The 124,958-nt window shown below is 45.0% G+C and overlaps 3 protein-coding genes across 3 annotated transcripts; 1 reads left to right on the forward strand and 2 right to left on the reverse strand.

The window, feature by feature from the left end:
* Window positions 1-8,644: 8,644 nt before the first annotated feature.
* LOC137325604 (di-N-acetylchitobiase-like) lies at window positions 8,645-29,966 on the forward strand. Its single transcript, XM_067990870.1, has 10 exons — window positions 8,645-8,776; window positions 13,270-13,408; window positions 17,020-17,090; window positions 18,635-18,806; window positions 18,896-18,993; window positions 20,154-20,315; window positions 22,636-22,779; window positions 22,955-23,136; window positions 24,662-24,711; window positions 29,839-29,966. The coding sequence occupies exons 1-10, from the start codon at window positions 8,645-8,647 to the stop codon at window positions 29,964-29,966; spliced, it is 1,278 nt and encodes a 425-aa protein (XP_067846971.1).
* Window positions 29,967-43,117: 13,151 nt separating this feature from the next.
* On the reverse strand, window positions 43,118-62,168 carry LOC137325605 (di-N-acetylchitobiase-like). The gene is made up of 8 exons (XM_067990871.1): window positions 62,037-62,168; window positions 57,928-58,110; window positions 57,045-57,183; window positions 49,969-50,177; window positions 48,250-48,421; window positions 48,064-48,161; window positions 46,381-46,542; window positions 43,118-43,303 (listed from the first exon to the last, which is right to left on the reverse strand). Exons 1-8 carry the CDS (start codon window positions 62,166-62,168, stop codon window positions 43,118-43,120), a joined length of 1,281 nt encoding a protein of 426 aa, XP_067846972.1.
* A 7,280-nt stretch (window positions 62,169-69,448) lies between these two features.
* Window positions 69,449-102,732, reverse strand: LOC137325606 (di-N-acetylchitobiase-like). The gene is made up of 13 exons (XM_067990872.1): window positions 102,538-102,732; window positions 98,569-98,751; window positions 97,785-97,923; window positions 93,789-93,882; window positions 90,776-90,923; window positions 85,960-86,098; window positions 82,278-82,486; window positions 80,575-80,742; window positions 80,384-80,485; window positions 79,062-79,223; window positions 76,240-76,421; window positions 74,663-74,712; window positions 69,449-69,552 (listed from the first exon to the last, which is right to left on the reverse strand). The coding sequence occupies exons 1-13, from the start codon at window positions 102,730-102,732 to the stop codon at window positions 69,449-69,451; spliced, it is 1,875 nt and encodes a 624-aa protein (XP_067846973.1).
* Between the last annotated feature and the right edge of the window lie 22,226 nt (window positions 102,733-124,958).

The raw sequence follows: 124,958 nt of genomic DNA on the forward strand, positions 1-124,958 counted from the left end.
TACACAGAGAATATTGAATCATGAAACACTGCAATGTTTGCATTCTACAAAGAATGGACAATGCACAGCTCTCCATTGTGTTTTGATTGATAGTCTTACCATGTAGATATAATACGGGGCTTTCTGATCATCATCCCAAGATCTGCCAGTAATTGATTTGTGCACTTGCTGTATGATCTCTTTGTCTGGGACCTGATGTCCAGCTGCATCACTGCAAGGGGCACCTCTGAAAGGAATCTTTGGCAATGCACATCGACCAGCCTGAAAAATACAAAAGGATGAAAATATCGTACTTGTGAATATAGTTACATTGGCAACTTCAAAATTGCAGTCACAGCATGACTGATCTCGAAGAGTCAAGGCTGAAGAAACATAAGCTTTACAATTTAGAGAGGAGGGTCTCTCACTGAAATATATAAATTAAATAGTACATTTACAGATAAGGACAAGGTTGTAACTTCAAACAGACAGCAACAAGACTGAATATAAAAGATTAAGGGGTGATCTAATTGATGTGTTTAAAATGTTTAATGGAATTGATAGGGTGGATGGAGAGAAAGTAATTCCTCTGGTGGGAGAGTCCAGAACAAGGGGGCATAACCTTAAAATTAGAGCTGGGCCATTCAGGGGTGATGTCAGGAAGCTACAAGTGTGGTGCCGGAGGATTGGCGGACTTTTAATGTTGTACGGTTGTTTAACAAGGGAGAAAAGGATAGACCGAGTCATTACAAGCCAGTCAGTCTGACCTCGGTGGTGGGCAAATTACTGGAAACAATTCTGAAGGACAGCTTTAATCGTCATTTAGAAAGGCACGGATTAATCAAGGACAGTCAGCATGGATTTGTGAAGGGAAAGTCGTGTCTGACTAACTTGATTGAAATTTTTGAGAAGGCAACAAGGAGTTTGATGAGGGTAACGCATTTGATGTCGTCTACATGGATTTTAGCAAGGCTTTTGACAAGTTCGCACATGGCAGACTGCTCAGAAAAGTAAAAGCCCATGGGATCCAAGGGAAAGTGGCAAGTTGGATCCAAAATTGGCTCAGTGGCAGGAAGCAAAGGGTAATGGTCAACGGGTGTTTTTGTGACTGGAAGGCTGTTTCCAGTGGAGTCAGTACTAGGTCAGTAGGTCTCAGTACGAGGTCTCTTGCTTTTTCTGGTACATATCAATGATTTAGACTTAAATGTAGGGGACGTGATTAAGAAGTTTGCAGATGATACAAAAATTGGCCGTGTGGTTGATGGTAAGGAGGAAAGTGATAGACTGCAGGAAGATATCAATGGACTGGTCAGGTGGGCAGAAAAGTGTCAAATGGAATTCAATCCAGAGAAGTGTGAGGTAATGCATTTGGGGAGGACAAGCAAGGCAAGGGAGTACACAATAAATGGTAGGATACTAAGAAGTGTAGAGAAACAGAGGGACCTTGGAGTGCATGTCCACAGATCCCTGATGATAGCAGGACAGGTAGATAAGGTGGTTAAAAAGGCATAAGAGATACTTTCCTTTATTAGCCAAGGCACAGAATATAGGAGCAGGGAGGTTCTGCTCGAACTCCATAAAACATTGGTTAGTCCACAACTTGAGTACTGCATGCAGTTCTGGTCACCACATTACAGGAAAGATGTGATTGCATTGGAGAGGGTACAGAGGAGATTTATGAGGATATTGCCAGGACTGGAGAATTTTAGCCATGAGGAAAGATTGGATAGGCTGGGGTTGTTTTCTTTGGAACAGAGAAGGCTGAGGGGTGATTTAATTGAGGTGTATAAAATTTTGAGTGGCCGAGATAGAGTGACAATTGTAAACAATTTTACAACACCAAGTTATAGTCCAACGATTTTTATTTGAAATCTACAAGCTTTCGGAGGTTTCCTCCTTCCTCAGGTAAATGTTCAGGAGCTCCTTGAAGCCTACGCATTTATACATCACAGAACAATACATGGTGTTTACAGACTGCCCCTGCAACTGCCCGTTGCCAAGGCAATCACCGTGTTCAGACAGAGAGGTGTCACCGACAGAACCCCCGAATACACATTCAACAAAAAAACAAACAGGAAAAAAAAACAGAGAGAGAGAGGCAGAAACATCCGGAAGGCAGAGAAAGCCAGCAAATGACCCATTATATTAAAAACAGATAGCTTTTGTTCGCTAGTGGGGTAATGTGTAGCGTGACATGAACCCAAGATCCCGGTTGAGGCCGTCCTCATGGGTGCGGAACTTGGCTATCAATTTCTGCTCGACGATTTTGCGTTGTCGTGTGTCTCGAAGGCCGCCTTGGAGAACGCTTACCCAAAGATCGGTGGCTGAATGTCCCTGACTGCTGAAGTGTTCTCCGACTGGGAGGGAACCCTCCTGTCTGGCGATTGTTGCGCGGTGTCTGTTCATCCGTTGTCGCAGTGTCTGCATGGTCTCGCCAATGTACCATGCTCCGGGGCATCCTTTCCTGCAGCGTATGAGGTAGACAACGTTGGCTGAGTCACAGGAGTATGAACCATGCACCTGGTGGGTGGTGTCCTCTCGTGTGATGGTGGTATCTGTGTCGATGATCTGGCATGTCTTGCAGAGGTTACCGTGGCAGGGTTGTGTGGTGTCGTGGACGCTGTTCTCCTGAAAGCTGGGTAATTTGCTGCGAACGATAGTCTGTTTGAGGTTGGGTGGCTGTTTAAAGGCGTGTCGTGGAGGTGTGGGGATGGCCAGAGCGAGGTGTTCGTCATCATTGATGACATGTTGAAGGCTGCGGAGAACATGGCGTCGTTTCTCCGCTCCGGGGAAGTACTGGACGACGAAGGGTACTCTGTTGGTTGCATCCCGTGTTAGTCTTCTGAGGAGGTCTATGCGATTTTTCGCTGTGGCCCGTCGGAACTGTCGATCGATGAGTCGAGCGTCATATCCCGTTCTTACCAGGGCGTCTTTCAGAGTCTGTAGGTGTCCATCCCGTTCCTCCTCGTCTGAGCAGACCCTGTGTATTCTCAGGGCCTGTCCATAGGGGATGGCCTCTTTGACGTGGTTAGGGTGGAAGCTGGAAAAGTGGAGCATCGTGAGCTTGTCCGTGGGCTTGCGGTAGATTGAGGTGCTGAGGTGCCCGTCTTTGATGGAGATTCGTGTGTCCAAGAAAGAAACTGATTCTGAGGAGTAGTCCATGGTGAGCTTGATGGTGGGATGGAACTTGTTGATGTTATCGTGTAGTCTCTTTAGTGATTCTTCGCCGTGCGTCCATAGAAAGAAAATGACGTCGATGTATCTGGTGTATAGCGTTGGTTGGAGGTCCTGTGCAGTGAAGAAGTCCTGCTCGAACTTGTGCATGAAAATGTTGGTGTATTGGGGTGCAAATTTGGTCCCCATGGCTGTTCCGTGTGTTTGGGTAAAGAACTGGTTGTCGAAGGTGAAGACATTGTGATCCAGGATGAAGAGGATGAGTTGTCGGATGGCGTTTGGAGATTGGCTGTTGTTGGTGTTGAGTATTGATGCTGTCGCAGCGATGCCGTCATCGTGGGGGATACTGGTGTAGAGTGCCGAGACGTCCATCGTGGTGAGAAGTGTTCCTGGTTCAACTGGTCCGTGGGTACTGAGTTTTTGTAGGAAGTCTGTAGTGTCGCGACAGAAGCTGGGGGTTCCCTGTGTACAGGGAAATGTATAGAGTGTACAGGAAGGATCTGTTTCCCTTAGCAGAGAGGTCAATAACCAGGAGACATAGATTTAAAGTAATTGGTAGAAGAATTAGAGGGGAGATGAGGAGAAATCTTTTCACCCAGAGGGTGGTGGGGGTCTGGAACTCACTTCCTGAAAGGATGGTAGAGGCAGAAACCCTCATCGCATTTAAAAAGTACTTGGATATGCACTTGAAGTACCGTAACCTACAAGGCCACAGACCAAGAGCTGGAAAGTGGGATTAGGCTGGATAGCTCTTTTTCAGACTGCACAGACACGATGGTTCGAATGGCCTCATTCTATGCCTTAATTTTCTATGATTCTATGCATTGTGATTTTCACATTGAACTGTGTGTATCTTTAAACTTGATGAAATAAAGTACATTTTGTAATTTAAAAAAATGATTGGAAACTTTCTTCGAGTCAGTGTGAGTGGAGCACTGTTCTTTATTGGTTTGATGGTTGATGAGGTCACTAAGGGAGTGAAAGGGGAGGGGGGACGAGAGGGACTTACTCACGTGGCTCAAGGTCTTGAGCGGCCAATAATTCGAGCTCTTATCTGCTGCCGTCATTGGAGTTTTTCACAAACATTTCATTCATTATGCTCGATACAAAATATACCCGTAAACTGTGGATTCAGTATCTGTTGCCATTTTGTAACAACGTGAACCACTTTCAGTTGCATATTAACAAGGTTTTACATAGAATGACAAACAGAGAATGTACAGCACAGAAACAGGCCATTCGGCCCAAATGATCTCTGCCTCCTCGCACCCCTCTTCATCTAACCCTATCAGTATATCTTTCTCGTGCTTTCTCCCCCATGCGTTGATCCAGCTTCCCCTTAAATGCATCTATGCTATTTGAACATAAGAACATAAGAAATAGGAGCAGGACTAGGCCAGACGGCCCCTCGATCCTGCTCCGCCATTCAATAAGATCATGGCTGATCTTCGACCTCAACTCCACTTTCCCGCCTGATCCCCATATCCCTTGATTCCCCTAGATTCCAAAAATCTATCCATATCAGCCTTGAATGTACTCAACGACTGAGCATCCACAGTCCTCTGGGGTAGAGAAATCCAAAGATTCACAACCCTCAGAGTGAAGAAATTGCTCCTCATCTCAGTCCGAAATGGCTGACCCTTTATCCCGATATCAGAGCCAGACCTTTCAGGAGTGAGATTGGAAAACATTTCGACACACAAAGGGTCGTAGAAGTTTGGAACTCTCTTCCACAAACGGCAATTGATACTAGCTCAATTGCTAAATGTAAATGTGAGATGGATAGCTTTTTGTCAACCAAAGGTATTAAGGGATATGGTCCAAAGGCAGGTCTCTGAAGCTGGATCACAGATCAGCCATGATCTTATCAAATTGTGGAGCAAGCATGAGGGGCTGAATGGCCTACTCCTGTTCCGATGTTCCTATATTGTGCCCTCTAGCTCTGGACTCTTCAGCCAGGGGAAGCAGCCTTTTGGCATTTACCTTGTCAAGCCCTTTCAGAATCTTATATGTTTCAATGAGATCATCTCTCATTCCTCGAAACTCCAGAGAGTATCGGCCCATTGTACTCAATCTCTCATCATTGGACAACCCTCTCATCCCAGGAATCAATCTAGTGAACCTTCGCTGCACCATCCCCAGGGCAAGTATATCCTTCCTGAGGGAAGGAGGCCAAAACTGCACACAGTATTCCAGGTGAGGTCTCCATAAGCCCTTCTACAATTGTAGCAAGACTTCCTCACTCTTGGACTCCAACCCCCTTTGCAATAAAGGCCAACATACCATTTGTCTTCCTAATTGCTTGTTGTACCGGCATGTTAACTTCCTGTGTTTTGTATACCAGGACACCCAATTCTCTCTGAACATCAACATTTAATAGTTTCTCTCCATTTAAAAATTTTCTGTTTTTCTATTCTTCCGACCAAAGTGAATAACCTCACATTTCTCCACATTATAATCCATCTGCCACCTTCTTGCCCACTCACTTAACCTCTCTATATCCCTTTTTGTGCCCTCCTCACAGCTGACTTTGCCCCAACTACTCCTTGTGGGAGCAAATTCCACAGAAGTAACAGATGTCAGGGCAGCAATCTGACTCCCAACGGTACTAAAATCAAGTAAAGCAATGACCCTCCGTTCCCCTCTCCCTCTATCCAGGAGTCTGTCCTGCACCAGCTTAAGTTCGTACCGGCAAAGTGAGACCCTGCCCGTTCCTCTCTCCCTCAGTCCAGGAATCTGTTCCGCACCAGCTTGAGTTTGTACCGGCTGCTATCATTTCCACCTGATGCAAAACAGCATTTTAAAACATCCGAGATCTTTTTAAACATTCTGTGGAATCTTTTTAATTTTAGGAGGAAGCAAACACTCCCATTCACTCCCTCCCTATCATTAAAAATTAACTGGGAGAAAGTGGAGCTCTGCACCAGCATCCATCCAGACATGCACAGTACTCCTTTACAGCTGATATCAGTGTAACTTTGGTCTGGCGACTCTGTACCGCACTCGGCAGAGACTGGTAGCTGCAGCATATCTGCAGCCTTAGTGATGAAAGGTAAAGTAAAAGGCAAATTTACCACTGATATCAGGGAGTTCAAAGAGTGATCAACAGATGGAATGAATTCCCAGATCCGGTAGATGGGACGAAAATCCCAGGAATCATTTAAATAGCAACTGGATGCAACAATGGGGTGGGGATTTGGGAGTTTTCTGGATGGGCCGAGTGGCCTGCCTCGTAATTATCTTGTGTGTACATTAAATTTGATAACATTGTACGACTGCGTCACATTTGTCTTGAATTCCTCTGAGCATCAGTCAACTGTGATATTAACCCACTTATTTTGTGCCTGAGTTAAAATAGAGCGAAATACCTTCAAGAAAGAACTTGCATTTATATAGCACCTTTCATGCCCTCAGGACATCTCAAGGCAATTTGCAGCCAATGAATAACTTTTTGAAGTGGAGTCACTGTCTTTTTGTCGGCAAAATTTCGGCCACCTATTTTGTTCACCGCCGAGGTCCAAAAAACAGCAAATGAGATAAATAACCAGTTATAAATGTGTCCTGGTCAAATTCTATCCCTCAACCAACACCGAAACAAAAACCAGATTATCTGGTCATTTATTTTATTGCTGTTTGCGCGAGCTCACCGTGTGCAAATTGGCTGTCGCTTTTCCTACCTTTGCAACAGTGATTAAGCTTCATGAGCACTTCATTGGCTGTGAACAACAATAACAACTTGCATTGAAATAGCGCCTTTAATGTTGTAAAACATCCCAGGACGTTTCACAAGAGCGATTATCAAACAAAATTTGAGATATAGCCACATAAGGAGATATTAGGACAGGTAACTAAAAGCTCGGTCAATGAGGTAGTTTTTTTGATTCGTTCATTCGGTGTGGGCGTCGCTGGCCAGGCCAGCATTTATTGCCCATCCCTAATTGCCCTTGAGAAGGTGGTGGTGAGCCGCCTTCTTGAACCGCTGCAGTCCGTGTGGTGAAGGTTCTCCCACAGTGCTGTCAGGTGGGAAGTTCCAGGATTTTGACCCAGCGACGATGAAGTCACGGTGATATATTTCCAAGTCGGGATGGTGTGTGACTTGAAGGGGAACGTGCAGGTGGTGTTGTTCCCATGTGCCTGATGCCCTTGTCCTTCTCGGTGGTAGAGTTCGGGGGTTTGGGAGGTGATGTCGATGAAGCCTTGGTGAGTTGCTGCTGTGCATCCTGTAGACGGTACATACTGCAGCCACAGTGATGAAGGGAGTGAATGTTTAGGGTGGTGGATGGGGTGGCAGTCAAACAGGTTGCTGTGTCCTGGATGGTGTCGAGCTTCTTGAGTGTTGTTGGAGCTACACTCATCCAGGCAAGTGGAGATTATTCCATCACACTCCTGACTCGTGTCTTGTAGATGGTGGAAAGGCTTTGGGGAGTCAGAAGGTGAGTCACTCGCTGGAGTGTCTTCAAGGAGGAGAGAGAGGGAGAGAGGCAAAAAGGCTGAGGGAGGGAATTCCAGAGCTTAAGGCCGAGGCAGCTGAAGGCATGGCCGCCAGTGGTGGAGCGATTAAAATCGGGGATGCGCAAGAGTCCAGAATTGGAGGAACGCAGAGTTGTCGGAGGGTTGGACAGCTGGAGGCAGTTACAGAGATAGGGAGGGGAGAGGCCATGGTGGGATTTGAAACAAGGATGATTGGAAAGGTTAGAAACGCGGCAGCCAATTTGCGCACAGTAAGCTCCCGCAAACAGCAATAAAATTAATGACCAAATAATCTGGTTTACATTTCGTTGTTGGTTGAGAGATAGATTTTAAATTCGAGGTGTTGGTGGACTGGGAACCAATGTAGGTCAGCGAGCACAGGTGTGATTGGTGAATGGGAATTGGTGTGAGTTAGGATACGGGCAGCAGAGTTCTGGATGAGCTCAAGGTTTTGGAGGGTGGAAGATGAGAGGCCGGTGGGGGAGCATTGGAATAGTCAATTCTTGAGGTATCAAAGGCATGGATGAGGATTTCAGCAGCAAATGAGCTGAAGCAGGGTTGGAGAAGACAATGTTATGGAGGTGGATGTAGGCAGTCTTGGTGATGGAGAGGATTTGTGGTCAGAAGCTCATATCAGGGTCAAATAGGACTCCAAGTTTGCAAACGGTCTGGTTCAGCCTCAAACAGTGGTCATGGAGAGGGATGAAGCACTTTGAGACATTCTGAGGTCATGAAAGGCGCTAAAAAATGCAAGTTCATTCTTTTTCCTTTATTATTTTCTCTGTTTGCTGTTGGCCAAGATTTGGAGGAAGGGGGAGAAGAGAACGTCCCTATAAATGTTGCATTTCAGAGTATGAAGATTGTTTCAACATTTCACGATTGCCACATCCACCAACACAGAGAGAGAGAGAGAGAGAGAGACTCAGGAGGTGTCATCATCAGTCACATCCGGGTGGATAGAAATAAATGATCTTGCTGCATCTGGTGGATCTTCATATCGGGCAGAGCTCAGGCGGAGAGGATGCGCTGGAGTTTGGAATTGGCGCAGGCCCTGGTCGTGCTCGTGCTGTGGGTCTGCTGCGGCTCTGGGTCCGGCTGTCCATGTTCGGATCGGATTCTGTGCGAACCCGTGACCGTGGAGCATGAGTTCGAGGTGGGTGTTCGGGGGCTGGGGTGGGTGTTTGGGGGCCGAGGGTGGGTGTTCGTGGGCTGGGTGATGGTGTTTGGGGGCCGAGGGTGGGTGTTTGTGGGTCGTGGGTGGGTGTTCGGAACAGTCTGAGGGGTGTGGGTCGGGGTGAGGGACAGGTGGAGCTATTGGGATGGGGGTAGTGGGGCGGAGGGAATGTCCGATTATTGTTGAAATGCAAAGTGTCTCATATTATAATCCGTATGTTAAAGTGTTAATGTTGGTATAGTTACAGTTTGTATAAAATAGGACGAACAGTAGTATTGAGCAGTGCAAAGATATTTTAACAAGTGCAGCTTCCATAAAATGTGTTTTTTAAATATATTTCTGCAATGTGCAGAGTCTTAAATGATGTGTGATCTAACTCCTGCAGTGTGTCTGTCTAATACCATGGTTCAGGTCACCAGTTTGTGGTTTCCACAGAATATTGAAAATCCTGGAATCTCATGTCATAAAAATGACATTTGACTTTTTCACTCATTGTAAAACTGGGACCTTGGCCACGATTAAACTGAATACAACATAACAGATCTTTAAAAAATACATTGGTTGCAAAATGACTCTGTAACTGCTGACTGTATTGATGAGGTCAGTATTTACTTCAGAGCAATGTTACTAAGTGGGCAGTGTGGCAGCAACAAGAGCACCACCAATATAACCTGCAGGCTCGATGTGTTCATTCTGCTTTTATCCCACTTCCCCCACCTTCCCACTAACAAAACATTCTTCTGACAGATGGGTGGGATAAAAGTTTCCTCTGTCTGTTGGTTCCAAGAATGAATAAACTTGAATTTATGTCGCACCTCATGTCCTCAGGATGTCCCAAAGAACTTCACATGAAATGAATCACTTTTTGAAGTGTTGTCGGCAAACTCAGCGGCAATTTTTTTTTATTTGTTCATGGGATGTGGGCGTCGCTGGCAATGCCAGCATTTATTGCCCATCCCGAATTGCCCTTGAGAAGGTGGTGATGAGCTGCCTTCTTGAACCGCTGCAGTCCGTGTGGTGAAGGTTCTCCCACAGTGCTGTTAGGTAGGGAGTTCATGATTTTGATCCAGCGACGATGAAGGAATGGCGATATAATTCCAAGTTGGGATGGTGTGTGACTTGGAGGGGAACGTGCATGTGGTGTTGTTCCCATGTGACTGCTGCCCTTGTCCTTCTAGGTGGTAGAGGTGGCGGGTTTGGGAGGTGCTGTCGAAGAAGCCTTGGACAGTTGCGACAATGCATCCCGTGGATGGTACACACTGCAGCCACTGTGCGCCGGTGGTGAAGGGAGTGAATGTTTAGGGTGGTGGATGGGGTACCAATCAAGCGGGCTGCATTGTCCTGGATGGTGTGGAGTTCTTGAGTGTTGTTGGAGCTGCACTCATCCAGGCAAGTGGAGAGTATTCCATCACACTCCTGACTCGTGCCTTGTAGATGGTGGAAAGGTTTTGGGAGTCAGGAGGTGAGTCAATCACCACAGAATACCCAACCTCTGACTTGCTCTTGTAGCCACCGAATTTATATGGCTGGTCCAGTTCAGTTTCTGGTCAATGGTGACCCCCAGGATGTTGATGATAATGCCGTTGAATGTCAAGGGGAGGTGGTTAGACTCTCTCTTGTTGGAGGTGGTCATTGCCTGGCACTTGTCTGGCGTGAATGTTACTTGCCACTATTCAGCCCAAACCTGGATGTTGTCCAGGTCTTGCTGCATTGGGGCTCGGACTGCTTCATTATCTGAGGGGTTGAGAATGGAACTGAACACTGTGTAATATTCAGTGACCTTATGATGGAGGGAAGATCATTGATGAAGCAGCTGAAGATGGTTGGGCCTTGGTCACTGCCCTGAGGAACTCCTGCAGCAATGTCTTGGGGCTGAGATGATTGTCCTCCAACAAGCACTACCATCTTCCTTTGTGCTAGGTATGACTCTAGCCACTGGAGAGATTTCCCCCTGATTCCCATTGACTTCAATTTTACTCGGGCTCCTTGGTGCCACACTCGGTCAAATACTGCCTTGATTTCAAGGGCTGTCACTCTCACCTCACCTCTGGAATTCAGCTCTTTTGTCCATGTTTGGACCTAGGCTGTAATGAGGTCTGGAGGCGGGAACCAAACTGAGCATCGGTGAGCAGGTTAATGGTGAGTAAGTGTCGTTTGATAGCATTGTCGATGACACCTTCCATCACTTTGCTAATGATTGAGAGTAGACTGATGGGGCAGTAATTGGCCGGATTGGATTTGTCCTGCTTTTTGTGGACAGGACGTACCTGGACAATTTTCCACATTGTTGGATAGATGCCAGTGTTGTAGTTTCACTGGAACAGTTTGGCTGGAGGCGTCGCGAGTCCTGGAGCACGAGTCTTCAGCACTACAGTCGGGATGTTGCCGGGGCCCATAACCTTTGATGTATGCAATGCACTCAGCTGTTTCTTGATATCACGTGGAGTGAATCGAATTGGCTGAAGACTGTCTTCTGTGATGGTGGGGATGTCAGGAGGAGGTTGAGATGGATCATCTACTTGGCACTTTTTGCTGAAGATGGTTGCAAATTCTTCAGCCTTGTCTTTTGCACTCACGTGTTGGACTCCGCCATCATTGAAGATGGGCATGTTTACAGAGCCTCCTCCTCCCGTTAGTTGTTCAATTGTCCACCACATTTCATGACTGGGTGTGGCAAGACTGCAGAGCTTTGATCTGAACCGTTGGTTGTTGTGGAATCTCTTATCTATGTGTATAGCATGTTGCTTCCGCTGTTTAGCATGCATGTAGTCCTGTGTTGCAGCTGCACCCAGTTGGCACCTCATTTTTAGGTACGCCTGGTGCTGCTCCTGACATGCTCTTCTGCACTTCTCAATGAATCAGGGTTGATCCCCTGGCTTTTTGATAATGGTAGAGAGTGGAATATGCCGGGCTATGAGGTTACAGATTGTGCTGGAATACAATTCTGCTGATATGTGCAGAGCAAGGTCCCACAAACAGCAAGTTGCATGAATGAACAGTTAATGTGTTTCTGCTGATGTTGGTTGAGAGATAATTGTTGGCCAGGACACCAAGAGAACTCCCTGCTCTTCAATATTGCCAGCGTTCTATTAGATCCACTTTAACATCTCATCCAAAAGACAACCCCTCCAACAATGCAGCACTCTCTCATTACTGCACAAAAGTGTCAGCTCAGATGATGCATGTTTGATAGTCTCAGTCCAACTCAAAGGGCCCAAATCACAAAACTGTGATGAACTAAACTGCAGCACTAAACAGGCAGTCTCATTTGAGAACACAGGATGGTTGGTGTGGGAAATGGAAAAATGTCACACTGGTGCAGTATGCGCTGTTTCTCTTTCTCGGGAACTATATTCTGATCTAGTCTTGCTGGTCTCATGGTAGAAATGCTTGATTTGACACCAGGTACCTTGAATGCAAAATTTTTTAAACTGGAACACTAAAATCCCTTGTATAAAGAGTTTATTTAGTTTAAGTTGTCCTTTTGAAGTGTATTGAGCACCAACACTTGGAATGGAGTATTGGGATGTGAGCTCCGTTTCCTCATGTTGTTCAGTTCCTCTCACCTGCACTATTGTGGAGATGGAAGTTCTGAGAGGTTGTTGCTCTTTAGCATATTCTTTTTTTCTGGTGGCTGCATTTAGATCGACATTGGTGGCAACCTGAGAATCAGTTCACCAGCCGTTCCTTACCCCGTAACCTGGGGAAATGATAATGGGTCAAATTTTGCTCTAACAGGGCATCTAACGGTGCTTGCCGTTACTTGGACCTGCCCTTGCACGTTTTTGAGTGGCAAGTTGCTGAAAGTGCGAACTGATAACGGGGCAGTGAGTGAAACAGGGCATTTGGGAGCTGAGTGAACAGGCCAAGAAACAGGGTATCTCCTTAACCAATGAGATTGAAGGTAGTGAAATTCACAGTGCAAGGATTGAGAAGTGAGTGAAAGGGGAAGTGAAAAAAAGTTTTAATTTTAAAATTGACATTTTAAAAATCTCCAACAGCAATTAAATCCTGAAGGAATGAGACTCCACTCTTGTAATAGTTAATTATCAGTGCCAGAGATCTTGATTGCCGATAATGAACACATTCACCGTCGTTAAAAAGTTACTTAGACTGGAATGGAAAAGACGGAACTTTCCATGGCGAGTTCAGTTTGAATCTCCTGCACAAATACATGAACTTCACGTCGTTCAATGCATTTTAAGGTTGAGCAAGATAGCTGGATGCTGTTTTCGTGAAGCTAACAGCGGAGCAGCCCAACTCGGTCAGCAACTTGTGGTTGTTTGAGTTTAACTGCGTATCTGCCCCTCGCCTGAAGTTGCTGTACCATTTACACATAAATAAAACGAGCCCCATTCGCCTCACCGTTATTTTGTCAACAAAATCTGGGCCATTGATTGTGAAAATATCTATTTTTAAATGGCAGTTTTCTGCCCTTCATTACTGCAATTGACTGCTTTATTTTGTACTAGGTCTTTGTCTTTGATGTTGGAGGAAAGGATTGGAAGTATTATGACTGGTTTAAGGTCACGACTATTGCAGCCTTTGGACCATACGATCCTGAGCTATTGTGTTATGCTCATGCGAATCAAGTTCGAGTTGTCCTGAGAGGTAAGTAATTTTATCACAGAAAAAACAAATGTCCTTCTGTCTTCCAATGCAAGCTGTATTATTGAAAACCACATAAAAGGACATTCAGTGCACAGCCTTGAATTGCTATTTTTGACATTGCAGTGCTGAAATTCCCCTCCAGCTCCGGTACAGCTCTCGCAAATTATTCTACATTCCATCTATTGCATGTGAAAAATCTTATATCCACACACACCTCCTGTCAACAAAACCTTACTTTCTGTTCTCAAGTTTTTCACACTTTTGTTGCAACTTTTTCCATTTATAAATTCCTCTGTCCACATTTATAATGGGAACTGTCTCCGTAAACTTGATGCACTGTAATTACATCCTCCCCACCAGTGGTGGCACTGTAGCACCTCTGTTTTGCATCTTTCAGCTCAAATTGCCATTTAAATAAAAATTACAATTGATCAAAGTATTATATTAAATATCAGGACAAAATTCATGATTTCACAATGGGGACTGAGTTACATCTGAACACCCTGGTTGAATTATCCCCCACACTCTAATCCTGCTTCGTCTGAATACTACACAAGTCTGGACTCTCTTTGTCCATTGCCATGGGAGATTGACTGGTGATGTATTTTTATTCTACTTTTCACCTCCCAAACTTGCTGGATTCGTGAGCACTGAGTGGGAGTCTTCTGATCTAGGAGTAGGGGAGGGGGAGAATTCTGAGGAGGGAGATTGTGGGATCCAGCAAGGACTCAGGAGATGGTCAGGGATTGCTGGGATCTGGCAGTATTGGGGAGATCGGGGAATGGAGGGTCTAACATGTCTTGTTGGGGAGGAGGGTGGTCTAATGGAATGCGACCAAACTGCTATTGACATCTTTGGAAGCATCAGTCCCTCACCCCTCACATGTTCCTGCAAGTTAGGTGCCCGAACCACCGCTTCCCTCATCGTCGCCCTATTCTGATCTTCTGTACTTGCCTGGAGCATTTCAGCAGAAATGCTTGGTTAAGAAAGCCGTAAAAAGCACAAACAAATCATTGGGATTCATTTCTGGAGGAAAATAATTCACAGCAGAGAAGTTATGTTAATCATGTATAGGTCCTTGGTTAGAAAACACTGAGAGTACTGTGCACAGTTCTGGTCTCCATACTACAAAAAGATACAGAAGTACTGGAGAAAGTGCAAAAAGGATTTACAAGGATGATATCAGAACTGAGAGAGTATAACTATCAGGAAAGACTGAACAGGCTGGGGCTCTTTTCTCTGGAAAAGGGAAGACTGAGTGGTGATCTGATAGAGGTCTTTAAAATTATGAATTGGCAAGATGTAACAAGTGCCACAGGAATCAGTGTCCTAGTACATGAATCACAAAAAGTTAGTATGCAGGTACAGCAAGTGATTAGGAAGGCAAATGGAATATTGTCATTTATTGCAAGGGGAATGGAATATAAAAGTAGAGATGTTTTGCTACAGTTGTACAGGGCATTGGTGAGACCACATCTCAAATACTGTGTGCAGTTTTGGTCTTCTTATTTAAGAAAGGAAATAATTGCTTGGAGGTAGTTCAGAGAAGGTTCACTCGACTGATTCCTCAGATGAGGGGGTTATCTTTTGAGGAAAGGTTGGATAAGTTGGGCCTGCATACACTGGAATTTAGAAGAACGAGAGGTTATCTTATTGAAACATATGAGATCCTGAGGGGACTAGAAGGGTAGATGATGAGAGGAGGTTTCCCTTTGTGGGAGATACTAGAACTCGGGGCCACCAGTTTAAAAATAACGGGTCTCCCATTTAAGACGGAGGTGTGGAGGAATTTTTTCTCTCAGAGGGTCGTGAGTCTGTCGAACTCCCTTGCCAGGGAGCGGTGGAGGCAGGGTCATTGAATATTTCTAAGGCTGAGTTAGATAGACTCCTGATTAACAAGGGAGTCAAAGGTTATAGTCGGTAGACAGGTAAGTGGGGTTGAGGTCACAATCAGATCAATCATGATCTTACCAAATAGCAGAGCAGGCTCGAGGAGCCGAATGGCCTACCCCAGCTCTCGTATGTTCATATGTTCATAATTTTCCATTTGTGGGCAAGTCGAAAACTAGAGGTCATCCAAAACTATAAGATAGTCACAAATAAATCCAATAGGGAATTCAGGAAAAACTTCTTTCGTCAGTGAGTGGTAAGAATGTGGAACTTGCAACCACATGGAGTGGCTGATACAAATGACATAGATGCATTTAAGGGGAAGCTGCAGAAGTATATGAGGGAGAAGGATATGTCCAGGCTTTGGAGACAGGCTGAGGCCTTCAAATAAAAACTGTTCACACCATCACTTGATGGCCGTCGTGTGGAACTATATAACCACAGGCCACATTATAGGCAAAATCCAATTACAAAGGTGACAGGACAGGCGTCACCAGATGTGAACACAATTAAAATAGAAAAACAAAAGATACTGTTGACAAAGAATTTTTGAACAGAAAGATGACAGGACATACTGTTTTTAATAACCTATAAATAGATAGGTGGAACTTTTATTCCCTGGCACAGCAGCAGTCTGCCACTGATGCCAGGATTTAGAATGAAGAATGCAGTTTCATGAAAGCCCGACCCAATTGTGTCCAGAGCCCAGCACACACGCTCCATTCTTCCGACTCTGGGCCGCTGAGATTTCTCCTCTTCCTCCATCAATGGCAGAACCTTCAGCTGTTACCCTCTTGAACTCCAGATTCTTCTTCTTCAACCTCTTTGTCTTGCTATTTCTCTTCCTATCTTCGAAAGCCTCATCAAAACCGACCTGTTTGACTGCGCCTTTGGTCTCTTCCCTCACGTGTCAGCATGGCTCAGCTTTAGCACTGTGTCTCTCCTCCTGGGTCAGAAGGTTTTGGGTTTACTCCAGGACTTGACACATAAGTGCAGTACTGAGGGAATGCTGCATTGCCAGAGGTGCTGTTGTAAACAATTTTACAACACCAAGTGAAAATTGGAACCAAGTCCAACGATTTTATTTGAAAATCACAAGCTTTCGGAGGCTTCCTCCTTCCTCAGGTGAATGTTTCAGAGGTGCTGTGATTCAGATGAGACCTTAAACAAGGGCTCCACCTGCCTATTCTGTTGGATGTAAAAGATCCCATTGGCACAATTCAAAGAACAGGGAGTTCTCCTGGTGTCCTGGACAACATTCATCCCTCAACCTACATCACCAAATCAGATGAACTGGCCATTTATCTAATTTCCTATTTGTGGGGCCTCTCTGGGTACAAATTAGCGACCACATCTGCTTACAAAGCAACAGTGATTATGCTTCAAAAATAATTAATTGGCGATGAAGCATTTAAGGACATCCTGAGGATGTGTCAGGCACTATGTAAATACAAATTCGAGCTAAATCTTCCTCTACTACTTCCTACCTGATGTTGGCAATTCTGTCCTGCAAAGTGTCTTGGGACACAATGTTGTGCGAATGATGCTCTATAATTGGAAGTTGTTTCTTCACCCTTCACCAGGAGTTTTTTCACTATGGAACACTGTATACAAACAACGCCGAGAAAAGTGGGTCGATAAGCAATTGCAGTTGGCAAAAAGGCAATTTATGGATGGAATCAATTTGGATGTGAACATTGCTGATAAAAAACCATCTATAGGTTATTTCAAGATCCCTCAACTGGTTTCCGAAACCATGGATGTGTTCCACCGTGAAATACCTGGGTCTCAGGTAAAGAAGCCATTTTTTTAATTAAATGGGGATAAGCAATTTACTTTCTACTTAATCATAAAGGAAGATTGATATTTTTCTGGATAAGTGAATTGAAATCATGATTTTTCGCTGCTGTTTATCAGTGCATCATCTTGTTACAAAGCTGCTTTGACAATTGCTGAGGTTAGAAATTTTAGATTGAATCAGTTTAAGCTGGATATGCAGCAAACTTGATGCTGCATCACTTGTAGCCCAGAATGATACAAGTGACTTGAGTTCCAGCTTCCATGGATGGCATAGTTCGAACTGTAATTTTCACATAGGTTCTCAGAAGGTTCCAGCACAGTAGGAGGCCGTTCGGCCCAGCTTGCCTGTGTTGGCTCTTTGAAAGAGCTATCCAATTAATCCCACTCCCCTGTTCATAAGAACATAAGAACACAGCCCTGGAATTTTTTCCCCTTCAAGTATTTATCCAATTCCCTTTTGAAAGTTACTGTTGAATCTGCTTCCACCACCCTTTCTGGTTTTATATTCCAGATCATAACAACTCTCTGTGTAAAAAAAATTCTCCTCATCTCCCCTCTCATTCTTTTGCCAATCTCCTGAAAGCTGTGTCCTCTGGCTATCAACCCTCCTGCCACTGGGAACATTTTCTCCTTATTTACTCCGTCAAAACACTTCTTCAAAGGAAGAAATGTTTGTCTTAATGTCAAGCCCTATAACATCCTTCAGAAATGTCCCACAGTTTATATCTAATGAGTTACTTTGAAATAAAGGGACCATTAAGTAGGCAAAAAAGGAAATCACTCGCTGCATTTTTATTGGGTAAAGTTTGAAGCAGACTTTTACTGCTGAGAAGTTTGCACATAACGGACTTTGCTAACTCAGATTACAGTGATTTAATTCTTGACCTTAGGCTCCCGAATGCCTTCTTGTTCAGGCAGTGACTACATGAGCCATGCAAATCCTGGTTCGTGCTGAGTTATCTGATTTCAGCTGGGATGTTGGAGGGCACAATTTACCCCGAGTGCCACTGGGTCGGGGAAGGTCAAATGAACCATCTGATCATTATCTGGAAACCTCCCACTGGAAGTGTGACCGTGCAGATGGCCACCAATTGGGTTAGTCCCCCCACCCATGTTAAAATAGCCTGCCAGCACTCAATGTCTGGCCTCGCGTAAAAGAACTTTGGCCACTTTGACTCGGTATTGGAGTGTGGCTGGCCCTTTTGGGACTACAATTTGGTTACAACTTAATGCCTTTTGGAGAGGAGGAGAGAAAACTGACAGAAAATTGGAGGAAGAAGGTGAGTGAGCAGTGGGGAATTGAACCTGATTAATATTTGATAACCGAGGATCCTATTAATTCTAACTCACAATTTGCCCCAACTTTATCCTGTTCCTTTTTATACAGTCATGAACACTGTCGAACTCCTAACCTGTTAAATTCACAGTTCCCATGGACCATGTGCGAGTGCATATAAAAACCATATAACTACTAGTGATATCCAACATAAGGTATGAGATGAAACTAACTTCTTCTTGTTACTCTTTGGCCCTTAGGTCACATTTAACGTGCCTTGGTCTCCAGACTGCATTGATGGCCGATGCTATGACTTTTTGAGAATTGCAAATTCCTCTGACTTTTTATTTGTGATGTCCTATGATATGCAGAGTCAAATGTGGGACAATTGCTTTGCAAAGGCAAATGCTCCCTATTACCAGACTTTATCAGGTATGTACAATAAGACCATCTGGTTCAGGGTCTACCTGCCCGATATCAATGTGAATCTAAGACCCTCATTATTTTTTTTCCCCATTTAGGTTACTCCGCTTATATCAATCTGGGAATTGATTCCAGAAAGCTCGTGTTGGGAGTTCCATGGTATGGTTATGACTATCCTTGCACACAGTTTTTTGAGGTAAGGTTTTGTCATTATCTGGCTTTCAGTAATCCGAATTATTTAGAATAGACTATTGTAAAGCATTACAAAAGAGCCAGAGGTGATCTGGGGAAACATTTTTTTTACGCAGCGAGTTGTTATGATCTGGAATGCACTGCCTGAAAGGGTGGTGGAAGCAGATTTAATATTCACTTTCAAAAGGGAATTGGATAAATACTTGAGGGGAAAAATTTACAGGGCGATGGGGAAAGAGCAGAGGAATGGGACTAATTGGATAGTTCTTGTGACGAGCCAGCACAGGCATGATGGGCCGAATGACCTCCTCCCTTGCTGTACTTACTATGATACTATGATGTTATGATTGTCTTGTTGCTGTGCAAAATATCCCATTGATTCACTGTTCTGGAGAAATTATTTGTTTGCAGTGCTTGCTCTCTGGGCTTACCTTATCTGTGCTATTTAACATTTTATTCCACTGAGGCCTCCCCTTAACTGCATTCTTCTCGGCTGTAAATCTTAAGCTTCTCTAATCTTTTCTCAAAGCTCATCCTTTTAACACAAGGGATCATAAGAACATAGGAACAGGAGGAGGCCATTCAGCCTCTCAAGCTGTTCCGCCATTCAATTAGATCATGTCTGATCTGTATCTTCATTCCATCTACACACCTTGGTTCCATAACCCTTAATACCCTTCCCTAACAAAAATCTATCAATTTCAGTTTTGAAGTTTTCAATTGACCGAGCCTCAACAGCTTTTTGGGGGAGAGAATTCCAGATTTCCACGGCCCTTTTCGTGAAGAAGTGCTTCCTGACATCACCCCTGAACAGCCTTGCTCTAATTTTCAGGTTATGTCCCCTTGTTCTGGACTCTCACACCAGAGGAAATACTTTCTCTCTATCTACCCTATCAACTGCTTTGATCATCTCAAACACGTCAATTACATCACTCCGTAATCTTCTATATTCAGTCTTGTTGCTGTCTATTTGAAATTACAACCTTGTCCTTGTCTATAAATGTACTATTTAATTTTATATATTTCAGTGAGAGACCCTCCTGTCCAAATTTTAAAACTTATTTTTCTCCAATTGTTCCTCTTTACACTTGGAGATCAGTCATGTTGTTACTGCATTTTTGAAGTTCCCAAAGTAACTATATTTTCATCCTTTTGTATTTTCAGACTGGTAGGTGTGTATTGGAAAAGATTCCTTTCCGAGGTGCCCCTTGCAGTAATGCAGCTGGACGTCAGGTCCCATACAAAGAGATCGTACAGCATGTGCACAAATCAATTACTGGCAGATATTGGGATGATGAGCAGAAAGTCCCGTCTTATATCTACATGGTAAGACTATCAATCAAAACACAATGGAGAGTTGTGCATTGTCCATTCTTTGCAGAATGCAAACCTTGCAGTATTTCATGATTCAATATTCCCTGTGTACAGGATTCAGCACAGTTCAGAATGTACAGTTTATACAGTAGAAAATGTGTGTAGTTGGAGAATAGCCAAGAAAATGGGAGTTGACAGACAAAGCACCAAACCCAGTTCCGTTTGTTAAGACATTGTGTATGACCAGTTGCAAAAAATGAGATGAGCTGTGGTCTTTTCAAATCGATCACTTTGCACAACCCATATTGACCCTCCTGTGAAAATTAGCGATTGTTTGGTTTGTGAAATGTGTGCCCCTGTCTCCCATTTGATGATCAATTTAGCACAAAAGATTGACGGTAGCGTGCCCTGTACATAAGAAAACTGCACAGTAGCAAATACCACACACTCTCGACCTACTGCGTTCTAATGTCCTTCAGGGAAGGAAACCTGCCGTCCTTACCCGGTCTGGCCTATATGTGACTCCAGACCCACAGCAATGTGGTTGATTCTTAATTGCCCTCTGAAATGGCCTCGCAAACCACTCAGTTGTAAAATCCAGATACGAAAAGTCATAATGAGAATAAAACCGGATGGACCACCCGGCATCGGACCACTAGGCACCGGACACGACAACGGCAAACCAAGCCCAGTCGACCCTGCAAAGTCCTCCTCACTCACATCTGGGGACTTGTGCCAAAATTGGGAGCGCTGTCCCACAGACTAGTCAAGCAACAGCCTGACACAGCCATACGCACATATCTTTCAACCAACTTCCCAGACTCTTCCATCACCATCCCTGGGTATGTCCTGTCTTCATCAATGACCTTCCCTCCATCATAAGGTCAGAAATGGGGATGTTCGCTGATGATTGCACAGTGTTCAGTTCCATTCGCAACCCCTCAAATAATGAAGCAGTCTGATCCCGCACGCAGCAAGACCTGGACAACATCCAGGCTTGGGCTCATAAGTGGCAAGTAACATTCGCGCCAGATAAGTGACAGGCAATGCCCATCTCCAACAAGAGAGGGTCCAACCACCTCCCCTTGACATTCAACGGCATTACCATCACCAAATTCCCCACCATCAACATCCTGGGGGTCACCATTGACCAGAAATTAACTGGACCAGCCTTATAAATACTGTGGCTACGAGAGCAGGTCAGAGGCTGGGTATTCTGTGGCGAGTGACTCACCTCCTGACTCTCCAAAGCCTTTCCACCATCTACAAGGCACAAGTCAGGAGTGTGATGGAATACTCTCCACTTGCTTGGATGAGTGCAGCTCCAACAACACTCAGGAAGCTCGACACCATCCAAGATAAAGCAGCCGCTTGATTGGTTCCACCACCCTAAACATTCACTCCCTTCACCACCGGCGCACAGTGGCTGCAGTGCGTACTATCCACAGGATGCACTGCAGCCACTCGCCAAGGCTTCTTCGACAGCACCTCCCATACCCGCGACCTCTACCATCTAGAAGGACAAGAGCAGCAGGCACATGGAAACAACACCACCTGTATGTTCCCTTCCAAGTCACATACCATCCCGACTTGGAAATATATCGCCGTTCCTTCATCGTCGCTGGGTCAAAATCCTGGAACTCCCTTCCTAACAACACTGTGGGAGAACTGTCACCACACGGACTGCAGCAGTTCAAGAAGGTGGCTCACCACCACCTTCTCAAGGGCAATGAGGGATGGGCAATAAATGCCGGCCTCGCCAGCGACGCCCACATCCCATGAACGAATATAAAAAAATACCTAGTCACATGTCTAATTGACGTTGGCCAAGTTTGCTGAGATACTTGATGCACTGTCGTCAAAGGCTGTGATGCTTGAGCTTTCAGCAGTAACATTGAAATCATGTTTTCCACCTTTCGATTGCAATATTTTGTTACTTTGAGCAATTTGAAAAGATTATTTTGAAATGATAGAATGTTCCACATTGAGTTAAATCAGACCTTGGATAATTCGATTTATTTTTTTAAATCATTTTCTCTGGAGGCCCATGCTAACTCTGACTTGCAAGTCATCTATCTCTTTCTATTTCCCCCAAATCATTTTTTTCCCAATCAAACACCATAATCTTTTGACTTGTTGCATCCGAATTGACATCTGGGCTGTTCATGTGGATTTTTCTAAGTTGCTGTACTGAGGGAGTGCTGCACTGTCGGAGGTGCCGTCCTTCAGATGACACGTTAAACTGAGGTCCCGTCTGTGCTTTCAATGTGTGCCTTATGTTCATATGTTGCACAGCATCCAGATGAGTTAATTGGTTTGGGTGTTAAAAAAGATAGACTTGGAGCTGCTCCTGCTCCGTTCCCGTTACTTGTGTGGACGTGCAGCGGAAAACCGCGTTTGTGCACGGAAATGGAGTTTCTGCCGACGGTCAGGGGACGGAGTGGGAGAAGCCCTGAGGAAATTGCCGGCCGTAGCCGTAAGTCTCTAATTTTTGAGTTTGTTTTGCTCATTTGTCATTGTGCATTTTCTCATCGTACATTTCAGTCCATTCTGTCTTCTGCTGATGAAGATTTTCAGCATAGTGTCTCGAACTGAGCATTGACCCAAACCCCTCGCTCCTATCTGTGTAACTCTTTATTTTTTTATGGCAGGTTAATAATACATTTCATGAGGTCTGGTATGACGATCCACAGAGCATTTCAATTAAGTCAGCGATCATGAAGAAATTGAGACTCCGTGGCATAGGCATGTGGAATGGAAATATGCTGAACTACAGTGATGATCATTTCATAGTAAAGCAAACTGAAGACATGTGGAATGCTCTTTGCCCTTTGTGAGGAAAACGGCGACGTTGAACCATCTAATCTTAACAGAATGTAATCATTTAATTTTGCAAGTAAACTCAGCAAAAAGTGAGCAAGCTTCCAACATTAGAAATAAAAGATAACGCAGATCTAGGGAACAGATTTAACATTTTGTCGAGCTAACGAATTTCTATTCAATGAAAAGAAAATGTACAAATACAATTTGTACTCCAAGATCTGGTCACTTCAGGCATCTCAAGTTGTTTACAAAATGCATCAAATCTGTATTGACTTTCATAATGCTTAATGATAGTGCAGGTTAAAACATCTTGCCGCTAATTATTTACAATTCAGAAAACAAGTCAGCTTTCCCGTTGGGTAATAATCCAGTTCTGATATGCACACGCGTGTTGTCTGTTTTATGCACATCTTAATTCTTGACAATGATTTGATGATTTTATTTTGATTGGTTATCATTTTGAACCTCGATAACTTTAATTTTCAACTTTCCTCCATTAAGGGGGGGTGAACGGACCAGATAATAGTATCCTGTGTACTGCTAGTATTTTTATTTAATTGTAATATTACAAGACAATGTAACCATTTGAATTTTATTCCACCTGAGTGCTTTACAATTGTCTATTCTTGAAAGGCAATTTAAATTTTTACGGGAACACGTATTTCACAAAATAAAATGTGATGTTTCCAAAGTAAGTGTTTTAGTTGTGTTGCTCCAGGAAAGTGGGGTTTGTGTAAATATAAAACAGTTGTGGTACCGGTTAAAAAAATTCCCCGCAAGTCGAATCTTGGCACATATATTTAGTAGTCCTTAGTTAATCACTTGCCCTCCTCGTTGCCAACATGTGAAACTCAGTGTTGGGGGGAGGGAGGTCTGTGTCCCATTTTATCTTTATTTACTTTGTAATATTACCAGCAAGAATTGTCCTGGTCTTTATTCCTGACACAGTTTTCTTCTTTCACAATATTGTTTGACGAACTCTGTGCGTGAGATTATGGTCTAACCATCTCATAGATGAAAATGATAAGACAAAGAAGGCAATAAAATTGGTGCTGTCATTAAATAATACGTAAGTAAGACCATACTTGATCTTTAATATCTTTAACTGATTTCTCGAGGTAAAGTGATCGTTTCGTCGAACAGGAAGCAAAGTTGTCAGAATGGGGGACGGCGAATCAGTCCACTGATCTAATCTTTCCATGTTAGCAGACTGGAGCCCGCTGGCAATTGTACTAATGGGCACAAGAACCAGTTTAGAGCAGGCACTGAATTGGCAATGCAGAGAGCTGTCAGGGAGATCACACTGCTTATTCGGACCCGTGAGCATCATTAAAGCTGAAAGAGCTGGAAACATGACTTCATCTTATCAAGTTAATCATGGGCTGGGTGAGAAAAGGACACTTTCTTTTTTTCTTTTCCCTTTTTTTCTTGAGAATGATAAGGCAAGTTCTTTCCTTTCTTTCCTTTCCTCTTTTTTCTTTTTCGATCTTTTCTCTTTTTCTTTTCTGTTCTCTTTTTTCTTTTCTTTCTTCTAGTTTCCGTTATCCTGTGCTCTCGAGCATTTCCAGCTGTTTCAATAGGATTTGTACGTTTGCTATAAAACAAAAGCATTGAAGCAATTCCTACCCAAAATGGAATAAGACTCTTAGTTAATGGTGTAGAAAGACCTCTGAACCAGCAAGTTCCAAGTCCAAGTGATGAGTGGCCTTTCCACTCCTAAAGGGATATTGGTGACAGATTTACATTTCAGTAACCTCTTCACATTCCTGCAAACCCGTTAACTTGCCTATTCTGCATTACTTATCAGGTAACAAGCAATAAAGACTTCAGATCCTGAATTTCTTCTTTTACTTACTTTAGGATAAATGTTCGTATCATTTTAGAGTGGTGAATTGCACAAATAGAGTCATTTCTTTTCTACAAATGTATTTATTTGAGAAAATAGCGCAATATATATATGTGAGAATACTGAGAAAATCCGACTTCTGAGAAAGAGGAAAGGATATCACACCACGTTTTCCCGAATTTCCCTCTGTCGACGAGGGTTGGGCAGGTTGCTGAGGCCTAAGCAAGGTACATTCTTGGGGTCTGGGCAGAGGGAGAGTTGCCCTCTACCGGGGCCCTGACCCTCCAAAAGAGGCTTCATCAGGTCTTCAGCTGCTGCCCAGGGATAACCACCACCCCTCTCCTGGTGACCTCTGTGGTCAGCAGTGCGAGGTGGGTTGCATTTACCAGTGGCAGTGCTGCCAAGGATCTGCTGGAGGCCTTCCCTGATGTGATGGGAGGTGGGGAGGGTGGGAATATCCAGGTCGCTGGGAATGCTGCAGTCGGCATCATCGCAAGATATTCCTTGATTCATTATAGTGCAACTCACTGCAGGCATACTTTGAAAGTTGTTGGAACAAAATATAGTTCAGAATTTGTTAATATGTGACAGTGGAATACCCTAATATAGAATCATAGAAATTTACGGTACAGAAGGAGGCCATTCGGCCCATCATGTCTGTGCCGACCAATAAAGAGCCATCTCGCCTCATCCCACTTTCCAGTTCCTGTTCCATAGCCCTGTAGGTTGTGGCATTTCAAGTGCATATCCAAGTACCCTTTAAATGCAATGAGGGTTTCTGCCTCTACCACCCTTTCAGGCAGTGAGTTCCAGACCCTCACCACCCTCTGGATGAAAACATTTTTCTTCAACTCCCCTCTACCAATTACTTTCAATCTATGCCACCTGGTCATTGATCCCTCTGCTGAGGGAACGAGGTCCTTCCTATCCACTCTCGCTCGGCCCCTCATGATTTTATACACCTCATTTAAATCTCCCCTCAGCCTCCTCTGTTCCAAAGAAAACAACCCCAGCCTAACTAATTTTTCCTCTTAGCTAAAATTCTCCTGTCCTGGCAACATCCTCATAAATCTCCTCTGTACCCTCTCTAGTGCAATTACATCTTTCCTGCAATGTGATGACCAGAAATGTATGCAATACTCCAGCTGTGGCCTAACTAGTGTTTTATACAGTTCAAGCATAACCACCTTGCTCTTAAATTCTATGCCTCGGCCAATAAAGGAAAGTATCCCATTTGCCTTCTTAGCGAGAAACAGGCTGAATATCGAAAGTTCAGAGGGAAAGTGAAAAAGGAAATAAGAGGGGCAAAGAGAGAATATGAGAATAGATGGGCGGCCAACATAAATGGGAATGCAAAAGTCTTCTATAGGCATGTGAACAGTAAAGGGGTAGTAAGAGGAGGGGTGGGGCCATTAAGGACCATAAAGGAGAACAACTCATGGAGGTAGAGGGCATGGCTGAGGTATTAAATGAATACTTTGCATCTGCCTTTACCGAGGAAGAAGATGCTGCCAGGGTCTCAGTCATGGAACACATGGTTGAGATATCAGATGGATTAAAAATTGATGAAGAAGAGGTACCAGAGAGGCGAGTTATACTTAAAGTAAATAAGTCACGCGGTCTGGATGGGATGCACCCTACGTTGCTGAGGGAAGTAAGGGTGGAAATTGTGGAGGTACTGGCCATAATCTTCCAAACATCGTTAGATACGGTGGTGTTGCCAGAGGACTGGAGAATTGTAAATGTTCACCCTTGTTCAAAAAAGGGTGGAAGGATAAACCCAGCAATTATAGGCCAGTCAGTTTAACCTCGGTGGGGGGAAACTTTTAAAACGATAATCTGGGACAGAATTAGCAGTCACTTGGACAAGTGTGGATTGATGAGGGGAAGCCAGCACAGATTTGTTAAAGGCAAATCGTGTTTAACTAACTTGATGGAGTTTTTTGATGAGTTAATAGAGAGGGTCGATGAGGGCAATGCAGTTGATGTGGTGTATATGGACTTTCAAAAGGCGTTTGATAAAGTGCCACATAATAGGCTCGTCATCAAAATTGAAGCCCATGGAATAAAAGGGGCAGTAGCAGCATGGATACAGAATTGGCGAAGTGACAGGAAACAGAGGATAGTGGTGAACGTTTATTTTTTCGGATGGGAGGGAGGTATACAGTGGTGTTCCCCAGGGGTTGGTACGAGGACCACTGCTTTTCTTGATTATATTAATGACTTGGACTTGGGTATGGAGGGCACAGTTAAAAAATTTGCAGATGATACAAAACTTGGAAATGTAGTGAACAGTGAGGAGGATAGTTATAGACATCAAGAGGATATAGACAGGCTGGTGGAATGGGCGGACACGTGGCAGATGAAATTTAATGCAGAAAAATGCAAGGTGATACATTTTGGTAAGAAGAACGAGGAGCGGCAATATAAACCAAAGGACACAATTGTAAAAGGGGTGCATGAACAGAGAGATCTGGGGGTGTATACACACAAATCTTTGAAGGTGGCAGGGCAGGTTGAGAAAGTGGTTAAAAACCATATGGAGTCCTGGGCTTTATAAATAGAGGCATGGAGTACAAAAGCAAGGAAGTCATGATGAACCTTTATAAAACCCTGGTTCGGCCACAGCTGGAGTATTGTGTCCAGTTCTGGGCACCGCACTTTTGGAAAGATGTGAAAGCCTTCGAGAGGGAGCAGAAGAGATTTACTGGAATGATTCCAGGGATGAGGGACTTTAGTTACGTGGATAGACTGGAGAAGCTGGGGTTGTTCTCTTTGGAACAAAGAAGGTTGAGAGGAGATTTGACGGAGGTATTCAAAATCATGAAGGGTCTCGACAGAGTAGATAGGGTTGGCAGAAGGGTGAAGAACCAGAGGACATATATTTAAGGTGATTGGAAAAGAACCAAAGGTGACATGAGGAAAAGCTTTTTCACACAGCGAATGGATAGGATCGGGAATGCACTGCCCGAGGGGGTGGTGGAGGCAGATTCAATTATGGTCTTCGAAAGGGAATTGGAAAAGTACTTGAAAGGAAAATGTTTGCAGGGCTACGGGGATAAGGCGTGGGAGAGGGACGAACTGGATTGTTCTGATGCAGAGCCGGCACGGACTCAATGGGCTGAATGGCATCTTCCATGCTATAATCTTTCTATGATGCTGTGATTCTCTGATTCTAACCACCTTATCTACCTGACCTACCTTCAGGGATCTGTAGACATACACTCCAAGGCCCCTCTGTTCCTCTACACTTCTCAGTATCCTCCCATTTATTGTGTATTCCCTTGCCTTGTTTGCCCTCCACAAATGCATTACCTCACACTTCTCCGGATTGAATGCCATTTGACACTTTTTTGTCCACCTGACTGGTCCATTGATATCTTCCTGCAGTCTACAGCTTTCTTCCTCACCATCAACCACACGGCCAACGTTTGTGTCATCTGCAAACTTCTCAATCATACCCCCTACATTTCAGTCAAAATCATTGATATATACCAGAAAAAGCAATGGTCCTAGTGCTGAGTCCTACGGAACCCCACTGGAAACAGCCTTCCAGTCATAAAAACACCCGTCGACCATTACCCTTTGCTTCGATGCACTGCAGCAACTCACCAAGGCTTCTTCGACAGCACCTCCCAAACCCGCGATCTCAACTGCCGAGAAGGACAAGGGCAGCAGGCACATGGGAACAACACCACCTGCACGTTCCCTTCCAAGTCACACACCATCCCGACATGGAAATATATCGCCGTTCCATCATCGTCGCTGGGTCAAAATCCTGGAACTCCCGACCTAACACCACTGTGGGAGAAACTTCACCCCTCGGACTGCAGCGGTTAAAGAAGGTGGCTCACCACCACCTTCTCAAGGGCAATTAGGGATGGGCAATAAATGCTGGCTTTGCCAGCGATGCCCACATCCCATGAACGAATAATAAAAAAGCCAATTCTGGATCCAACTTGCCACTGTCCCTTGGATCCCATGGGCTTTTACTTTTCTGACCAGTTTGCCATGTGAGATCTTGTCAAAAGCCTTGATAAAATCCATGTAGACGATATCAAACATGCTACCCTCATAGACCCTCCTTGTTACCTCCTCAAAAAATTCGATCAAGTTGGTCTGACACGACCTTCCCTGAACAAATCCATGCTGACTGTCCTCGATTAATCCGTGCCTTTCTAAATGAGGTTAGGCTGACTGGCCTGTAATTACTCGGTCTATCCCTTTCTCCCGTTTTAAACAATGTTACAACGTTAGCAGTCCTCTAATCCTCCAGCACCAGGCCTGGAACCAGACAGGATTGGAAAATGATGGTCAGAGTCTCCGCTATTTCCTCCCTTGCTTCACGTAACAGCCTGGGATACATTTCATGCTGGCCTTGTGATTTATCTACTTTCAAGGATGCTAAACCCCTTAATATTTCCTCTCTCACTATGCTTATCCCGTCCAATATTTCACACTCCTCCTCAACTACAATGTCTGCATCGTCCCCCTCTTTTGTGAAGACAGACGCAAAGCATTCAGGAAGAGCCATGGCAGATGTCTTTGAGCCTCTCTCCTTGCATTTCTTTCAAGTCAATGCCAAAGTAAACAACTGTCCACTTTGACTGTGGAAAGTTTTCTGAACAAACATTTTTTTAAAAGCACAGCATAATAGACAGTCATCACCTGCTGACACATCACTGCAATCTGTGAGTCTGAGTTTTTTCCTCCATACATCACTCAATGTACAGATCTGTCCAGATACTTTTGAGGTTACAATCATAACAATGGTATTGAAATGCAGAGGGGAAAATCATCACTTTTAAAAATATCTCCATTTTCTATCGTGGTTCTGTCATTAATCCCATATTTTTCTATTTACAGATTTCACCGTGCCTGACGTTACGATCTTCAATAAGAATTCTGTGGACCTCAGTCGCTCAGTAGATTCCCAGAGTGATTGTTTGTGCAGGTGTACTGAAGCAGAAAGACACACGGCTACCTTGTCTTGAAGGAGGATGCAGAGTGTACACATTAACTTGATATTCATTTGTGAATTTAGAATAATGTGAAAATTCTGAACTACAGTGTTCATAACAAGATGGACTAACTGTCCAGGAAATTCAACATTCTGAAATGTTCTTTCAAATCGGCCAACAAGTTTTTATTTCTTAGCAACAAATTGTTTGTGAATCATTTATGTCGATAGGAATAAACAATTACTGAAAGTATTCTGTCAGCAACTGAATATGACCCCGGATCTTTTTCTAGTTTCTCCCTTGTCTTCCCTCAAGCCCTTTCTGAGCCCATCTTGTCAACGAGACCTACCTCCTGCTCCATTTACCCCTAAACTGCTGACCACCCAATTTTCCTTCATGGCCCCCATGCTAGCTGACATTGGAAATGGTTCCCTCTCCTCAGGTTACTGCCCCCACCCCGCTCCCTATCAAAACCAACATCATCACTCCTCCTTCTCAAAAACTCACCCTCGACCCCTCCGTCCTTGCAAACTACCACCCCATCTCCAACCCCTGTTTGATCTCCAAACTCCTTGAGCGTGTTGTTGCCTCTCAAATCTCAATTCACCTTTCACGCAACTCCATGGTTTAATCCCTTCAATCAGGTTTCCACTCCTGCCACAGCACAGAATCTGCTCTAATCAAAGTCACAAATAACACATAAATGCCGTGGCTACAAGAGCAGGTCAGATGGTGGGTAATTCAATTGAGGGATCTGTGTATTCTACTTTTTAAACTCTAGAAATGACCAGATGGTCCAAAATAGGCTTTTTCTCTCCTTTACATTCCTGTGTTCCTACAAGTAGAATCCCACAAAGGTTGAATCCCTGTGTCCTGCCTCTGTACCATAATTGGTGAGCTTCTTACAGTCTGTTGTGTCAGTGTGAGTAGAGCACTGTTCTTTATTGGTGGTTGTCATGGAACTTTCTGGGAGTCCTGCAGGGAAAGGAGAGGGTGGATCTGATCGGGGAGTCCCTGACCAGATGGTCGATACCATTTGGTAGAACCCCTTGTCACCAGAACTGACCAACATGCACCAAGATGTAGCCTGGATGGTGGTGAGAAGGGGCCTCCGAGTGCGGTCCTTCCAACACGCACGAAATCTCCGTGCCACCGCGAGCTGCCCTCGAGGATGCAGCGGGGACAAGACCGTCGTCAACCTCCTGATGGACTGCCCCTTCGCGCAGAAGGTATGGAGAGAGATGCGTTGGTATCTGTCCCGGTTCATCCCCAACAGCTGGGTAATACAGGACGCTGTGCTCTATGGCCTGTTCCCAGGGACACACACCGAGACAGATATCAACTGCTGCTGGAAAACTATCAACTCGGTGAAGGAGGCCCTTTGGTTGGCCCGAAATCTGTTGGTCTTCCAGCTGAAGGAGCTGTCCACGACCGTGTGTTTCTGACAGGCACATTCCAAGGTCCAGGAGTAGATGCTGCGGGATGCACTGAAGCAAGTGCAGCCCAAGCAAAGGCTCTATGGGGAAAGGCCACCGAGTAAGGCCATCCCACTTTGTATTGTACAAAATATATTCGATGCTATGTACTGTGTTTTGAATTGTAATAATGAGATCATAGTGTGTACGATCTGCATTGTATTGGTTCGAACTATATTGATTGAAATTGTGTCTTTTTACGTTGAACTGTGTGTATCTTTAAATATGATGAAATAAAGTGTATTTTGAAATAGAAAAAAAATTATCAAGTTTCTTAAAGTCTGTTGTGTCAGTGTGAGTGGAGCACTGTTCTTTATTGGTTTGATGGTTGATGAGGTCACTAAGGGAGTGAAGCTCTTCTCTGCTGCCGTCATTGGAGTTTTTCACAAACATTTCATTCATTTTGCTCGATACAAAATTTCCCCATAAACGATGGATTCAGTATCTGTTGCCATTTTGTAACAATGTGAACCACTTTCAGTTGCATATCAACAAGGTTTTACATAGAATTACACACACAGAATGGACAGCACCAAAACAGGCCATTCGGCCCAAATGATCGATGCCTCCTCCCACCCCTCTTCATCTAACCCTATCAGTATATCCTTCTAGCGCTTTCCCCCATGCGTTTATCCAGCTTCCCATTAAATGCATCTATGCTATTTGAACATAAGAACATAAGAAATAGGAGCAGGACTAGGCCATGCAGCCCCTCGATCCTGCTCCGCCATTGAATAAGATCATGGCTGATCTTCGACCTCAACTCCACTTTCCGGCCCGATCCCCATATCCCTTGATTCCCCTCGATTCAAAAATCTATCCATCTCAGCCTTGAATGTACTCAACGACTGAGCATCCACAGTCCTCTGGGGTAGAGAATTCCAAAGATTCACAACCCTCGGAGCGAAGAAATTGCTCCTCATCTCAGTCCTGAATGGCTGACCCCTTATCCCGATATTGTGCCCTCGAGCTCTTGACTCTTCAGCCAGGGGAAGCAGCCTCTTAGCATCTACCTTGTCAAGCCCTCTCTGCATCTTATATGTTTCAATGAGATCATCTCTCATTCCTCTAAACTCCAGAGAGTATAGGCCCATTGTACTCAATCTCTCATCATAGGACAACCCTCTCATCCCAGGAATCAATGGAGTGAACCTTCGCTGCACCGTCCCCAGGGGTCAAGTATATCCTTCCTTAGGTAAGGAGTCCAAAACTGCACACAGTATTCCAGGTGTGGTCTCCATAAGCCCCTGTACAATTTGTAGGGGGTGGTGGTGTGTGTCAGCTTCGCCTCTGACTTCTGAGCAGTTCGAATCGCTCCCACTCCCTGCGTTCTCAACCTTGGACTTAGTTGTGACAAAGTGCAGCAGACAACTGGTTTTGGTGCAAGAAACTTTGACCTTTATTCAAGAGAGAAAATACAACACAACAATCTTAACACTCTAATAAAATGGGGAACACTTCGGTACACACGAGGGAAATTACAGTAGAATGATACCTCACCCCTCCAAATCCCACTATACTAGCTAAGTTGGACTCTAAAGGGCCAGAGTTAATGGTTAGTGGCAATATTCGGTTGGTTGTTTCGTAAGGCCCTTGTTGCCGCGAGGTGTCTGATGGTCACTGGGGCTGTTGCTCTGGTTTCTTCTTGTGTGTCAGCCTGCTTCTGGAGCTACTGACCTTCCCTGTCGAACTGCTTTCCTGTTGCCCCCTCGCCTTGTTGTTCGCTGAAGCTGCTCTTCCTTCCAGAGACAGCCAGAACAAGACAAGCAGCACACAAGCGCCAGCAAGAACCAGAGAGAGAGAGAGAGGTTTCGATTTTCCACTTCTATATCCCTCTCTTACAACGGCCTTCGTCACTTTGAAAAAAACACTTCATGCCTGTTTAAACAGTTCTGACAAAGTCCTTAAGAATCTTTGATGGCTTTTTGATGCTCCCTCATCATGTTGCAATTGCTTCTCCCAATTGGTCATTGTTAATTCCTATTTTTCGAGCTTGTCACTCAAGGCTTCCTTTTGTATCCAACGTCCTAGGTGTTGATCGGTTTTGCTTTAAAACAAAGATGTGGCCCCACCATGTCTGGAGCAGTAGCCTCTTTCAATGGCAGTGAGTGTTGACCACCTGCTGTAGGTTTTGCATTAAAACAGAGACATGTCTGAAGCAGTCATTCTCCCACATTCCACAGTGTGTGTTGTGGATTCGTCTGGTGACCTCTCACCTATCCTTCCATCTTAGGATTTTAGTCAATGGTCAAAGTTTTCCATACTCAGGGAAAAGGTAAATTCCAAAGTCCTTTTCTTTAGGGTTTTTCTCTGAGTTTTGGGAGATCTGTGAATTTTGAGAATCTTACAATTGTAGCAAGACTTCCTTACTCTTGGACTCCAACCCCCTTGCAAGAAAGGCCAACATACCAATTGCTTTCTGTACCTGCATGTTAACTTCCTGTGTTTTGTGTACCAGGACACCTAATTCCCTCTGAACACCAACATTTTGTCCTGGATGGTGTGGAGTTCTTGAGTGTTGTTGGCGCTGCACTCATCCAGGCAAGTGGAGAGTATTCCATCAGACTCCTGACTCGTGCCTGGTCGATGGTGGAAAGGCTTTGGGGAGTCAGGAGGTGAGTCACTTGCCACAGAATACCCAGCCTCTGACTTGCTCTTGAAGCCACAGAAATTATGTTGCTGGTCCAGTTAATTTTCTGGTCAATGCTGACCCCCAGGATGCTGATGGTGGTGGATTTCGCGATGGTAATGCAGTTGAATGCCAAGGGGAGGTGGTTAGACTCTCTCTTGTTGGAGATGGTCATTGCCTGGCACTTATCTGGCACAAATATTACTTGCCACTTATGATCCCAAACCTGGATGTTGTCCAGGACTGCTTCATTATCTGAAGGGTTGCGAATGGAACTGAACACTGTGCAATCAACAGTGAACATCCCCATTTCTGACCTTATGATGGAGGGTAGGTCATTGATGAAGCAGCTGAAGATGGCTGGGCCATGGACACTGCCCTGAGGAACTCCTGCAGCAATGTCTTGGGGCTGAGATGATTGGCCTCCAACAACCACTGCAACCTTCCTTTGTGCTAGGTATGACTCCAGCCACTGGATAGTTTTCCCCCTGATTCCCATTGACTTCAAATTTACTCGGGATCCTTGGTGCCACACTCGGTCAAATGCTGCCTTGATGTCAAGGGCTGTCACTCTCACCTCACCTCTGGAATTCAGCTCTTTTGTCCATGTTTGGACCAAGGCTGTGATGAGGTCTGGAGCTGAGTAGTCCTGGCGGGAACCAAACTGAGCATCGGTGAGCAAGTTTTGGTGAGTAATGTCGTTTGAGAGCATTGTCGACGACACCTTCAATCACTTTGCTAATGATTGAGAGCAGACTGATGGGGCAGTAATTGGCCGGATTGGATTTGTCCTGCTTTTTATGGACAGGACATACCTGAGCAATTTTCCACATTGTTGGTTAGTTGCCAGTGTTGTAGCTGTACTGGAACAGTTTGGCTGGAGGCGTCGTTAGTCCTGGAGCACGAGTCTTCAGCACTACAGTCAGAATGTTGTCGGGGTCCATAAACTTTGATGTATCCAATGCACTCAGCTGTTTCTTGATATCACGTTGAGTGAATCGAAATAGCTGAAGACTGTCTTCTGTGATGGTGGGGATATCAGGAGGAGGCCGATATGGATCATCTACTCGGCACTTCTGGCTGAAGATGGTTGCAAACGCTTCATGCCTTGTCTTTTGCACTCACGTGCTGGTCTCTGCCATTATTGAGGATGGGGATGTTTACAGAGCCTCCTCCTCCCGTTAGTTGTTTAATTGTCCACCACCATTCACGTCTGGATGTGGCAAGACTGCAGAGCTTTGATCTGATCCGTTGGTTGTTGTGGAATCACTTAGCTCTGTGTATAGCATGTTGCTTCTGCTGTTTAGCATACATGTAGTCCTGTGTTGTAGCTTCACCCGGTTGGCACCTCATTATAAGGTACGCCTGGTGCTGCTCCTGACAAGCTCTTCTGCACTCCTCAATGAACCAGGGTTGATCCCCTGGCTTGTTGGTAATGGTAGAGAGTGGAATATGCCGGGCTCTGAGGTTACAGATTGTGCTGGAATACAATTCTGCTGATATGTGCAGAGCAAGGTCCCACAAACAGCAAGTTGCATGAATGAACAGTTAATGTGTTTCTGCTGATGTTGGTTGAGAGAAAAGTGTTGGCCAGGACACCAAGAGAACTCCCTGATCTTCAATATTGCCAGCGTTCTATTAGATCCACTGTAACATCTCATCCAAAAGACAACCCCTCCAACAATGCAGCACTCTCTCATTACTGCACAAAAGTGTCAGCTTGGATGATGCATGTTTGATAGTCTCAGTCCAACTCAAAGGGCCCAAATCACAAAACTGTGATGAACTAAACTGCAGCACTAAATAGGCAGTCTCATTTGAGAACACAGGATGGTTGGTGTGGGAAACGGAAAAATGTCACACTGGTGCAGTATGGGCTGTTTCTCTTTCTCAGGAACTATATTCTGATCTAGTCTTGCTGGTCTCATGGTAGAAATGCTTGATTTGACACCAGGTACCTTGAATGGAAATTTTTTTAAACTGTAACTCTAAAGTTGCATGTAATAAGAGTTTATTTAGTTTAAGTTGTCCTTTGAAGTGTATTGAGCACCAACACTTGGAATGGAGTATTGGGATGTGAGCTCCTTTTCCTCATGTTGTTCAGTTCCTCTCACCTGCACTATTGTGGAGATGGAAGTTCTGAGAGGTTGTTCCTCTTTAGCATATGCTGCAAGGAAATAATTGCTTGGAGGTAGTTCAGAGAAGGTTCACTCGACTGATTCCTCAGAGGAGGGGGTTATCTTTTCAGGAAAGGTTGGATAAGTTGGGCCTGTATACACTGGAGTTTAGAAGAACGAGAGGTTATCTTATTGAAACATACAAGGTCCTGAGGGGACTAGAAGGGGTAGATGATGAGAGGAGGTTTCCCTTTGTGGGAGATACTGGAACTAGGGGCCACCAGTTTAAAAATAATGGGTCTCCCATTTAAGACGGAGGTGAGGAGGAATTTTTTCTCTCAGAGGGTCGTGAGTCTGTGGAACTCCCTTGCCAGAGAGCGGTGGAGGCAGGGTCATTGAATATTTCTCAGGCTGAGGAAGATAGATTCCTGATTAACAAGGGAGTCAAAGGTTATAGTCGGTAGACAGGTAAGTGGGGTTGAGGTCACAATCAGATCAATCATGACCTTACCAAATAGCAGAGCAGGCTCGAGGGGCTGAATGGCCTACTCCAGCTCTCGTATCTTCATATGTTCGTAATTTTCCGCTTGTGGCCGAGTGCCAAACTGGAGGTAATCCAAAACTATGAGATAGTCACAAATAAATCCAATCGGGAATTCAGGAAAAACTTCTTTAGTCAGTGAGTGGTAAGAATGTGGAACATTTTACCGCAATGTGTACGGTAGCATAGTGGTTATGTTACTGGACTAGTAATTCGGAGGCCTGGACTAAAATCCAGAATCATTAGTTCAAATCCCGCCACGGCAGCTGGTGAATTTAAATTCAATTCATTAAATTTAATTAATTAAATAAAAATCTGGAATTAAAATACGAGTATCAGTAATAATGGCTATGAAACTACCGGATTGTCGTAAAAACCCATCTGGTTCACTAATGTCCTTTCGGGAAGCAAACCTGCCGTCCTTACCCGGTCTGGCCGACATGTGACTCCAGACCCACAGCAATGTGGTTGATTCTTAATTGCCCTCTGAAATGGCCCAGCAAGCCACTCAGTTGTAAAATCTCGCTACGAAAAGTCATGACAAGAATAAAACCGGACGGACCACTCGGCACCGGACACGACAACGGCAAAAAAACACCAAGCCCAGTCGACCCTGCAAGGTCCTCCTGACTAACATCTGGGGACTTGTGCCAAAATTGGGAGAGCTGTCCCACAGACCAGTCAAGCAACAGCCTGACACAGCCAAACTTACAGAATCATACCTTTCAGCCAACGTCCCAGACTCTTCCATCACCATCCCTGGGGATGTCCTGTCCCACCAGCAGGACAGACCCACCAGAGGTGGCGGTACAGTGACACACAGTCAGGAGGGAGTGAGCCCTGGGAGTCCTCAACATTGACTCTGGACCTCATGAAATCTGCTGGCAGCAGAATTGTATTCCAGCACAATCTGTAACCTCATGGCCCGGCATATTCCTCACTCTACCATTACCAACAAGCCAGGGGATCAACCCTGGTTCAATGAGGAGTGCAGAAGAGCATGCCAGGAGCAGCACCAGGCGTACCAAAAAATGAGGTGCCAACCTGGTGAAGCAACCACTCAAGACTACATGCATGCTGAACAGCGGAAGCGACATGCTGCAGACAGAGCGAAGCGATTCCACAACCAACGGATCAGATCAAAGCTCTGCAGTCCTGCCACATCCAGTCGTAAATGGTGGTGGACAATTAAACAACTAACGGGAGGAGGAGGCTCTGCAAACATCCCCTTCCTCAATGATGGTCGAGTCCAGCACATGAGTGCAAAAGACAAGGCTGAAGCGTTTGCAACCATCTTCAGCCAGAAGTGCCGAGTGGATGATCCATCTCGGCCTCCTCCCGATATCCCCACCATCACAGAAGCCAGTCTTCGGCCAATTCGATTCACTCCACGTGATATCAAGAAACGGCTGAGTGCACTGGATCCAGCAAAGGCTGTGGGCCCCGACAACATCCCAGCTGTCGTGCTGAAGACTTGTGCTCCAGAACTAGCTGCGCCTCTAGCCAAGCTGTTCCAGTACAGCTACAAAACTGGCATCTACCCGACAATGTGGAAAATTGCCCAGGTATGTCCTGTCCACAAAAAGCAGGACAAATCCAATCCGGCCAATTCCCGCCCCATCAGTCTACTCTCAATCATCAGCAAAGTGATGGAAGGTTTCGTCGACAGTGCCATCAAGCGGCACTTACTCACCAATAACCTGCTCACCGATGCTCAGTTTGGGTTCCGCCAGGACCACTCGGCTCCAGACCTCATTACAGCCTTGGTCCAAACATGGACAAAAGAGCTGAATTCCAGAGGTGAGGTGAGAGTGACTGCCCTTGACATCAAGGCAGCATTTGACCGAGTGTGGCACCAAGGAGCCCGAGGAAAATTGAAGTCAATGGGAATCAGGGGGAAAAATCTCCATTTGCTGGAGTCATACCTAGCACAAAGGAAGATGGTAGTGGTTGTTGGAGGCCAATCATCTCAGCCCCAGGCCATTGCTGCAGGAGTTCCTCAAGGCAGTTTCCTAGGCCCAACCATCTTCAGCTGCTTCATCAATGACCTTCCCTCCATCATAAGGTCAGCAATGGGGATGTTCGCTGATGATTGCACAGTCTTCACTTCCATTCGCAACCCCTCAAATAATGAAGCAGTCCGACCCTGCATGCAGCAAGACCTGGACAACATCCAGGCTTGGGCTCATAAGTGGCAAGTAACATTCGTGCCAGATAAGTGCCAGGCAATGACCATCTCCAACAAGAGAGAGTCTAACCACCTCCCCTTGACATTCAACGGCATTACCATCACCGAATCCCCCACCATCAACATCCTGGGGGTCACCATTGACCAGAAACTTAACTGGGCCAGCCATATAAATACTGTGGCTACGAGAGCAGGTCAGAGGCTGGGTATTCTGCGGTGAGTGAGTCACCTCCTGACTCCCCAAAGCCTTTCCACCATCTACAAGGCATAAGTCAGGAGTGTGATGGAATACTCTCCACTTGCTTGGATGAGTGCAGCTCCAACAACACTCAAGAAGCTCGACACCATCCAAGATAAAACAGCCCGCTTGATTGGCACACTATCCACCACCCTAAACATTCACTCCCTTCACCACCGGCGCACAGTGGCTGCAGTGTGTACCATCCACAGGATGCACTGCAGCAACTCGGCAAGGCTTCTTCGACAGCACCCCCCAAACCCGCGACCTCTACCACCTAGAAGGACAAGAGCAGCAGGCACATGGGAACAACACCACCTGCACGTTCCCCTCCAAGTCACACACCATCCCGACTTGGAAATATATCGCCGTTCCTTCATCGTCGCTGGGTCAAAATCCTGGAACTCCCTTCTTAACAGCACTGTGGGAGAACCGTCACCACACGGACTGCAGCGGTTCAAGAAGGCGGCTCACCACCACCTTCTCAAGGGCAATTAGGAATGGGCAATAAATGCCGGCATCGCCAGCGATGCCTGCATCCCATGAACGAATAAAAAAAAAACTGTGTTTTCTAATAATGGGATCATAGTGTGTACGATCTGCACTGTATTGGTTCGAACTGCAATGCTTGAAATTGTGTCTTTTTACATTGAACTGTGTGTATCTTTAAATTTGATAAAATAAAGTCTATTTTCAAATATCAAAAAAAATTGTCAAGTTCCTGACAGTCTGTTGTGTCAGTGTGAGTTGAGCACTGTTCTTTATTGGTTTGATGGTTGATGAGGTCACTAAGGGAGTGAAGGGGAGGGGGGACGAGAGGAACTTACTCACGTGGCTCAAGGTCTTGAGCGGCCAATAATTCAAGCTCTTATCTGCTGCCGTCACTGAAGTTTTTCACAAACATTTCATTCATTATTCTCGATACAAAATATACCCGTAAACTATGGATTCAGTATCTGATGCCATTTTGCTAAAATGTGAACCACTTTCAGATGAATATCAACAAGGTATTACATAGAATTACATACATAGAATGTACAGCACCGAAACAGGCCATTCGGCCCATCTGGTCCATGCCCCTGTTTATGCTCCACAGGTGCCTTCTCCCACCCCTCCTCATCTAACCCTAACAGCATTTCCTTCTATTCCTTTCTCCCTCATGTGTTTATCCAGCTTCCCCTTAAATGCATCTATGGTATTCACCTCAACTACTCCTTGTGATAGCAAGATCCACAGTAGTAGTCGCATAACTCAGATGTCAGGCCAGCAATCTGACTCCCAACGGTACTTAAAGCAAGTAAAGTGAGACCCCCACCGGTCCCCTCTCCCTCAGTCCAGGGGTCCATCCTGCACCAGCTTAAGTTCGTACCGGCTGCTCTACAATTTCAGCCTAACGCAAAACAGCTTTTTAAAACTCCGGAGAACTTTTCAAACTTTCTGTGGAATTTTTTTAATGTTAGGAAGAAGCAGGAGCTCCCATTCACTCCCTCCCTATCATTACACATTAGCTGGCAGAAAGTGGAGCTCTGCACCAGCATCCATCCAGACATGCACAGGACTCCTTTACGGCTGAACTCAATATAACTTTGGGGTGCCGACTCTGTACCGCACTGGGCAGAGACTGGTAGCTGCAGCATATCTGCAGCCTTCGTAATGAGATGCAAAGTAAAAGGGATTAGCACTGGTATCAGGGAGTTCAAAGAGTGATCAACAGAGGCAATGGATTCCCAGATCCAGTAGCTGGGACAAAATCCTTGGATTCATTTGAGTAGCAACTGGATGCAATAATGGGGTCGGGATTTGAGGGTTTTCTGGATGGCCCGAGTGGCCTCTCTCATCTGCAATTCTCTTTTGTGTACATTAAATTTGATAACATTGTACGAATGCTTCATATTTGTAGCGAATTCTTCTGACCATCAGTCAACTGTGATATTCACCCACTTATTTTAAAAGGGGTTAGTGCCTGTGTTAAAATAGAGCTAAATGCCTTCAAGAAAGAACTTGCATTTCTATAGCACCTTTCATGCCCTTGGCACTTTGCAGCCAATGAATAACTTTTTGAAGTGGAGTCACTGTTGTTATGCAGGCAAAATGCAGCCACCAATTTTGCGCACAGCCGAGGTCCAACAAACAGCAAGTGAGATAAATAACCAGTTCTCAATGTGTCCTGGTCAACGTCGATCCCTCAACCAACAACTAAACATGATCCAGATTATCTGGTCATTTATTTCATTGCTGTTTGCGGGAGCTTGCTGTGCACAAATTGGCTTCTGCGTTTCCCATCTTTACAACAGCGACTGCACTACAAAAGTGATTCATTGTCTATGAATAACAACAACAACTTGCATTTATATAGTGCCTTTAATGTAGTAAAAAGTCCCAAAGTACTCACAGGAGCGATTATCAAACAAAATTTGACACTGAGCCACATAAGGAGATATTAGGACAGGTGACGAATAGCTTGGTCAAAGAGGTAGGTTTTAAGGAGCACCTTAAAGGAGGTGAGAGAGTTGGAGAGGCAGACAGGTCTAGGGAGGGAATTCCAGAGCTTAGAGCCTCGTAACTTAACCCTTGAAGTCCGCGTGTCATTCTAGTAAACCTACGCTGCACTCGCTCCAAGGCCAATATGTCCTTCCAAAGGTGCGGAGCCCAGAACTGCTCACAGTACTCCAGGTGCGGTCTAACCAGAGTTTTGTATAGCTGCAGCATAATTTCTGCCCCCTTGTACTCCAGTCCTCTCGATAAAAAGGCCAGCATTCCATTTGCCTTATTGATTATTTTCTGCACCTGTTCATGACACTTTAATGATCGATGTACCTGAACCCCGAAGTCCCTTTGGACATCCACTGTTTTCAACTTTTTACCATTTAGAAAGTACCCTGTTCTATACTTTTTTGATCCAAAGTGGATGACCTCACATTTGTCTACATTGAATTCCATTTGCCACAGTCTTGCCCATTCACCGAATCTATCAATATCACTTTGTAATTTTATGTTTTCATCTACACTGCTAACAATGCCACCAATCTTTGTGTCATCGGCAAACTTAGATATGAGACTTTCTATGCCTTCATCTAAGTCGTTGATAAATATTGTGAATAATTGAGGCCCCAAGACAGATCACTGCGGGACTCCACTGGTCACATCCTGCCAATGTGAGTACCTTACCATTATCCCTACTCTCTGTCGCCTTTCGCTCAGCCAACTTCTGAACCAAGTCCGTACTTTTCCCTCGATTCCATTGTCTTCTATCTTCGCTAACAGTCTCTGATGTGGGACCTTATCAAATGCTTTCTGTAAGCGCATATAAATAACATCCATTGACATTCCCCTGTCCACTACTTTAGTCACCTCTTCAATAAATTCAATCAGGTTTGTCAGGCACGACCTACCTTTCACAAATCCATGCTGGCTCTCTCTGATTAACTGAAAATTCTCGAGGTGTTCAGTCACCCTATCCTTAATTATAGACTCCAGCATTTTCCCCACAACAGATGTTAGGCTAACTGGTCTATAATTCCCTGGTTTCCCTCTCTCTCCTTTCTTAAAAATGAGAACCCAAGACAAAAAAATCATAAAAATGAACATTCAGGAATTAAAATGTGCATAAAACAGACAGCACACATGTGCATGTCAGAACTGCATAATTACCCAACGGGAAAGCTGAATTGTTCCCTGAATATTAAGTATTTAGTGGCAAGAAGTTTTAGCCTGCACTATCATTAAGCATTATGATAGTCAATACAGGTTTGGCGCACTTTGTTAGCAACTTAAGATGCCTGAAGCGACCAGATCTTGTGGTACAAATCACATTAGTACATTTGTTTCTCATTGAATTGGAAATCGTTAGCTAGATAAAATTTTAAATCTGTTCCCTCGATCTGCGTTATCTTTAATTTCTAATGTTGGAAGCTAGCTCACTTTTCGCTGAGTTTATTTGCAAAATGAAATGATTACATTATGTTAAGGTTAGATGGTTCAAGGTTGCCATTTTCCTCACAAAGGGCAAAGAGCATTCCACATGTCTTCAGTTTGCTTTACTATGAAATGATCATCATTGTAGTTCAGCATATTTCCATTCCACATGCCTATGCCACGAAGTCTCAATTTCTTCATGATCGCAGACTTAATTGAAATGCTCTGCGGATCGTCATACCAGACCAGATGATAAGTATTGTTAACCTGCCATAAGAAAACAAAAGAGAGTTACACAGATAGGAGCGAGCGGTTTAGGTCAATGCACAGTTCGAGACACAGTGCTGAAAATCTTCAGCAGCTCGATTTAAAATGCTTGCATGAAAAGACAAGCTCAGGTGGGCTGAGGAAAAGAAAGGTAAAGAGGTGGATTGTTCCAAACCTTAGTTGAAACGGATTGTGAAAAGCACTGTAACATTACATGAACTGTAAGTAATCTGTAAAGTGTCTGAGTACATTTACACATCACACCTGATTAGGAATCAAAATAGAAACTAATTTTAGAAAGAATCTGACCACTGAGCCTTCACTATGATAACAGAACATCGAATCTGAATAAATGTCAACTTTTTGAATTCTTTAAATTACTAAAATTGGAAAAATCAATGAAAATGTTGTTCTAAAAATGACAGCGTGGGATAGAGTACAAATGATTTAATAGGTTAATGTCATCATTAAAATATCGCGAGACTGTTCACTGATTGAATTAAGTGTTCATCCGTTAACATCCCACAGCTTAATTTCAAGTCAGTGATATAACGATGTTACTGCACTTCAAAGTAACTTATTGTGAGAAGCACTTTGGGACGATTCAGAGAGACAATCGATAAAGCACAATATAAATGCCATTCTTTAACTTTTACTGATACCGGCTTTTTATTTCCTACCTGTAGTGTAGAGATTTTGTTTTTAAAATTCCAACGTTATGTCATTGTGGACTAACTCTCTGTTCAAACAACGAAGCTTTGAAAATGAGCCGAAGTTCCTCCATGGGCTTGACATTTAAATACAGGTGTCCTGACAGGAAAGCATCAAAAAGAGGATCTCCGTCTTAGATTCAAGCCAAATTGCCCAAACTGTCAGCTTAATTTTTAATATGAAATCCAACAGTCTATGTCGGAAACAATGCTTCACACGCAAGCACACATTTCTGATTACAGTGGATTAGCTTTGCTGAAGATGCAGAATCATAGTATCATAGAATGGTTACAACACGGAAGGAGGCCATACGGCCCGTCACATCCATGCCAGCTCCCTGCAAGAGCAATCCAGCTAGTCCCATTCCCCCGCCCTCGCCCCTTAGCTCTGGAAAGCTTTTCCTTTCAAGTACTTATCGAATTCCCTTTTGAAAGTTTTTTTTTATTCGTTCATGGGATGTAGGCATCGCTGGCAAGGCCAGCTTTATTGTCCATCCCTAATTACCCTTGAGAAGGTGGTGGTGAGCCGCCTTCTTGAAACGCTGCAGTCCGTGTGGTGAAGGTTCTCCCACAGTGCTGTAGGTAGGGAGTTCCAGGATTTTGACCCAGCGACGATGAAGGAACGGCGATATTATATCGAATTCACTTTTGAAAGCCACTATTGAATCTGCTCCACCACATCTTCAGGCAGTGCATTCCAGACCACGACCACTCGCTTTGTAAAAAAGTTTTTTCTCATATCACCTTTGGTTCTTTTGCCAATCACCTGAAATCTATGTCCTCATTCTTGACTCCTCCACCAATGGGAACAGTTTCTCTCTATCTACTCTCTCCAGACCCTTCATGATTTTGAACACCTCTATCAAATCTCCTCTCAACCTTCTCTGCTCGAAGGAGAACAACCCCAGCTTCTCCAGTCTATGCACGTAACTGAAGTCCCTCATCCCTCGAATCATTCACATAAATCTCTTCTGCACCCTCTCTGAGGCCTTCACATCCTTCCAAAAGTGCGGTGCCCAGAACTGGCACAATGCTCCAGTTGTGGCCGAACCAGCATTTTATAAGTATTCATCATAACCTCCATGCTTTTGTAATCTATGCCTCTATTTATAAAGCCCAGCATCCTGTATGCTTTCTCAACCTGCCCTGCCACCTTTAACGATTTGTGCTCATCAACCCCCAGATCTCTCCTTTCCTGCATCCCATAGTTTACATTGCCTCACCTTTCTTCCGACTGAAATGTGTGACTTCACACTTTTCTGCGTTGAATTTCAGCTGCCACGTGTCCGCCCATTCCACCAGCCTGTCTATGTCCTCTTGAAGTCTATAACTAACCTCCTCACTGTTCATTACACTTCCAAGTTTTGGGCCATCTGCAAATTTTGAAATTGTGCCCCTGCAGCTCCAAGGAAATCCCAATCTATCATTTTTAACACTCAAATCAATTAACTCATCTGGATGCTGTGCAACATATGAACATAAGACACACATTTAAAGCGCAGATGGGACCTCAGTTTAGCGTGTCATCTGAAAGATGGCACCTCCGACAGTGCAGCGCTCCCTCAGTACAGCAACTTAGAAAAATCCAATGCACAGCCCAGATGTCAATTCAGATGCAACAAGGCAAAAGATTATGGTGTTCGATTGGGGAAAAAAATGATTTGGGGGAAAATAGAAAGAGATAGATGACTTGCAAGTCAGAGTTAGCATTGGCCTCCAGAGAAAACAATTTAAAACAATAGGATAAACCAAGGTCTGATTTAACTCAATGTGGAACATTCTATCATCTCAAAATAATCTTTTCAAATTGCTCAAAGTAACAAAATATTGCAATCGAAAGGTGGAAAACATGATTTAAATGTTACTGCTGAAAGCTCAAGCATCACAGCCTTTGACTGCAGTGCGTCAAGTATCTCAGCAAGATTTGGCCAATGTCAATTAGACATGTGACTAGGTAGAATGCAGTAGGTCGAGAGTGTGTGGTATTTGCTACTGTGCAGTTTTCTTATGTACAGGGCACGCTACCGTCAATCTTTTGTGTTAAATTGATCATCAAATGGGAGACAGGGGCACACATTTCACAAACGAAACAATCGCTAATTTTCACAGGAGGGTCAATATGGGTTGTGTAAAGTGATCGATTTGAAAAGTCCACAGCTCGGAATTGGTTTGGTGCTTTGTATGTCAACTCCCATTTTCTTGGCTATTCTCCAACTACACACATTTTGTACTGTAGAAACTGTACATTCTGAACTTTGCTGAATCCTGCACACAGAGAATATTGAATCATGAAACACTGCAATGTTTGCATTCTACAAAGAATGGACAATGCACAACTCTCCATTGTGTTTTGATTGATAGTCTTACCATGTAGATATAATATGGGGCTTTCTGCTCATCATCCCAATATCTGCCAGTAATTGATTTGTGCACGTGCTGTACGATCTCTTTGTATGGGACCTGACGTCCAGCTGCACCACTGCAAGGGGCACCTCGGGAAGCAATCTTTTCCAATACACACCTACCACCCTGAAAAGTACGAAAGGATGAAAAAATAACACTTGTGAATAGAGTTACTTTGGTCATTTCAAAAATGCAGTAACAGCATGACTGGTCTCTAAGTGTAAAGGCTATGAGGGACAATTAGAGAAACATAAGCTTTACAATATAGAGAGGAGGGTCTCTCACAGAAATATATAAATTAAATAGTACATTTATAGATAAGGACAAGGTTGTAACTTGAAATAGACAGCAACAAGACTGAATGTCGAAGATTAAGGGGTGATCTAATTGATGTGTTTGAATTGATCAAAGCAGTTGATAGGGTAGATAGAGAGAAACTATTTCCTCTGGTGGGAGAGTCCAGAACCTTAAAATTAGAGCTTGGCCATTCAGGGGTGTTGTCAGGAAGCACTTCTTCACACAAAGGGTGGTGGAAATCTGGAACTCTGGACCTCAAAAAGCTGTTGAGGCTCGGTCAATTGAAAATTTCAAAGCTGAGACTGATAGATTTTTGTTCAGTCAGGGTATTAAGGGTTACAGAACCAAGGTGGGTAAATGGAGTTAAGATCCAGATTAGCCATGATCGATTGGTGGAACAGGCTCGAGGGGCAGAATGGACTACTCCTGTTCCTATATTCCAATGTCTCCCACTGGGTATGGTAGCATTGTGGTTATGTTACTGGACGAATGAACCAGATACCTGGACGAATAATCTGGAATCATGAGTTCAAATTCTGCTACAGCAGCTGGGAAATTTAATTTCAACTAAATAAAATCTGAAATTTAAAAAAACTATTTTCAGTAATGGTGGCCATGAGACTATGGGATTGTTGTATTTCATCTGTTCACGAATTCATCCACTCTGGCCGATATGTGACTCCAGACCCACAGCAATATAGTTGATTTTTAATCACCCTCTGAATTGGCCAAGCAAGCCACTCAGTTGTACAATCTTTGCTACGGACTGCAGCGGTTCAAGAAGGTGGCTTACCACCACCTTCTCAAGGGCAGTGAAGGATGGGCAAAAAATGCTGGCCTTACCAGTGATGCCCACATCCCATGAACAAATAAAAAAAATTGTAAAGGAATGAGTTTTGAGAAAAGATTAGCAGAAGCTTAAGATTTGTAGTTCAGAAGAATGCAATTAAGGGGAGGCCTCAGTGGAATAAAATGTTGAATAGCACGGGTAAGGTAAGCCCAGCCAATGGATGCATGTGGAAATTAGTGAAAAGTAAACATAGAACAGATATCAAAAATCCTCTTTATGTAAAGAGAAGTTTTTGAAATAGTCTACAAGCAAGTGAACAGAGGCAAAAATACTGGACTGTTCCAAAATATAATTCGATGCCCTGTTCGGACAGATAATGTACCAGAGGGATGAGTTTCAGGTGAACTGACTTCACTCTCATTTCTTGTGCAATGCAAACAATTAATTTCCTCAGAAAAGGGAATCAATGGGATAGTTTGCACAGCAACAAGACAACGGTTTACTAAAGTTAATTCTCAATAATTAGGATATCTGAAAGCCAGATAATGACAACACCTTACCTCAAACAACTGCCTGCAAGTATAGTCATAACCATACCATGGAACTCCCAGCACGAGCTTTCTGGAATCAATACCCAGATTGATATAAGCGGAGTAACCTAAATGGGGAAAATAATAATGAGGGTCTTAGATTCACATTGATATCGGGCAGGTAGACCCTGAACCAGATGGTCTTATTGTACATACCTGATAAAGTCTGGTAATAGGGAGCATTTGGCTTTGAAAAGCAAATGTCCCACATTTGACTCTGCATATCATAGGACATCACAAATAAAAAGTCACAGGAATTTGCAATTCTCAAAAAGTCATAGCATCGGCCATCAATGCAGTCTGGAGACCAAGGCACGTTAAATGTGACCTAAGGGCCAAAGAGTAACAAGAAGAAGTTAGTTTCATCTCATACCTTATGTTGGATATCACTAGTAGTTATATGGTTTTTATATGCACTCGCACATGGTCCATAGGAACTGTGAATTTAACAGGTTAGGAGTTCGACAGTGTTCATGACTGTATAAAAAGGAACAGGATAAAGTTGGGGCAAATAGTGAGTTAGAATTAATAGGATCCTCGGTTATCAAATATTAATCAGGTTCAATTCCCCACTGCTCACTCACCTTCTTCCTCCAATTTTCCATCAATTTTCTCTCCTCCTCTTCAAAAGGCATTAAGTTGTGACCAAACTGCAGTCCCAAAAGGGCCAGCCACACTCCAATACCTAGTCAAATTGGCCAAAGTTTGTTTACACGAGGCCAGACATTGAGTGCTGGCAGGCTATTTGAGTGTAGGGCTTAAGGTCAAGAATTAAATCACTGCAATCTGAGTTAACAAGGTCTAAGAACAGAAGAACATAAGAAACAGAAGCAGGAGTAGGCCACATTGCACCTTGAGCCTGCTCCGCCATTCAAACAGATTGTGGCTGATCTTTGACCTCAAATCCACTTTCCAGCCCAATCCCCATATCCCTTGATTCTGCCAAGAGTCCAAAAATCTATTTATCTCAGCCTTAAATATAATCAACAACTCAGCATCCACAGCCTTCTGGGGAAGAGAATTCCAAAGATTCACAACCCTCTGAATGAAAAAATTCCAACTCATCTCAGTCTGAAATGGCCGACCCCTTATCCTGCGACTATGCCCCTTGTTCGAGACTCTCCAGCCATGGGAAACAACCTCATAAGCCCCCTCATAATCTTATATGTTTCAATGAGATCATCTCTCACTCTTCTAAACTCCAGAGAGTATAATAGTGATCCAAGGTGGCGTACAGTGTGGGGAAATGTAAGGTTATTCACTTTGGTAGGAAGAATAGAAAAACAGAATATTTTTAAATGGTGAGAAACTATTAAATGTTGGTGTTCAGAGAGACTTGGGTGTCCTCGTACACAGTGAATTGTTATGATCTGGAATGCACTGCCTGAAAGGGCGGTGGAAGCAGATTCAATAGTAACTTTCAAAAGGGAATTGGATAAATAATTGAAGGGAAAAAATTGCAGGTCAATGGAGAAAGAGCAGGGGAGTGGGACGAATTAGATCGCTCTTTCAAAGAGCTGGCACAGGCATGATGTGCCGAATGGCCTCCTTCTGTGCTGTAACATTCTAAGAACCGATGTGAAAATTACAGTTCGAACAATGCTGGTCCGGGAAGCCGGGCCTCAAGTCACTTGTATCATTCTGGGCTACAAGTGGTGCAGCATCAAGTTTGCTGTATATCCATTTAAACTGATTCAATCTAAAATTTCTAACCTCAGCAATGGTTAAAGCAGCTTTGGAACAAGATGATGCACTGATAAACAGCAGCTAAAAATCAGGATTTCAATTCACATATCCAGAAAAATATCAATGGTCTTTACAATTAAGTAGAAACTAAATTGCTTATCCCCATTTAATAAATAACGGCTCCTTTACCTGAGACCCAGGTATTAAAATGTGGAATTTCTTCGTGGTTTCGGCAACCAGGTCAGTTATCAACAATTTGATGGCAGAATTATTTTCAGCAGAAAACTTCAGGTCCAAATTGATTCCATCCATAAATTGTCTTTTTACAGAGTTGACTCTGTGATTGATCCATTTTCTTTGGTGATTTCTGTCCATAATGTCTTTGTATGTTGGAACTCCTGGTGAACAAACAATGTCCATTTATACAGAAATAAAAACAGAAAATGCTGAAAATACTCAGCAATCCGGGCAACATCTGTGGAGAGAGAAACAGAGTTAATGTTTCAGGTCGATGACCTTTCCTCAGAACTGGAAGAAGTTCGAGATTGAACAGTTTTTAAGCAAGTGCAGAGGCAGAGAAAGGGGGGGTGGGGAAGGAAGGGGAGGGGACAAAAGAACAAAAGGGAAGGTCTGTGATGGGTGGAGGGCAAGAGAGATTAAATGACAAAAGGGATGATGGTGCAAGTCAAGGAGGGTGGGAATGGGAAAGGTAAAGACACGATGGGCTGAAGGGCCTCCTCCTGTCCCTTATCATTCTATCAACTTCATTGGAACAGTGTAAGAGGCCGAGGACAGAGAGGTCAGAGTGGGAGTGGGACAGAGAATTAAAGAGGAAAGCGACCGGAAGGTCAGGGTCACGTTTGCGGACTGAGCGGAAGTGTTCAGCAAAGTGGTCACCCAACATGCGTTTGGTCTCCCCAGTGTAGAGGAGACTGCATTGTGAGCAGCAAATACAGTACACTATACAATCATGGAATCATAGAATGGTTACAGCACAGAAGGAGGCCATTCAGCCCATCGAGCCTCTGCCGGCTCATTGAAAGAGCAATCCAGTTCGTCCCATTTCCCTGCTTTTTTCTCGTAGCCCTGCAAAAGTTTCCGTTCAAGTATTTATCCAATTCCTTTTTGAAAGCCATGATTGAATCTGCTTCCACCATCCTTTCAGGCAGAGCGTTCCAGATCATAACTACTCGCTGTGTAAAAAAGCTTTTCCTCATGTCGCCTTCGGTTCTTTTGCCAATCATCTTAAATCTGTGTCCTCTGGTTCTTGACCCTTTTGCCAATGGCAACATTTTCTGCTTATTTACTTCATCTAAACTCTTCAGGATTTTGAACGAAGGGGAGTGGGTTTTGGGGATGATGGAAGAGGGGACCAGGGTGTCGCAGAGGGAATGGTCCCTTCAGAATGCTGAAACAGGGGGGAGTTGAAGATGCGTTTGTTGGTGGGATCGCGCTGGAGGTGGTGGAAATGGCAGAGGATGATACATTGAATGTGGAGGCTAGTAGGGGTGCAAGGTAAGGACAAGGGGGACCCTATCATGGTTCTGGGAGGGAGGGGAAAGGGTGAGGGCAGAAGTACGGGAAATGGGATGGACATGGTCGAGGGCCATTAACTACAGTGGAGGGGAATCCTCGGTTGAGGAAAAAGGAAGACTTATCGGAAGCACTGATGTGGAAGGTGGCATCGTCAGAACAGATGCAACAGAGACGGAGAAACCAGGAGAATGAATCGAGTTCTTACAGGAAGTGTGGTGAGAGGTAATCAAGGTAGCTGTGGGAGTCAGTGGGCTTATAATAGATGTTGGTTGACAGCCTATCCCCAGAAATGGAGATAGAGAAGTCGAGGAAGGGAAAGAGATGGACCATGTGAAGGCAGGAGGAGGTTGGAAATTGGAAGCAAAGTTGATCAAATATTCCAGTTCAGGGCGGGAGCAGGAAACAACACCGATACAGTCATCAATGTACCGGAAAAAGAGGTGAGGGAGGGGTCCTGAGTGGGACTGGAACAAAAGTATTCCACATATCCGACAAAAAGGCAGGCATAGCCAGCCCCCGTATGGGTTCCCATAGCAACACCTTTTATTTAGAGGAAGTGAGTGGAGTCAAAGGAGAAGTTGTTCAACGTAAGAACAAGTTCAGCCAGGCTGAGGAGGGTGGTGGTGGATGGGGACTGATTGGGTCTCCGTTCAAGGAAGCAGCGGAGGGCCCGCAGGCCGTCCTGGTGAGGGATGGAGGTGTAGAGGGACTGGACGTCCAGGGTGAAAAGGAGATGGATAGGGCCGGGAAACTGGAAACTGTTAAAGTTACGGAGGACATTGGAAGAGGAAGAAATAAATTCCGTGGGGCAAGAACAGGCTGAAACAATTGGTCTACCGGGGCAGTCCAGTTTGTGGATCTTGGGGAGTAGGTAGAAGCGGGTTGTGTAGAGTTGGGGGACTATGAGGTTGGAGGCCATGGGGGGAAGATCTCCAGAGGAGATGAGGTTAGTCATAGTCTGGGAAAGTATGACTTGATGTTCAGCGGTGGGGTCATGGTCCAGGGGGAGATAGGAGGAGGTGTTGGAGAGTTGCCATTCAGCCTCTGCGAGGTAGAGGTCTGTTCACCAAACTACAATAGAGCCGCCCTTGTCAGCAGGTTTAATGACAATGTCAAAGTTGGAACTGAGAGAACGGAGTGCTGCAAGTTCAGATGGAGGTCGATTTACAGAGCATTTACAGAGCATCATTCACAGAACATTGTGTCCAAAGACACTTTACAGGACAGAACTGCCAACATCAAGTAGGAAGTAGTAGAGGAAGATTTAGCTAGAATTTGCATTCACATAGTGCCTTTCACATCCTCAGGATGTCCTTAAATGCTTCATAGCCAATAAATTATTTTGGAAGCGTAATCACTGTTGTCTTGTAAGCAGATGTGGTCGCTAATTTGTGCCCAGCAAGGTCCCACAAATAGGAAATTAGATAAATGGCCAGTTAATCTGTTTTGGTAATGTAGGTTGAGGGATGAATGTTGTCCAGGACACCAGGAGAACTCCCTGTTCTTTGAATTGTGCCAATGGGGTCTTTTACATCCACCTGAACAGGCAGGTGGAGCCTTTGTTTAAGGTCTCATCTGAAACACAGCACCTCTGGCAATGCAGCATTCCCTCAGTACTGCACTTATGTGTCACGTCCTGGAGTAAACCCAAAATCTTCTGACCCAGGAGGAGAGACACAGTGCTGCCACTGAGCCAAGCTGACACTTGAGGGAAGTGACCAAAGGCACAGTCAAACAGGTAGGTTTTGATGAGGCATTCGAAGATAGGAAGAGAAATAGCAAGACAAAGAAGTTGAAGAAGAAGAATCTGGAGTTCAAGGCAGTAACAGCTGAAGGTTCTGCCATTGATGGAGGAAGAGGAGAAATCTCAGTCGCCCAGAGTCGGAAGAATGGAGCGTGTGTGCTGGGCTCTGGACACAATTGGGTGGAGCTTTCATTAAACTGCATTCTTCATTCTAAATCCTGGCATCAGTGGCAGACTGCTGCTGTGCCAGGGAATAAAAGTTCCACCTATCTATTTATAGGTTATTAAAAACAGTGTGTCCTGTCATCTTTTTATTCAAAAGTTCTGTGTCAACAGTGTCTTTTGTTTTTCTATTTTAATTGTGTTCACATCTGGTGACGCCCGTCCTGTCACCTTTGTAATTGGATTTTGCCCATAATGTGGCCTGTGGTGATGCAGTTCCACACTACGGCCACCAAGTGATGGTGTGGAACAGGTTTCTCAACCTGCAGCTGAAACTGTTTTTCATGGACCATGTTTTTCCTCAGTAACTGCAATATTTAATTTATAAAATAAGAGTTTCTAAAATAAAATACAAATTCAAAAAATGACATTTCACAATAACATGTTTATATTTATTCACCTAATTTTCATTTGTGTCTTTTAGTGTCTTTGCTTGAAGTGAAGACATTAAAGACAAGTGAAGTTTTTATTTGAAGGCCTCAGCCTGTCTCCAAAGCCTGGACATATCCTTCTCCCTCATATACTTCTGCAGCTTCCCCTTAAATGCATCTATGTCATTTGCATCAGCCACTCCATGTGGTAGCAAGTTCCACATTCTTTCCACTCACTGACGAAAGAAGTTTTTCCTGAATTCCCTATTGGATTTATTTGTGACTATCTTATAGTTTTGGATTACCTCTAGTTTTCGACTCGCCCACAAGCGGAAAATTACAAACATATGAACATACGAGAGTAGGAGTAGGCCATTCAGCCCCTCGAGCCTGCTCTGCTATTTGGTAAGGTCATGATTGATCTGATTGTGACCTCAACCCTACTTACCTGTCTCCCGACTACAACCTTTGACTCCCTTGTTAATCAGGAGTCTGTCTAACTCAGCCTTAGAAATATTCAATGACCCTGCCTCCACCGTTCTCTGGGAAGGGAGTTCCACAGACTCATGACCCTATGAGAGAAAAAATTCCTCCTCATCTCCGTCTTAAATGGGAGACCCGTTATTTTTAAACTGGTGGCCCCGAGTTCTAGTATCTCCCACAAAGGGAAACCTCCTCTCATCATCTACCCTTCTCGTCCCCTCAGGATCTTGTATGTTTCAATAAGATAACCTCTCGTTCTTCTAAACTCCAGTGTATGCAGGCCCAACTTATCCAACCTTTCCTCAAAAGATAACCCCCTCATCTGAGGAATCAGTCGAGTGAACCTTCTCTGAACTGCCTCCAAAGCAATTATGTCCTTTCTTAAATAAGAAGACCACAACTGCATACAGTATTCTAGATGTGGTCTCACCAATGCCCTGTACAACTGTAGCAAAACATCTCTACTTTTATATTCCATTCCCCTTGCAATAAATGACAATATTCCATTTGCCTTCCTTATCACTTGCTGAACCTGCATACTAACTCTTTGTGATTCATGTACTAGGACACTGATTCCTGTGGCACTGGTTACATCTTGCCAATTTTTTTTTTTTTTATTCGTTCACGGGATGTGGGCGTCGCTGGCAAGGCCGGCATTTATTGCCCATCCCTAATTGCCCTCGAGAAGGTGGTGGTGAGCCGCGTTCTTGAACCGCTGCAGTCCGTGTGGTGACGGTTCTCCCACAGTGCTGTGAGGAAGGGAGTTCCAGGATTTTGACCCAGCGACAATGAAGGAACGGCGATATATTTGAAAGTCGGGATGGTGTGTGACTTGGAGGGGAACGTGCAGGTGGTGTTGTTCCCATGCGCCTGCTGCCCTTGTCCTTCTAGGTGGTAGAGGTCGCGGGTTTGGGAGGTGCTGTCGAAGAAGCCTTGGCGAGTTGCTGCAGTGCATCCTGTGGATGGTGCACACTGCAGCCACAGTGCGCCAGTGGTGAAGGGAGTGAATGTTTAGGGTGGTGGATGGGGTGCCAATCAAGCGGGCTGCTTTATCTTGGATGGTGTCGAGCTTCTTGAGTGTTGTTGGAGCTGCACTCATCCAGGCAAGTGGAGAGTATTCCATCACACTCCTGACTTGTGCCTTGTAGATGGTGGAAAGGCTTTGGGGAATCAGGAGGTGAGTCACTCGCCGCAGAATACCCAGCCTCTGACCTGCTCTCGTAGCCACAGTATTTAGATGGCTGGTCCAGTTAAGTTTCTGGTCAATGGTGACCCCCTGGATGTTGATGGTGGGGGATTCGGCGATGGTAATGCCGTTGAATGTCAAGGGGAGGTGGTTAGACTCTCTCTTGTTGGAGATGGTCATTGCCTGGCACTTATCTGGCGCGAATGTTACTTGCCACTTATGAGCCCAAGCCTGGATGTTGTCCAGGTCTTGCTGCATGCGGGCTCGGACTGCTTCATTATCTGAGGGGTTGCGAATGGAAGTGAACACTGTGCAGTCATCAGTGAACATCCCCATTTCTGACCTTATGATGGAGGGAAGGTCATTGATGAAGCAGCTGAAGATGGTTGGGCCGAGGACACTGCCCTGAGGAACTCCACGTGCCCGATCGAAACCATTCATAATTTTAAATACCTTTATCAGATCACCTCTCAGCCTTCTCTTTTCTAGAGAAAAGAGCCCCAGCCTGTTCAGTCTTTCCTGATAATCATGCTCTCTCAGTTCTGATATCATCCTTGTAAATCCTTTTTGCACTTTCTCCAATACTTCTGTATCTTTTTGTAGTATGGAGTCCAGAACTGTGCACAGTCCTCTCAGTGTTTTCTAACCAAGGACCTATACAAGATTAACATAACTTCTCTGCTGTGAATTATTTTCCTCTAGAAATGAACCCCAGTGATTTGTTTGCGCTTTTTAAGGCTTTCTTAACCAAGCATTTCTGCTCAAATGCTCAAGGCAAGTACAGAAGATCGGAATAGGGCGACGATGAGGGAAGCGGTGGTTCGGGCACCTAACTTGCAGGAACATGTGAGGGGTGAGGGACTGATGCTTCCAAAGATGTCAATAACAGTTTGGGTCACATTCCATTAGACCACCCTCCTCCCCAACAAGACATGTTAGACCCTCCATTCCCCGATCTCCCCAATACTGCCAGATCCCAGCAATCCCTGACCATCTCCTGAGTCCTTGCTGGATCCCACAATCTCCCTCCTCAGAATTCTTCCCCTCCCCTACTCCTAGATCAGAAGACTCCCGCTCAGTGCTCACGAACCCAGCAAGTTTGGGAGGTGAAAAGTAGAATAAAAATACATCACCAGTCAATCTCCCATGGCAATGGACAAAGAGAGTCCTGACTTGTGTATTATTCAGACGAAGCAGGATTGGAGTGTGGGGGATAATTCCACCAGGGTGTTCAGATGTAACTCAGTCCCCATTGTGAAATCATAAATTTTGTCCTAATTTTTAATATAATACTTTGATCAATTGTAATTTTTATTTTAATAGCAATTTGAGCTGAAAGATGCAAAACAGAGGTGCTACAGTGCCACCACTGGTGGGGAGGATGTAATTACAGTGCATCAAGTTTACGGAGACAGTTCCCATTATAAATGTGGACAGAGGAATTTATAAATGGAAAAAGTTGCAACAAAAGTGTGAAAAACTTGACTACAGAAAGTAAGGTTTTGTAGACAGGAGGTGTGCGTGTGGATGTAAGATTTTAATATATTATAGATGGAATGTGGAATTATTAGCTCGAGTTGTGCAGGAGCTGTAGAGGAATTTCAGCACTGTAAGGTCGCAATTCAAGGCTGTGCACTGAATGTCCTTTTATGTGGTTCTCAATAATACAGCTTGCATTAGAAGACAGAAGGACATTTGTTTTTTCTGTGATAAAATTACTTACCTCTCAGGACAACTCGAACTTGATTCGCATGAGCATAACACAAAAGCTCAGGATCGTAAGGTCCAAAGGCTGCAATAGTCGTAACCTTAAACCAGTCATAATACTTCCAATCCTTTCCTCCAACATCAAAGACAAAGACCTAGTACAAAATAAAGCAGTCAATTGCAGTAATGAAGGGCAGAAAACTGCCATTTAAAAATATATATTTTCACAATCAATGGCCCAGATTTTGTTGACAAAATAACGGTGAGGCGAATGGGGCTCGTTTTATTTATGTGTAAATGGTACAGCAACTTCAGGCGAGGGGCAGATACGCAGTTAAACTCAAACATCCACAAGTTGCTGACCGAGTTGGGCTGCTCCGCTGTTAGCTTCACGAAAACAGCATCCAGCTATCTTGCTCAACCTTAAAATGCATTGAACGACGTAAAGTTCATGTATTTGCACAGGAGATTCAAACTGAACTCGCCATGGAAAGTTACGTCTTTTCCACTCCAGTCTAAGTACCTTTTTAACGACGGTGAATGTGTTCATTATCGGCAATCAAGATCTCTGGCACTGAAAATTAACTATTACAAGAGTGGAGTCTCATTCCTTCAGGATTTAATTGTTGTTGGAGCTTTTAAAAATGGCAATTTTAAAATTAAAACTTTTTTTTCTTCCCCTTTCACTCGCTTTTTTTCCCCTCTTTTAATCCAATCTTTCTTTTCCTCTCTTTATTTCTCTTTCTGTATCTGATTTGACATTGAATTCGCCCACTCTAATTTACACTTCCTTCTCAATCCTTGCGCTGTTAATTTCACTACCTTCAATCTCATTGGTTAAGGAGATACCCTGTTTCTTGTCCTGTTCACTCAGCTCCCAAATGCCCTGTTTCACTCACTGCCCCGTTATCAGTTCGCACTTTCAGCAACTTGCCACTCAAAAACGTGCAAGGGCAGGTCCAAGTAACGGCAAGCACCGTTAGATGCCCTGTTAGAGCAAAATTTGGCCCATTATCATTTCCCCAGGTTGTAGGGTATGGAACGGCTGGTGAACTGATTCTCAGGTGGCCACCATTGTCGATCTAAACGCAGCCACCAGAAAAAAAGAATATGCTAAAGAGGAACAACCTCTCAGAACTTCCATCTCGACAATAGTGCAGGTGAGAGGAACTGAACCACATGAGGAAAAGGAGCTCACATCCCAATACTCCATTCCAAGTGTTGGTGCTCAATACACTTCAAAAGGACAACTTAAACTAAATAAACTCATATTACAAGGGACTTTGGAGTTACAGTTTAAAAAATTTTCCATTCAAGGTACCTGGTGTCAAATCAAGCATTTCTACCATGAGACCAGCAAGACTAGATCAGAATATAGTTCCCTATAAAGAGAAACAGCCCACACTGCACCAGTGTGACATTTTTCCATTTCCCACACCAACCATCCTGTGTTCTCAAATGAGACTGCCTATTTAGTGCTGCAGTTTAGTTCATCACAGTTTTGTGATTTGGGCCCTTTGCTTTGGACTGAGACGATCAAACATGCATCATCTCAGCTGGCACTTTTGTGCAGTAATGAGAGAGTGCTGCATTGTTGGAGGGGTTGTCTTTTGGATGAGATGTTAAAGTGGATCTAATAGACTGCTGGCAATATTGAAGAGCAGGGAGTTCTCTTGGTGTCCTGGCCAACACTTTTCTCTCAACCAACATCAGCAGAAACACATTAACTGTTCATTCATGCAACTTGCTGTTTGTGGGACATGGCTCTGCACATATCAACAGAATTGTATTCCAGCACAATCTGTAACCTCATAGCCCGGCATATTCCACTCTCTACCATTACCAACAAGCCAGGGGATCAACCCTGGTTCATTGAGGAGTGCAGAAGAGCTTGTCAGGAGCAGCACCAGGCGTACCTAATAATGAGGTGCCAACCGGGTGAAGCTACAACACAGGACTACATGTATGCTAAACAGCAGAAGCAACATGCTATACACAGAGCTCAGTGATTCCACAACAACCAACGGATCAGATCAAAGCTCTGCAGTCTTGCCACATCCAGTCGTGAATGGTGGTGGACAATTAAACAACTAACGGGAGGAGGAGGCTCTGTAAACATCCCCATCCTCAATAATGGCAGAGACCAGCACGTGAGTGCAAAAGACAAGACATGAAGCGTTTGCAACCATCTTCAGCCAGAAGTGCCGAGTAGATGATCCATCTCGGCCTCCTCCTGACATCCCCACCATCACAGAAGTCAGTCTTCAGCTAATTCGATTCACTCCAAGTGATATCAAGAAACAGCTGAGTGCATTGGATGCATCAAAGGTTATGGACCCCGACAACATCCAGCCAAACTGTTCCAGTACAGCTGCAACCCTGGCAACTATCCAACAATGTGGAAAATTGCTCAGGTATGTCCTGTCCATAAAAAGCAGGACAAATCCAATCCGGCCAATTACTGCCCCATCAGTCTGCTCTCAATCATGAGCAAAGTGATGGAAGGTGTCGTCGACAATGCTCTCAAACGACATTACTCATCAAAACTTGCTCACCGATGCTCAGTTTGGTTCCCGCCAGGACTACTCAGCTCCAGACCTCATTACAGCCTTGGTCCAAACATGGACAAAGGAGCTGAATTCCAGAGGTGAGGTGAGAGTGACTGCCCTTGACATCAAGGCAGCATTTGACCGAGTGTGGCACCAAGGATCCTGAGTAAATTTGAAGTCAATGGGAATCAGGGGGAAAACTATCCAGTGGCTGGAGTCACACCTAGCACAAAGGAAGGTTGCAGTGGTTGTTGGAGGCCAATCATCTCAGCCCCAAGACATTGCTGCAGGAGTTCCTCAGGGCAGTGTCCAAGGCCCAGCCATCTTCAGCTGCTTCATCAATGACCTTCCCTGCATCATAATGTCAGAAATGGGGATGTTCACTGATGATTGCACAGTGTTCAGTTCCATTCGCAACCCTTCAGATAATGAAGCAGTCCGTGCCCGCATGCAGCAAGACCTGGACAACATCCGGGTTTGGAATCATAAGTGGCAAGTAATATTTGTGCCAGGTAAGTGCCAGGCAATGACCATCTCCAACAAGAGAGTGTCTAACCACCTCCTCTTGATATTCAACTGCATTACCATCGCCGAATCCACCACCATCAACATCCTGGGGGTCACCATTGACCAGAAACTTAACTGGACCAGCGACATAATTTCTGTGGCTGCAAGAGCAAGTCAGAGGCTGGGTATTCTGTGGCAAGTGACTCACCTCCTGACTCCCCAAAGCCTTTCCACCATCTACCAGGCACGAGTCAGGAGTTTGATGGAATACTCTCCACTTGCCTGGATGAGTGCAGCTCCAACAACACTCAAGAACTCCACACCATCCAGGACAAAGCAGCCCGCTTCATTGGTACCCCATCCATCACCCTAAACATTCACTCCCTTCCCCACCGGCACACAGTGTGTCCCATCCACGGGATGCATTGTCGCAACTCTCCAAGGCTTCTTCGACAGCACTTCCCAAACCCACGACCTCTACCACCTGGAAGGACAAGGGCAGCAGTCACATGGGAACAACACCACATGCATGTTCCCTTCCATGTCACACACCATCCCAACTTGGAAATATATCGCCATTCCTTCATCGTCGCTGGGTCAAAATCATGGAACTCCTTACCTTACAGCACTGTGGGAGAACCTTCACCACACTGACGGCAGCGGTTCAAGAAGGCAGCTCACCACCACCTTCTCAAGGGCAATTAGGGATGGGCAATAAATGCTGGCCTTGCCAGCGATGCCCACATCCCATGAACAAATTTTTAAAAATTGCCGCTGAGTTTGCCGACAACACTTCAAAAAGTAATTCATTTCATGTGAAGTTCTTTGGGACATCCTGAGGACATGAGGTGCGACATAAATTCATGTTTATTCATTCTTGGAACCAACAGACAGAGGAGACTTTTATCCCACCCATCTGTCAGAAGAATGTTTTGTGAGTGGGAAGGTGGGGGAAGTGGGTTAAAAGCAGAATGAACACATCGAGCCTGCAGGTTATATTGGTGGTGCTCTTGTTGCTGCCACACTGCCCACTTAGTAACATTGCTCTGAAGTAAATACTGACCTCATCAATACAGTCAGCAGTTACAGAGTCATTTTGCAACCAATGTATTTTTTAAAGATCTGTTACGTTGTATTCAATTTAATCGTGGCCAAGGTCCCAGTTTAACAATAAGTGAAAAAGTCAAATGTCATTTTTATGACATGGGATTCCAGGATTTTTAACTGGTGTTTTGGGGATCAATATTCTGTGAAAACCACAAACTGGTGACCTCAACCATGGTATTAGACAGACACACTGCAGGAGTTAGATCACATATCATTTCAGACTCTGCACATTGGAGAAATATTTTAAGAAACACATTTTATGGATGCTGCACTTGTTAAAATATCTTTGCACTGCTCAATACTACGGTTGGTCCTATTTTATACAAACTGTAACTATACCAATATTAACACTTTAACATACGGATTATAATATGACACACTTTGCATTTCAACAATAATCGGACATTCCCCCCCCCACTACCCCCTTCCCAATAGCTCCACCTGTCCCTCACCCTTACCCACACCCCTCAGACTGTTCCTGACATTTGGACCATATCAACGACCCCTCTGCAGCCCATCTCTCACGCATGCTCCAGGCTGGAGCTCTCTGTTCCACCACCGGCCCCCAGCCCAGCCCGTGCCCCAATTCCAACAAAGGCTGTGCCCCTCAACCCAACTCAGCCCAGCCCGTGTCCCCCAACCCAACTCAGCCCAATCCGTGACCTTTAAATTCACCTCACTCCCCAGGCGCCTTTGGCTCCAATATTTCAACAAACACCCACCCACCGTGGTAAACAAGCCCATGAGCAGGGGGACCCCACCCCCGGCCCCCAAACACCCACCCCCGGCCCCCGAACACCCACCCCCGGCCCCCGAACACCCACCCCCGGCCCCCGAACACCCACCTGGAACTCATGCTCCACGGTCACGGGTTCGCACAGAGCCCGATCCGAACATGGACAGCCAGTCCCGGAGCCGCAGCAGACCCACAGCACGAGCACGACCAGGGCCTGCGCCAATTCCAAACTCCAGCGCATCCTCTCCGCCTGAGCTCCGACCGATATGAAGATCCACCAGACCCAGCAAGATCATTCATTTATATCCACCCGGATGTGACTGATGATGACACCTCCTGAGTCTCTCTCTCTCTCTCTCTGTGTTGGTGGATGTGGCAACAGTGACATTTTGAAACAATCGTCATACTCTGAAATGCAACTTTTAAAGGGACGTTCTCTTCTCCCCCTTCCTCCAAATCTTGGCCAACAGCAAACAGAGAAACTGATAAAGGAAAAAGAAAGAACTTGCATTTGTATACTGCCTTTCATGACCTCAGAATGTCTCAAAGTGCTTCATCCCTCTCCATGACCACAGTTTGAGGCTAAACCAGACCGTTTGCAAACTTGGAGTCCTATTTGACACTGATATGAGCTTCTGACCACAAATCCTCTCCATCACCAAGACTGCCTACATCTACCTCCATAACATTGCCTTCTCCGACCCTGCCTCAGCTCATCTGCTGCTGAAATCCTCATCCATGCCTTTGATACCTCAAGACTTGACTATTCCAATGCTCCCCCACCGGCCTCTCATCTTCCACCCTCCAAAACCTTGAGCTCATCCAGAACTCTGCTGCCCGTATCCTAACTCACACCAAGTTCCATTCACCAATCACACCTGTGCTCGCTGACCTACATTGGCTCCCAGTCCACCAACACCTCGAATTTAAAATCTATCTCTCAACCAACAACGAAATGTAAACAGATTATTTGGTCATTTATTTTATTGCTGTTTGCGGGAGCTTACTGTGCGCAAATTGGCTGCCGCGTTTCCTACCTTTACAATCATCCTTGTTTCAAATCCCACCATGGCCTCTCCCCTCCCTATCTCTGTAACTGCCTCCAGCTGTACAACCCTCCGATAACTCTGAGTTCCTCCAATTCTGGACTCTTGCGCATCCCCGATTTTAATCGCTCCACCACTGGCGGCCATGCCTTCAGCTGCCTCGGCCTTAAGCTGTGGAATTCCTTCCCTCAGCCTTTTTGCCTCTCTACCTCTCTCTCCTCCTTGAAGACACTCCAGCGAGTGACTCACCTTCTGACTCCCCAAAGCCTTTCCACCATCTACAAGACACGAGTCAGGAGTGTGATGGAATAATCTCCACTTGCCTGGATGAGTGTAGCTCCAACAACACTCAAGAAGCTCGACACCATCCTGGACAAAGCAACCCGTTTGATTGCCACCCCATCCACCACCCTAAACATTCACTCCCTTCATCACTGTGGCTGCAGTGTGCACCATCTACTGGATGCACTGCAGCAACTCACCAAGGCTTCTTCGACAGCACCTCCCAAACCCCCGAACTCTACCATCTGGAAGGACAAGGGCATTCAGGCACATGGGAACAACACCACCTGCACGTTCCCCTCCAAGTCACACACCATCCCGACTTGGAAATATATCACTGTGACTTCATCGTCGCTGGGTCAAAATCCTGGAACTCCCCACCTAACAGCACTGTGGGAGAACCTTCACCACACGGACTGCAGAGGTTCAAGAAGGCGGCTCACCACCACCTTCTCAAGGGCAATTAGGGATGGGCAATAAATGCTGACCTTGCCAGCGATGCCCACATCGAATGAACGAATAAAAAAAAACGACGTCTTTGACCGAGCTTTTAGTTCCCTGTCCTAATATCTCCTTATGTGGCTCAATGTCAAATTTTGTTTGATAATCGCTCTTGTGAAGCATCCTGGGTCGTTTTACTACATTAAAGGCGCTATTTCAATGCAAGTTGTTATTGTTGTTCACAGCCAATGAAGTGCTCATGAAGCGTAATCACTGATGTGAAGGTAGGAAAAGCGACAGCCAATTTGCACACGGTCAGCTCGCGCAAACAGCAATAAAATAAATGACCAGATAATCTGGTTTTTGTTCAGGTGTTGGTTGAGGGATAGAATTTGACCAGGACACATTTATAACTGGTTATTTATCTCATTTGCTGTTTGTTGGACCTCGGCGGTGAACAAAATAGGTGGCTGCATTTTGCCGACAAAAAGACAGTGACTCCACTTCAAAAAGTTATTCATTGTCTGCAAATTGCCTTGAGATGTCCTGAGGGCATGAAAGGTGCTATATAAATGCATGTTCTTTCTTGAAGGTATTTCGCTCTATTTTAACTCAGGCACAAAATAAGTGGGTTAATATCACAGTTGACTGATGCTCAGAGGAATTCAAGACAAATGTGAAGCAGTCGTACAATGTTATCAAATTTAATGTACACACAAAATAATTACAGATGAGGGAGGCCACTCGGCCCATCCAGAAAACTCCCAAATCTCCACCCCATTGTTGCATTCAGTTGCTATTTAAATGATTCCTCGGATTTTCGTCCCATCTTCCGGATCTGGGAATTTATTCCATCTGTTGATCACTCTTTGAACTCCCTGATATCAGTGGTAAATTTGCCTTTTACTTTACCTTTCATCACTCAGGCTGCAGATATGCTGCAGCTACCAGTCTCTGCCGAGTGCGGTACAGAGTCGCCAGACCAAAGTTATACTGATATCAGCTGTAAAGGAGTACTGTGCATGTCTGGATGGATGCTGGTGCAGAGCTCCACTTTCTCCCAGTTAATTTTTAATGATAGGGAGGGAGTGAATGGGAGTGTTTGCTTCCTCCTAAAATTAAAAAGATTCCACAGAAAGTTTAAAAAGATCTCGGATGTTTTAAAATGCTGTTTTGCATCAGGTGGAAATGATAGCAGCCGGTACAAACTCAAGCTGGTGCGGAACAGATTCCTGGACTGAGGGAGAGGGGAACGGAGAGGGTCTCACTTTACTGGTACGAACTTAAGCTGGTGCAGGACAGACTCCTGGATAGAGGGAGAGGGGAACGGAGGGTCATTGCTTTACTTGATTTTAGTACCGTTGGGAGTCAGATTGCTGCCCTGACATCTGTTACTTCTGTGGAATTTGCTCCTACAAGGAATAGTTGGGGCAAAGTAAGCTGTGAGGAGAGCACAAAAAGGGATATAGAGAGGTTAAGTGAGTGGGCAAGAAGGTGGCAGATGGATTATAATGTGGAGAAATGTGAGGTTATTCACTTTGATCGGAAGAATAGAAAAACAGAATATTTTTGAAATGGAGAGAAACTATAAAATGTTGGTTTTCAGAGATAATTGGGTGTCCTGGTACACAAAACACAGGAAGTCAACATGCAGGTACAGAAAGCAATTAGGAAGGCAAATGGTCTGTTGGCCTTTATTGCAAGGGGGTTGGAGTCCAAGAGTAAGGAAGTCTTGCTACAATTGTAAGATTCTCAAAATTCACAGATCTCCCAAAACTCGGAGAAAAACCCCAAAGAAAAGGACTTTGGAATTTACCTTTTCCCTGAGTATGGAAAACTTTGACCAGTGACTGAAATCCTAAGATGGAAGGATAGGTGAGAGGTCACCAGACGAATCCACAATACACACTGTGGAATGTGGGAGAATTACTGCTTCAGACATGTCTCTGTTTTAATGCAAAACCTACAGCAGGTGGTCAACACTCACTGCCATTGAAAGAGACAACTGCTCCAGACATGATGGGACCACATCTTTGTTTGAAAGCAAAACCGATCAACACCTTGGACGTTGGATACAAAAGGAAGCCTTGAGTGACAAGCTCGAAAAATTGGAATTAACAATGACCCATCGGGAGAAGCAATTGCAACATGATGAGGGACCATCAAAAAGCCATCAAAGATTCTTAAGGACTTTGTAAGAACTGTTTAAACAGGCATGAAGTGTTTTTTTTAAAGTGACGAAGACCGTTGTAAGAGAGGGATATAGAAGTGGAAACTCGAAACCTCTCTCGCTCTCTCTCTGGTTCTTGCTGGCGCTTGTGTGCTGCTTGTCTTGTTCTGGCTGTCTCTGGAAGGAAGAGCAGCTTCAGCGAACAACAAGGCGAGGGGGCAACAGGAAAGCAGTTCAACAGGGAAGGTCAGTAGCTCCAGAAGCAGGCTGACACACAAGAAGAAACCAGAGCAACAGCCCCAGTGACCATCAGACACCTTGCGGCAACAAGGGCCTTACGAAACAACCAACCGAATATTGCCACCAACCATTAACTCTGGCCCTTTAGAGTCCAACTTAGCTAATATAGTGGGATTTGGAGGGGTGAGGTATCATTCCACTGTAATTTCCCTCGTGTGTACCGAAGTGTTCCCCATTTTATTAGAGTGTTAAGATTGTTGTGTTGTATTTTCTCTCTTGAATAAAGGTCAAAGTTTCTTGCACCAAAACCAGTTGTCTGCTGCACTTTGTCACAACTAAGTCCAAGGTTGAGAACCCAGGGAGTGGGAGCGATTCAAACCACTCAGAAGTCAGAGGCGAAGCTGACACACACCACCACCCCCTACAAATTGTACAGGGGCTTATGGAGACCACACCTGGAATACTGTGTGCAGTTTTGGCCTCCTTACCTGAGGAAGGATATACTTGACCCCTGGGGACGGTGCAGCGAAGGTTCACTAGATTGATCCCTGGGATGAGAGGGTTGTCCAATGATGAGGGTTGGTCAATGCCCTGTGGGTGGCGGAGAGGGCCCAGGGGCTATGTGGCCGGGTCCTGCTCCGACTTCTTGTGTTCTTTAGATTTGTGGTTGGGATCAGATCAGCCATGATCTTATTGAATGGCGGAGCAGGCTCGAGGGGCCGATTGGCCTACTCCTGCTCCAATTTCTTATGTTCTTATGTTCTTATGAGAGATTGAGTACAATGGGCCTATACTCTCTGGAGTTTAGAGGAATGAGAGATGATCTCATTGAAACATATAAGATGCAGAGAGGGCTTGACAAGGTAGATGCTAAGAGGCTGCTTCCCCTGGCTGACGAGTCAAGAGCTTGAGGGCACAATATCGGGATAAGGGGTCAGCCATTAAGGACCGAGATGAGGAGCAATTTCTTCGCTCCGAGGGTTGTGAATCTTTGGAATTCTCTACCCCAGAGGACTGTGGATGCTCAGTCGTTGAGTACATTCAAGGCTGAGATGGATAGATTTTTGAATCGAGGGGAATCAAGAGATATGGGGATCGGGCCGGAAAGTGCAGTTGAGGTCGAAGATCAGCCATGATCTTATTGAATGGTGGAGCAGGATCGAGGGGCTGTATGGCCTCGTCCTGCTCCTATTTCTTATGTTCTTATGTTCAAATAGCATAGATGCATTTAATGGGAAGCTGGATAAACGCATGGGGGAAAGCGCTAGAAGGATGTACTGATAGGGTTAGATGAAGAGGGGTGGGAGGAGGCATCGATCATTTGGGCCGAATGGCCTGTTTTGGTGCTGTCCATTCTATGTGTGTAATTCTATGTAAAACCTTGTTGATATGCAACTGAAAGTGGTTCACATTGTTACAAAATGGCAACAGATACTGAATCCACAGTTTACGGGGAAATTTTGTATCGAGCATAATGAATGAAATGTTTGTGAAAAACTCCAATGACGGCAGCAGAGAAGAGCTTCACTCCCTTAGTGACCTCATCAACCATCAAACCAATAAAGAACAGTGCTCTACTCACACTGACACAACAGACTTTAAGAAACTCGATAATTTTTTTTCTATTTCAAAATACACTTTATTTCATCATATTTAAAGATACACACAGTTCAACGTAAAAAGACACAATTTCAATCAATGTAGTTCGAACCAATACAATGCAGATCGTACACACTATGATCTCATTATTACAATTCAAAACACAGTACATATCATCGAATACATTTTGTACAATACAAAGTGGGATGGCCTTACTCGGTGGCCTTTCCCCATAGAGCCTTTGCTTGGGCTGCACTTGCTTCAGTGCATCCCGCAGCATCTACTCCTGGACCTTGGAATGTGCCTGTCAGAAACACTCGGTCGTGGACAGCTCCTTCAGCTGGAAGACCAACAGATTTCGGGCCAACCAAAGGGCCTCCTTCACCGAGTTGATAGTTTTCCAGCAGCAGTTGATATCTGTCTCGGTGTGTGTCCCTGGGAACAGGCCATAGAGCACAGCGTCCTGCATTACCCAGCTGTTGGGGATGAATCGGGACAGATACCAACGCATCTCTCTCCATACCTTCTGCGCGAAGGGGCAGTCCATCAGGAGGTTGACGACGGTCTTGTCCCCGCTGCATCCTCGAGGGCAGCTCGCGGTGGCACTGAGATTTCGTGCGTGTTGGAAGGACCGCACTCGGAGGCCCCTTCTCACCACCATCCAGGCTACATCTTGGTGCATGTTGGTCAGTTCTGGTGACAAGGGGTTCTGCCAAATGGTATCGACCATCTGGTCAGGGACTACCCGATCGGATCCACCCTCTCCTTTCCCTGCAGGACTCCCAGAAAGTTCCATGACGACCACCAATAAAGAACAGTGCTCTACTCACACTGACACAACAGACTGTAAGAAGCTCACCAATTATGGTACAGAGGCAGGACACAGGGATTCAACCTTTGTGGGATTCTACTCGTAGGAACACAGGAATGTACAGGAGAGAAAAAGCCTATTTTGGACCATCTGGTCATTTCTAGAGTTTAAAAAGTAGAATACACAGATCCCTCAATTGAATTACCCACCATCTGACCTGCTCTTGTAGCCACGGCATTTATGTGTTATTTGTGACTTTGATTAGAGCAGATTCTGTGCTGTGGCAGGAGTGGAAACCTGATTGAAGGGATTAAACCATGGAGTTGCGTGAAAGGTGAGTTGAGATTTGAGAGGCAACAACACGCTCAAGGAGTTTGGAGATCAAACAGGGGTTGGAGATGGGGTGGTAGTTTGCAAGGACGGAGGGGTCGAGGGTGAGTTTTTGAGAAGGAGGAGTGATGATGTTGGTTTTGATAGGGAGCGGGGTGGGGGCAGTAACCTAAGGAGAGGGAACCATTTCCAATGTCAGCTAGCATGGGGGCCATGAAGTAAAATTGGGTGGTCAGCAGTTTAGGGGTAAATGGAGCAGGAGGTGGGTCTCGTTGACAAGATGGGCTCAGAAAGGGCTTGAGGGAAGACAAGGGAGAAACTAGAAAAAGATCCGGGATCATATTCAGTTGCTGACAGAATACTTTCAGTAATTGTTTATTCCTATCGACATAAATGATTCACAAACAATTTGTTGCTGAGAAATAAAAACTTATTGGCCTATTTGAAAGAACATTTCAGAATGTTGAATTTACTGGACAGTTAGTCCATCTTGTTATGAACACTGTAGTTCAGAATTTTCATATTATTCTAAATTCACAAATGAATATAAAGTTAATGTATAAACTCTGCATCCTCCTTGAAGACAAGGTAGCCGTGTGTCTTTATGCTTCAGTACACCTGCACAAACAATCACTCTGGGAATCTACTGAGCGACTGAGGTCCACAGAATTCTTATTGAAGATCGTAACGTCAGGCACGGTGAAATCTGTAAATCGAAAAATATGGGATTAATGACAGAACCACGATGGAAAATGGAGATATTTTTAAAAGTGATGATTTTCCCCTCTGCATTTCAATACCATTGTTATGATTTTCACCTCGAAAGTATCTGGACAGATCTGTACATTGAGTGATGTATGGAGGAAAAAACTCAGACTCACAGATTGCAGTGATGTGTCAGCAGGTGATGACTGTCTATTATGCTGTGCTTTTAAAAAAATGTTTGTTCAGAAAACTTTCCACAGTCAAAGTGGACAGTTGTTTACTTTGGCATTGACTTGAAAGAAATGCAAGGAGAGAGGCTCAAAGACATCTGCCATGGCTCTGACTGAATGCTTTGCGTCTGTCTTCACAAAAGAGGGGGACGATGCAGACATTGTAGTTAAGGAGGAGTGTGAAATATTGGACGGGATAAGCATCGTGAGAGAGGAAATATTAAGGGGTTTAGCATCCTTGAAAGTAGATAAATCACAAGGCCAGCATGAAATGTATCCCAGGCTGTTACGTGAAGCAAGGGAGGAAATAGCGGAGACTCTGACCATCATTTTCCAATCCTGTCTGGTTCCAGGCCTGGTGCTGGAGGATTGGAGGACTGCTAACGTTGTAACATTGTTTAAAACGGGAGAAAGGGATAGACCGAGTAATTACAGACCAGTCAGCCTAACCTCATTTAGAAAGGCACGGATTAATCGAGGACAGTCAGCATGGATTTGTTCAGGGAAGGTCGTGTCAGACCAACTTGATCGAATTTTTTGAGGAGGTAACAAAGAGGGTCTATGAGGGTAGCATGTTTGATATCGTCCACATGGATTTTATCAAGGCTGTTGACAAGATCTCACATGGCAAACTGGTCAGAAAAGTAAAAGCCCATGGGATCCAAGGGACAGTGGCAAGTTGGATCCAGAATTGGCTTTTTTTTTATTCGTTCATGGGATGTGGGCATCGCTGGCAAAGCCAGCATTTATTGCCCATCCCTAATTGCCCTTGAGAAGGTGGTGGTGAGCCACCTTCTTTAACCGCTGCAGTCCGAGGGGTGAAGTTTCTCCCACAGTGGTGTTAGGTCGGGAGTTCCAGGATTTTGACCCAGCGACGATGATGGAACGGCGATATATTTCCATGTCGGGATGGTGTGTGACTTGGAAGAGAACGTGCAGGTGGTGTTGTTCCCATGTGCCTGCTGCTCTTGTCCTTCTCGGTAGTAGAGATCGCGGGTTTGGGAGGTGCTGTCGAAGAAGCCTTGGTGAGTTGCAAAGAGTAATGGTCGACGGGTGTTTTTGTGACTGGAAGGCTCTTTCCAGTGGGGTTCCGTAGGACTCAGCACTAGGACCATTGCTTTTTCTGGTATATATCAATGATTTTGACTGAAATGTAGGGGGTATGATTGAGAAGTTTGCAGATGATACAAACGTTGGCCGTGTGGTTGATGGTGAGGAAGAAAGCTGTAGACTGCAGGAAGATATCAATGGACCAGTCAGGTGGACAAAGAAGTGTCAAATGGCATTCAATCCGGAGAAGTGTGAGGTAATGCATTTGTGGAGGGCAAACAAGGCAAGGGAATACACAATAAATGGGAGGATACTGAGAAGTGTAGAGGAACAGAGGGGCCTTGGAGTGCATGTCTACAGATCCCTGAAGGTAGGTCAGGTAGATAAGGTGGTTAGAATCAGAGAATCACAGCATCATAGAAAGGTTATAGCATGGAAGAGGCCATTCAGCCCATTGAGTCCGTGCCGGCTCTACATAAGAACAATCCAGTTCGTCCCACTCCCACGCCTTATCCCCGTAGCCCTGCAAACATTTTCCTTTCAAGTACTTTTCCAATTCCCTTTTGAAGACCATAATTGAATCTGCCTCCACCACCCCCTCGGGCAGTGCATTCCCGATCCTAACCACTCGCTGTGTGAAAAAGCTTTTCCTCATGTCACCTTTGGTTCTTTTCCAATCACCTTAAATATATGTCCTCTGGTGCTTGACCCTTCTGCCAACCCTATCTACTCTGTCGAGACCCTTCATGATTTTGAATACCTCTATCAAATCTCCTCTCAACCTTCTTTGTTCCAAAGAGAACAACCCCAGCTTCCCCAGTCTATCCACGTAACTAAAGTCCCTCATCCCTGGAATCATTCCAGTAAATCTCTTCTGCTCCCTCTCGAAGGCTTTCACATCTTTCCAAAAGTGCGGTGCCCAGAACTGGACACAATACTCCAGCTGTGGCCGAACCAGGGTTTTATAAAGGTTCATCATGACTTCCTTGCTTTTGTACTCCATGCCTCTATTTATAAAGCCCAGGACTCCATATGGTTTTTAACCACTTTCTCAACCTGCCCTGCCACCTTCAAAGATTTGTGTGCACACTCCCCCAGATCTCTCTGTTCATGCACCCCTTTTACAATTGTGTCCTTTGGTTTATATTGCCGCTCCTCGTTCTTCTTACCAAAATGTATCACCTTGCATTTTTCTGCATTAAGTTTCATCTGCCACGTGTCCGCCCATTCCACCAGCCTGTCTGTATCCTCTTGATGTCTATAACTATCCTCCTCACTGTTCACTTCATTTCCAAGTTTTGTATCATCTGCAAATTTTTTAACTGTGCCCTCCATACCCAAGTCCAAGTCATTAATATAATCAAGAAAAGCAGTGGTCCTCGTACCAACCCCTGGGGAACACCACTGTATACCTCCCTCCCATCCGAAAAATAAACGTTCACCACTATCCTCTGTTTCCTGTCACTTAGCCAATTCTGTATCCATGCTGCTACTGCCCCTTTTATTCCATGGGCTTCAATTTTGATGACGAGCCTGTTATGTGGCACTTTATCAAACGCCTTTTGAAAGTCCATATACACCACATCAACTGCATTGCCCTCATCTACCCTCTCTGTTACCTCATCAAAAAACTCGATCAAGTTAGTTAAACACGATTTGCCTTTAACAAATCTGTGCTGGCTTCCCCTCATCAATCCACACTTGTCCAAGTGACTGCTAATTCTGTCCCAGATTATCGTTTCTAAAAGTTTCCCCCCCACCGAGGTTAAACTGACTGGCCTATAGTTGCTGGGTTTATCCTTCCACCCTTTTTTGAACAAGGGTGAACATTTACAATTCTCCAGTCCTCTGGCAACACCACCGTATCTAACGATGTTTGGAAGATTATGGCCAGTACCTCCGCAATTTCCACCCTTACTTCCCTCAGCAACGTAGGGTGCATCCCATCCAGACCGGGTGACTTATTTACTTTAAGTTTCACTAGCCTCTCTGGTACCTCTTCTTCATCAATTTTTAATCCATCTGGTATCTCAACTATGTCTTCCATTACTGAGACCCTGGCAGCATCTTCTTCCTCGGTAAAGGCAGATGCACAGTATTCATTTAGTACCTCAGCCATGCCCTCTACCTCCATGAGTGGTTCTCCTTCATGGTCCTTAATGGCCCCACCCCTCCTCTTACTACCCCTTTACTGTTCACATGCCTATAGAAGACTTTTGCATTCCCATTTATGTTGGCCGCCCATCTATTCTCATATTCTCTCTTTGCCCCTCTTATTTCCTTTCTCACTTTCCCTCTGAACTTTCTATATTCAGCCTGGTTCTCGCTAAGAAGGCAAATGGGATACTTTCCTTTATTGGCCGAGGCATAGAATTTAAGAGCAAGGTGGTTATGCTTGAACTGTATAAAACACTAGTTAGGCCACAGCTGGAGTATTGCATACATTTCTGGTCATCACATTACAGGAAAGATGTAATTGCACTCGAGAGGGTACAGAGGAGATTTATGAGGATGTTGCCAGGACAGGAGAATTTTAGCTGAGAGGAAAAATTAGTTAGGCTGGGGTTGTTTTCTTTGGAACAGAGGAGGCTGAGGGAAGATTTAAATGAGGTGTATAAAATCATGAGGGGCCGAGCGAGAGTGGATAGGAAGGACCTCGTTCCCTCAGCAGAGGGATCAATGACCAGGTGGCATAGATTGAAAGTAATTGGTAGAGGGGAGTTGAAGAAAAATGTTTTCATCCAGAGGGTGGTGAGGGTCTGGAACTCACTGCCTGAAAGGGTGGTAGAGGCAGAAACCCTCATTGCATTTAAAGGGTACTTGGATATGCACTTGAAATGCAACAACCTACAGGGCTATGGACCAGGAACTGGAAAGTGGGATCAGGCGAGATGGCTCTTTATTGGTCGGCACAGACATGATGGGCCGAATGGCCTCCTTCTGTACCGTAAATTTCTATGATTCTATATTAGGGTATTCCACTGTCACATATTAACAAATTCTGAACTATATTTTGTTGCAGCAACTTTCAAAGTCTGCCTGCAGTGAGTTGCACTATAATGAATCAAGGAATATCTTGCGATGATGCCGACTGCAGCATTCCCAGCGACCTGGATATTCCCACCCTCCCCACCTCGATCACATCAGGGAAGGCCTCCAGCAGATGCTTGGCCGCACTGCCACTGGTAATGCAACCCACCTAGCACTGCTGACCACAGAGGTCACCAGGAGAGGGGTGGTGGTTATCCCTGGGCAGCAGCTGAAGACCTGATGAAGCCTCTTTTGGAGGGTCAGGGCCCCGGTAGTGGGCAACTCTCCCTCTGCCCAGACCCCAAGAATGTACCTTGCTTAGGCCTCAGCAACCTGCCCAACCCTCGTCGACAGAGGGAAATTCGGGAAACCGTGGTGTGATATCCTTTCCTCTTTCTCAGAAGTCGGATTTTCTCAGTATTCTCACATATATATATTGCGCTATTTTCTCAAATAAATACATTTGTAGAAAAGAAATGACTCTATTTGTGCAATTCACCACTCTAAAATGATACGAACATTTATCCTAAAGTAAGTAAAAGAAGAAATTCAGGATCTAAAGTCTTTATTGCTTGTTACCTGATAAGTAATGCAGAATAGGCAAGTTAACGGGTTTGCAGGAATGTGAAGAGGTTATTGAAATGTAAATCTGTCACCAATATCCCTTTAGGAGTGGAAAGGCCACTCATCACTTGGACTTGGAACTTGCTGGTTCAGAGGTCTTTCTACACCATTAACTAAGAGTCTTATTCCATTTTGGGTCGGAATTGCTTCAATGCTTTTGTTTTAAAGCAAACGTACAAATCCTATTGAAACAGCTGGAAATGCTCGAGAGCACAGGATAACGGAAACTAGAAGAAAGAAAAGAAAAAAGAGAACAGAAAAGAAAAAGAGAAAAGATCGAAAAAGAAAAAAGAGGAAAGGAAAGAAAGGAAAGAACTTGCCTTATCATTCTCAAGAAAAAAAGGGAAAAGAAAAAAAGAAAGTTTCCTTTTCTCACCCAGCCCATGATTAACTTGATAAGATGAAGTCATGTTTCCAGCTCTTTCAGCTTTAATGATGCTCACGGGTCCTATTGAGCAGTGTGATCTCCCTGACAGCTCTCTGCATTGCCAATTCAGTGCCTGCTCTAAACTGGTTCCTGTGCCCATTGGTACAATTGCCAGCGGGCTCCAGTCTGCTAACATGGAAAGATTAGATCAGTGGACTGATTCGCCGTCCCCCATTCTGACAACTTTGCTTCCTGTTCGACGAAACGATCACTTTACCTCGAGAAATCAGTTAAAGATATTAAAGATCAAGTATGGTCTTACTTACGTATTATTTAATGACAGCACCAATTTTATTGCCTTCTTTGTCTTATCATTTTCATCTATGAGATGGTTAGACCATAATCTCACGCACAGAGTTCGTCAAACAATATTGTGAATGAAGAAAACTGTGTCAGGAATAAAGACCAGGACAATTCTTGCTGGGTAATATTACAAAGTAAATAAAGATAAAATGGGACACAGACCTCCCTCCCCCCAACACTGAGTTTCACATGTTGGCAACGGGGAGGGCAAGTGATTAACTAAGGACTACTAAATATATGTGCCAAGATTAGACTTGAGGGGAATTTTTTTAACCGGTACCACAACTGTTTTATATTTACACAAACCCCACTTTCCTGGAGCAACACAACTAAAACACTTACTTTGGAAACATCACATTTTATTTTGTGAAATACGTGTTCCCGTAAAAATTTAAATTGCCTTTCAAGAATAGACAATTGTAAAGCACTCAGGTGGAATAAAATTCAAATGGTTACATTGTCTTGTAATATTACAATTAAATAAAAATACTAGCAGTACACAGGATACTATTATCTGGTCCGTTCACCCCCCCTTAATGGAGGAAAGTTGAAAATTAAAGTTATCGAGGTTCAAAATGATAACCAATCAAAATAAAATCATCAAAATCATTGTCAAGAATTAAGATGTGCATAAAACAGACAACACGCGTGTGCATATCAGAATTGGATTATTACCCAACGGGAAAGCTGACTTGTTTCCTGAATTGTAAATATTTAGCGGCGAGATGTTTTAACCTGCACTATCATTAAGCATTATGAAAGTCAATACAGATTTGATGCATTTTGTAAACAACTTGAGATGCCTGAAGTGACCAGATCTTGTAGTACAAATTGTATTCGTACATTTTCTTTTCATTGAATAGAAATTCGTTAGCTCGACAAAATGTTAAATCTGTTCCCTAGATCTGCGTTATCTTTAATTTCTAATGTTGGAAGCAAGCTCACTTTTTGCTGAGTTTACTTGCAAAATTAAATGATTACATTCTGTTAAGATGAGATGGTTCAACGTCGCCATTTTCCTCACAAAGGGCAAAGAGCATTCCACATGTCTTCAGTTTGCTTCACTATGAAATGATCATCACTGTAGTTCAGCATATTTCCATTCCACATGCCTATGCCACGGAGTCTCAATTTCTTCATGATCGCTGACTTAATTGAAATGCTCTGTGGATCGTCATACCAGACCTCATGAAATGTATTATTAACCTGCCATAAAAAAATGAAGAGTTACACAGATAGGAGCGAGGGGTTTGGGTCAATGCTCAGTTCGAGACACTATGCTGAAAATCTTCATCAGCAGAAGACAGAATGGACTGAAATGTACGATGAGAAAATGCACAATGACAAATGAGCAAAACAAACTCAAAAATTAGGGACTTACGGCAACGGCCGGCAATTTCCTCAGGGCTTCTCCCACTCCGTCCCCTGACCGTCGGCAGAAACTCCATTTCCGTGCACAAACGCGGTTTTCCGCTGCACGTCCACACAAGTAACGGGAACGGAGCAGGAGCAGCTCCAAGTCTATCTTTTTTAACACCCAAACCAATCAACTCATCTGGATGCTGTGCAACATATGAACATAAGGCACACATTGAAAGCACAGACGGGACCTCAGTTTAACGTGTCATCTGAAGGACGGCACCTCCGACAGTGCAGCACTCCCTCAGTACAGCAACTTCGAAAAATCCACATGAACAGCCCAGATGTCAATTCGGATGCAACAAGTCAAAAGATTATGGTGTTTGATTGGGAAAAAAATGATTTGGGGGAAATAGAAAGAGATAGATGACTTGCAAGTCAGAGTTAGCATGGGCCTCCAGAGAAAATGATTTAAAAAAATAAATCGAATTATCCAAGGTCTGATTTAACTCAATGTGGAACATTCTATCATTTCAAAATAATCTTTTCAAATTGCTCAAAGTAACAAAATATTGCAATCGAAAGGTGGAAAACATGATTTCAATGTTACTGCTGAAAGCTCAAGCATCACAGCCTTTGACTGCAGTGCATCAAGTATCTCAGCAAACTTGGCCAACGTCAATTAGACATGTGACTAGGTATTTTTTTATATTCGTTCATGGGATGTGGGCGTCGCTGGCGAGGCCGGCATTTATTGCCCATCCCTCATTGCCCTTGAGAAGGTGGTGGTGAGCTGCCTTCTTGAACTGCTGCAGTCCGTGTGGTGACGGTTCTCCCACAGTGTTGTTAGGAAGGGAGTTCCAGGATTTTGACCCAGCGACGATGAAGGAACGGCGATATATTTCCAAGTCGGGATGGTATGTGACTTGGAAGGGAACATACAGGTGGTGTTGTTTCCATGTGCCTGCTGCTCTTGTCCTTCTAGATGGTAGAGGTCGCGGGTATGGGAGGTGCTGTCGAAGAAGCCTTGGCGAGTGGCTGCAGTGCATCCTGTGGATAGTACGCACTGCAGCCACTGTGCGCCGGTGGTGAAGGGAGTGAATGTTTAGGGTGGTGGAACCAATCAAGCGGCTGCTTTATCTTGGATGGTGTCGAGCTTCCTGAGTGTTGTTGGAGCTGCACTCATCCAAGCAAGTGGAGAGTATTCCATCACACTCCTGACTTGTGCCTTGTAGATGGTGGAAAGGCTTTGGAGAGTCAGGAGGTGAGTCACTCGCCACAGAATACCCAGCCTCTGACCTGCTCTCGTAGCCACAGTATTTATATGGCTGGTCCAGTTAAGTTTCTGGTCAATGGTGACCCCCAGGATGTTGATGGTGGGGGATTTGGTGATGGTAATGCCGTTGAATGTCAAGGGGAGGTGGTTGGACCCTCTCTTGTTGGAGATGGGCATTGCCTGTCACTTATCTGGCGCGAATGATACTTGCCACTTATGAGCCCAAGCCTGGATGTTGTCCAGGTCTTGCTGCGTGCGGGATCAGACTGCTTCATTATTTGAGGGGTTGCGAATGGAACTGAACACTGTGCAATCATCAGCGAACATCCCCATTTCTGACCTTATGATGGAGGGAAGGTCATTGATGAAGACAGGACATACCCAGGGATGGTGATGGAAGAGTCTGGGAAGCTGGTTGAAAGATATGTGCGTATGGCTGTGTCAGGCTGTTGCTTGACTGGTCTGTGGGACAGCGCTCCCAATTTTGGCACAAGTCCCCAGATGTGAGTGAGGAGGACTTTGCAGGGTCGACTGGGCTTGGTTTGCCGTTGTCGTGTCCGGTGCCTAGTGGTCCGATGCCGGGTGGTCCATCCGGTTTTATTCTTATTATGACTTTTCGTATCTGGATTTTACAACTGAGTGGTTTGCGAGGCCATTTCAGAGGGCAATTAAGAATCAACCACATTGCTGTGGGTCTGGAGTCACATATAGGCCAGACCGGGTAAGGACGGCAGGTTTCCTTCCCTGAAGGACATTAGAACGCAGTAGGTCGAGAGTGTGTGGTATTTGCTACTGTGCAGTTTTCTTATGTACGGGGCACGCTACCGTCAATCTTTTGTGCTAAATTGATCATCAAATGGGAGACAGGGGCACACATTTCACAAACCAAACAATCGCTAATTTTCACAGGAGGGTCAATATGGGTTGTGCAAAGTGATCGATTTGAAAAGACCACAGCTCATCTCATTTTTTGCAACTGGTCATACACAATGTCTTAACAAACGGAACTGGGTTTGGTGCTTTGTCTGTCAACTCCCATTTTCTTGGCTATTCTCCAACTACACACATTTTCTACTGTATAAACTGTACATTCTGAACTGTGCTGAATCCTGTATACAGGGAATATTGAATCATGCAATACAGCAAGGTTTGCATTCTGCAAAGAATGGACAATGCACAACTCTCCATTGTGTTTTGATTGATAGTCTTACCATGTAGATATAAGACGGGACTTTCTGCTCATCATCCCAATATCTGCCAGTAATTGATTTGTGCACATGCTGTACGATCTCTTTGTATGGGACCTGACGTCCAGCTGCATTACTGCAAGGGGCACCTCGGAAAGGAATCTTTTCCAATACACACCTACCAGTCTGAAAATACAAAAGGATGAAAATATAGTTACTTTGGGAACTTCAAAAATTCAGTAACAACATGACTGATCTCTAAGTGTAAAGAGGAACAATTAGAGAAACATAAGTTTTACAATTTAGACAGGAGGGTCTCTCACTGAAATATATAAAATTAAATAGTACATTTATAGACAAGGACAAGGTTGTAATTTCAAATAAACAGCAACAAGACTGATTATAGAAGATTACGGAGTGATGTAATTGACGTGTTTAAGATGATCAAAGCAGTTGATAGGGTAGATAGAGAGAAAGTATTTCCTCTGGTGTGAGAGTCCAGAACAAGGGGACATAACCTGAAAATTAGAGCAAGGCTGTTCAGGGGTGATGTCAGGAAGCACTTCTTCACGAAAAGGGCCGTGGAAATCTGGAATTCTCTCCCCCAAAAAGCTGTTGAGGCTCGGTCAATTGAAAACTTCAAAACTGAAATTGATAGATTTTTGTTAGGGAAGGGTATTAAGGGTTATGGAACCAAGGTGTGTAGATGGAATGAAGATACAGATCAGACATGATCTAATTGAATGGCGGAACAGCTTGAGAGGCTGAATGGCCTCCTCCTGTTCCTATGTTCTTATGATCCCTTGTGTTAAAAGGATGAGCTTTGAGAAAAGATTAGAGAAGCTTAAGATTTACAGCCGAGAAGAATGCAGTTAAGGGGAGGCCTCAGTGGAATAAAATGTTAAATAGCACAGATAAGGTAAGCCCAGAGAGCAAGCACTGCAAACAAATAATTTCTCCAGAACAGTGAATCAATGGGATATTTTGCACAGCAACAAGACAATCATAACATCATAGTATCATAGTAAGTACAGCAAGGGAGGAGGTCATTCGGCCCATCATGCCTGTGCTGGCTTGTCACAAGAACTATCCAATTAGTCCCATTCCTCTGCTCTTTCCCCATCGCCCTGTAAATTTTTCCCCTCAAGTATTTATCCAATTCCCTTTTGAAAGTGAATATTAAATCTGCTTCCACCACCCTTTCAGGCAGTGCATTCCAGATCATAACAACTCGCTGCGTAAAAAAAATGTTTCCCCAGATCACCTCTGGCTCTTTTGTAATGGTTTACAATAGTCTATTCTAAATAATTAGGATTACTGAAAGCCAGATAATGACAAAACCTTACCTCAAAAAACTGTGTGCAAGGATAGTCATAACCATACCATGGAACTCCCAACACGAGCTTTCTGGAATCAATTCCCAGATTGATATAAGCGGAGTAACCATAATGGGGAAAAAAAATAATGAGGGTCTTAGATTCACATTGATATCGGGCAGGTAGACCCTGAACCAGATGGTCTTATTGTACATACCTGATAAAGTCTGGTAATAGGGAGCATTTGCCTTTGCAAAGCAATTGTCCCACATTTGACTCTGCATATCATAGGACATCACAAATAAAAAGTCACAGGAATTTGCAATTCTCAAAAAGTCATAGCATCGGCCATCAATGCAGTCTGGAGACCAAGGCACGTTAAATGTGACCTAAGGGCCAAAGAGTAACAAGAAGAAGTTAGTTTCATCTCATACCTTATGTTGGATATCACTAGTAGTTATATGGTATTTATATGCACTCGCACATGGTCCATGGGAACTGTGAATTTAACAGGTTAGGAGTTCGACAGTGTTCATGACTGTATAAAAAGGAACAGGATAAAGTTGGGGCAAATTGTGAGTTAGAATTAATAGGATCCTCGGTTATCAAATATTAATCAGGTTCAATTCCCCACTGCTCACTCACCTTCTTCGTCCAATTTTCCATCAATTTTCTCTCCTCCTCTCCAAAAGGCATTAAGTTGTAACCAAATTGTAGTCCCAAAAGGGCCAGCCACACTCCAATACCGAGTCAAAGTGGCCAAAGTTCTTTTACGCGAGGCCAGACATTGAGTGCTGGCAGGCTATTTTAACATGGGTGGGGGGACTAACCCAATTGGTGGCCATCTGCACGGTCACACTTCCAGTGGGAGGTTTCCAGATAATGATCAGATGGTTCATTTGACCTTCCCCGACCCAGTGGCACTCGGGGTAAATTGTGCCCTCCAACATCCCAGCTGAAATCAGATAACTCAGCACGAACCAGGATTTGCATGGCTCATGTAGTCACTGCCTGAACAAGAAGGCATTCGGGAGCCGAAGGTCAAGAATTAAATCACTGTAATCTGAGTTAGCAAAGTCCGTTATGTGCAAACTTCTCAGCAGTAAAAGTCTGCTTCAAACTTTACCCAATAAAAATGCAGCGAGTGATTTCCTTTTTTGCCTACTTAATGGTCCCTTTATTTCAAAGTAACTCATTAGATATAAACTGTGGGACATTTCTGAAGGATGTTATAGGGCTTGACATTAAGACAAACATTTCTTCCTTTGAAGAAGTGTTTTGACGGAGTAAATAAGGAGAAAATGTTCCCAGTGGCAGGAGGGTTGATAGCCAGAGGACACAGCTTTCAGGAGATTAGCAAAAGAATGAGAGGGGAGATGAGGAGAATTTTTTTTACACAGAGAGTTGTTATGATCTGGAATATAAAACCAGAAAGGGTGGTGGAAGCAGATTCAACAGTAACTTTCAAAAGGGAATTGGATAAATACTTGAAGGGGAAAAAATTCCAGGGCTATGGGGAAAGAACAGGGGAGTGGGATTAATTGGATAGCTCTTTCAAAGAGCCAACACAGGCACGCTGGGCCGAACGGCCTCCTACTGTGCTGGAACCTTCTGAGAACCTATGTGAAAATTACAGTTCGAACTATGCCATCCATGGAAGCTGGAACTCAAGTCACTTGTATCATTCTGGGCTACAAGTGATGCAGCATCAAGTTTGCTGTATATCCAGCTTAAACTGATTCAATCTAAAATTTCTAACCTCAGCAATTGTCAAAGCAGCTTTGTAACAAGATGATGCACTGATAAACAGCAGCGAAAAATCATGATTTCAATTCACTTATCCAGAAAAATATCAATCTTCCTTTATGATTAAGTAGAAAGTAAATTGCTTATCCCCATTTAATTAAAAAAATGGCTTCTTTACCTGAGACCCAGGTATTTCACGGTGGAACACATCCATGGTTTCGGAAACCAGTTGAGGGATCTTGAAATAACCTCGAGATGGTTTTTTATCAGCAATGTTCACATCCAAATTGATTCCATCCATAAATTGCCTTTTTGCCAACTGCAATTGCTTATCGACCCACTTTTCTCGGCGTTGTTTGTATACAGTGTTCCATAGTGAAAAAACTCCTGGTGAAGGGTGAAGAAACAACTTCCAATTATAGAGCATCATTCGCACAACATTGTGTCCCAAGACACTTTGCAGGACAGAATTGCCAACATCAAGTAGGAAGTAGTAGAGGAAGATTTAGCTCGAATTTGTATTTACATAGTGCCTGACACATCCTCAGGATGTCCTTAAATGCTTCATCGCCAATTAATTATTTTTGAAGCATAATCACTGTTGCTTTGTAAGCAGATGTGGTCGCTAATTTGTACCCAGAGAGGCCCCACAAATAGGAAATTAGATAAATGGCCAGTTCATCTGATTTGGTGATGTAGGTTGAGGGATGAATGTTGTCCAGGACACCAGGAGAACTCCCTGTTCTTTGAATTGTGCCAATGGGATCTTTTACATCCAACAGAATAGGCAGGTGGAGCCCTTGTTTAAGGTCTCATCTGAATCACAGCACCTCTGAAACATTCACCTGAGGAAGGAGGAAGCCTCCGAAAGCTTGTGATTTTCAAATAAAATCGTTGGACTTGGTTCCAATTTTCACTTGGTGTTGTAAAATTGTTTACAACAGCACCTCTGGCAATGCAGCATTCCCTCAGTACTGCACTTATGTGTCAAGTCCTGGAGTAAACCCAAAACCTTCTGACCCAGGAGGAGAGACACAGTGCTAAAGCTGAGCCATGCTGACACGTGAGGGAAGAGACCAAAGGCGCAGTCAAACAGGTCGGTTTTGATGAGGCTTTCGAAGATAGGAAGAGAAATAGCAAGACAAAGAGGTTGAAGAAGAAGAATCTGGAGTTCAAGACAGTAACAGCTGAAGGTTCTGCCATTGATGGAGGAAGAGGAGAAATCTCAGCGGCCCAGAGTCGGAAGAATGGAGCGTGTGTGCTGGGCTCTGGACACAATTGGGTCGGGCTTTCATTAAACTGCATTCTTCATTCTAAATCCTGGCATCAGTGGCAGACTGCTGCTGTGCCAGGGAATAAAAGTTCCACCTATCTATTTATAGGTTATTAAAAACAGTATGTCCTGTCATCTTTCTGTTCAAAAATTCTTTGTCAACAGTATCTTTTGTTTTTCTATTTTAATTGTGTTCACATCTGGTGACGCCTGTCCTGTCACCTTTGTAATTGGATTTTGCCTATAATGTGGCCTGTGGTTATATAGTTCCACACGACGGCCATCAAGTGATGGTGTGAACAGTTTTTATTTGAAGGCCTCAGCCTGTCTCCAAAGCCTGGACATATCCTTCTCCCTCATATACTTCTGCAGCTTCCCCTTAAATGCATCTGTGTCATTTGCATCAGCCACTCCATGTGGTTGCAAGTTCCACATTCTTATCACTCACTGACGAAAGAAGTTTTTCCTGAATTCCCTATTGGATTTATTTGTGACTATCTTATAGTTTTGGATTACCTCTAGTTTTCGACTTGCCCACAAATGGAAAATTATGAACATATGAACATACGAGAGCTGGGGTAGGCCATTCGGCTCCTCGAGCCTGCTCTGCTATTTGGTAAGATCATGATTGATCTGATTGTGACCTCAACCCCACTTACCTGTCTACCGACTATAACCTTTGACTCCCTTGTTAATCAGGAGTCTATCTAACTCAGCCTTAGAAACATTCAATGACCCTGCCTCCACCGCTCCCTGGCAAGGGAGTTCGACAGACTCACGACCCTCTGAGAGAAAAAATTCCTCCACACCTCCGTCTTAAATGGGAGACCCATTATTTTTAAACTGGTGGCCCCTAGTTCTAGTATCTCCCACAAAGGGAAACCTCCTCTCATCATCTACCCTTCTAGTCCCCTCAGGATCTCATATGTTTCAATAAGATAACCTCTCGTTCTTCTAAATTCCAGTGTATGCAGGCCCAACTTATCCAACCTTTCCTCAAAAGATAACCCCCTCATCTGAGGAATCAGTCGAGTGAACCTTCTCTGAACTACCTCCAAGCAATTATTTCCTTTCTTAAATAAGAAGACCAAAACTGCACACAGTATTCGAGATGTGGTCTCACCAATGCCCTGTACAACTGTAGCAAAACATCTCTACTTTTATATTCCATTCCCCTTGCAATAAATGACAATATTCCATTTGCCTTCCTAATCACTTGCTGTACCTGCATACTAACTTTTTGTGATTCATGTACTAGGACACTGATTCCTGTGGCACTCGTTACATCTTGCCAATTCATAATTTTAAAGACCTCTATCAGATCACCACTCAGTCTTCCCTTTTCTAGAGAAAAGAGCCCCAGCCTGTTCAGTCTTTCCTGATAGTTATACTCTCTCAGTTCTGATATCATCCTTGTAAATCCTTTTTGCACTTTCTCCAGTACTTCTGTATCTTTTTGTAGTATGGAGACCAGAACTGTGCACAGTACTCTCAGTGTTTTCTAACCAAGGACCTATACATGATTAACATAACTTCTCTGCTGTGAATTATTTTCCTCCAGAAATGAATCCCAATGATTTGTTTGTGCTTTTTACGGCTTTCTTAACCAAGCATTTCTGCTTAAATGCTCCAGGCAAGTACAGAAGATCGGAATAGGGCGACGATGAGGGAAGCGGTGGTTCGGGCACCTAACTTGCAGGAACATGTGAGGGGTGAGGGACTGATGCTTCCAAAGATGTCAATAGCAGTTTGGTCGCATTCCATTAGACCACCCTCCTCCCCAACAAGACATGTTAGACCCTCCATTCCCCGATCTCCCCAATACTGCCAGATCCCAGCAATCCCTGACCATCTCCTGAGTCCTTGCTGGATCCCACAATCTCCCTCCTCAGAATTCTCCCCCTCCCCTACTCCTAGATCAGAAGACTCCCATTCAGTGCTCACGAATCCAGCAAGTTTGGGAGGTGAAAAGTAGAATAAAAATACATCACCAGTCAATCTCCCATGGCAATGGACAAAGAGAGTCCTGACTTGTGTCGTATTCAGACGAAGCAGGATTGGAGTGTGGGGGATAATTCAACCAGGGTGTTCAGATGTAACTCAGTCCCCATTGTGAAATCATGAATTTTGTCCTAATATTTAATATAATACTTTGATCAATTGTAATTTTTATTTAAATGGCAATTTGAGCTGAAAGATGCAAAACAGAGGTGCTACAGTGCCACCACTGGTGGGGAGGATGTAATTACAGTGCATCAAGTTTACGGAGACAGTTCCCATTATAAATGTGGACAGAGGAATTTATAAATGGAAAAAGTTGCAACAAAAGTGTGAAAAACTTGAGAACAGAAAGTAAGGTTTTGTTGACAGGAGGTGTGTGTGGATATAAGATTTTTCACATGCAATAGATGGAATGTAGAATAATTTGCGAGAGCTGTACCGGAGCTGGAGGGGAATTTCAGCACTGTAATGTCAAAAATAGCAATTCAAGGCTGTGCACTGAATGTCCTTTTATGTGGTTTTCAATAATACAGCTTGCATTGGAAGACAGAAGGACATTTGTTTTTTCTGTGATAAAATTAGTTACCTCTCAGGACAACTCGAACTTGATTCGCATGAGCATAACACAAAAGCTCAGGATCGTATGGTCCAAAGGCTGCAATAGTCGTGACCTTAGACCAGTCATAATACTTCCAATCCTTTCCTCCAACATCAAAGACAAAGACCTAGTACAAAATAAAGCAGTCAATTGCAGTAATGAAGGGCAGAAAACTGCCATTTAAAAATAGATATTTTCACAATCGATGGCCCAGATTTTGTTGACAAAATAACGGTGAGGCGAATGGGGCTCGTTTTATTTATGTGTAAATGGTACAGCAACTTCAGGCGAGGGGCAGATACGCAGTTAAACTCAAACATCCACAAGTTGCTGACCGAGTTGGGCTGCTCCGCTGTTAGCTTCACGAAAACAGCATCCAGCTATCTTGCTCAACCTTAAAATGCATTGAACGACGTGAAGTTCATGTATTTGTGCAGGAGATTCAAACTGAACTCGCCATGGAAAGTTACGTCTTTTCCATTCCAGTCCAAGTAACTTTTTAACGACGGTGAATGTGTTCATTATCGGCAATCAAGATCTCTGGCACTGATAATTAACTATTACAAGAGTGGAGTCTCATTCCTTCAGGATTTAATTGCTGTTGGAGATTTTAAAAATGTCAATTTTAAAATTAAAACTTTTTTTCACTTCCCCTTTCACTCACTTCTCAATCCTTGCACTGTTAATTTCACTACCTTCAATCTCATTGGTTAAGGAGATACCCTGTTTCTTGGCCTGTTGACTCAGCTCCCAAATGCCCTGTTTCACTCACTGCCCCGTTATCAGTTCGCACTTTCAGCAACTTGCCACTCAAAAACGTGCAAGGGCAGGTCCAAGTAACGGCAAGCACCGTTAGATGCCCTGTTAGAGCAAAATTTGGCCCATTATCATTTCCCCAGGTTACGGGGTAAGGAACGGCTGGTGAACTGATTCTCAGGTTGCCACCAATGTCGATCTAAATGCAGCCACCAGAAAAAAAGAATATGCTAAAGAGCAACAACCTCTCAGAACTTCCATCTCCACAATAGTGCAGGTGAGAGGAACTGAACAACATGAGGAAACGGAGCTCACATCCCAATACTCCATTCCAAGTGTTGGTGCTCAATACACTTCAAAAGGACAACTTAAACTAAATAAACTCTTTATACAAGGGATTTTAGTGTTCCAGTTTAAAAAATTTTGCATTCAAGGTACCTGGTGTCAAATCAAGCATTTCTACCATGAGACCAGCAAGACTAGATCAGAATATAGTTCCCGAGAAAGAGAAACAGCGCATACTGCACCAGTGTGACATTTTTCCATTTCCCACACCAACCATCCTGTGTTCTCAAATGAGACTGCCTGTTTAGTGCTGCAGTTTAGTTCATCACAGTTTTGTGATTTGGGCCCTTTGAGTTGGACTGAGACTATCAAACATGCATCATCTGAGCTGACACTTTTGTGCAGTAATGAGAGAGTGCTGCATTGTTGGAGGGGTTGACTTTTGGATGAGATGTTAAAGTGGATCTAATAGAACGCTGGCAATATTGAAGAGCAGGGAGTTCTCTTGGTGTCCTGGCCAACAATTATCTCTCAACCAACATCAGCAGAAACACATTAACTGTTCATTCATGCAACTTGCTGTTTGTGGGACCTTGCTCTGCACATATCAGCAGAATTGTATTCCAGCACAATCTGTAACCTCATAGCCCGGCATATTCCACTCTCTACCATTACCAAAAAGCCAGGGGATCAACCCTGATTCATTGAGGAGTGCAGAAGAGCATGTCAGGAGCAGCACCAGGCGTACCTAAAAATGAGGTGCCAACTGGGTGCAGCTGCAACACAGGACTACATGCATGCTAAACAGCGGAAGCAACATGCTATACACATAGATAAGAGATTCCACAACAACCAACGGTTCAGATCAAAGCTCTGCAGTCTTGCCACACCCAGTCGTGAAATGTGGTGGACAATTGAACAACTAACGGGAGGAGGAGGCTCTGTAAACATGCCCATCTTCAATGATGGCGGAGTCCAACACGTGAGTGCAAAAGACAAGGCTGAAGAATTTGCAACCATCTTCAGCAAAAAGTGCCAAGTAGATGATCCATCTCAACCTCCTCCTGACATCCCCACCATCACAGAAGACAGTCTTCAGCCAATTCGATTCACTCCACGTGATATCAAGAAACAGCTGAGTGCATTGCATACATCAAAGGTTATGGGCCCCGGCAACATCCCGACTGTAGTGCTGAAGACTCGTGCTCCAGGACTTGCGACGCCTCCAGCCAAACTGTTCCAGTGCAACTACAACACTGGCATCTATCCAACAATGTGGAAAATTGTCCAGGTATGTCCTGTCCACAAAAAGCAGGACAAATCCAATCCGGCCAATTACTGCCCCATCAGTCTACTCTCAATCATTAGCAAAGTGATGGAAGGTGTCATCGACAATGCTATCAAACGACACTTACTCACCATTAACCTGCTCACCGATGCTCAGTTTGGTTCCCGCCTCCAGACCTCATTACAGCCTAGGTCCAAACATGGACAAAAGAGCTGAATTCCAGAGGTGAGGTGAGAGTGACAGCCCTTGAAATCAAGGCAGTATTTGACCGAGTGTGGCACCAAGGAGCCCGAGTAAAATTGAAGTCAATGGGAATCAGGGGGAAATCTCTCCAGTGGCTAGAGTCATACCTAGCACAAAGGAAGATGGGAGTGCTTGTTGGAGGACAATCATCTCAGCCCCAAGACATTGCTGCAGGAGTTCCTCAGGGCAGTGACCAAGGCCCAACCATCTTCAGCTGCTTCATCAATGATCTTCCCTCCATCATATGGTCAGAAATGGGGATGTTCACTGAATATTGCACAGTGTTCAGTTCCATTCTCAACCCCTCAGATAATGAAGCAGTCCGAGCCCCAATGCAGCAAGACCTGGACAACATCCAGGTTTGGGCTGAATAGTGGCAAGTAACATTCACGCCAGACAAGTGCCAGGCAATGACCACCTCCAACAAGAGAGAGTCTAACCACCTCCCCTTGACATTCAACGGCATTATCATCAACATCCTGGGGGTCACCATTGACCAGAAACTGAACTGGACCAGCCATATAAATTCGGTGGCTACAAGAGCAAGTCAGAGGTTGGGTATTCTGTGGTGATTGACTCACCTCCTGACTCCCAAAACCTTTCCACCATCTACAAGGCACGAGTCAGGAGTGTGATGGAATACTCTCCACTTGCCTGGATGAGTGCAGCTCCAACAACACTCAAGAACTCCACACCATCCAGGACAATGCAGCCCGCTTGATTGGTACCCCATCCACCACCCTAAACATTCACTCCCTTCACCACCGGCGCACAGTGGCTGCAGTGTGTACCATCCACGGGATGCATTGTCGCAACTGTGCAAGGCTTCTTCGACAGCACCTCCCAAACCCGCCACCTCTACCACCTAGAAGGACAAGGGCAGCAGTCACATGGGAACAACACCACCTGCAAGTTCCCCTCCAAGTCACACACCATCCCAACTTGGAATTATATCGCCATTCCTTCATCGTCGCTGGATCAAAATCATGAACTCCCTACCTAACAGCACTGTGGGAGAACCTTCACCACACGGACTGCAGCGGTTCAAGAAGGCGGCTCACCACCACCTTCTCAAGGGCAATTCGGGATGGGCAATAAATGCTGGCATTGCCAGCGACGCCCACATCCCATGAACAAATAAAAAAAAATTGCCGCTGAGTTTGCCGACAACACTTCAAAAAGTGATTCATTTCATGTGAAGTTCTTTGGGACATCCTGAGGACATGAGGTGCGACATAAATTCAAGTTTATTCATTCTTGGAACCAACAGACAGAGGAGACTTTTATCCCACCCATCTGTCAGAAGAATGTTTTTTTGGTGGGAAGGTGGGGGAAGTGGGATAAAAGCAGAATGAACACATCGAGCCTGCAGGTTATATTGGTGGTGCTCTTGTTGCTGCCACACTGCCCACTTAGTAACATTGCTCTGAAGTAAATACTGACCTCATCAATACAGTCAGCAGTTACAGAGTCATTTTGCAACCAATGTATTTTTTAAAGATCTGTTACGTTGTATTCAGTTTAATCGTGGCCAAGGTCCCAGTTTTACAATGAGTGAAAAACTCAACTGTCATTTTTATGACATGAGATTCCAGGATTTTCAATATTCTGTGGAAACCACAAACCGGTGACCTCAACCATGGTATTAGACAGACACACTGCAGGAGTTAGATCACACATCATTTAAGACTCTGCACATTGGAGAAATATATTTAAAAACACATTTTATGGAAGCTGCACTTGTTAAAATATCTTTGCACTTCTCAATACTACTGTTCGTCCTATTTTATACAAACTGTAACTATACCAATATTAACACTTTAACATACGGATTATAATATGATACACTTTGCATTTCAACAATAATTGGACGTTCCCCCCCCCGACTCTACCCCCATCCCAATAGCTCCACCTGTCCCTCACCCCGACCCACACCCCTCAGACTGTTCCGAACACCCACCCACGACCCACGAACACCCACCCCCGGCCCCCGAACACCATCCCCCAGCCCATGAACACCCACCCCCAGCCCCCGAACACCCACCCCCGGCCCCCAAACACCCACCCACGACCCACGAACATCCACCCCCGGCCACGAACACCCACCCCCGGCCCCCAAACATCCACCCACGACCCACGAACACCCACCCCCGGCCCCCAAACACCCACCCACGACCCACGAACATCCACCACCAGCCCACGAACACCCACCCCCGGCCCCCGAACACCCACCTCGAACTCATGCTCCACGGTCACGGGTTCGCACAGAATCCGATCCGAACATGGACAGCCGGACCCAGAGCCGCAGCAGACCCACAGCACGAGCACGACCAGGGCCTGCACCAATTCCAAACTCCAGCGCATCCTCTCCGCCTGAGCTCTGCCCGATATGAAGATCCACCAGATGCAGCAAGATCATTTATTTACATCCACCCGGATGTGACTGATGATGACACCTCCTGAGTCTCTCTCTCTCTCTCTCTCTGTGTTGGTGGATGTGGCAATCGTGAAATGTTGAAACAATCTTCATACTCTGAAATGCAACATTTACAGGGACGTTCTCTTCTCCCCCTTCCTCCAAATCTTGGCCAACAGCAAACAGAGAAACTAATAAAGGAAAAAGAATGAACTTGCATTTTTTAGCGCCTTTCATGACCTCAGAATGTCTCAAAGTGCTTCATCCCTCTCCATGACCACAGTTTGAGGCTGAACCAGACCGTTTGCAAACTTGGAGTCCTATTTGACCCTGAGATGAGCTTCTGACCACAAATCCTCTCCATCACCAAGACTGCCTACATCCACCTCCATAACGTTGCCTTCTCCAACCCTGCCTCAGCTCATCTGCTGCTGAAATCCTCATCCATGCCTTTGATACCTCAAGAATTGACTATTCCAATGCTCCCCCACCGGCCTCTCATCTTCCACCCTCCAAAACCTTGAGCTCATCCAGAACTCTGCTGCCCGTATCCTAACTCACACCAATTCCCATTCACCAATCACACCTGTGCTCGCTGACCTACATTGGTTCCCAGTCCACCGACACCTCGAATTTAAAATCTATCCCTCAACCAACAACGAAATGTAAACCAGATTATTTGGTCATTAATTTTATTGCTGTTTGCGGGATCTTACTGTGCGCGAATTGGCTGCCGCGTTTCTAACCTTTACAATCATCCTTGTTTCAAATCCCACCATGGCCTCTCCCCTCCCTATCTCTGCAAATGCCTCCAGCTATACAACCCTCCGACAACTCTGCGTTCCTCCAATTCTGGACTCTTGCGCATCGCCGATTTTAATCGCTCCACCACTGGCGGCCATGCCTTCAGCTGCCTCGGCCTGAAGCTCTGGAATTCCCTCCCTCAGCCTTTTTGCCTCTCTCCCTCTCTCTCCTCCTTGAAGACACTCCAGCGAGTGACTCACCTTCTGACTCCCCAAAGCCTTTCCACCATCTACAAGACACGAGTCAGGAGTGTGATGGCATAATCTCCACTTGCCTGGATGAGTGTAGCTCCAACAACACTCAAGAAGCTCGACACCATCCAGGACACAGCAACCTGTTTGACTGCCACCCCATCCACCACCCTAAACATTCACTCCCTTCATCACTGTGGCTGCAGTATGTACCATCTACAGGATGCACTGCAGCAACTCACCAAGGCTTCATCGACATCACCTCCCAAACCCGCGAACTCTACCACCTAGAAGGACAAGGGCATCAGGCACATGGGAACAACACCACCTGCACGTTCCCCTTCAAGTCACACACCATCCCGACTTGGAAATATATCACCGTGCCGTCATCGTCGCTGGGTCAAAATCCTGGAACTTCCCACCTGACAGCACTGTGGGAGTACCTTCACCACACGGACTGCAGCGGTTCAAGAAGGCGGCTCACCACCACCTTCTCAAGGGCAATTAGGGATGGGCAATAAATGCTGACCTTGCCAGCGACGCCCACACCGAACGAACGAATCAAAAAAACTACCTCATTGACCGAGCTTTTAGTTCCCTGTCCTAATATCTCCTTATGTGGCTATATCTCAAATTTTGTTTGATAATCGCTCTTGTGAAACGTCCTGGGATGTTTTACTACATTAAAGGCGCTATACAAATGCAAGTTGTTATTGTTGTTCACAGCCAATGAAGTACTCTTGAAGCATAATCACTGTTGTAAAGGTGGGAAAAGCGACAGCCAATTTGCACACGGTCAGCTCGCGCAAACAGCAATAAAATAAATGACCAGATAATCTGGTTTTTGTTTCGGTGTTGGTTGAGGGATCGAATTTGACCAGGACTCATTTATAACTGGTTATTTATCTCATTTTCTGTTTTTTGGACCTCAGCGGTGAACAAAATAGGTGGCCGAAATTTTGCCGACAAAAAGACAGTGACTCCACTTCAAAAAGTTATTCATTGGCTGCAAATTGACTTGAGATGTCCTGAGGGCATGAAAGGTGCTATATAAATGCAAGTTCTTTCTTGAAGGTATTTTGCTTTATTTTAACTCAGGCACTAACTCCCACAAAATAAGTGGGTTAATATCACAGTTGACTGATGCTCAGAGGAATTCAAGACAAATGTGACGCAGTCGTACAATGTTATCAAATTTAATGTACACACAAGATAATTACGAGGGAGGCCACTCGGCCCATCCAGAAAACTCCCAAATCCCCACCCCATTGTTGCATTCAGTTGCTATTTAAATGATTCCTCGGATTTTCGTCCCATCGACCGGATCTGGGAATTCATTCCATCTGTTGATCACTCTTTGAACTCCCTGATATCAGTGGTAAATTTCCCTTTTACTTTACCTTTCATCACTAAGACTGCAGATATGCTGCAGCTGCCAGTCTCTGCCGAGTGCGGTACAGAGTCGCCAGACCAAAGTTACACTGATATCAGCTGTAAAGGAGTACTGTGCATGTCTGGATGGATGCTGGTGCAGAGCTCCACTTTCTCCCAGTTAATTTTTAATGATAGGGAGGGAGTGAATGGGAGTGTTTGCTTCCTCCTAAAATTAAAAAGATTCCACAGAATGTTTAAAAAGATCTCGGATGTTTCAAAATGCTGTTTTGCATCAGGTGGAAATGATAGCAGCCGGTACAAACTCAAGCTGGTGCGGAACAGATTCCTGGACTAAGGTAGAGAGGAACGGGCAGGGTCTCACTTTACCGGTACGAACTTAAGCTGGTGCAGGACAGACTCCTGGATAGAGGGAGAGGGGAACGGAGGGTCGTTGCTTTACTTGATTTTAGTACCGTTGGGAGTCAGATTGCTGCCCTGACATCTGTTACTTCTGTGGAATTTGCTCCCACAAGGAGTAGTTGGGGCAAAGTCAGCTGTGAGGAGGGCACAAAAAGGGATATAGAGAGGTTAAGTGAGTGGGCAAGAAGGTGGCAGATGGATTATAATGTGGAGAAATGTGAGGTTATTCACTTTGGTCGGAAGAATAGAAAAACAGAAAATTTTTAAATGGAGAGAAACTATTAAATGTTGGTGTTCAGAGAGAATTGGGTGTCCTGGTATACAAAACACAGGAAGTTAACATGCCGGTACAACAAGCAATTAGGAAGACAAATGGTATGTTGGCCTTTATTGCAAAGGGGGTTGGAGTCCAAGAGTGAGGAAGTCTTGCTACAATTGTACAGGGGCTTATGGAGACCACACCTGGAATACTGTGTGCAGTTTTGGCCTCCTGACCTAAGGAAGGATATACTTGCCCTGGGGATGGTGCAGCGAAGGTTCACTAGATTGATTCCTGGGATGAGAGGGTTGTCCAATGAAGAGAGATTGAGTACAATGGGCCGATACTCTCTGGAGTTTCGAGGAATGAGAGATGATCTCATTGAAAAATATAAGATTCTGAGAGGGCTTGACAAGGTAAATGCCAAAAGGCTGCTTCCACTGGCTGAAGAGTCCAGAGCTAGAGGGCACAATATAGGAACATAGGAACAGGAGTAGGCCATTCAGCCCCTCATGCTTGCTCCACAATTTGATAAGATCATGGCTGATCTGTGATCCAGCTTCAGAGACCTGCCTTTGGACCATATCCCTTAATACCTTTGGTTGACAAAAAGCTATCCATCTCACATTTACATTTAGCAATTGAGCTAGTATCAATTGCCGTTTGTGGAAGAGAGTTCCAAACTTCTACGACCCTTTGTGTGTCGAAATGTTTTCCAATCTCACTCCTGAAAGGTCTGGCTCTGATATCAGGATAAAGGGTCAGCCATTTCGGACTGAGATGAGGAGCAATTTCTTCACTCTGAGGGTTGTGAATCTTTGGATTTCTCTACCCCAGAGGACTGTGGATGCTCAGTCGTTGAGTACATTCAAGGCTGATATGGATAGATTTTTGGAATCTAGGGGAATCAAGGGATATGGGGATCGGGCGGGAAAGTGGAGTTGAGGTCGAAGATCAGCCATGATCTTATTGAATGGCGGAGCAGGATCGAGGGGCCGTCTGGCCTAGTCCTGCTCCTATTTCTTATGTTCTTATGTTCAAATAGCATAGATGCATTTAAGGGGAAGCTGGATCAACGCATGGGGGAGAAAGCACGAGAAAGATATACTGATAGGGTTAGATGAAGAGGGGTGCGAGGAGGCAGAGATCATTTGGGCCGAATGGCCTGTTTCTGTGCTGTACATTCTCTGTTTGTCATTCTATGTAAAACCTTGTTAATATGCAACTGAAAGTGGTTCACGTTGTTACAAAATGGCAACAGATACTGAATCCACAGTTTCCGGGTATATTTTGTATCGAGCATAATGAATGAAATGTTTGTGAAAAACTCCAATGACGGCAGCAGATAAGAGCTCGAATTATTGGCCGCTCAAGACCTTGAGCCACGTGAGTAAGTCCCTCTCGTCCCCCCTCCCCTTTCACTCCCTTAGTGACCTCATCAACCATCAAACCAATAGTTCCACACGACGGCCATCAAGTGATGGTGTGAACAGTTTTTATTTGAAGGCCTCAGCCTGTCTCCAAAGCCTGGACATATCCTTCTCCCTCATATACTTCTGCAGCTTCCCCTTAAATGCATCTGTGTCATTTGCATCAGCCACTCCATGTGGTTGCAAGTTCCACATTCTTATCACTCACTGACGAAAGAAGTTTTTCCTGAATTCCCTATTGGATTTATTTGTGACTATCTTATAGTTTTGGATTACCTCTAGTTTTCGACTTGCCCACAAATGGAAAATTATGAACATATGAACATACGAGAGCTGGGGTAGGCCATTCGGCTCCTCGAGCCTGCTCTGCTATTTGGTAAGATCATGATTGATCTGATTGTGACCTCAACCCCACTTACCTGTCTACCGACTATAACCTTTGACTCCCTTGTTAATCAGGAGTCTATCTAACTCAGCCTTAGAAACATTCAATGACCCTGCCTCCACCGCTCCCTGGCAAGGGAGTTCGACAGACTCACGACCCTCTGAGAGAAAAAATTCCTCCACACCTCCGTCTTAAATGGGAGACCCATTATTTTTAAACTGGTGGCCCCTAGTTCTAGTATCTCCCACAAAGGGAAACCTCCTCTCATCATCTACCCTTCTAGTCCCCTCAGGATCTCATATGTTTCAATAAGATAACCTCTCGTTCTTCTAAATTCCAGTGTATGCAGGCCCAACTTATCCAACCTTTCCTCAAAAGATAACCCCCTCATCTGAGGAATCAGTCGAGTGAACCTTCTCTGAACTACCTCCAAGCAATTATTTCCTTTCTTAAATAAGAAGACCAAAACTGCACACAGTATTCGAGATGTGGTCTCACCAATGCCCTGTACAACTGTAGCAAAACATCTCTACTTTTATATTCCATTCCCCTTGCAATAAATGACAATATTCCATTTGCCTTCCTAATCACTTGCTGTACCTGCATACTAACTTTTTGTGATTCATGTACTAGGACACTGATTCCTGTGGCACTCGTTACATCTTGCCAATTCATAATTTTAAAGACCTCTATCAGATCACCACTCAGTCTTCCCTTTTCTAGAGAAAAGAGCCCCAGCCTGTTCAGTCTTTCCTGATAGTTATACTCTCTCAGTTCTGATATCATCCTTGTAAATCCTTTTTGCACTTTCTCCAGTACTTCTGTATCTTTTTGTAGTATGGAGACCAGAACTGTGCACAGTACTCTCAGTGTTTTCTAACCAAGGACCTATACATGATTAACATAACTTCTCTGCTGTGAATTATTTTCCTCCAGAAATGAATCCCAATGATTTGTTTGTGCTTTTTACGGCTTTCTTAACCAAGCATTTCTGCTTAAATGCTCCAGGCAAGTACAGAAGATCGGAATAGGGCGACGATGAGGGAAGCGGTGGTTCGGGCACCTAACTTGCAGGAACATGTGAGGGGTGAGGGACTGATGCTTCCAAAGATGTCAATAGCAGTTTGGTCGCATTCCATTAGACCACCCTCCTCCCCAACAAGACATGTTAGACCCTCCATTCCCCGATCTCCCCAATACTGCCAGATCCCAGCAATCCCTGACCATCTCCTGAGTCCTTGCTGGATCCCACAATCTCCCTCCTCAGAATTCTCCCCCTCCCCTACTCCTAGATCAGAAGACTCCCATTCAGTGCTCACGAATCCAGCAAGTTTGGGAGGTGAAAAGTAGAATAAAAATACATCACCAGTCAATCTCCCATGGCAATGGACAAAGAGAGTCCTGACTTGTGTCGTATTCAGACGAAGCAGGATTGGAGTGTGGGGGATAATTCAACCAGGGTGTTCAGATGTAACTCAGTCCCCATTGTGAAATCATGAATTTTGTCCTAATATTTAATATAATACTTTGATCAATTGTAATTTTTATTTAAATGGCAATTTGAGCTGAAAGATGCAAAACAGAGGTGCTACAGTGCCACCACTGGTGGGGAGGATGTAATTACAGTGCATCAAGTTTACGGAGACAGTTCCCATTATAAATGTGGACAGAGGAATTTATAAATGGAAAAAGTTGCAACAAAAGTGTGAAAAACTTGAGAACAGAAAGTAAGGTTTTGTTGACAGGAGGTGTGTGTGGATATAAGATTTTTCACATGCAATAGATGGAATGTAGAATAATTTGCGAGAGCTGTACCGGAGCTGGAGGGGAATTTCAGCACTGTAATGTCAAAAATAGCAATTCAAGGCTGTGCACTGAATGTCCTTTTATGTGGTTTTCAATAATACAGCTTGCATTGGAAGACAGAAGGACATTTGTTTTTTCTGTGATAAAATTAGTTACCTCTCAGGACAACTCGAACTTGATTCGCATGAGCATAACACAAAAGCTCAGGATCGTATGGTCCAAAGGCTGCAATAGTCGTGACCTTAGACCAGTCATAATACTTCCAATCCTTTCCTCCAACATCAAAGACAAAGACCTAGTACAAAATAAAGCAGTCAATTGCAGTAATGAAGGGCAGAAAACTGCCATTTAAAAATAGATATTTTCACAATCGATGGCCCAGATTTTGTTGACAAAATAACGGTGAGGCGAATGGGGCTCGTTTTATTTATGTGTAAATGGTACAGCAACTTCAGGCGAGGGGCAGATACGCAGTTAAACTCAAACATCCACAAGTTGCTGACCGAGTTGGGCTGCTCCGCTGTTAGCTTCACGAAAACAGCATCCAGCTATCTTGCTCAACCTTAAAATGCATTGAACGACGTGAAGTTCATGTATTTGTGCAGGAGATTCAAACTGAACTCGCCATGGAAAGTTACGTCTTTTCCATTCCAGTCCAAGTAACTTTTTAACGACGGTGAATGTGTTCATTATCGGCAATCAAGATCTCTGGCACTGATAATTAACTATTACAAGAGTGGAGTCTCATTCCTTCAGGATTTAATTGCTGTTGGAGATTTTAAAAATGTCAATTTTAAAATTAAAACTTTTTTTCACTTCCCCTTTCACTCACTTCTCAATCCTTGCACTGTTAATTTCACTACCTTCAATCTCATTGGTTAAGGAGATACCCTGTTTCTTGGCCTGTTGACTCAGCTCCCAAATGCCCTGTTTCACTCACTGCCCCGTTATCAGTTCGCACTTTCAGCAACTTGCCACTCAAAAACGTGCAAGGGCAGGTCCAAGTAACGGCAAGCACCGTTAGATGCCCTGTTAGAGCAAAATTTGGCCCATTATCATTTCCCCAGGTTACGGGGTAAGGAACGGCTGGTGAACTGATTCTCAGGTTGCCACCAATGTCGATCTAAATGCAGCCACCAGAAAAAAAGAATATGCTAAAGAGCAACAACCTCTCAGAACTTCCATCTCCACAATAGTGCAGGTGAGAGGAACTGAACAACATGAGGAAACGGAGCTCACATCCCAATACTCCATTCCAAGTGTTGGTGCTCAATACACTTCAAAAGGACAACTTAAACTAAATAAACTCTTTATACAAGGGATTTTAGTGTTCCAGTTTAAAAAATTTTGCATTCAAGGTACCTGGTGTCAAATCAAGCATTTCTACCATGAGACCAGCAAGACTAGATCAGAATATAGTTCCCGAGAAAGAGAAACAGCGCATACTGCACCAGTGTGACATTTTTCCATTTCCCACACCAACCATCCTGTGTTCTCAAATGAGACTGCCTGTTTAGTGCTGCAGTTTAGTTCATCACAGTTTTGTGATTTGGGCCCTTTGAGTTGGACTGAGACTATCAAACATGCATCATCTGAGCTGACACTTTTGTGCAGTAATGAGAGAGTGCTGCATTGTTGGAGGGGTTGACTTTTGGATGAGATGTTAAAGTGGATCTAATAGAACGCTGGCAATATTGAAGAGCAGGGAGTTCTCTTGGTGTCCTGGCCAACAATTATCTCTCAACCAACATCAGCAGAAACACATTAACTGTTCATTCATGCAACTTGCTGTTTGTGGGACCTTGCTCTGCACATATCAGCAGAATTGTATTCCAGCACAATCTGTAACCTCATAGCCCGGCATATTCCACTCTCTACCATTACCAAAAAGCCAGGGGATCAACCCTGATTCATTGAGGAGTGCAGAAGAGCATGTCAGGAGCAGCACCAGGCGTACCTAAAAATGAGGTGCCAACTGGGTGCAGCTGCAACACAGGACTACATGCATGCTAAACAGCGGAAGCAACATGCTATACACATAGATAAGAGATTCCACAACAACCAACGGTTCAGATCAAAGCTCTGCAGTCTTGCCACACCCAGTCGTGAAATGTGGTGGACAATTGAACAACTAACGGGAGGAGGAGGCTCTGTAAACATGCCCATCTTCAATGATGGCGGAGTCCAACACGTGAGTGCAAAAGACAAGGCTGAAGAATTTGCAACCATCTTCAGCAAAAAGTGCCAAGTAGATGATCCATCTCAACCTCCTCCTGACATCCCCACCATCACAGAAGACAGTCTTCAGCCAATTCGATTCACTCCACGTGATATCAAGAAACAGCTGAGTGCATTGCATACATCAAAGGTTATGGGCCCCGGCAACATCCCGACTGTAGTGCTGAAGACTCGTGCTCCAGGACTCGCGACGCCTCCAGCCAAACTGTTCCAGTGCAACGACAACACTGGCATCTATCCAACAATGTGGAAAATTGTCCAGGTATGTCCTGTCCACAAAAAGCAGGACAAATCCAATCCGGCCAATTACTGCCCCATCAGTCTACTCTCAATCATTAGCAAAGTGATGGAAGGTGTCATCGACAATGCTATCAAACGACACTTACTCACCATTAACCTGCTCACCGATGCTCAGTTTGGTTCCCGCCTCCAGACCTCATTACAGCCTAGGTCCAAACATGGACAAAAGAGCTGAATTCCAGAGGTGAGGTGAGAGTGACAGCCCTTGAAATCAAGGCAGTATTTGACCGAGTGTGGCACCAAGGAGCCCGAGTAAAATTGAAGTCAATGGGAATCAGGGGGAAATCTCTCCAGTGGCTAGAGTCATACCTAGCACAAAGGAAGATGGGAGTGCTTGTTGGAGGACAATCATCTCAGCCCCAAGACATTGCTGCAGGAGTTCCTCAGGGCAGTGACCAAGGCCCAACCATCTTCAGCTGCTTCATCAATGATCTTCCCTCCATCATATGGTCAGAAATGGGGATGTTCACTGAATATTGCACAGTGTTCAGTTCCATTCTCAACCCCTCAGATAATGAAGCAGTCCGAGCCCCAATGCAGCAAGACCTGGACAACATCCAGGTTTGGGCTGAATAGTGGCAAGTAACATTCACGCCAGACAAGTGCCAGGCAATGACCACCTCCAACAAGAGAGAGTCTAACCACCTCCCCTTGACATTCAACGGCATTATCATCAACATCCTGGGGGTCACCATTGACCAGAAACTGAACTGGACCAGCCATATAAATTCGGTGGCTACAAGAGCAAGTCAGAGGTTGGGTATTCTGTGGTGATTGACTCACCTCCTGACTCCCAAAACCTTTCCACCATCTACAAGGCACGAGTCAGGAGTGTGATGGAATACTCTCCACTTGCCTGGATGAGTGCAGCTCCAACAACACTCAAGAACTCCACACCATCCAGGACAATGCAGCCCGCTTGATTGGTACCCCATCCACCACCCTAAACATTCACTCCCTTCACCACCGGCGCACAGTGGCTGCAGTGTGTACCATCCACGGGATGCATTGTCGCAACTGTGCAAGGCTTCTTCGACAGCACCTCCCAAACCCGCCACCTCTACCACCTAGAAGGACAAGGGCAGCAGTCACATGGGAACAACACCACCTGCAAGTTCCCCTCCAAGTCACACACCATCCCAACTTGGAATTATATCGCCATTCCTTCATCGTCGCTGGATCAAAATCATGAACTCCCTACCTAACAGCACTGTGGGAGAACCTTCACCACACGGACTGCAGCGGTTCAAGAAGGCGGCTCACCACCACCTTCTCAAGGGCAATTCGGGATGGGCAATAAATGCTGGCATTGCCAGCGACGCCCACATCCCATGAACAAATAAAAAAAAATTGCCGCTGAGTTTGCCGACAACACTTCAAAAAGTGATTCATTTCATGTGAAGTTCTTTGGGACATCCTGAGGACATGAGGTGCGACATAAATTCAAGTTTATTCATTCTTGGAACCAACAGACAGAGGAGACTTTTATCCCACCCATCTGTCAGAAGAATGTTTTTTTGGTGGGAAGGTGGGGGAAGTGGGATAAAAGCAGAATGAACACATCGAGCCTGCAGGTTATATTGGTGGTGCTCTTGTTGCTGCCACACTGCCCACTTAGTAACATTGCTCTGAAGTAAATACTGACCTCATCAATACAGTCAGCAGTTACAGAGTCATTTTGCAACCAATGTATTTTTTAAAGATCTGTTACGTTGTATTCAGTTTAATCGTGGCCAAGGTCCCAGTTTTACAATGAGTGAAAAAGTCAAATGTCATTTTTATGACATGAGATTCCAGGATTTTCAATATTCTGTGGAAACCACAAACCGGTGACCTTAACCATGGTATTAGACAGACACACTGCAGGAGTTAGATCACACATCATTTAAGACTCTGCACATTGGAGAAATATATTTAAAAACACATTTTATGGAAGCTGCACTTGTTAAAATATCTTTGCACTTCTCAATACTACTGTTCGTCCTATTTTATACAAACTGTAACTATACCAATATTAACACTTTAACATACGGATTATAATATGATACACTTTGCATTTCAACAATAATTGGACGTTCCCCCCCCCGACTCTACCCCCATCCCAAGAGCTCCACCTGTCCCTCACCCTGACCCACACCCCTCAGACTGTTCCGAACACCCACCCACGACCCACGAACACCCACCCCCGGCCCCCGAACACCATCCCCCAGCCCATGAACACCCACCCCCAGCCCCCGAACACCCACCCCCGGCCCCCAAACACCCACCCACGACCCACGAACATCCACCCCCGGCCACGAACACCCACCCCCGGCCCCCAAACATCCACCCACGACCCACGAACACCCACCCCCGGCCCCCAAACACCCACCCACGACCCACGAACATCCACCACCAGCCCACGAACACCCACCCCCGGCCCCCGAACACCCACCTCGAACTCATGCTCCACGGTCACGGGTTCGCACAGAATCCGATCCGAACATGGACAGCCGGACCCAGAGCCGCAGCAGACCCACAGCACGAGCACGACCAGGGCCTGCACCAATTCCAAACTCCAGCGCATCCTCTCCGCCTGAGCTCTGCCCGATATGAAGATCCACCAGATGCAGCAAGATCATTTATTTACATCCACCCGGATGTGACTGATGATGACACCTCCTGAGTCTCTCTCTCTCTCTCTCTCTGTGTTGGTGGATGTGGCAATCGTGAAATGTTGAAACAATCTTCATACTCTGAAATGCAACATTTACAGGGACGTTCTCTTCTCCCCCTTCCTCCAAATCTTGGCCAACAGCAAACAGAGAAACTAATAAAGGAAAAAGAATGAACTTGCATTTTTTAGCGCCTTTCATGACCTCAGAATGTCTCAAAGTGCTTCATCCCTCTCCATGACCACAGTTTGAGGCTGAACCAGACCGTTTGCAAACTTGGAGTCCTATTTGACCCTGAGATGAGCTTCTGACCACAAATCCTCTCCATCACCAAGACTGCCTACATCCACCTCCATAACGTTGCCTTCTCCAACCCTGCCTCAGCTCATCTGCTGCTGAAATCCTCATCCATGCCTTTGATACCTCAAGAATTGACTATTCCAATGCTCCCCCACCGGCCTCTCATCTTCCACCCTCCAAAACCTTGAGCTCATCCAGAACTCTGCTGCCCGTATCCTAACTCACACCAATTCCCATTCACCAATCACACCTGTGCTCGCTGACCTACATTGGTTCCCAGTCCACCGACACCTCGAATTTAAAATCTATCCCTCAACCAACAACGAAATGTAAACCAGATTATTTGGTCATTAATTTTATTGCTGTTTGCGGGATCTTACTGTGCGCGAATTGGCTGCCGCGTTTCTAACCTTTACAATCATCCTTGTTTCAAATCCCACCATGGCCTCTCCCCTCCCTATCTCTGCAAATGCCTCCAGCTATACAACCCTCCGACAACTCTGCGTTCCTCCAATTCTGGACTCTTGCGCATCGCCGATTTTAATCGCTCCACCACTGGCGGCCATGCCTTCAGCTGCCTCGGCCTGAAGCTCTGGAATTCCCTCCCTCAGCCTTTTTGCCTCTCTCCCTCTCTCTCCTCCTTGAAGACACTCCAGCGAGTGACTCACCTTCTGACTCCCCAAAGCCTTTCCACCATCTACAAGACACGAGTCAGGAGTGTGATGGCATAATCTCCACTTGCCTGGATGAGTGTAGCTCCAACAACACTCAAGAAGCTCGACACCATCCAGGACACAGCAACCTGTTTGACTGCCACCCCATCCACCACCCTAAACATTCACTCCCTTCATCACTGTGGCTGCAGTATGTACCATCTACAGGATGCACTGCAGCAACTCACCAAGGCTTCATCGACATCACCTCCCAAACCCGCGAACTCTACCACCTAGAAGGACAAGGGCATCAGGCACATGGGAACAACACCACCTGCACGTTCCCCTTCAAGTCACACACCATCCCGACTTGGAAATATATCACCGTGCCGTCATCGTCGCTGGGTCAAAATCCTGGAACTTCCCACCTGACAGCACTGTGGGAGTACCTTCACCACACGGACTGCAGCGGTTCAAGAAGGCGGCTCACCACCACCTTCTCAAGGGCAATTAGGGATGGGCAATAAATGCTGACCTTGCCAGCGACGCCCACACCGAACGAACGAATCAAAAAAACTACCTCATTGACCGAGCTTTTAGTTCCCTGTCCTAATATCTCCTTATGTGGCTATATCTCAAATTTTGTTTGATAATCGCTCTTGTGAAACGTCCTGGGATGTTTTACTACATTAAAGGCGCTATACAAATGCAAGTTGTTATTGTTGTTCACAGCCAATGAAGTACTCTTGAAGCATAATCACTGTTGTAAAGGTGGGAAAAGCGACAGCCAATTTGCACACGGTCAGCTCGCGCAAACAGCAATAAAATAAATGACCAGATAATCTGGTTTTTGTTTCGGTGTTGGTTGAGGGATAGAATTTGACCAGGACACATTTATAACTGGTTATTTATCTCATTTTCTGTTTTTTGGACCTCAGCGGTGAACAAAATAGGTGGCCGAAATTTTGCCGACAAAAAGACAGTGACTCCACTTCAAAAAGTTATTCATTGGCTGCAAATTGACTTGAGATGTCCTGAGGGCATGAAAGGTGCTATATAAATGCAAGTTCTTTCTTGAAGGTATTTTGCTTTATTTTAACTCAGGCACTAACTCCCACAAAATAAGTGGGTTAATATCACAGTTGACTGATGCTCAGAGGAATTCAAGACAAATGTGACGCAGTCGTACAATGTTATCAAATTTAATGTACACACAAGATAATTACGAGGGAGGCCACTCGGCCCATCCAGAAAACTCCCAAATCCCCACCCCATTGTTGCATTCAGTTGCTATTTAAATGATTCCTCGGATTTTCGTCCCATCGACCGGATCTGGGAATTCATTCCATCTGTTGATCACTCTTTGAACTCCCTGATATCAGTGGTAAATTTCCCTTTTACTTTACCTTTCATCACTAAGACTGCAGATATGCTGCAGCTGCCAGTCTCTGCCGAGTGCGGTACAGAGTCGCCAGACCAAAGTTACACTGATATCAGCTGTAAAGGAGTACTGTGCATGTCTGGATGGATGCTGGTGCAGAGCTCCACTTTCTCCCAGTTAATTTTTAATGATAGGGAGGGAGTGAATGGGAGTGTTTGCTTCCTCCTAAAATTAAAAAGATTCCACAGAATGTTTAAAAAGATCTCGGATGTTTCAAAATGCTGTTTTGCATCAGGTGGAAATGATAGCAGCCGGTACAAACTCAAGCTGGTGCGGAACAGATTCCTGGACTAAGGTAGAGAGGAACGGGCAGGGTCTCACTTTACCGGTACGAACTTAAGCTGGTGCAGGACAGACTCCTGGATAGAGGGAGAGGGGAACGGAGGGTCGTTGCTTTACTTGATTTTAGTACCGTTGGGAGTCAGATTGCTGCCCTGACATCTGTTACTTCTGTGGAATTTGCTCCCACAAGGAGTAGTTGGGGCAAAGTCAGCTGTGAGGAGGGCACAAAAAGGGATATAGAGAGGTTAAGTGAGTGGGCAAGAAGGTGGCAGATGGATTATAATGTGGAGAAATGTGAGGTTATTCACTTTGGTCGGAAGAATAGAAAAACAGAAAATTTTTAAATGGAGAGAAACTATTAAATGTTGGTGTTCAGAGAGAATTGGGTGTCCTGGTATACAAAACACAGGAAGTTAACATGCCGGTACAACAAGCAATTAGGAAGACAAATGGTATGTTGGCCTTTATTGCAAAGGGGGTTGGAGTCCAAGAGTGAGGAAGTCTTGCTACAATTGTACAGGGGCTTATGGAGACCACACCTGGAATACTGTGTGCAGTTTTGGCCTCCTGACCTAAGGAAGGATATACTTGCCCTGGGGATGGTGCAGCGAAGGTTCACTAGATTGATTCCTGGGATGAGAGGGTTGTCCAATGATGAGAGATTGAGTACAATGGGCCGATACTCTCTGGAGTTTCGAGGAATGAGAGATGATCTCATTGAAAAATATAAGATTCTGAGAGGGCTTGACAAGGTAAATGCCAAAAGGCTGCTTCCACTGGCTGAAGAGTCCAGAGCTAGAGGGCACAATATAGGAACATAGGAACAGGAGTAGGCCATTCAGCCCCTCATGCTTGCTCCACAATTTGATAAGATCATGGCTGATCTGTGATCCAGCTTCAGAGACCTGCCTTTGGACCATATCCCTTAATACCTTTGGTTGACAAAAAGCTATCCATCTCACATTTACATTTAGCAATTGAGCTAGTATCAATTGCCGTTTGTGGAAGAGAGTTCCAAACTTCTACGACCCTTTGTGTGTCGAAATGTTTTCCAATCTCACTCCTGAAAGGTCTGGCTCTGATATCAGGATAAAGGGTCAGCCATTTCGGACTGAGATGAGGAGCAATTTCTTCACTCTGAGGGTTGTGAATCTTTGGATTTCTCTACCCCAGAGGACTGTGGATGCTCAGTCGTTGAGTACATTCAAGGCTGATATGGATAGATTTTTGGAATCTAGGGGAATCAAGGGATATGGGGATCGGGCGGGAAAGTGGAGTTGAGGTCGAAGATCAGCCATGATCTTATTGAATGGCGGAGCAGGATCGAGGGGCCGTCTGGCCTAGTCCTGCTCCTATTTCTTATGTTCTTATGTTCAAATAGCATAGATGCATTTAAGGGGAAGCTGGATCAACGCATGGGGGAGAAAGCACGAGAAAGATATACTGATAGGGTTAGATGAAGAGGGGTGCGAGGAGGCAGAGATCATTTGGGCCGAATGGCCTGTTTCTGTGCTGTACATTCTCTGTTTGTCATTCTATGTAAAACCTTGTTAATATGCAACTGAAAGTGGTTCACGTTGTTACAAAATGGCAACAGATACTGAATCCACAGTTTCCGGGTATATTTTGTATCGAGCATAATGAATGAAATGTTTGTGAAAAACTCCAATGACGGCAGCAGATAAGAGCTCGAATTATTGGCCGCTCAAGACCTTGAGCCACGTGAGTAAGTCCCTCTCGTCCCCCCTCCCCTTTCACTCCCTTAGTGACCTCATCAACCATCAAACCAATAAAGAACAGTGCTCCACTCACACTGACTCGAAGAAAGTTTCCAATCATTTTTTTAAATTACAAAATGTACTTTATTTCATCAAGTTTAAAGATACACACAGTTCAATGTGAAAATCACAATGCATAGAATCATCGAAAATTAAGGCATAGAATGAGGCCATTCGAACCATCGTGTCTGTGCAGTCTGAAAAAGAGCTATCCAGCCTAATCCCACTTTCCAGATCTTGGTCTGTGGCCTTGTAGGTTACGGTACTTCAAGTGCATATCCAAGTACTTTTTAAATGCGATGAGGGTTTCTGCCTCTACCACCCTTTCAGGAAGTGAGTTCCAGACCCCCACCACCCTCTGGGTGAAAAGATTTCTCCTCATCTCCCCTCTAATTCTTCTACCAATTACTTTAAATCTATGTCTCCTGGTTATTGACCTCTCTGCTAAGGGAAACAGATCCTTCCTGTACACTCTATACTCTTCCCGATACACAGGGAACCCCCAGCTTCTGTCGCGACACTACAGACTTCCTACAAAAACTCAGTACCCACGGACCAGTTGAACCAGGAACACTTCTCACCACGATGGACGTCTCGGCACTCTACACCAGTATCCCCCACAATGACGGCATCGCTGCGACAGCATCAATACTCAACACCAACAACAGCCAATCTCCAAACGCCATCCTACAACTCATCCTCTTCATCCTGGATCACAATGTCTTCACCTTGGACAACCAGTTCTTTACCCAAACACACAGATCAGCCATGGGGACCAAATTTGCACCCCAATACGCCAACATTTTCATGCACAAGTTCGAGCAGGACTTCTTCACTGCACAGGACCTCCAACCAACGCTATACACCAGATACATCGACGACATTTTCTTTCTATGGACCCATGGCGAAGAATCACTAAAGAGACTACACGATAACATCAACAAGTTCCATCCCACCATCAAGCTCACCATGGACTACTCCTCAGAATCAGTTTCTTTCTTGGACACACGAATCTCCATCAAAGACGGGCACCTCAGCACCTCAATCTACCGCAAGCCCACGGACAAGCTCACGATGCTCCACTTTTCCAGCTTCCACCCTAACCACGTCAAAGAGGCCATCCCCTATGGACAGGCCCTGCGAATACACAGGGTCTGCTCAGACGAGGAGGAACGGGATGGACACCTACAGACTCTGAAAGATGCCCTGGTAAGAACGGGATATGACGCTCGACTCATCCATCGACAGTTCCGACGGGCCACAGCGAAAAATCGCATAGACCTCCTCAGAAGACTAACACGGGACGCAACCAACAGAGTACCCTTTGTCGTCCAGTACTTCCCCGGAGCGGAGAAACTACGCCATGTTCTCCGCAGCCTTCAACATGTCATCAATGACGACGAACACCTCGCTATGGCCATCCCCACACCTCCACTACTCGCCTTTAAACAGCCACCCAACCTCAAACAGACTATCGTTCGCAGCAAATTACCCAGCTTTCAGGAGAACAGCGTCCACGACACCACACAACCCTGTCACGGTAACCTCTGCAAGACATGCCAGATCATCGACACAGATACCACGATCACACGAGAGGACACCACCCACCAGGTGCATGGTTCATACTCCTGTGACTCGGCCAACGTTGTCTACCTCATACGCTGCAGGAAAGGATGCCCCGGAGCATGGTACATTGGCGAGACCATGCAGACACTGCGACAACGGATGAACGGACACCGCGCAACAATCGCCAGACAGGAGGGTTCCTTCCCAATCGGGGAACACTTCAGCAGTCAGGGACATTCAGCCACCGATCTTCGGGTAAGCGTTCTCCAAGGCGGCGTTCGAGACACACGACAACGCAAAATCGTCGAGCAGAAATTGATAGCCAAGTTCCGCACCCATGAGGACGGCCTCAACCGGGATCTTGGGTTCATGTCACGCTACACGTTACCCCACTAGCGAACAAAAGCTATCTGTTTTTAATATAATGGGTCATTTGCTGGCTTTCTCTGCCTTCCGGATGTTTCTGCCTCTCTCTCTCTCTGTTTTTTTTTCCTGTTTGTTTTTTTGTTGAATGTGTATTCGGGGGTTCTGTAGGTGACACCTCTCTGTCTGAACACGGTGATTGCCTTGGCAACGGGCAGTTGCAGGGGCAGTCTGTAAACACCATGTATTGTTCTGTGATGTATAAATGCGTAGGCTTCAAGGAGCTCCTGAACATTTACCTGAGGAAGGAGGAAACCTCCGAAAGCTTGTAGATTTCAAATAAAAATCGTTGAACGATAACTTGGTGTTGTAAAATTGTTTACAATTGTCACTCTATCTGGGCCACTCAAAATTTTATACACCTCAATTAAATCACCCCTCAGCCTTCTCTGTTCCAAAGAAAACAACCCCAGCCTATCCAATCTTTCCTCATGGCTAAAATTCTCCAGTCCTGGCAATATCCTCATAAATCTCCTCTGTACCCTCTCCAATGCAATCACATCTTTCCTGTAATGTGGTGACCAGAACTGCATGCAGTACTCAAGTTGTGGACTAACCAATGTTTTATGGAGTTCGAGCAGAACCTCCCTGCTCCTATATTCTGTGCCTTGGCTAATAAAGGAAAGTATCTCTTATGCCTTTTTAACCACCTTATCTCCCTGTCCTGCTATCATCAGGGATCTGTGGACATGCACTCCAAGGTCCCTCTGTTTCTCTACACTTCTTAGTATCCTACCATTTATTGTGTACTCCCTTGCCTTGCTTGTCCTCCCCAAATGCATTACCTCACACTTCTCTGGATTGAATTCCATTTGACACTTTTCTGCCCACCTGACCAGTCCATTGATATCTTCCTGTAGTCTATCACTTTCCTCCTTACCATCAACCACACGGCCAATTTTTGTATCATCTGCAAACTTCTTAATCACGTCCCCTACATTTAAGTCTAAATCATTGATATGTACCAGAAAAAGCAAGAGACCTCGTACTGAGACCTACTGACCTAGTACTGACCCCACTGGAAACAGCCTTCCAGTCACAAAAACACCCGTTGACCATTACCCTTTGCTTCCTGCCACTGAGCCAATTTTGGATCCCACTTGCCACTTTCCCTTGGATCCCATGGGCTTTTACTTTTCTGAGCAGTCTGCCATGTGCGAACTTGTCAAAAGCCTTGCTAAAATCCATGTAGACGACATCAAATGCGTTACCCTCATCAAACTCCTTGTTGCCTTCTCAAAAATTTCAATCAAGTTAGTCAGACACGACTTTCCCTTCACAAATCCATGCTGACTGTCCTTGATTAATCCGTGCCTTTCTAAATGACGATTAAAGCTGTCCTTCAGAATTGTTTCCAGTAATTTGCCCACCACCGAGGTCAGACTGACTGGCTTGTAATGACTCGGTCTATCCTTTTCTCCCTTATTAAACAACCGTACAACATTAAAAGTCCGCCAATCCTCCGGCACCACACTTGTAGCTTCCTGACATCACCCCTGAATGGCCCAGCTCTAATTTTAAGGTTATGCCCCCTTGTTCTGGACTCTCCCACCAGAGGAATTACTTTCTCTCCATCTACCCTATCAATTCCATTAATCATTTTAAACACATCAATTAGATCACCCCTTAATCTTTTATATTCAGTCTTGTTGCTGTCTGTTTGAAGTTACAACCTTGTCCTTATCTGTAAATGTACTATTTAATTTATATATTTCAGTGAGAGACCCTCCTCTCTAAATTGTAAAGCTTATGTTTCTTCAGCCTTGACTCTTCGAGATCAGTCATGCTGTGACTGCAATTTTGAAGTTGCCAATGTAACTATATTCACAAGTACGATATTTTCATCCTTTTGTATTTTTCAGGCTGGTCGATGTGCATTGCCAAAGATTCCTTTCAGAGGTGCCCCTTGCAGTGATGCAGCTGGACATCAGGTCCCAGACAAAGAGATCATACAGCAAGTGCACAAATCAATTACTGGCAGATCTTGGGATGATGATCAGAAAGCCCCGTATTATATCTACATGGTAAGACTATCAATCAAAACACAATGGAGAGCTGTGCATTGTCCATTCTTTGTAGAATGCAAACTTTGCAGTGTTTCATGATTCAATATTCTCTGTGTACAGGATTCAGCAAAGTTCAGAACATAGAAACATCGAAAATAAGAGCAGGAGTAGGCCATTCGGCCCTTCGAGCCTGCTCCAACATTCAATATGATCATGGCTGATCCTCTATCTCAATAGCATATTCCCGCTCTCTCCCCATACCCCTTGATGCCTTTTGTGTCTAGAAATCTATCTAGCTCCATCTTAAATATATTCAGTGACTTGGCCTCCACAGCCTTCTGTGGTAGAGAATTCCACAGGTTCATCACCCTCTGAGTGAAGAAATTTCTCCTCATCTCAGTCCTAAATATCCTACCCCGTACCCTGAGACTGTGACCCCTCGTTCTCGACCCCCCAGCCAAGGGAAACATCCTCCCTGCATCCAGTCTGTCTAGCCCTGTCAGAATTTTATATGTTTCCATGAGATCCCCTCTTATTCTTCTAAACTCGAGTGAATTCAGGCCGAGTCGACCCAATCTCTCCTCATACGACAGTCCTGCCATCCCAGGAATCAATCTGGTGAACCTTCACTGCACTCCCTCTGTGGCAAGCATATCCTTTCGAAGGTAAGGAGACCAAAACTGAACACAATACTCCAGGTGTGGTCTCACCAAGGCGCCGTATAACTGCAGTCGGTTTGTCCGGTGCGTATGGTTTGTATGGTAGAAAATATGTGTAGTTGGAGAATTGCCAAAAAATGGGAGCTGACATACAAAGCACCAAACCCAGTTCTGTTTGTTAAAACATTGTGCATGAACATTTGCAGAAAAATGAGATGAGCTGTGAACTTTTCAAATAGATCAATTTACACAAACCATATTGACCCTCCTGTGAACCATAAGAGATAGGAGCAGGAGTAGGCCATTCGGCCCCTCGTACCTGCTCCGCCATTTTATGAGATCATGGCTGATCTGATTTTTACCTCAACTCCACTTTCCCGCCCTTTGCCCATATCCTTTTGACTCCCTTGCTGATCAAAAATTTGTCGAACACAGTCTTGAATGGATTCAATGACTCAGCCTCCACAGCTTTTTGGTGTAAAGAATTCCAAAGATTCACGACCCTCTGGGAGAAGAAATTCATCCTCATTTCCGTCTTAAACGTGCGACCCGTTATTCTGAGACTATGCCCCCTAGTTTTAGATTCCCCCATGAGGGGTAACATCCTCTTAGCATCTACCCGATCGAGTCCCCCTCAGAATCTTGTATGTTTCAATAAGATCTCCTCTCATTCTTCTAAACTCCAATGAGTACGGACCCAACCTGTTCAATCTTTCCTCATAAGACAACCCTTTCATACCCGGAATCAACCTTGTGATCCTTCTCTGAAGTGCCTCCAATGCAAGTATGTCTTTCCTTAAATAAGGGCACCAGAACTGTACGCAGTACTCCAGGTGTGGTCTCACCAGCACCCTGTACAGTTGTAGCATGACTTCCCGGCTTTTATACTCCATCCCCCTAGAAAGAAAGGCCAATATTCCGTTTGCCTTCCGGATTACCTGCTGCACCTGTATGTTGACTTTTTGTGTTTCATGTACGAGGACACCCAGATCCCTCTGTACCGCAGCATTTTGTGTTGTTTCTCCATTCAAATAATATTTTGCTTTTTTATTTTTCCTCCCAAAGTGGATGACTTCACATTTTCCCACATTGTATTCCATCTGCCAAATTTTTGCTCATTCACTTAACCTGTCAATATCCCTTTGCAGACACTTTGTGTCCTCATCGCAACTTGCTTTTCCACCTATTTTTGTATCGTCAGCAAATTTGGCCACAAGACATTCTGTTCCTTCATCCAAGTCATTGATAAATATTGTAAATAGTTGAGGCCCCAGCACTGATCCCTGCAGCATCCCACTAGTTACAGATTGCCATTTTGAAAATGACTCTTTTATCCCGACTCTTCGTTTTCTGTTAGTTAGCCAATCCTCTATCCATGCCAGTATATTACCCCCAACACCATGAGCTCTTATCTTGTGCAGTAATCTTTTAAGTGGCACCCTCTCGAATGCCTTTTGGAAATCCAAATATACTGCATCCATTGGTTCCCCTTTATCCACCCTGCCCATTACTTCCTCAAAGAACTCGAATAAATTTGTCAGACATGATTTCCCCTTCATAAAACCATGTTGACTCTCCTTGATTGTATTCTGAGTCTCCAAATGTCCTGCTCGTACTTCCTTAATAATGGATTCTAGCATTTTCCCAATGACAGATTTTAGGCTAACTTGTCGATAGTTACCTTCGTTCTGTCTCACTCCCTTCTTGAATTGGGGTGTTACATTTGCGAATGTTTAGATCATGGAATCATAGAATGGTTAGAACACAGAAGGAGGCCATTCGGCCCATCGAGCCCGCGCTGACTCTTTGTAAGAGCAATCCAGTTAGTCCCATTCTTCCACTCTTTCCCCGGAGCCCTGCAAATTTTTTCTCTTCTGGTATTCATCCAATTCCTTTGTGAAAGCCACAATTGAATCTGCTTCTCCCACCCTGTCAGGCAGCGCATTCCAGATCATATCTACTCGCTGCATCAAAAAGTTTTTCCTCATGTTGCCGTTGGTTCTTTTGCCAATCACCTTAAATCTGTGTTCTCTTGTTCTCGACCCTTCTACCAATTGGAACAGTTTCTCTTTATTTACTTTACCGAAACCCTTCATGATTTGAACACTTCTATCAAATCTCCTCTCAACCTTCTCTGCTCGAAAGAGAACAACCCCAGCTTCTCCAGTCTATCCACGTAACCAAAGTCCCTCATTCCTGGAACCATTCTAATAAATCTTTTCTGCACCCTCTCTGTGGTCTTCACATCCTTCCTTAAGTGCGGTGCCCAGAATTGGACACAACACTCCTGTTGTAGCCGAACCATAGTTTGATAATGGTTCACCATAACTTCCTTGCTTTTGTGCTCTATGCCTCTATTTATAAAGCCCAGAATCCCATATGCTTTTTCAACCATTTTCTCAACCTGTCCTGCCACCTTCAAAGATTTGTTCACATATACCACCAGGTCACTCTGTTCCTGCACCCCCTTTAGAATCGAACCATTTAGCATATCCTCTCCTCGTTCTTCCTGCCAAAATGTATCACTTCGCACTTCTCTGCGTTAAATTTCATCTGCCACGTGTCAGCCCATTCCTCCAGCCTGTTTATATCCTCTTGAAGTCTATCACTATCCTCCTCACTGTTCACTACACTTCCAAGTTTTGTGTCATTTGCAAATTTTGAAATTGTACCCTGTCTGCGTCTGTCTTCACAAAGGAGGGGGACGATGCAAAGATTGTAGTTAAGGAGGAGAAATGTGAAATATTGGATAGGATAATCTCGCTCCTGAAAGGTCTGGCTCTAATGTTTAGAGCCAGACCTGTCTTGGATCTGTCTTGGGGCCTCAATTATTCTCAATATTTATTAACGACTTAGATGAAGGCATAGAAAGTCTCATATCTTAGTTTGCCAATGACACAAAGATTGGTAATTGTAAACAATTTTACAACACCAAGTTATAGTCCAACAATTTTATTTTTAATCCCACAAGCTTTCGGAGGCTTCCTCCTTCCTCAGGCGGTGTGGAAATGACATTTTCGAATCCTTCGCATTTTAAAAATGCAGAACAATGCCTGGTGATTACGGCCCGTTGCCAAGGCAATCACAGTGAGCAGACAGAAAGGTGTCACCTAAAAAGGCCACCGAATATACAAACCCCCAAAAAAAGAGAGAGAGAGAGATAAGGAAGACAGTCAATGACCCGTTATATTAAAAACAGATAACATTTGTTCGCTGGTGGGGTTACGTGTAGTGTGACATGAACCCAAGATCCCGGTTGAGGCCGTCCTCATGGGTGCGGAACTTGGCTATCAATTTCTGCTCGACGATTTTGCGTTATCTTGTGTCTCGAAGGCCGCCTTGGAGAACGCTTACCCGAAGGTCGGTGGCTGAATGTCCCTGACTGCTGAAGTGTTCCCCAACAGGGAGAGAATCCTCCTGTTTGGCGATTGTTGCGCGGTGTCCGTTCATCCGTTGTTGCAGCGTCTGCATGGTCTCGCCAATGTACCATGCTCTGGGGCATCCTTTCCAGCAACGTATGAGGTAGACAACGTTGGCCGAGTCACAGGAGTATGAACCATGCACCTGGTGGGTGGTGTCCTCTCGTGTGATGGTGGTATCTGTGTCGATGATCTGGCATGTCTTGCAGAGGTTACCGTGGCAGGGTTGTGTGGTGTCGTGGACGCTGTTCTCCTGAAGGCTGGGTAATTTGCTGCGAACGATGGTTTGTTTGAGGTTGGGTGGCTGTTTAAAGGCGAGTAGTGGAGGTGTGGGGATGGCCATAGCGAGGTGTTCGTCATCATTGATGACATGTTGAAGGCTGCGGAGAACATGGCGTAGTTTCTCCGCTCCGGGGAAGTACTGGATGACGACGGGTACTCTGTTGGTTGCGTCCCGTGTTAGTCTTCTGAGGAGGTCTACGCGATTTTTCGCTGTGGCCCGTCGGAACTGTCGATCGATGAGTCGAGCATCATATCCCGTTCTTACGAGGGCGTCTTTCAGCGTCTGTAGGTGTCCATCGCGTTCCTCCTCGTCTGAGCAGACCCTGTGTATTCGCAGGGCCTGTCCATAGGGGATGGCCTCTTTGACGTGGTTAGGGTGGAAGCTGGAAAAGTGGAGCATCGTGAGGTTGTCCGTGGGCTTGCGGTAGAGTGAGGTGCTGAGGTGCCCGTCTTTGATGGAGATTCGTGTGTCCAAGAAAGAAACTGATTCTGAGGAGTAGTCCATGGTGAGCTTGATGGTGGGAAGGAATTTGTTGATGTTATCGTGTAGTCCCTTTAGTGATTCCTCACCGTGGGCCCATAGAAAGAAAATGTCGTCGATGTATCTGGTGTATAGCGTTGGTTGGAGGTCCTGTGCAGTGAAGAAGTCCTGCTCGAACTTGTGCATGAAAATGTTGGCGTATTGGGGTGCGAATTTGGTCCCCATGGCTGTTCCGTGTGTTTGGGTAAAGAACTGGTTTTTGAAGGTGAAGACATTGTGATCCAGGATGAAGCGGATGAGTTGTAGGATGGCGACTGGAGATTGGCTGTTGTTGGTGTTGAGTATTGATGCTGTTGCAGCGATGCCGTCATCGTGGGGGATACTGGTGTAGAGTGCCGAGACGTCCATCGTGGTGAGAAGTGTTCATGGTTCAACAGGTCCGTGGGTACTGAGTTTTTGTAGAAAGTCTGTAGTGTCGCGACAGAAGCTGGGGGTTCCCTGCACGATGGGTTTCAGGATGCCCTCGATGCATCCAGAGAGGTTCTCACACAGGGTTCCATTGCCTGATACGATAGGACGTCCGGGTTGTTGTCCACATCAAAGATTGATGGCATTGTAAGCAGTGTAGATGAAAACATAAAATTACAAAGTGATCTTGATAGATTCGGTGAATGGGCAAAACTGTGGCAAATGGAATTCAATGTAGACAAATGTGAGGTCATCCACTTTGGATCAAAAAAGGATCGAACAGGGTACTTTCTTAATGGTAAAAAGTTAAAAACAGTGGATGTCCAAAGGGACCGAGGGATTCAGGTACATCGATCATTGAAGTGTCATGAACAGGTGCAGAAAATAATCAATAAGGCAAATGGAATGCTGGCCTTTATATCGAGAGGACTGGAGTAAAGGGGGCAGAAATTATGCTGCAGCTACACAAAACCCTGGTTAGACCGCACCTGGAGTACTGTGAGCAGTTCTGGGCTCTGCACCTTGGGAAGGACATATTGGCCTTGGAGGGAGTGCAGCGGAGGTTTACTGGAATGATACCTGGACTTCAAGGGTGAAGTTACGAGGAGAGATTCCACAAATTGGGGTTGTATTCTCTGGAGTTTCGAAGGTTAAGGGGTGATCTGATCGAAGTTTATATGATATTAAGGAGAACAGATAGGGTTGATAGAGAGAAACTATTTCCGCTGGTTGGGGATTCTAGGAGCAGGGGGCACAGTCAAAAATTTAGAGCCAGACCTTTCAGGAGTGAGATTAGAAAACATTTCTGCATACAAAGGATGGTAGAAGTTTGGAACTCTCTTCCGCAAACAGCAATTGATACTAGCTCAATTGCTAAATTTAAATCTGAGATAGATAGCTTTTTGGCAATCAAAGGTATTAAGGGATATGGGCCAAAGGCAGGTTTATGGAGCTAGATCACAGATCAGCCATGATCTTATCAAATGGCGGAGCAGGCACGAGGGGCTGAATGGCCTACTCCTGTTCCTATGTTCCTATGTTAGGGACAGACTCCTGGACTGAGGGAGAGGGGAACGGAGGGGGTCTCACTTTACCGATACGAACTCAAAAAGGTTCGGGACAGACTCCTGGACTGAGGGAGAGGGGAAGGGAGGGAGGTCTCATTTTACTTGATTTTAGTACCGTTGGGAGTCAGATTGCTGGCCTGGCATCTGAGTTATGCGGCTACTACTGTGGAACTTGCTATCACATGGAGTCGTTGAGGTGAATATCATTGAAGCATTTAAGGGGAAGATGGATAAACACATGAGGGAGAAAGGAATAGAAGGAAATGCTGATTGGATTGGATGAAGAGGGGTGGGAGGAGGTTCGTGTGGAGCAGAAACACCGGCACAGACTCGATGGGCCGAATGACCTGTTTCTGTGCTGTACATTCTATGAATGTAATTCTATGTAATACCTTGTTGATATTCACCCGAAAGTGGTTCACTTTGTTACAAAATGGCATCAGATATTGAATCCATAGTTTACGGGTATATTTTGTATCTAGCATAATGAATGAAACGTTTGTGAAAAACTCCAATGACGGCAGCAGATAAGAGCTCGAATTATTGGCCGCTCAAGACCTTGAGCCACGTGAGTAAGTTCCTCTCGTCCCCCCTCCCCTTCACTCCCTTGGTGACCTCATCAACCATCAAACCAATAAAGAACAGTGCTCTACTCACACTGACACAACAGACTGGAAGAAACTTACCAATTATGGTACAGAGACAGGACACAGGGATACAACCTTTGTGGGACTCTACTCGTAGAAACACAGGAATGTACAGGAGAGAAAATGCCCATGTTGATCCTTCTGGCCATTTCTAGAGTTTAAAAAGTAGAATACGCAGATCCCTCAATTGGATTTCTCACCATCTGCCTCTCCAACCTCCTCTTAAAATTGATCATGTTACCAGTCTTGGGCAGTCCATTCCAAACATTTATCACTCTATGTATGAAATTGTTCAATCCAATCTATCCATGTATTTCCTCTTTTGAGCTCCATCCCGTAAGAAAGAAAGAACAAATGAACATTAACATCGTGCCTTTCACATCCTCAGGACTTCCCAGAGCACTTCACAGCCAGAGAATTACTCTTGAAATGCACTCACTAATGTTATGGAGACAAATACAGCAGCCAATGTCGTCACAGCAAAGTCCTACAAACTGCAGTGAGATAAATTATCAGCGAATGGCCCTGGAAATTGCACATGAAATAACGGCGAGGGTAACAGGTCTCACCGTAATTTCAGGCCAAGTAGAAGAGCAAGTTCCGGCGAGCGTACATGCGCAGTTAACCGCGGAAATCTGGAAATTGCTCTCCCGTTTGCCCTGTTCGCTTGAAAGCTGCGCGGGAGGGACAGCTCGTCGGCTGAATAAATGGACCAGCGTGAACTTGCTGCACTGCCCAACTGGAAACAAACTAATCTCTCCATAAAAAAGGTACGCTGTGTTTTTTTAGGCCTAAACTAACTTTTAGCAGTGTGGTAAGTCTTAATGTCTGCCAACAAATCTCTCTGGCACTGAAAATTAATGTTTAAAAATGAGGAGATTCATTACTTCCGATTTTAATTGTTGTTGGACATTTATAATGTTTGAAACTTTTTCTGTCTGTCTCTTTTATCTCTGGCTTTTAATTCGATATATCTTACCCTCTCTTTATCTCGCTCTCTCTAACTGATTTTAAAATTAATTCACTGTTGGAGCTTTCACTCTCTGGTTCTGACTGCGCAGCTTGTCAAGGACGCTTCAAACTGATAGGTTGGGGGAAAAATAGATCCTTTCCCCACTCTCACACCTCAAAGAAGCCCGGGAAAGCCCACTGCACTTTTTGCAGCTCACCGTTAAAGCAAGTGGGCGAATTTATAACTAACGAGCAGTGGGCGAGGTTCACTCTCCACTCATTGCAATTTCTGGGCCAGTTTCTTTTGGTGGTTGAAGGGTTCTCAAAATTCCCACATTTTTCATATCATCAACAAGGATATGACTTTTGGACTTTAATGGCAGAGGACCCAACTGCTGGGTTAAATGTGGAACCCTGCAGACAGGAGGTTAGGCCCATGAGGGCCTGGGACTTGACATGCCCGGGCTTGTTGGGTGCAGTGTGGATTGTTGCCTGAAACCAGACAACGAGAGGAGACAGAATATGCATTCTTCCCTTTAAAACAATCAACCCAGAGAAAGACTTCATCTTACACGAAACTAAAGCCCATCAAAACCTTGCATAAATAATCACTAAGGCAGGAAGGCAACAATGGAGCAATTATGCAAGCCCATCAAGACTTCACATATACAATGGCTTTCAGTTCAAGACTAGTTCCGGGGGCAGGAAGGCAACGATAAACATTATGAGAGCCCATTAAAAACAACGAGACAACTGCCCCAAAATCAGTTAAGGTGAAAAAATATAATCACCTCAAGAAGCCCACCTAAATCAGACAAAGAACGAACCTTGATTTGGCGCTCAGATAAGAATTTTTTTAAAAACAGAATAAATGGGCCACCAGTTACGAAGGGGGCAGGTTTTAAGCAGGTTTTAAGCAGTTTTAAGCAGAGTTTAAGCAGGGAGAGATAGCTGAGCTGAGCGGAGGAAGGAGATCCAGAGGTTCGCAGGCCCGCAGGCAACATCACGGCGAGGGGCACCGTGTGGCAGGCTCAACCGAAGACAACAAGGCCGCAACCGCAGCCCTCCACGAAGATCGACCACCCACAACCGCGCCTTACCGCATCAGCGAACTCCACCCAACTGAAGAACCTTCGCAGATTCCACAGACCAGGACCACGTGGGGACGGCAGGCCCCAAAGGACACAAAGAGCGTATCCCAAAACTGCAACCGGCTTACCTGGCTGGATTTCGAACTGTCAAGGAACCCTGGTTGGTGAGCATGATCCCTGACCTCTCCTAGTTCAATTTAGTTAGGTTTTGGGGGTGGGACAAGGGTAAGGGGATTAGTAGCGTGATTTTCCCTCATTATGCCGTGTGTTCCCCATTCTTAACTAAGTGTACTTTTGTAGTTCTGTATAATCTCAGTGTAAACCGAATGTTACAAGTTTGTGACTTCAATAAACCCAGTTTTTCTTGCACCAAAACCAGTTGTCTGCTGCACTTTGTTGCAACCACCAAATAAGTCCAAGGTCTCGAACCCAGGGAGTGGGAGCGATTCGGACCGCTCAGAAGTCAGAGGTGAAGCTGACACACTGTAATGGAAGAGAGGATTTCAGATGATGTGTTCAGTAAGGTGAATATGGAAAAAAAATGGGTCACTGATCTGTTAAAGGCTGGGCGCCCGGTAGATGCTGCAGCGAAATGGACAGAAGGGAAGGATCATAAAAAATCCATAGAAAAGGCAGTCTGGCTGATGTGCTTCAAGAAACAGATCCAGCTTTTGGACAGGCTCGTTGAAGCACAGGCAGCTGAGATTTGGGAGTCAGCCCTGGAAGTCCAAACAAAGGCCCTAGTAGGGGAAAAGTTACTGTTCGCATTGCAGGCTCTGAACCAGGAAAGAGTGCAGTTAGTGGGGGAGCATAAGACCCGGCAGGAATATTTACAGTGTCAGGTCACCGAGTCCAAGAACAATGAGCTGAGGTTGCGGGAAAAGAATGCCCGCCTGGCAAGACAAGCAAGAGAGCAGGAGGAGAAAGTAAAAGGCTTACAGGCAGCCTATAAGATAGTGAGCGCACAGGGGTTTGAGGATGCAGACCATGGCCCCTGCCAGAAGCAGATAGAGAGTCTGAACCTTGCTCGAAGGACGGGAAAAGGCATGGTGTGCCTCATAAGCCCGAAGGCAGCCCAGGTCAACTTCACAGGGAACCTGGGGAGAATGGTTCAGACACCACAGGTAGTGCCAAAGGGACGACCCGGTTGAGGAGCAGGAAGGCCCACGACCACCACCCGTAGTGCCAAGCTTTAGCGAAATCTGGCAGGAGTGGGGGGTGGAATTAGGGGCAGAAGCTGAGGAGGAAAACCCCCAGCAAGAGAGGCTGGGACCGGGGCCGATGTGCCCGGCCCGGCAGCAAAGGTTCGGCCCGCCCGCTGATAACGGGGATGAGGGAGCCCTCCAAAACCAGTTCTTAGTTCCCCACGGCACCCAACAGTTTAGGGCCATGGTAAGCCATTTAACTAAACTTGCGGAAATGGGGACCCGCTCGGTCCACGTCAGGGAAGTGGAACAAGCAGCAAGCATCAACGAGTGTAATGATGCTGAACAGGCCAAAATGCTGCTATTCTCCCTGGAGAGTAAGCTCTTCCAGTCCCTCTCTGACCAATGTAAGATGGGACAATGTAAGTTGTTTAAATCCGAGAAAAGGGAACAGACAGTTGGGGGAAGGTCTGAGATTAAAAATCCTCAGCCTGCAGCAGGAGCAAACTCACAGACTGCACAAGCAGGTGCAGTGACTTGTTTTAAGGGAAGGGCCATCCCACCCACCGTTTGGGACACTCCCCCGCTCATCTGGGACTCAGACGAGGTGGGACTTGAGGGCAGAGAGTTACCTGCCTCTGACACAGGTTTAGAAGAGGTACAGCCTGAGGATAGAAATCCCCAGCCAGCAGCAGTGGAGATTCCACAGACAGCACAAGAGGGGACAGTGGCTCGGGTTGAAGACCCACCAGCCAGAAAACCCCCACCAGCCAGAGTCCCTAGAAGGTCCCCACGAACGCCATGGCCAAAGAAACCGTGGTCACCGGCTCCCCAGTTTAACAGGGCAGCCCCTCAAGTCAGGGATCGATCTGAGGACAGAGGTCCCCAGCCAGCAGCCGCAGGCTGCGAGGGTCCAAAGGTACAGGACAGGGCGGCCACACCGAAGGGAGTAGTGTGCTGCAGCCCGAACAGGGATAAGCCTGGCCGTCCGAGGACGGGTGGCGGATGCACATAGCTTCTGTTATTTAATTTTCGGATTGTTAAGTTTGGGTGTTTTAGTTACATTTTAAACAAGGTGGTTGGTAGTTTCAGTATTATTGTTGAAGAGTGTTTGTATTGAGTCGAGGTCGATAAAGTTTTGTGACCGTGTATTATTTTTCTGTGTATGTACCATATTTTCCAAGTGGTGCAGGGGTGTTGGACCCCCTCCGTGCTTGGTGGTGAATGTTAATTCTTACCTGTGCCTGCATCTGAACACAACACCTAAAGGGGAATGAATGTTTCGGGTCTTAGATAGGTAAACTACAGGGGAAGGTTGACTCTCGAGGATCGAGAATTTTGCTCACCCAGTATGATTCTCCAGCAAGTAAAGTATCACAGTGGGGAGTGTAAGATTCTCAAAATTCACAGATCCCCCAAAAACTCGGAGGAAAAAAGAAACCCTAAAGAAAAGGACTTTGGACTCTTTTCTAACCATTTCAGGGTGATGAAATATTGGGACGACTCACACACGCGCCACACCAGGAAGCATCAACAGGGAAAAGTACTTTTTGAGGAATCCACGTCCTTTAAGGGACTCACTTCCTCGTAGGGGCGACTGTAAGATTTCTGGGAATTCACCTTTTCCCTGAGTATGGAAAACTTTGGCCATTGACTAATATCCTAAGATGGAAGGATAGGTAAGACGTCACCAGAGGAATCAACAACACATACTGTGGAATGTGAGAGAATTACTACTTTAGACATGTCTCTGTTTTAATGCAAAACCTACAGCAGGTGGTCAACACTCAGCACTAATTCGAAAGGCAGTAGGCCATTGAAAGAGGCAACTGCTCCAGACATGATGGGGCCATGCCTTTGTTTTGAAGCAAAACCGATCAACACCTAGGACGTTGGATACAAATTGAAGCCTGTATACCAGGTGATCAGAAAATCGGAATTAAAACAATGACCCATCGGGAGAAGCAATTGCAACATGATGATGGACCATCAAAAGCCATCAAAGGTTGTTAAGGAATTTGTAAGAACTGTTTAAACAGACATGAAGTGCTTTCTTTTTAAGTGACGAGGACCATTGTAAGAGAGGGATATAGAAGTTGAAACTCGAAACCTCTCTCGCTCTCTCTGGCTCTTGCTGGCTCTTGTGTTCTGCTTCTCTTGTTCTGCCTGTCTCTGGAAGGAGAGCAGCTTCCAGTGAAACCAACGAACCCTACGTGAGAGAACCGCTCAGCCAGACCTTCCAGTGCAAAGGATTGTTCAGTTCAGTTCAGCCAGGAGTTCGACAGCTCGGGAGGCGACAGTTCAACAAGGCGAGGGGCAACAGAGAGAAGGTCAGCAGCTCTAGAAGCAGGCCGATACACAAGAAGAAACCAGAGTAACAGCCCCAGTGACCATCAGACACCTCGCGGCAACAAGGGCCTTACGAAACAACCAACCGAATATTGCCACCAATCAACCGGGTAATATTGGGCCACCGCGACCAAGACAACCAACTCGGGAGATAATCGAAGATCCGCAAAGTTTCCACTCTACGATCTATTCCTGACTTACATCTGGGTGAATTACTGCCAAGGATTCATTTGGTGAGCATTATCTCTGGTCCTTTAGAAGTCCAACTGAGCTAGTAAAGTGGGATTGGGAGGGGTGAGGTATCTTTCTACTGTAATTTCCCTCGTGTGTCCGAAGTGTTCCCCATTTTATTAGAGTGTTAAGATTGTTGTGTTGTATTTTCTCTCTTGAATAAAGGTCAAAGTTTCTTGCACCAAAACCAGTTGTCTGCTGCACTTTGTCACAACCCCCAACTAAGTCCAAGGTCTCGAACCCAGGGAATGGGAGCGATTCGAACTGCTCAGAAGTCAGAGGTGAAGCTGACAAACACCATCTCCTCTTTCAGGTGTCACTTGCAAGGTCAGCATTTATTGCCCATCCCTAATTGCCCTTGAGAAGATGATGGTGAGCCGCCTTCTTGAACCGCTGCAGTCCGTGTGGTGAAGATTCTCCGACAGTGTTGTTAGGTGGGGTGTTCCAGGATTTTGACCAAGCGACGATGAAGGCACGGTGATATATTTCCAAGTCGAGATGGTGCGTGACTTGGAGGGGAACGTGCAGGTGGTGTTGTTCCCATCTGCCTGCAGTCCTTGTCCTTCTAGGTGGTAGAGGTCGCGGGTTCAGGAGCTGCTGTCGAAGAAGCCTTGGCGAGTTGCTGCAGTGCATCCTGTAGATGGTACACACTGCAGCCAAGGTGCACCGGTGATGAAGGGAATGAATGTTTAGGGTGGTGGATGGGGTGCCAATCAAACGGGCTGATTTGTCCTGGATGGTGTCGAGTTTCTTGAGTGTTATTGGAGCTGCACTCATCCAGGCAAGTGGAGAGTATTCCATCACACTCCTGATTCTTGCCTTGTAGATGGTGGAAAGGCTTTGGGGAATCAGGAGGTGAGTCACTCGCCGGAGTGTCTTAATGGAGGAGAGAGAGGGAA

The sequence above is a fragment of the Heptranchias perlo genome, chromosome 9 (assembly GCF_035084215.1).
Source record: "Heptranchias perlo isolate sHepPer1 chromosome 9, sHepPer1.hap1, whole genome shotgun sequence".
Taxonomy (NCBI): Eukaryota; Metazoa; Chordata; class Chondrichthyes; order Hexanchiformes; family Hexanchidae; genus Heptranchias; species Heptranchias perlo.

Excerpts from the sequence above, each read along its gene's own strand:
- LOC137325604 (XM_067990870.1), top strand. The coding sequence starts at position 8,645 with ATGCGCTGGAGTTTGGAATTGGCGCAGGCCCTGGTCGTGCTCGTGCTG. Across the intron at positions 18,807-18,895 it reads CTATTACCAGACTTTATCAG|GTTACTCCGCTTATATCAAT; the intron begins GTATGTACAATA and ends TTCCCCATTTAG. Across the intron at positions 20,316-22,635 it reads TCCCGTCTTATATCTACATG|ATAGACTTGGAGCTGCTCCT; the intron begins GTAAGACTATCA and ends GTGTTAAAAAAG.
- LOC137325605 (XM_067990871.1), bottom strand. The coding sequence starts at position 62,168 with ATGCGCTGGAGTTTGGAATTGGCGCAGGCCCTGGTCGTGCTCGTGCTG. Across the intron at positions 58,111-62,036 it reads CCGTGGAGCATGAGTTCCAG|ATCGACAATGGTGGCCACCT; the intron begins GTGGGTGTTCGG and ends GGCTGCGTTTAG. Across the intron at positions 43,304-46,380 it reads CCCCATATTATATCTACATG|GTTAACAATACTTATCATCT; the intron begins GTAAGACTATCA and ends TTCTTATGGCAG.
- LOC137325606 (XM_067990872.1), bottom strand. The coding sequence starts at position 102,732 with ATGCGCTGGAGTTTGGAATTGGTGCAGGCCCTGGTCGTGCTCGTGCTG. Across the intron at positions 82,487-85,959 it reads AGTTCGAGTTGTCCTGAGAG|GAGTTTTTTCACTATGGAAC; the intron begins GTAACTAATTTT and ends ACCCTTCACCAG. Across the intron at positions 76,422-79,061 it reads TCCCGTCTTATATCTACATG|GTTAATAATACATTTCATGA; the intron begins GTAAGACTATCA and ends TTTTTATGGCAG.